The 144,179-nt window shown below is 40.4% G+C and overlaps 1 protein-coding gene across 1 annotated transcript; it reads right to left on the bottom strand.

Moving 5' to 3' along the window:
• Positions 1–72,285: 72,285 nt before the first annotated feature.
• Positions 72,286–137,787, bottom strand: GPAT3 (glycerol-3-phosphate acyltransferase 3). Its single transcript, XM_004430907.3, has 12 exons — positions 137,365–137,787; positions 128,250–128,316; positions 91,443–91,713; positions 88,277–88,351; positions 87,665–87,754; positions 85,821–85,914; positions 81,895–82,010; positions 80,441–80,496; positions 79,576–79,661; positions 78,913–79,041; positions 78,329–78,408; positions 72,286–73,593 (listed from the first exon to the last, which is right to left on the bottom strand). The coding sequence occupies exons 1-12, from the start codon at positions 137,503–137,505 to the stop codon at positions 73,482–73,484; spliced, it is 1,317 nt and encodes a 438-aa protein (XP_004430964.1). The 5' UTR covers positions 137,506–137,787; the 3' UTR covers positions 72,286–73,481.
• Between the last annotated feature and the right edge of the window lie 6,392 nt (positions 137,788–144,179).

Raw genomic sequence — 144,179 nt, 5'->3', positions numbered from 1 at the left:
AGAGAGGAGAGATGAATGGAACAACTCACTCTGCCATGATGTCGATGTCACCTCCCAAGACTGTTATTTTAACAGTTGTCACCAGAGTGCTTCTTAGGAAGAAAAGTTGCCTTTGCATAAGAAATACTGTGAAAACCTATTAACATATGAAAAATAAAACTCGAAGATTAAGGATTGGCTAAGGACAGTGAACCAATTCTCTCTGCTGGAGAAAATAGGCCGATTTGGGAGGGCTTTAGAAAAGAGAGGAAAAGCAAGGAAAGGAAAAAGGGAGAGACTAGGGAAGGCTGGGCAAACTGGCTGGAGCCTACACAGGAAGTTGATTAGCCAGTATAGCTAAAGGCCTTTAAAGAATAGGATAGTTAACATCTAGATTTATGATGTACATGCCTCTGAGCTATAAAACCCCTCCTTCATTCTAAAACCTTTAGTAAATTCTGCTATAAACACAAATTCCCTGTGAGAGTTGTTTGAAGAGAAATTCAGGAAAAGTGGCCAGGTTCCATATTTGTAACTGGTAGAAAAAAGCTGTAGAAGATGGAATTTTCAGGAACTTGAAAGCTCAGAGAGAACAGGAACTTAGTCAAAAGTGAGTATGGAAATGTAAACTTACAGAAATTTGCTGAAATTGTGACTAAGTGTTAAACTTCTCAAAGAATGTTGGGAAGTCTGTATTTTATTTAAATCTCATAGACAAGGTGACTATAGTTAACTTCTGGATCACATGTCTTTGTGTGTATGTATATATATATTTTACGTCTTCCTACCACCAAAAGCACTGGAAAGCGTATTTGAGAAACACAGTCTTAATTGAAGATAACAAAGCTATCCTAATGTTAGAAATGAGTACTCTCATGAAGCAAATCAATATCCAGAAACCCTTAATAAATATCTTCCAGCTATCAATATTATCTCTTTGATTCAGCTTTGACTCCAATCCCTAACACTATGCTTTGTACATAGTAGGTGCCCAAGAAACCATTGTTGAACTAAATAAATCCATAGACTAAGAGCTTGTTCTTTTTAAGATCTTTTCCTCAGTATACAATATTACTACATTACGTAGGGTTTTCATAAGAGAGTTGGTATTCATGCAAGCAGGCACAGCTAAGGCCTTTCAAACTTCTTAGAGCATAAAAATACCATTTTAGAAACTGTTTCTTCTGGGAATAATAATTTTTTAAAGAATCATCATTGAAAGCTTGAAAAAAGTCTGGTATGGTATCTGGAGAAATGTACTCACTAAAGTAGAGTGTGAATGCTTCTGAATATTCACACATGTGCATAGTGAGTAGAATTCCAGAACTGGTGAATACTCCTTCTCACTAAATTAACATATTGAATGTAAACGGTATAAATGAGACGATTGAAAAAGAAAAGAGATTAAGTAGGTCACTGTATAACTGATATAAGAATAACAAAAAATACTGAAGAAAATTTTAGAAGAGAAGACAATAACTTAGAAAAAAGCTGTTTCAACCACTGCTAGAATAATTACATTTGCGTATAAAGCTGTGTTCTGCCCCCAAATACCTGTTCATTGAAACACTTCTATTATGAAAGAGCCAAATGAAAAATATACAAACTAATCAAAAGTTTATTTCAAAAAGCAATCTCCTTATGTAGCAGGAAAAAAAAATTATAACCTCACAGCTGTATAAAAAGGAAAGATCATGTTAGTTTTAAGGCCTTCCTTCAACTGAGCTACTCTGTAGAAAAGAGAGAATTTACACCTGGGAGTGGAGACAAAAGGTCAGTATTCCGGGAAGGAAGAAATGAGAGAGAGAGAGAGATATGGAAGGAAGAGGGAGGGAGGGAGAAATGGGCAGATGGTAAGAGGCCACGTGCTCTGCAGTGACTCCCCATCTTGTAACATCTCCTCAAATATTTAGTAAACGTTGATAAAACTTATTAGATCTCTGTTGAATGTCACCTTATGGGGAGGAGGGGAAACCTCTGAAACAGGGTGAACTTTGTGTTTGGGATATGAAAGTATTATTTTCAAACAGTTTTTTTAAATTCTCATAAAACATATGTCAATGACTTATTCAACTTATTGATGAGGGGACCAGCAGGATGGAAAGCTGGTTCCAGGAGCACTGGGGGGATTGGATATCTATAGCCATGTGAAAGAGAATGCTAGAATAAGATTGTTAGGTTAGATACAAAACTAGTTAGTGTCTTACAGGGTAGTAAAAGCATAACCTTAGAATATAAACCATTTGCATTCTAACTAGAAAGAAAAAACATAAGCTAACATTAATTTCACAGTCTGGGTTCTGAATTATGACAAATAGTAAGTCGAAAAACGTACATTCTCCTTTTGGGGGGATGACAAAACGATGGTCTATAGGCTAGCCACTTGATTTTATAAATAAAAGCTTTTTTGGAACACAGCCACACCCATTGTAGCTTTCAAGCTACAACAGCAGAGTTGAGTAGTTGTGACAGAGATTGTACAGCCTGCAAGTCTAAAATATTTACTATCTGACCCTAGAAGGAAAAATTTGCCAACCTCTGCCCTAAATGATTAAATAAATTACAAAGATGGCCTACAAAAATTACTCCAATAGGATGTTGAAAGGACATGCCACTCACTCTTTACCTTGTTTCAAATTTTGAAAAATTTTTCTTAACAAGAAAATTTAAGAGAGTAAAGCATAACTTTTTGGATCAAGATCCAGACCACAAAGACTAAAAAGCCTAGAAATTAGCAGAAATCAGGAAAGAGCTTTGAACTTTCACAGACAAAGGAATTGACTGGGGCCATAATCCAATTATACTTGCAATTGGCAAGATTGCTACAGATGGCATCTAGGTAATATAGTGACTATGGTAGAGTCAGCATAGATTCTGTCAAATCTTCTATACTTTCTCCTTCTCCTTATAAAACACAATGATGATTGTTCGTAGTAATAATCTTGGGATACAACACAACCCTGAAGTCTGGCAGTGTTTCACGAAAAGTAATCTAATCTTGTTCAGCATAGTTTCAGTGATAATGAGCGTTCTCTTGGTCTGAATCTTACAGTACAAACAATATTTTATGCGTGTCCTATGCAGTGGTTTTCGAATTGCACTCTGTAAGGCCAGGTAGAAGCAGGGTAGAGGAGTCAGCAATTAAGATTCCCAATCTTCCTCTCTTATTTTAATCCCAGCAGCTGCCTTTTACCAATTAAAAAAATCATGTCCACTTTCAATTAAGGCCTATGTGAGGAGAAAGAAAATTGTTCTAAAAACTGCCCAAAGATGCTATTTGGTTGTCAAGAATATTCAATGAGAAGAGAGGGATACATAGAAATGAGACAGGGGATATCACAGCAGATCCTGCAGCCAATAAAAGTATCCCATTAAAAGTACTTTAAAAGTCATTAAAAGGACTATCAACAACTTTATTCTTATAAATTTGACAATTTGGAACAAATGGACAAATTCTTCAAAAACCACTAACTACCAAAAATCAGCCAATATGAAATAGGCAACCAGAAAAGTCCTATGATCACTAAAAAGAAGTTGGCTTCAAAATTTTAAAACTGCTAAAAAATAAATCTCCAGGTCACAATGGTTCTCTTAGAATTTCATCAAATATTAAAGAATTCACACCAGTTTAACACAATCTCTTCCAGAAAATTGAAGAGGAGAGAACACTTTCCAACTCATTTTATGAAGCCAGTATTGCCCTGATACCAAAACCAGAAGAAAATACTACAAAAAAAGAAAACTATAGACCAATATCTCCTATGAACTTGGACACCAAAATCCTAACAAAATGTTAGTAAATTAAATCCAACAATGTATGAAAAGAATAATATACTATGATCAAGTAGGATTTATTCCAGGTGTGCAGGCTGGTTCAGTACCCAAAAATCAACCAGTATAATCCACCATGTCAATGGGCTAAAAAGGAACACTCTTATGATCATATCCATTGACAGAGAAAATAGGGAGAAACTTCTATTCCACTTAGACTGAATCATGTGTCTTACCTCCAACATAAGCCATGCCTGAGGCTAGGCTCAGGGAACCAACTCTCAGCTTGTGACTATTAGTCGTAAAGAGTATCTCCAAAAAGCCCACAGCTAACATCATACTTAATCGTGAAAGACTAAATGCTTTCCCTCTAAGACTGGGACTAGGACAAGGACGCCCACTCTCACCAAAATATTCAATTCAAAATATTCATATTCAAAATAGTGCTAGATGTTTCTGTCACTGCAATAAGGCAAGAAAAAGAAATAAAAGGCAAGGAAAAAGGATTAGAAAGGAAGAAATGAAACTGTCTCTATTTGCAAATGACTTAACTGTCTATTAGAAAATCCTAAAGAATCTACAAAAATAACTCCTAGAACTAATAAGGGAGTTTAGTAAGGTCACAGGACACAGGATCAACACTCAGAAATCAATTGCATTTGTATATACTGACAATGAATACACAGAAACTAAAATCTAAAACTCAATACCATTTACAATTGCTCCAAAGAAAATGAAATACTTAGTATAAATCTAACGAAACATGACAGGATCTGTATGATGAAAATCATAAAATGCTGATGAAAGAAATCAAAGAAGACCTAAATAGTTGGAAAGATGAACTGTGTTCATGGGTTAGAAGATTCAACATACTAAAGATGTCAGTTCTCCTTAAATTGATCTATAGATATAATGCATTTTCTACAAAAATCTCAGCAAAGTTTTTTGTAGACTTCAACAAGCTACGCTAAAATTTATATGGAAAGAGAAAGGCCCCAGAATAGCTAAAACAACTTTGAAAAAAAGAATAAAGTGGGAGGAATAAATTTTCCCAATATTAAGTCTTACTATATAGCTACAATAATCAAGACCATATAGTATTGGTGGAGGGATAGATACATAGAGCAATGGAACAGAATCATGAACCCAGAAACAATATCATGAAAAAGTACTCAATTATTTTTTAACTAAGAGGCAAAAGCGATTCAAGATAATCTTTTCAACAAATGGTGCTGGACCAGCTGAATATCCAGAGCCAAAAAAAAAAGAAACAACCTCTACGTAAACCTCACACCTCATACAAAAATTAACTCAAATGGATCATAGTCTAAAATGCAAAACATAAAACTTCCAGAAAAAACAACTAAGAAAATCTTCAGGAGCTAGTCCTAGGCAAAGAGTTCTTAGACTTAACAAGAAAATTATGATCCGGGGCCGGTCCCCGGATCATATAAGCCGGGGCCGGCTGGCTTAGCAGTTAAGTGCACGTGCTCCACTGCTGGCGGCCCGGGTTCGGATCCCGGGCGCGCGCTTATGCACCGCTTCTCCGACCACACTGAGGCCGCGTCCCACATACAGCAACTAGAGGGATGTGCAGCTATGACATACAACTATCTACTGGGGCTTTGGGGGGAAAAATAAATAAATAAATAAAATCTTTAAAAAATAAAATTATGATCCATAAAAGGAAAATATTGGTGAATTTGACCTCATCAAAGTTTAAAACCTTTGCTTTGTTAAAGCCTATGTGAAGAGCATGAAAAACCAAGCTACAGACTGGGAGAAAATGTTTGCAAACCACATATCTGGCAAAGGAGTACTATCTAAAATACATAAAGATCTCACAAAATTGAACAGTAAAAATTCAAACAATCAAATTAGAAAATGGGCAAAAGGCATGAAGACATATTTAAATGAAGAAGATATACAGATGGCAAATATGCACATGAAAAGATGTTTAACATCATCAGCAATCGGGAAAAGCAAATTAAAACCACAATGAAATATCACTGCACATCTATCAGAACGTCTAAAACTAAAAATAGTGATAACACCAAATGCTGGCAAGGATGTGCAGAAACTGGATCACTCATACATCACTGCTGGGAATGTAAAATGGTACAGCCACTCTGGAAGACAGTTTGATAATTTCTCAAAAAACTAAACATGCAATTACCACACAACTTAGCAATTGCACCCTTTGGTATTTATCCCAAAGAAAAGAAAACTTATGTTCACAAAAAATCCTATACACAAATGTTCATACCTCCTTTATCCACAATAGCCAAAAACTGGAAACCACCCAGATGTCTTTCATTAAGTGAGTGGTTAAACAAATTAAGGTACATACCATGGAAGATACACTCAGCAATAAAGAATAACAGACTATTGATACACACAAGAACTTGGATGAATCTTTAGGGAATTGTGCCGAGGGAAAAAAGCCAAACGTTACATACCATATGATTCTATTCTTATAACATGTGTGAAATAACATAATTATAAATGAAGAACAGATTAGTGGCTGCCAAGGATTAAGCATGAGGGGTTGGCTATAAAGGGATGGCAGAAGGGACCCTTACAGTGATGGTCAAGTTAAGTATCTGATTATGGTGGTAGTTCCATGAAGCTATACATGTGATAACATTGCATAGAGTTACACACACACACAGACACAAACACCCAAATGAGTACATGTGCACCTGGTGAAACTGGAATAAGCTCTGTGGGATGTACCAATGTCAGCCTCCTAGTTTCGATATTGTACTATATTATCTTACGTAAGACGTTAACACTGGGGGATGCTTGGTGAAGGGGGCACCGGACCTTCTTGACCATTTCTTTGCCACTTCCTATGTATCTACAATTATTTCAAAATAAAAAGTTAAAAAAATAAACTACCCAAAGATGACGCTTACTTGTCTAGAATATAGCAATACAGCAAATACTCAAGATGTATCCAGTGTGAAAAACAGAAACTTAAGGTGACACATCTTATTAGACAGCTATACTTGCCATTTTTCACTTAAATTTACTGTTTCCCTTATAGTTTATTTAACTCTGGGATCAAATAAAAAAATCTACATGTGGGATAGAAGCATTTTACATGATAAATTTGTACTCTGTCTTCAGCCACCACCCAGACTGAACGCAGGTAGAATGCAGTGTTATAAGCAGGCCTCTGGACCTGTAGAACCAGGGTCCAAATCTCGACTATACCACTTACTACCTCTGTAATTTGGAGCAAGTCGTTCCGCTTCATTTCTGCCTCAATTCCTTACCTGTAAAACTGGTGTAATAATAGTATCTCCCTGAAAATGCGGTATGATGAAATGCGTTAGTGCATGGAAAAAGCTTTGAACAGTGGCTGGCACACTGCAAGTATCCAAGGAAAGTTGACTCTATTACTTATGTCCTTATTAACATTGCCATATGAGAATTTGCTTTCTCTCTTAATATCCTTTATCAGATGGCAAGTGCAAAATAGTGGGCCGCCAGAAATTCGAAGCCGTAAATAAAATCTCTCATATGATTTTCACACTGAAAATCCCTCACGTTCCATACAGTATTTCTCTACGTGGTTCTACTGAGAAGCATAAAACGTCTCCAGGAAAACAATCACTGTCAAGATTCCCAACTGAACCAGAAATGGGAAAATCCTAACGGAGAAAATCACCTGTGAAATTGGTCTGATTTCTGCTTCAAAAGGTTTTGGATAAGACACAGACTTCTGGACAGTTATTGGACCTGAATCTCATCTCTCTGGATTTTTATTTTTTAAAAATGACTGATTTTTATAAAAGGAGGGTTGCAAACTGGAATGGATATTTTCCTTCTGAAAAAAGTTAGCAATACCTTCCTCTCCCACCTGATGTCACTTGATTCAAGTGCTCGCCATTGTGTTTTCCCAGTCAAAGCAATCAGGTGAGCATGCAAATATAGTTCCTTTGGGGGTGGAGGTGGGGGTAGGATGGGAGAGTACCACAGGGTAAAATGGTTAGCCTTATTAGAGGAAAAGTCTGTATCTCTTCCTCTTTCCTTAGTCCATTTATTAATTCATTCACAAATCTTTTACAAGTTCCTCTCTATGTCAGGCACTCTTCTGGGTGCTGAGAATATTGTATTGTAAAGATTAAGTAAAAAGACAAGGTCCCTGTGCTTGCTGAGCTCACAGCCTAGTGGGGAAGGCAGACAACACAAAATTGCACATTGTGTGCTACCTTCCACGGAGGGGAACTGCAGGATGATAAAGAAGCACAGAGGAGACTCTTACCTCGGCCTGTGGGATCAGAGGACGCTTTCTGAAAGCAGGGATAGCTACGCTGCAACCAGGTACAAGTTAGGGTGTTCACTGCAAGACGCCCAGTTTGAGCACCTTTTAATTAGAAAGACTCCCGCTTTTTAAAAATACGGACACGCTGAAACATTCATAGGAAGGAGCCAATGGAGAGAGACAAGTTAAAAACTCAGAAGAGAAAGGGGAAAACCAACCAACTAAGTTCCCCAAAGCAGAGGTAGGGGTAAGATGCAGAGAACATGTAGAGATTGGCCTCAGAAGAGAAAGCTGGAGGTTTTAAAGGGTCTGAGTGAGGGTGGAGAGAGAGCGGCCCAGAGGAACAAACAAGGCTTCCCCAGCAGCAGGAGCACAGCTGGGGTTGGAGACCGCGAATAACTGAGATGAGACCACCTCTCCTTTTCTGTGCCCCGCGAAAAGCAAGGGGAACTTGGGTGCTGTTTGCACCTGTAATAGAGTGTTCTTAAAAACGCTTTCAGGAAGCCAATCTGAAAAGGCTATAAACTGTATGATTCCAATTATATGAGCTCTGGAAAAGGCAAAACTATGGAGACAGGAAAAGATCACTGGTGGCCAGGGATTGGAGGGAAAGTGAAACTTTCTGTAGGATAACTTTCTGAAACTATTCTGTATGATACCATAATGATGGATACATGTCATTATACATTTGTCCAGACTCGTGGAATGTACAAGAGCAAGAATGAACCCTAAGGTAAACTATGGACTTTGGGTGATTATGATGTGTCAATGTGGGTTCATCGACTGTAACAAATGTACCACTCTGGGGGGAGGTGTTAATGGAGGAGGTTGTGCATGTGTGGGGGCAGAGGGTATATGGGAAATCTCTGTACCTTCCTTTCAATTTTGCAGTGAACCTAAAACTGCTCTAAAAAAATAAAGCATTTTAGAAAAACAAAAACAAAAATACTTTCAGGGCCTCTGTATCAATGCGTACATAATGAGGAATTCAGGAAAAAAAACCTGAATACATCCTGACACTTCTTTTAAAGAAGGAAACCACCAATAAATCATCTGACGTAAATATCATTAAACAGAACTATAAAACGTGAGACCTACGCCTATAAAAGAGGCGCTGTTTCATTCCTTCATTCTAGATACAGTTTTGAGACCTATTATTTTCCAGACACTGTGCTAGGTTTAGAAACAACAGAACGTATAAAGCAGTCCTTGACATCCAGTAGACTGCGATCTAGTAAAGACAGATCACCACACAATCTGACGAATGTTGTTTTAGTAGTGTGAATAAGGTGCTTCAGAGTAACAGCTAATGGTGTCTGGCCCAATTAAGGAAGGCTTCATGCAGGAGGTGTCCTTTGAGGGAAGTCTAGCCTTACGGTGAAGAAGGAACAGGCGGGACGTTCCAGGCAAAGGAAACGCCATATGTAAAGGCTTGGGATTCAAATGTGCAGACCTACCAGGGCCAGTGAGAAATTCAGAGAGGACACATTACAAGGAGCCTGAAGGAGAGAAAGCCGGAAAGATGGACAGGAATGGCATTGGAGCGGTCCCAACATACTCAGTCAAGAAGTCTGAATCTTATCCTTGGAACAGGAGAGAGGGGAAACAGGTTTTTAAACAGCTGCGTGGAGTCCTGTGATTCAATCATTTTTAAGACACTAAACCTAGAAGATGATAGACTAGGCTGGGGACACGTTATTGGCAGGACATCCAATTAACAAATGGTCAAAATTGTCTAAGAAAGACATTTCCAAATGCAGTTATCATTAAAATGCCCTGAGAAGTGTTTTTAAAATATGGAGTCTCAAGCCCCACCCAAGATCAAATGAGTCAAAATCAGCAAGGGTGGACTTGGGGAATCTGTGTATGTGTTTGTGTATATGGGTGTGGTGTGTGTGGTGTGTGTGTGTGTGGTGGGGGGGTTGTGGTATGGGGGGGGTGTTACTCTCCAGCTGATTCTGAAGACAAGCCTAATTTGGGAACCACCGATCTTGAAAGAGACCCAGTAAGAGTGCAATGAAAATAGTAGCAGGGAGGATAACAAGAGGCTGGATAACAACGCGATTCTAAATTAGAATTGTCAGGATTTTGTGGGGAGTATAGCTGATGCAGGGTCCTCTTGTGCGAGTCCCAGGAGATATAGGGGAGCTGCCTCTTGGGACCCAAAGTAAGACAAGAGGGGCCAGGCAGTCAACATGACATCTGTAAATTGTCACCTAACCTCTAAAGGCACATAGTCAAGATTTACATTTATATACTAGGAGAAACATTACCTGCCCTCGCTAACACTGCTTCACTCACGCTTCCATCCTTTCTCCTGCTTCTCCGCTCCAAGTCCAAATCAGTGTCCCTACTAAGGCCCAAATCTTGTCCCTGAAATATCGCCATGGCTGCTAAAACTTGGTTTTTTCAAGCTGTCAATTAAAAAAATCCAAATTGGAATGAACATATTATTGTCCCCAGCATACTAGCTGCTTCTATTCCCTGACCTATTTTTCCTATCACAGCCTCGTTTGATTCATTCCAAGCAGACAAGTCTATTTTCCTCCTTTGGCAAGCAGATGAGGAAGGTGGGATGGAAGTTATATTAAGAAAAAAGTAAGTGCACTGTAGTGCATCCTTGAAAGCCTTTCTGCGATAAAAGGACGGAACTTCGCCCGGGAAAGTCACAGTGTCAGGCTTAAATGCTTTCTCTACCGGTGTGCTGTAGGGGGAAAAAAACACATAACCTGGAAAGCTGGTCGGGCAATTATATTACTGACAGAGAGTTTTATGAGACAATATCAGAGGGGAAGTGCAATGAGGTTATGTCAAACCACAGACTGCACAAAAAGAAAAAAACCATGGGATCGTAGAAACGGGGACAAATAAAGTTGGCAATGAAGAGGGCATTAGTTTAATTGCTTAACCTTTCCTTTCAACTGCATCTGTAAGTGGAGCAAAATGTCCCCTCCAGTCTCCTGAAGGCACCAGGTGCTTAACAGAAGAACACGGACTCAGGAGGCACCCTCGGGCAGGAGAGGGAGCTGATCCCCCAGGGAGAAGCCAGGCCTAGTCTGCAACGGGTGAGCTAAAGTGGATAACCCCTCAGATGATGTATTTCAGCCTTCCACCAAGTCTGAAATGGCAGGTGGCAAAGCTTTGACCCCAAAAGAAAACAATTTACACTGTTTGCACCTGTGGGAGAATTCACGGAAGAATGGTTACTTGTGCTTCATGCTTTGTAGGCACCATTAGAGCTCACTGGGAACAGACGCGTGGGGGAAGGAACGCTGTGTTTGGTGGGCAGCTCAGTGCAAAGGAGCCTTGGGGACCTGAGAGCTGTGAATTCTAATTCTGGCTCTGCTGTTAATTTCCCGTGGGACCCTGAAATTATGCACTTAATATCTTAGAGCTTCAATTTTCTTCCCCAGAAAGATGGACCTGAACCTTATCAATAAATGATTATGAAGTATGCATTTTATTCACACCCCCAGAGCAGCCTATCACATAGGGTTATTCCCAAGAGTAGCAAATTAAAGTGTTTCTAAGTCAAATTAAGCTATAAGAAATGAAATATTAACATGATGGTAGGTATGTTTTACTTAAATCTAATCTTAAAAGAGTGGCACTTTTTTCCCAAAACAATCAAGCATCAAATGAGATAAAATGTCAAAGCTCTTTGAAGAAACATTAAGCACTATTCAAATACAAGGGTATGTCATTATTATTACTAAGCCCAAAAAACAAGAAAAAAATCAACGTGTTAAATCTTGAAGGTCCATGCTACTCCCAACCTTCAACTAAGGCTTTCATTTATTCCGCATTTTTTTATCAACTACCTTTCTCGTGCCTGGCATTAACCAGGCACTAAGAATGCAAAAGTGAACTGCAGCCAGACACAAAAGGACAAATATTGTACGATTGCACTTATAGAAAGTATCTAGAATAAGAGAATTCATAGTGACAGAAAGCAGAACAAGGTCACCAGGGGCTGAGGGGAGAGGGAATGAGGAGTTATTGCTCAATGGTTACAGAGTTTCTGTCCCGGAGGACGAAAAGTTTTGGAAATGGATTCACATTTTGTGAATGTACTTAATGCCACTAAATTGTACACTTAAAAATGGTTAAAACGCGGGCCAGCCCTGTGGCTTAGCGGTTGAGTGCTCGCGCTCTGCTGCTGGCGGCCCGGGTTCGGATCCCGGGCATGCACCAACACACTGCTTCTCCGGCCATGCTAAGGCCATGTCCCACATACAGCAACTAGAAGGATATGCAGCTATGACACACAACTATTCACTGGGGCTTTGGGGGGAAAATAAATAAATAAAATCTTTAAAAAAAAATAGTTAAAAAGCTAAACTTCATATTTTATCACAATTTAAAAAAAAAAAAGAAGTGAACTGAACATGTTCTTTCTTCCTCCTGACAGAGACAGGACTTTTACCTCCCAGTCAGAAAACTCTGCTGGTGTGGGCTCTGTTGCTCTCTGCTCCTCGGGAAGTTTCCCCAAGGGTCTTTATCGTCTTGCATTCTGACACTGAGAACCTACTCGATTCAAGGTTATTTCCAGAATATTGAGTATTATCAAACTTTCATTATCTTGGATGTTCACTGAAGCTCTCTTCTCACAGCTGAGTAAATATTCTTCCAACAGGAAGCCAGACAGGTGAATTGTCTTGGCCCCAAAATGTATTTTCATGTCAGAACTCAAACAAGTGTGACAGTTTCTTCTTCTAAGCTTCTCTTTTGAATACTTAGCATGACTCAAGGCTTTACCACCTTCCCTCAGCTTCAGGAAATTCTTTTCCAAGAAATTTCCCGTTAGTGGAGACCATCTCCTCACAGGAGAGGGAGCAGCGTCCTGGCATGGAAAAGGGAGGGGGTTTAACTTGGAGAATCGAGCCAGACACTCAGGAAAGCTGAATTCTGGTTCTGGTTCTGTTTCTAATTTAATTCACCATAAGACCAAAGCCTACCCCTCCAATTCCTCTCTGTGGAAGAGGAGAGATTGTAACACCTCCTAAAAACTTCACTGTAACTCTATGAATCAATTCCTCATGGAAAACGTTATGAAAAATATTTATACAGCAAAATCATTTTGGTACTTCAGGAATTAAATCGCTTTGGATGGGATCCAAGATTAACCCAACTTAAACTATATTCTACTTAGAGTTATTAGTATTACAGTCAAGTTGTTGAATTCAAGGTTCATTTGGCATAGTATTGTCTGAAGTGTTTGTCATGTCACTTTAAGAATATAATTCAGACTTAATTTTTATATGTCAGCCTTGTAATTCACATTAATTCACTCATCTTCACTTACTCACCAAGTTCACTAATTTGCTGTTCTTTAAATTCAGGCCTCACCCTAGACCAGAGTTGTTCAACCTCATCTCTAGTGACATTTTGAACTGGATAATTTGGATAATTCTTTTTTGTGAAGGGCTGTCCTATGTATTGTAGGATGTTTAGCATCCCTGGTCTTTACCCAGTAGATGCTAGTAGCACCGCTTCCAAAGGTTAAGACAACCAAAAATGCCTCCAGACATTACCAAATGTCCACTGGGGGCAAAATTGCCACCACCACCTGCCAACTGAGAACCACAGCCCTAAACTTTGTTTCTAGCCATATAACTAACACTGAATAACTACTTCTGACAACACCACCATTCATTCCCTTCAGAACTACTAAATGGCCCCAGCTTGTCTCACTTAAAGACACTTAAAGACAAGCCACTTTGTCTTTAAGAACCCCTGTATTCTTGTCCAAAAGTCTCATCTGTGTGTATAGCCCAAGCATGAGATATTCTAAAAAGTATCTAAAAGAGACAAAGTCCCTTAAAAGCCTCATTGTTCCTGAAAATATTAAGCTAGGAAGGCTTAAATAGATTTTGAAGTAGGGCTTATAGATGAGGTATAGATAAAATTAAAACTGACTAGAAACCTTCACAACTCAAAATGGACCTTCCCAAAATCCTTTTAGAAAACCAAAAAAATAAAGTTTTTAACCTTTTCAGAAACCATCACTCACTTCATATTGCCTTAATCTGATTTCAGTGAGAATTAAAGAGCAGAGAAATACTGATTGTGTGTCAGATGCTATATCATAACCCTCAAGAACTTTTCTAGCAAAAGTGAATTCTTTTTATAAACCATTCCTGACTCTGCGTGGCAAACTTGTCTAATTTCAGTCTGACTGGAAATATTTTCCACATACTTTCTCTCCCTGACCCCCACACCAGCTTCGTAAATCTCAGATGGTCCTTGAGAGACTACGGTGTGATTTAAAATATTGGAAAACTTGAGATTTCAGGAAACTGATGTAAAATGTTTAATGTTTATCCCTCACTTTCAAATTTCCCAGACTGTCTAATGAGCTTTTCAGGGTATTTCTTCCAATCGATGGCCAAGGTCAACACGGCTACATTTGAGAGAGGGAAAGAGGAGAAAGATATTTCTACAATTTTGGGTGCTTTCCACCTCTGCCACCTGATTAGGCCCCCAAATGGAGAGAAACATCCATTTTGGGGAAAATAAGATAAATCTCCCAGTTTTAAATACGATTGCTATATGGCCTGAGGAAGCACAATTTTTATTATGTAAAAAATAAATTCCATAAATTCTTTTAATTCAGTTAGTAAGTATCCACTGTGTTTTCCAAGGAAAGATGTAAGCAGCCACAAGTCCAGGAGCTAAAATTTCAATTCTTTGGTCTCAACTACCTCTCACAAGGCATTAGCGAACAGGAGCGGAAACTGTGTGCTTAAGCCCAGACGTGTATTGTTAAATGTGACATGCTCAATTTATCATTAGTTATGAAGTGAAAACGGATGAATACACATTCAATTTAGTTCAGCTGCTTTCTTCATTTATCACACTCTTTCATCATCCATCATCTTCCCCCACCCTTTTGATTTGAACAAATAACACACTTTCATAAGTTTAATCTAATTAATCATAATTGTAAGGTAATGTTCCCTTAATGAACCATACATCTGATTTTATAAAGTTTGTTGCAATTTTAATAAAATGTGCTGCAGATAGAATCTACAAATGTTCTCTTTGAAGCCCAACCACCTAATCGTTCCTCGGCCTAACTCATGTTTCTCAACTCTGTGTGGATGCGTGTGCACGCACACACGAACACACACACACAAGCACACTCTTCTCTCTAGGGTTGATGAAGATATAACAATACTGAGAGTCGTTGGAGCATGTTGGTCTTCTACAGAGCAACTGTTTCAGTAAATTGGAAAGTGTTCATCGTTTTATGAGGTGAGATAGGAAGTTAAGAAAATTAATTGCAGAGTGGAAAAAAAAGTAATGAGGAATGGAAAGGAGTTCTCCTCCATTATTATTATGAATATAAAGTCAGACCTAGATGGTAATTACAAGATAGAAATATAAAGAAGAAATTGTCATTTGTGGGCAGTAAATTATGCTACAAATCCCCAAATCCCCTCTCTCTAATATAACTCCAAAGAGAATCTCATAGGAAAGATGATAGTCTAAAAGCTGTAGTATTATTTCCTGTATTTGAGCAGGTAGATCTGCTGCACAAGCTTTGGTTTAGGTAACAGTGTCAGATTTAAACATTTGAAGCCATAAGAAGCTTTAAGGCCATTTTGCTCAAATCCCATGCTTTACAAATGACGAGACTGAAGCCACAGAGCTTGAGGGACTTGCCCAAGGTCACTGAAGTAGGTGGCGGTAGGATCAAGACTACAACAGAAACCCCCTGACCTGCAGTGCAGCATCATTTCCACCAGAGCCGGCATTCGCCTCCACGGCACCGAAAACTCGCAAGCCCCATCCCTATTTGATACCAGTTGCTTTCCATTTTGTATGAAAAAAAACATGTGGAACATTTAAGAAAGAAAAACAGAACCTCTTTACAGCCTAGACCATACTATTAATATAAAGTAGCAACCTCATGGCACTTTATAAGCCAAATGCCACAATGATAGTATCAGAGAGGGTACAAAACTCTTTTATCGTATCTCTCTTGCCCTCTTGCAGAGGATGGGAGCACCTTATTTACGGGGGAGAGTTGCCTCCAGCCACGGCACTTTGATTTCCCGCCTGGGGAAGAGCTTCTCTTGACTGACTAGCCGCTCTTCACAGTGCTTCTCGTGGCTCCGTGGTTGGCTTCTCCTTCGCAATCTCATTAGTGACACTGGCACCATTTGCCCTAGCTCTCCCCTTGCGCTCCTGATGTTCCAGCCCAGGACATTCCTTAAATGCGCTTTCTCCATGTGACGGCAAGACCATGGCCAAACTGAAGAATCAGTTAACATAAATATAAAGAATAGGGCCTAGTAGTCCTTCCTTCGCTTTATGGTTTAAGGGCTGAAACCGTCCAATAGTCTTGACATCCACCTTGGCAGAATGCTTCTCTGCCCTAACACTGATTACAAATTTCATTCATTATCTGCTTCGGAGCCGATCTCAGCGATCAATGCGCAAGAAACAGTCACACGCTCACAAACAAAAACACCCAGACAAGGTTAATTTCTTTTTAAATGAAGAAAAAAACCAATATCTGTCCTCTCTGACGATGCTAGTGAAAGTGTAAACTGGCAGTTGTCAGGCGGAGCGAGGAGGCAACACAGTCACACTCATCAAAAGCTTTACGTTTTTGCAGACCCTTTGATAGAAAAATTCAAATTCCAGTCATTTCTTCTAAGTAAATAATCAATGCATCACAGCTTGAAAGTTTGGAACATTGCTAAAGAAAATATTAGCAGCTATTTAAAATGATATTGTAGAGTAATGTTAAAAGACTTAAAGAAATAGTCACAAAACATGTAAGGTAAAAAAGGCAGATTAGAAAACAGTATTGCAGGATTCTCATTTTTAAAATTTTTATGAATATATTGCTTCTATAGATGGGATAAATATACACTAAAGTGTTAGCATTAACTATCTTCATGTATAAGAATTATGGAAATTATAATTCATTAATTAACTGTGAAAGTTACAATCATCTGTTTCATTCCACTCCTCTGTGAAAGCAGATCTTGGCCTGTCTTGTTTACCGTTATCTTCCCAGTGCTTTGCATGCTTCTGCAGAGTCAGAATAGCTCAATAGACATTTTTGGAATGAATGAAAGTGATTTTTACTTTCCTGTTTATGCTCATTTACATTTTCTCAATTTTCTACAGTGAGGGTGTACTCCTCTACAATGAGAAAATAAACAATAAATGTATTTTTATGGTTTCCAACGTCCGCTGTTATTCCCTCCAAAACTCTTAACTTTGGAACGCTTTCCTAAGAAACAGTCACAATGAATGTCTTAAGGAAACTAGTGAAAACTCCATTCATCCGGGAAGTCAATGGAAATTAGATAAGAAACTTACATATTTTCAAATCAGATATCAGCACTGATGAGCATGCTTTAAGGTGTCTGTCTTTCAATCAATAGTTAATTGAACAGCTACTGTGTACCAAGCATTCTGAAGTTCCTGGGCATGGAGGGAGGAGATGAATACAGTGAAGAACAGAGTAAAAAAGAACCTCCCTGCCTCCAAGGAAATTACAAATTTTACAGGAAAAACAGAGCCTATAAGCACGTAATTCCATATAAGACAGAATGAAATGCAATACAACAGAGCTGTAAATTAAATGCCATGAAAGAAGAGAAAGGAGGGATTAAATGCAGTTGGGTGGTGGGAGGTCAGGAGGCTTCAAAGAGGGGCTGACACCCTTAAAAGATCCATATTTGAATTTTGATAGATGGAGAAGAGGGAGGTCTTTCCTACATTTAACCTTGAATTAGAATAAAACTAATTCCCAATAGCCTGGCATTTAATCACTGCAGAATCAAAAGGCCAAGCAGACTCGCTAAACATTCAGGGACAGGTTTTTTCCTAACCCAGAGGGCATGCAGCAGCGACAACAAATTACAAACTTTGCTCCAGAGTAGGATGCTTGTCCAGCCCTCACCTGCCTTCAGAGGAGCAGCGACAGGTTCTGGGCATTCAATTTGCTTTATTCCGAAGCATTTATCACCACCTGATTAGCATATCTTTATACGCTTATTGTCTGCTCTCCACACTAGAATGAAAGCTCCAAAAAGGCAGGGATTTTTGTCTACTTTGCTCACTATTGTTTCTCCGGCACCTACAACAGCGCCTAAGATAGGGTAGGCAGTCATTAAATATTTGTCACATCGAGGAATACCCTGCAGTGTGGTGTGGCACATGCAGTGTATGCTGCCCTCTGGGGAAACACTATCGCCACCATCACTACCACACCCAGTTGAAGAGCCAACTAAGACCCTGAATCCGGGATGCATGACCACTACAGGCGCATGGATTTGGACCAGTAGATTCAGGACACTTCAAGGATGGGGTACTCTCAGATGTTCCCAAGTTCATTACCCTAGAAAAGACCTTAGAGGGCCTGGTTCAAATCCTTCAGAAAGCCCATCAAATTCATTCAGTTCCTCATTCATTCCTCCATGTGCTTATTTAATAAGAATTTATTGATTCTTGACCTATATGAAGTATTGTTTTAATAAAAAATTTGTCTTTGTCCTGGGTTCCTGGGAGAGAACTCCAAAACCCTTGGAATTTCCTGAATGATAGGAGTGCCTTGTTATTCATGGTGGGTCCCTGGACCACATCTGGGTTTAAATAACTCAGGATGGGGGTTGGTCATGCCAGAAAGACCAGCCATGGGATTAAAGGGCTTGGGCTTTGAGCTAGGTGATATTGTCCCAACCTCCAGAGAGAAAAGAGGGGTTGGAGATTGAGTTCAACCACATGGCCAACACTTCAATCAATGAAACTCCACTAAAACTCTAGACACTGAAGTTTATGTGAGCTTCCTGGTTGGTGAACACATCAATATGCTTGGAGAGCGATGAGTACTGATTCCATGTGTCAAGGACATGGAAGCTCTGTGTTTGGAACCCTCCCAGACTTCACTTTATGTGTATCCTTTATAATAAAACTGCAATCATAAGTATAGCACTTTCCTGAGTTCTTGAGTCATTCTAGAGAATTATCAAACCGAAGGGGTCCCGAGAACCCCCAAATTTATAGCCAGTTGGTCAGAAGTGCAGATAGCCTGCAAACTCCAGACTTGTGGCTGCCATCTGAAGTAAACGCAGTCTTGTTAAGTACTCCCCCCTTAACCTCTAACCTCTGACCTAACTCAGACTTAAAGAGCTTAAGGTACTCTCCCTTTATCACCAGTAAAAACCCAAGATAGAAGTAGATCTTGGTGATCGATTAGTTGTATTTGAAAGTAGGAAGACTCTCTCTGGTAGAAGCATGCTTTCTCCTCCTGGCACCACCATGGCAATAGGGGGACAGGGGCACCGGGAAGCCACTCCAAGTTCACCCAAAGGCCAACAACCCATGATTTGGCTGAGGGCTGCAGCTCCCAGCATTCCCCTTGTGTGTGTGTGTGTGTGTGTGTGTGTGTGTGTGTGTGTGTGTCTATTTATATCTCATAAGATATAATCTCTTGCAGAAGAAGGAGGTTCTGAAGAATTGGTTATTGGAATACTAGGGGAAATTCCAGAAACTGAGGTTTTTTTCAATTCTAACTGAAGTATTTCTCCCCAACAAAATTTTTAAGTACCCTCTTCTAAGTAGAAAAGACAAAATGCTCTCAGAAAATTACATCTAATGGTGATGTCAGTGCAACATATCAGACCCAGAAATTGACATTCTTATCTTAAACAATGATACATATGATGTGATAGATTGTGAGATAAGAGAACACTTCTGACATTAGTTTACTAGATGAAACTTTAGGCAGCTTCTTAAACTTTAGGAGCTCCAGTTTTCTTGTCTGTAAAAGACGACAAGACCCATGCCCCAGATGCCTTAAAAGATGTTGTAAAGGAAGTGAAAGCTATGTGAAAAGTGTGCTCACTGTCATATGTGGGTTGTTATTATAACACATCCCAAGGAACTACTGAGCTTGAGTTGGTTATAAAAAATAGTTATTGCATACCTAATCCACTCACAAAGCCTTCCCTACTCCCTGATCAAAATTTATAACATGTATTAAAGGTCAACAGATAAGACTGGAATTGCTTTTTTTTCTTTGAGATCTCAGCAAAAAGAAAGAAAAGAAACTTGGAAGATTTAAGATAGAAACAATTGAGTGAGTCCTTAAGCAGTTGTTGCCTTTGCTAGGCTATTTTGGTAAAATTTTCAAGAAAAAGTGGAAATGTGATTAATAACAAGGATATACTTGAACAATTTAATATTAATCCTCTATACTTATATAAGTATTCTTATACTTATAAGAATAATAATCAGTGTCGAATTCTACAGTGATTACTCTCTTTTCAGCCTTCTAACAATGCTATGAGTCTTTTCAAATATGATGCTGTAGATCAGAAATGCAAATAATTTGCCCAAGGGCACTGAGCTAGCAAGTACCACCTGAAAATGCTGATCATGGACCAAAACAGCTCATATTGACTGAGTAGTCACTGAGGGTCGGACGCCACTCTATGCATTTCGCACACTTAATTCGTCTAATCTTCCCTCACACTCTATAAGGTAATACTGTTGCCTAGTTAAGGAACCTGAGAGAGAAAGAGGTGGAAACTTCTTCACAGTCACACAGCTAATAGATGACAGAACTGGGATGCAAACCCAGAAACTACTCGCTTACCCACCACCAAAATGGGAATGATAATATCCATCTTGCACGGTTATTGTAAGGATTTTAAAAGGTATATGCAGAAGTAGTGAATTCCATATCTGGCACATGACAGATCCTAAAAAATGTTAGTTGAACCTGCTCGTGTGGAGGCTAATCTGATTCCTGACCAAACTCCTTCCCTGCCACTATGCTATATCTCATCTTAAGGAGTGGATGGAGTTCTAGGGTTCCAAGAAATATTTATCAAATTGTAGGAAAATTACTAAATTAGAATGTAATGAGAACTTCTAATGAAATCTTAAACCAAACCCAGCCAAAACTATAGGGCATAAGAGCTATGTGGTCTAGTGCATATTTGCAAATGTATAATGAGTGGGAGTCAAACTCTTAGGGTAAAATGATGTTACCTCGTCATGTTCCTGTCGATCCAGGATACCTGAGCAACTCAGAGTTAAGAGGTAGTTAGCTTTATTAGCTTTATAATCTTCCTTCTCAATAAAATACTCCAAAGTAAAATAAGCTAGGCTTCCTATAGATCTTAGGATGAAAGAAAAAATGTTTTAAAGAGTCTAAAATTTATTTGTGAGTGTATCACTTACAACAATATCTGGAATATAGAAGATACTCAGTATGAGTTGAGTTGAAGGAATGAACGAATGATACAGACAAAATTACCATCCTTTATAACCTTCTACTGGTATTCTTCCTTATATGGAAAATGATTAAGGTTTTTTTTGAGTGAACTGATTTTTTTTTAACTTTTAAATTCTTTGATATTAGGATATTTAACATCTAGATAAGCTCAAATACATGGCTATCTGTGCAAAATTACTATAAATATATGAACAATTCCAATATCTAAGAAAAATGTATTATCTTTACTTTTGGTCTACGCACTGATTTTCTCAGCAAGAGGCCACATTACAGAAATTAGGAGAGTTTTATATAGTATTACACCTAAATATTCTAAGTATTCTTGAGTCTGAAGTAAGTCTATAATTTTGTTTACTTCTACCTAATCTAGATATTGTTATTATATAAGTCAATAATATCTTTTTTCTGATATCTGGAAATGTAGACATCACCAATTTTAGCAATAGTTATTTCTGGATGATGAAATTCATGGTTGTCTATTGCTTTTGTTTTGTATTTTTCTGTTTTGCTGGAATTTTATGATGAACCTTTATATAAAAACAATAAATACATTATTTTTAATATCTTCCAAATAGGACTATCATTTCTTCAATCATTCAAAAATCCTTCCTTAAGCACCTACTATAGGCAAGGAATTTTGTTGGATACTCCCTATCTAACAAAGATGAATAAGACAAGGCCCTTGACCTTAACGTGCTTGCAGGATAGCAGAGGGGATGGAGACCTATAAGACAACAAGATCAATAAGGTATGATAGGTGCCCAAGAGAAAAATGTACAGGGCTCAGTGGGAGGAGGGTCCAGAAGATGGAGGGTCAGTTTACCTGGGAGAGGAGGATGGGAGAAGCTTCATAGAAAAAGTGACCTTTCATCACAGAACAAAGCCTACACCTGACCACCCTCTGAATTCTCCCAATTTTTATAAATTTATCCATTCTGTGAACAAGCTAAAGTTCTTCTGAAGGATCTGTAGAATAACTTCAACCTAAGAATCAGTTAAGATTCCAAATCTGTGTGATTCTAAATTGAAGAAAGGCCATTTGGCTTATGATTGTGTTCTGGGTTCTTCACCATAACCCAAAGAAGCTAGTGGGAGGTAGACAAGACGAGGCATAGTTACCAAGAAATTGCTGTGAGAAAACAAACGAGCCCTTTTTTTTCTTTTTCATTCTCCTAAAATAATCAATTACCAAAGTCAGAAACTGAAGAAGACTAAGATTTTTGTCCAGCAAGTGATGCAGAACGTGCAATGAAAAAGCAAGTCATTGGGAGAGAAGCAAAGAGAACCCAGCCCAGCTGAGATGGCGTGACTGAAGTGTCATCCTCACCATTTACAGTTATTCTGCTTATCGTTTTTATCTTCATGAAAATTTTGCAAAATTTTTCAGTGCTACCTAACAAATAGGAAACAAGCGCAGGCCCATACCAGCCTGAATCCTACTCTTCACATCATCATCTCAGGGCCAACTACAGGCTGATGTGGTGAGGGCAAGGAGAGAGAAAAGGAAAACCTAAACCCCAAGACTTCTCCCCCAACCTCGCCCAGCACAGGAGTTACAGGCTACATGCCCAGTCCCTATTCCTTGCCACACCACTCCTCAGAGTCACCGTCTTGTCCTGCTTGGAGGGACAAAGTACTTAAGAAACTTGCTGAGTCTGGATTTACCTCTGAGGTATAAATGAATCTTCAGTTTTTTCATGTATCTGAAAACTCATTGCCAGCTCCTATATTTTCTGCCTTTTCTTACTGTAAATGAGCAGTGAACGAACTGATAAGGGTTATGGTCATAAGTAAGAGGTTTTGTACCCTCCGTCTATTTCTTCTTGTTGCTGGGATTAAAAATCCTTAGAAAATTTAAATAGCTCTGTGGTGGATACAGTGGATAGGCACTTAACATTTATTCCGCCCTCCTCTTGGTGAGTCTTTCTGTACTGCAAAGCCTGAAAAGCTAAAAAAGCATGGCTCACAAACATCTGGAGTTCTAGGTGCAATTTTGGTTTGATCCATCCAATGAACTTGCTCAATATCTGGATGGCTGAAGTAGGTAGAGGCCGTGCTACTGCTTTCTTCCACCATTTCCACTCTTTCTGCAGATGAGCACATCATGGGGGTTCAGCAAAATGCCCCATAATGTGAATATGGTATCCAAAATTTTCAATCCAGAAAATGCAGGCTGGTGTTGTGAGATTAATGTGATGACTGGAGCAAGCTCATACAGCTGGTCAGCTGAAAAGCGCTGAGGCTCTAGCTGCACAGTTAAAATTTGTTCTGTCCCAGCTCAGGTTTAGTGTCGACAGTGGCACTTGTTTCTTTAGCTTTAATATCAGTGAAAATTCTAAGACAGTGGCAGCAATTTCAGGAATTTCCCAACTAGTTAGTACCCATCTTTGTCAGCTCCATCCAGAGAGACTGGGTTGGGACGAATACTGAAGATGTAGGGACCATTCCTGCACTTCCTACCTTCTCAAGATAGGCTTGCCTGGATTTCCCTACCTGGGCTTACCCTCCCCTCATCCCCACCTGCCCCAAGAGTCAATGAAGACTTTAGCCCACTCCTATTCTCAAATACGGCTGGGTGGAGGATGACAGCCAATCACATTACAGCCATATTTGCATTATCATGAGCTGCATCATGGCTGGTGTTATTGGATTTGATTTTTCCATGGCTGCCTTAGCAGAGGCCCTATCTCTAGCTTTTTGGGACTTGAGAGGTAGGGCATGGGCATCTGTTTTGCTAGTGTGAATCAAAGCAGGCACAACGCAGTTCTGGAACTAGCGATAGTAGCAGTGACGACACAATCACGGGGCTTCATCACCAGTTACACTTACAGGAGATCCTAGCCCTCCTCACTGAACCGTTTCCTCACCTGTTCCCTGTCCAATTTCTTATTCCCACTATTTCACCAGCCTTGTTAGGATCCTTGCCCTAGGAGAGCAGCAAGGCGAACTCCTATTTTAACTATCCCCCAAATGGGAACATCCATGAAGGTGTCCCTTGTTTCATTCCTAGGCTTTCAATAGGAGGAGATAGGTTTCTGGACACATTTTCCCCATGTAGTCATTACAATTCATCGTCATTAGTCACTCTTGATTTTATACTTTAGTAAGGTACGTTGCTTTACATGTATATTAGGCTGAACCATATGAAGTTGCCATTTTCATGGGGTAAAAGTGGTGAAATATTGGCAATTTCATATGATTCAGCCTAATTAATAGACTTTTGTGGTCTAGGCTATGAAACATATATAATATTGTCTATATAGTTCCAAATAACTGACTTACAAAAGGATTTCTGACAAATATTTCTATACTAACTGGTAAGATGCTTCAGAGTAGATACAGCATTTTACTCATCTTTGTATCCCTTACAATACTTACCATAATACCTTACACATTAAGCTTCTCAAATGTCGAATGAAAGGAAAATGTGGTTATTTAGTTACATTTATACCTTGTTCCTCAAAGGACATAAGGTCTCACTTTAGAGACTAGAACTCATACTAATAAGGACTAATAATATCCAAAAATTGTATACAATAATTTCAAAAGAAATGTTTAAGAGGGAGAAATTAACATGGGACTAAACCATTTAGAAAGATTTTAATCATAATCAGTTCAAAACTCCAAGCTCCTCTATCCACACAGAATGACCTGTCAAATGCCTCTACTTGCTTAAGTGTCCCAAGCTTTGGGGCAACCAAATCAGGCTGAACTTCCCTTGTCCATTCCTCTAGGGTTGTGGCCAATCTGGACCATCTCCGAGGTCTGAGAAGTGGAAGACAAAGATGGAAGGTATCACTCACCCACACTGAATTAACTCACGGAGAACTTACAAAACATTGGAAGATGGGTGGATGGATTCAAGGATGGATGGATAGATGAAAGTATAGATAAATGGATGGTTAGGTAGAGAGAGAGGCAAATAGATGGATAATATGCTCATGTGAGGAAGATAAAGGACAGAAGGATATGATACATCTCATTCTCTACACATGTGTATACACACTGTTGTCTCCGATCTGCACAGAGATTTCTTTAAACATAATAATAAAAAGTATTATGCGTGGTATCTATTTGCCCAGCTAAAGTACCTATTTTAAAGCATCCCTGCCTTAGCAAAGCCCAATTCTGCTGAGTACGTTCTCCTGCTAAGAAACAGGCTGAACCCTGATGATTACTAAATAAGAACATAATTAATTATTTCTTCAAGTGAATAGTCCTGAATTCTACCACAAATCAATCAGTTCTTCTAGCCTAAGAAGCTCTGACTCTATTTTAGCTCAATGAAAACAAAATCAATGAAGGCCAATTATAGCCCATCTCGTTAGAGTATGCAAATGGTGTGCCACACGAATGTTCAGTCATTGCCTCCGGAGCCTCAGAGGAGGGTAGAGGTGCCAACTGTGGGCTGCTGCTGGCCCCTAGCTGGTCAGGCCGCACAGTACGGCCATAGCTGGAGTCTGTAAGTGGAAGACCAAGGGTAAACTTCCTTCCTTAATTCCTCTAACAAATATGTATTATGAGGCTGCTATGCAGAAGGTATCACGCTGGGTCATCAGGGTGCAGGGAGCAAGTCTAGGCAGACACCTAATGTTCAAGGGTATTGATCTATGTTCTAGTGTAACAACATTCTGCATCTGAAAGCTGGTTTCCTTACAATTCATAAGCTTGCAGCCTGATTATGTAGTGCCCCAAATTTTCGAGCAAGGATGATATATATGTCACAAAGGGCCAGCAAGCCTCAGGGACAGACACAGTGTTGATACGCACAGAACACTGAAAGGATGTAAAATAAAGCTCACCTGGTCCCCAGGATTCCCCACCACAACCCGGCCACAGGGCTGAAATTTCTACTACCCTTATCACTCTTTGGGGCTAAGGCTTTGCATCTCCAGAGAGCGCCTATTAAAATACAAAGGCATCAGATGGAACAAGTAGGTCACTAAGCTACTGTTTCCTAAACTTCAGGTATTTGCACACCAAATCTCCATTTCTTCCATTCATATTTATTTACCATATTTCATTGAATCTAAAATGCTCTGATGTTGATCTTTCTTGATTTGACCACAGGTGTCAACTGAAGGTTTGTACTGCCTGAGCTAGTCAATGAGCATCAGAAGATGACACCAATTACATGATGCATTATGACTTTAGAGAGATTAAAATATTGGGGGAAAATGTGAATCTTCAGAATTTATTAAATAGAGTGATATTTTTTCTTTAAATCAACTCACTTTTTTTGTGTGTGTGTGAGGAAGATCAGCCCTGTGCTAACATCTGCCAATCCTCCTCTTTTTTTTTTTTTTTTTTTGCTGAGGAAGACTGGCCCTGGGCTAACATCCATGCCCATCTTCCTCCACTTTATATGGGATGCCGCCACAGCATGTCTTGCCAAGTGGTGCGTCGGCGCGTGCCCAGGATCCGAACCCGCGAGCCCCGGGCTGCCGCAGCAGAGCGCGCACACTTAACTGTTTGCGCCACCGGGCCAGCCCCTCGACTCACTTTTTTTTACGTAATAAATTTCTTTTTAAAGGAAAACTTTTTTATCACTGCCTTAGAAAACCAAGATCACTGACATAAATAAAAGAGAACTGTGTAGATAAATGCAATGAGAATTTTTTAAATAATTTTAAATTTTAGCTAATATAATTAATCATGGTGTACATTTTTTATTTATGCCCCTTTCTGGTGTATATACTATACTTAAATACAAAAAAAAAAAGTCTGAGAAATAATTCTACCTCCCCAGGCTTTGAGCCTGAAGCCTACATTTGCTTTGTTAAAAAGGGAGATCAGCAATTGTTAGAGGATTAAAACCACTCTAGCACCAAAATGAAACTTTCCTTTCATCTTAATTAGAAATATTTGAGAAGAAATTGAAAAGGGAATAATTTTCACTCTACACGATTCAATGTTATGTAATGCCACGTTCATATGCCACCTAAAGTGTTCCCCTTCATACCATTAGTCCCACAGAGCCACTCGTTAAGAGACGCTGAAAAATCACCATTACCCCTTTTAGAAAGGGTTATCAGAATTAATTAACTGTCAATTTGGAAAGCCAGGTAAAGGATCCTGGATGATGGGACAGAGGAAAGGGAAGTTTTGACAAGCACGTGGGGAAGGAGAAACCCAAAACGTTAAGGGCCGTCACAGAGAAAAGAGTTCAAGGGAAAATCGAAGTGAGCTAGGAGGAGACTACTGAACTGCCAGGGAGAGGCAACATAAATGCCCTGGGCATCTGGGAAAGAGACGTTCTGGAGTGTGTCCATGAAAAAAGGAGACAATTAAAGAGTGATTAGGAAGAATAAGAAACAAGTCTTGCCAATTTAGCAATTTCGGAATCATACCAGAATTCCCATTGAAAAAGGCACCTGTTTATCATTGACTCTTGTCAGAATGTTGCTCCTCCACTGAAGGAAGGAACAGAGGGTTCTACAACAGCACAGGAAAACAGCATGTACTTCAGGACCCTGGATTATTGTGCTAAGGATTTGCGGGGAAACAAGCCCTCCATTCTGGTATTTAATCACTGTTAGTTCAGTTCTTTTTTGATCTAACTCCCTTAATACCAATATATACCAACTCCCTCATGCTCTCCTCTGGAAAATATGAAGAACAATTAGCCAGAATGGTTTCCCCCATTATCCTTCTTATACATTAGCTGTCTCCTTTCTAAACAAAACAACCCACTTCCTTTAACCTGAGCTCTGGCTACTGAGATATCCATCATTTGAGACGCAAAGCCTGGGTGTTCCAAGTCCGTGTGATCTGGAAGTTGGTATTCTTAACCAAGATGACATAGGAGTGGAGAATTTAACCTTTTACCCCCGCCATTGGTCTTTCTCACTTATTTTTTATTCCATTCATCATTTTGTGCTACTTTCCTTTAACCCACTCATCTCTTTTAATATACAGCAACCAAAATGGTAATTATATTCTAAATAAAGGTTGATCAATGCCAAGTGTATCCTTGCCCTTTTCATGTCATAATCCTGTTAATATATCTCTCAATCATGCTCCCTTTTTTAAATAATAGCATTACAAATTGCTGACTCATATTCAATTTATGGTCCACAATACTTCAGCCAATTCTTTTAGTACCCTTGGATGCAAATCACCAGGGCCTGCACACTTAGATACATATCTCACTTATTTAAATTATCTTCCTCCAAGTCTTCTTTTTGCCTTTTCATTTTCTTAAAGTATGCATTACCTATTTCCAGAGCCCCATTCACTTGATCATGCAGGAAGGTTTTTTAAAAAGACATTGAATGCCCTGTGGCCTTTTGATGTCATCACTGAGTCTCTTTCTTTCTTGTCTAATTAAAGGACAACACTCTGCTTTAGTCTTTTCCTGCTCCTGATAGAGTACAAAAAAAGAATGTTCTATTTCGACTTTGGAAGTTGCATCTCATTTCCTGCTTTAATAATTCTGACCTTACTTCTGTGAACCTTTCTACAGGTATTCGTCCTTGAAGCTTCAGCTTTCTCTAGAATTTCTTCTGTATCAGAAGCTTATGTAATTCTTTGATAAATCAATTAGATCTTTTTTTCTATCTTCCCAACTTTTTTAGACATAGATATGAACCTGTTCTCTCTCTTGCCCTTGACAAAGTTCTGATAATGAACTTTAAGAAATCTAATCTCATGTTTAAGTAATTAATTTAAAAAGAGATCAAAGAGGGGCCCGCCGGGTGGCGCAAGCGGTTGGGTGCGCACGCTCTGCTTCGGCGGCCCGGGGTTCGCAGGTTCGGATCCCGGGCACGCACTGACGCACCGCTTGGTAAGCCATGCTGTGGCGGCATCCCATATAAAGTAGAGGAAGATGGGCACGGATGTTAGCTCAGGGCCACTCTTCCTCAAGAAAAAAGGGGAGGATTGGCATCGGATGTTAGCTCAGGGCTAAAAAAAGAGAGATGAAAGGAAGGAACCCAGGTAAGTAAAATGCTTCTTAAGAAAACATATCATGTTGTTGCGGGGATGTTTTTCAACACCGAAGAATACATGGTCATTTTTATCTGAAATATTTTTCTTCCTTTAAATCCTCAATACTTCTCTTTTCTAAAGTATCTCCAAGAAAGATATTCTACATTATCTTCATCTAACCAATCCAAAATTTGTCCTTGCCACTCTGTTTTCTGCTCTTAAACTAAACTTCTCTACTTGTCACCTGAGCCCATTTCCTCCTATAATGTCCTCAGCACAGTAGGAATGAAAACTAGATTGTTCCTATTCTTCATATAACCCCAAATTTTATTTAATACAGTTCTATAACCACTTCTCAAAACCCACACTGCCAGTACAATAGTCCAAACCACCCGGGTAACTGCAATAGGCCCCATTTGTTGGCCTGCTGCCACCCTCACCACCTACCGTCTATTCTCCATACTGTAGCAGAGCCATCTTTTAAAATATAAATTATGTCATTAAACTTCTATTTCTGCATGGATTACATCATGTTCTCATGTTCACCACCCAAATACTAATTACAATCCATCACCACACACATGTGCCTAATTATCCCTTTCCCCCTCCTCCCTCCCCCCTTCCCCTCTGGTCACCACCAATCCAATCTCTGTCTCTATGTGTTTGTTTGTTGTTGTTATTATCTACTACTTAATAATGAGTGAGATCATACGGTATTTGACCTTCTCCCTCTGACTTATTTCACCTTGCATAATACCCTCAATGTCCATCCATGTTGTCACAAATGGCTGGATTTCATCGTTTCTTATGGCTGAGTAGTATTCCATTGTGTATATATACCATATGTTCTTTATCCATTCATCCCTTGATGGGCACTTAGGTTGCTTCCAAGTCTTGGCTATTGTGAATAACGCTGCAATGAACACAGAGGTACATGTATCTTTACGCATTGGTGTTTTCATGTTCTTTGGGGAAATACTCAGCAGTGGAATAGCTGGATCATATGGTAGTTCTATCCTTAATTTTTTGAGGAATCTCCATGCTGTTTTCCATAGTGGCTGCACCAGTTTGCACTCCCACCTGCAGTGTATGACCACAATAAACAAAAAATTTAAAAAAAAGAACATTATAACAACCACCACCAAAATAAATAAATAAAAGAATAAATAAATAGAAGATTTGTTTTCAAAAAATAATAAATAAATAAAGTAAAATATAAATTACAGTATGTTGATCCTTTACTCTTAGTGCTCTGTTGGCTTCCCTTCACACCCAAAATAAAACCCAAACTCCTTATCATAGCCTACAAGGCCTTCCCTCATCTAACCCCTGACCACCCTCCTTCCTGCTCATTTTGACATGGGGACCTTTGCACCTGCTGTCCCCTGCCTGGAACACTCTCTCCCTTCACATCATTATCTGTTTAAAGTCAGTCCTCATCACATTCATCTTGACCTGCTTTATTTTTCTTCATTCCACTGACCACAACCTGACATCCTATTTATTATACATGTGTGCATTTGTTTCATATGTCTCCTTCCTAGAATGTAAGTTCTGTGAAGGCAGGGATTTTGTCTGTTTTGTTCTCTGCTGTATTTCCAGCAACTGAAATAGTGCTTGTCATACATACAGCAAGTACTCAAAAATAATTTTGGGATGGTTATTGATGAAATAATCCCTAGTGTTGATTGATTGATAAAGGACGAAAAAATCCCTAAATTTACCTAGTAATTTATCACGTTCCCTTAGGCACGTAAATTAAACACCATGATGAGTACAGATTGCTTGCAGCTCATGTCTTTGCTCCTATCAGAAGGCCCATACTAAAGAAAGGTGTTTGACTTTATCATGATAATGTGGCTTGGAAATGCCTGTTGTGGAACTCTATTCTGAGTCATTCATTGCAAGATCACTGGGGAAAATAATTCGCAGTTTAGCTACAGAGGAAAATTTTGCTTTGCCCACAGCTCTTTGCAGAGGTCAAAAAGGACAGCATTGATCAGGGTTCAGGAGGGGTACGAAAAGCTGAGGAAACAGTCATTCTGGGTTGAATTATGAAATCTAGGAAAGCATGAGAAGCATGCTCAGTAGTGAAAAGAAGGCTAGCGTGAGGAAGCCACTGGGAGAATGTGTTCCCTCTGTTGTGTCCACAGCTACATCTTCCAGGGAATGAAAAGCCCAAATTACAATCACAATGTGAATTTCAGTTAACATTGCGTCTATTGTGGAATAAACACCTGAGGAAGAAAAAATTGTCTATAATACATATGGACTGTTTTCATAAGCATTCTTGTAAAAAAAAAAAAAAAAGGCTCAATTGTGAAATCAAAAATACTTTTTTCCAAACCAGAAAATTCCTATTATGTTTTCCAATGTTTCACCACCATTAAAAATCAAGATGTGATCTATTTAGCAATTATTCATTCATACATTCCATTGTTCAATTAAGAAATTGTCAACAAATACTTGTTGCATGCTTACTCTGTCCATGGTACTGGGGAAATAGCATTAATGGCAGTGGGAGAGGGACGACAAGGGGATTGAAAGATGTGGTCCCCGGCCATTGCATTTGTCAATTAGGCTTCAAGCTCTACTGTGTATGGTGCTCTTCTTTTTTTTTTTTTAATAAAGTATTTTTTCTTTTTTTTTTTTTATTTTATTTATTTATTTTCCCCCCAAAGCCCCAGTAGATAGTTGTATGTCATAGTTGCACATCCTTCTAGTTGCTGTATGTGGGACACGGCCTCAGCGTGGCCAGAGAAGCGGTACGTTGGTGCACACCCGAGATCCGAACCTGGGCTGCCAGCAGCAGAGCGCACGCACTTAACTGCTAAGCCACGGGGCCGGCCCTATGGTGCTCTTCTTAAAAAGAGAGTTGATTATGATCCAAGCATCCAGGAGCAGCCAAAGGGTCTAAAGAGAAATGATTTGGGCACTTGTTTGACCATTGCCACTGGAGAAGTGATGGTTTTCCAAGTATATTACAAAATAAGCAGCTCCATTAAATTCACTGTTATTAAATATGCTTGTCTGTGCGTGAGAATTTGAGTTATTTATTTCTTAATGAGATTTTAATGGGTGTGGGTTTTTTTTTTTTTTTAAGATTTTATTTATTTTATTTTTCCCCCCAAAGCCCCAGTGGATAGTTGTATGTCGTAGCTGCACATCCTTCTAGTTGCTGTATGCGGGACTCGGCCTCAGGATGAACGGAGAAGTGGTGCCTCGATGCGCACCCGGGATCCGAACCCGGGCCACCAGCATCGCAGCGCGCGCACTTAACCACCAAGCCACAGGGCCGGCCCGGGTGTGGGTTTTTAAAATAGTTTTAAAGGACAGAGACTGCTTTTTCCAGGGATATTTAAATCGTTTTTTCTCTCTAAGTGTACCTGGTGTTAGTAAAGTGCTGAATTTCAAGTAATTCAGGTTCTGTGTTAGAGTTCACTGGAATTAGCAATATGACCGAGATAAGGCGAATGCGTGGTTTATGCCTACAAACACTCACATGCCATTCTTTCCATACACATACAAAAACAAGCTTAACAGAGAAGAGAAAACTGAAGCCTTCCCAATTTCCCATTGTGGAGGAAATAGCAGATGGGCTTGCTCAACATTCACTCCAACTTCTGTCGATTGTGCCTTCCTGCACTGCAGAACCTGGAAAGATAAAAATTCTGCTTCCCCGCCTTGTTTGAAGGTGCACTTGGGATTCAAACCTGAGTTAACTGGGGAAGGAGATACTTATTTTGCTGGTGTAGATTTACCAGGCAAATCATGGCTCCAGAGCCTATGTTGGAGGCAGCTTCCTGATCGCTAGATTTTGTCTCAGGTGGTGTGTTTCTGAACCAACAGCGGAGGTAGTGGCTTCCCGACCCCAGATTCACAGCTAAGGTAATGTGACCCCAGAACCAATAGCAGGCCCAGTGGCCTCCTGATTCCCCAACATCCTGATTGTGCTGAAATCATGGTTCCTTTGCCAGGCCAGTTTTGGTCGCCCTTTGGTGATAGTCCCTGGAGGGCCAGCCAGGGCCTGCTCCTCCAATCCTTCCAACGTTTTGTAAACACACACATTCTTTGTGTTAAATCTCCTTCTGCTTGAAACAGCTGAAGTGGTTTCTGCTACATCCAACGAGCCCTGACTGATAGAACCCCTAACCATAAATCTGGCGAGGAGTTAACTTGGTCAAAACCAGACAGCCTCTGCTTTCCATCTGTCTATAGAAAATGTTCTCTGAGTCTTATCTAAACACTATTTTGTGTGATATTTTAAGGTTTTTTTTTTTTATTTTACACTACTTTAATGACTCCTAAAAAAGAACATAAAATTCCTTTTATGTCTCCTTGTCCTCTCTCCTCCTCCATTTTTAGTCAGCCTCCATTTCCTGGGTCACGGTAAGCTCCCCGAAGTAGATCTGTTAATGCAAGGGTAATAAAAACAAGACGTGCCTTGAAAACATTGGAAGTGGGCCGGGTGGGGCAGGTAGGAATTGAGAAAGTCTATTTTTGTTTTATTAAAAATTATTTTGTTGGGGGCCGGCCTGGTGGCGTAGCAGTTAAGTGCGCACTCTGCTGCTGGCAGCTCAGGGTTCGGATCCCGGGTGCATATGCCAACACATCGCTTGTCAAGCCATGCTGTGGCGGCGTCCCACATAAAGTAGAGGAAGATGGGCATGGATGTTAGCCCAGGGCCAGCCTTCCTCAGCAAAAAGAAAAGTTTTGGCATTGGATGTTAGCTCAAGGCTAATCTTCCTCACCAAAAAAAAAAAAAAAATTATTTTGTTAAAAAACTTTGCACCTGAGAAACATCAAAATCTAAGATTCCAGGGGCTGGCCCGGTGGCATAGTGGCTGAGTGCTCACGATCCACTTTAGCGGCCCAGGGTTCGGGGGTTCGGACCCTGGGCACCCACCAATGCACCGCTTGTCGGGCCATGCTATAGCGGCGTCCCACGTAAAGTAGGGGAAGATGGGCACAGACATTAGCCCAGGGCCAATCTTCCTCGCAAAAAGAGTAAGACTGGCATCGGGAGTTAGCTCAGGGCCGATCTTCCTCACACACACACACAAAAAAGATTCCATACTTAGGTGTAAGACGAGACAGTAGAGATAACGTAGTCAAGCCTTTTAAAGCTGACTGAGAGAATGAGGCATTTAGTTCTTCTTTGCAATTTTTAAATGAACCACCACCTTCCAGCATATGGAGCAAAATAATAATAATAATTGTAATAGCTCCTACTTGTTAAGAGCTTATGCTGTGCAAGACTATATGCTAGTTCAAAGATTATTTCCAAATCTTGCATCACCCCTGAGACATCATTTCCTTTCTATAGATGAAAAATTTGAGGCACAGAGAGAGTAAATTGTCCAGGATTTTACTCTGTTTAACTCTAAATACAATAATCTTTCCAGTACATTCATTCAATCTATCATTGAATAAATCTTTTTTGAACAGCTTGAAAGGGCTGTGCCTCCCTGGGGGCCACGCCTTCCCTAGGCTAGCGAAGGAGATACAGCTGTGAAGAGGTTGGACACAGTTCTACAGCACTCACTTCTCCAGAAGACGGCCAGTCACACCCACTGCCATTGCTCAGGAAACCGCACGTGACCTGTTCTCGAGGCACCAGGGACCATCTCCTTTAAAGACCACTTCGCTTTGGTTCTGACCTTTTCATTTTTGCTTTTCATGCCTGAGTTTGCAACCCAGCACTGCGACTTATTAGCTATGTAACCCTGAGCAAGTTGTTTAAACTCTCTGAGCCTCAGTTTTCTCATCTTTAAAGTGAACATAATAAAACTGCCTCCCTCACAGAGGTTCCTGCAAGGATTCCATATAAGATTCTGAATAGTACACTTAGAAGACTGCTGGCATGTGGTGACACTCACCACGTGTTAATTATTCTTGTTGTCACCATTACTGCTCTTATTACCATAGCATCACACATTAGAAGTACACAGAGTATTTACTATTTACTAGAGTATGAGAAAATCTTAGGGTATGCTCTTCTCAGAATGAGAAGGCCACAGGAACTGACTAGAGCTCATTCATTTTAATCTGACTTGGTTTAAAGCTTAAAGACATAAATCAGTTCTGATTCCCAAATCCAAGGGTTACTATACTTTGCTTTGACAGTCCACACTGATTTCCATCTCCCCAAGTCAGAAGTACTTCAGTACATTCCACTGGTCTTTCAAAAATAAGTACCCTTGTAATAGACTATGCTATACCACCCAAAGCCCAACTTCAGGACTGAGGGATGTATTCCCCCAATTGCTGGGCGTGCTGCCCTCCAACAACCCTCAGCTCTCAGCCCTTGGGAATCGCCCCCAGCTGGCTGAATGCAACCCCCTCAACTAAAGTCTTGCCCTCTTTCCAAGGTCAACACGCATTCGATAACCAGTTGATGCAGGGACATGAAAGTCCAGCCTCTGAGCCCCACCTGGGGACAATTCCAAAGAGCTATTGCAGATTCAGAGCTCCCCAAGGGGTCAGCCACATTGTAGCCCAACTCCTCCTTCTGCCCAGTCCCTCCCTAGTAAGTGTTAATCTCAAGAGTATGCTCTAATAAACCCCTTGCATGCCAACCTCTGATTTAGAGTCAACTTCCCAGGAATCCAACTCGCAACATCCACTCTGTGGATGTAAACTCTCAAGTCTGCTACATGTCAAAACTGCTCTCTTCACAGATACCATCTTAACTCAGCTCAACAGAGTGGGCACCACCCAGCTTCTGTGCCTCCCCATCATCAGTACGGTCTTATTGGGTCCTATGCCTCGGAAGTTCTCACCCTCTTACATATGATTTGTCGTTGAAGGACTTCAAAAGCAGTTTGCTTACAAACCTCGTGTAAGAATTCTAGTATTGTGAGTCTGTCAGCTTCTTCTCTATAGCTTTTTTTTCCTCCATTACTCATCCATGGACCTGAGGTAGAACATGTTCAAATAACGTTCCTCCCAAAGCTTTGTGCTTAGGCAAGGATTGGGCTCATGAAGCCTGGTTCCTACCTTCCTTAGAGTGAGTTCTTTCCCATGAGGCTTCTCAGCATTTTATGCAAATAGACTTCTGTCAGGCCCCCGAACCCCAGCTACCAACACAGCTGATGCTCACATGGCTTGCCCAGTCCACAGGATTTACCATTAATTGCTTAATGTTGTTTTATGATAAGAGATTAGCATAAATATTTACCTTCTAAGCAGAGAATAGTCCAATTCAGCTCAGTTTGTAGCTGTAATTTTAAAAAGACCGAACAATTCGTAGTTTCCTCTGAAACCAAAGGCATCATCTTAACAGCAGAATTGGCCCACGTGAGGGTGAATTCAGCACATTTACTATCTGGCCTGTGTACAGTTTCCAGCTGCCCAATAAGGAGGACATGACATAAATTTGCTTTGCTGCCCAGGGCAGGTACTTCAAACGTGTCTCTCTTCTCCTTGAGCACAAACCTCGCCTTAGCTGTGTCTGCTTCCTGCTCTCATCTCCACCAGAGCACTTGAGGAGGATTAATCCTCGACACCAGGGTGACTTTCTCTTGTGCAGAAAGTCCGTGGGACTGCTGCATGGGGAGGAGAAGGGCACAGCACATTGGGCCGTGTGGGTCTGTGTGGACAAGGCTGGTTTACATCTCGGCTGTTTCCACTGTTGGTCACATGTCTGCTGTGCTGACAGCTACCCAAGGTGCTTCGTCTCCAGTGCAGCGAGCAGGCCCTTCTACTTTCCATCCTGGTTCTCAGCCGAGGACAGCAGATGGCACATGAAGGAGAGGATAAACTATATCGATGGCACATGAAGGAGAGGATAAACTATATCCCAGAGGAAACCCAGGCCCTCTCCCAGGAAGAAACTTATTACTTCTGAAGAAATCCTGGATCAGCCTTTTTTAACACAGGTCAAATTTCAATCCTAAGGAATTCATCATATGGATGCTTTATGCTTTAAATCTGTGTATCAGCTAGAAAATGGTTCTCATAATTACAGTACGTATCAATAAAAGGATGGTTTTAGGTCAGAAGGAAAAAAACACAGGGTAAACTGACAACAGAAAGAACTACCATGTGTTAATTCTTCATAGCAAATGAATGAAATGCTATCCTACTATTAATAAGGATAATATTCTTAGTATTTATTGGGTACTATGTCCAGAAATCGTGCTAAATTTCTTACATTGTCTCATTTAATCCTAATGACTAAACTATAGTGAAGGAATTATGCCCCCGTCTACAAATAAAAAAGCAGAGGTTTGCAGGGATTAAGTAGATTGCCCCAGGTACACAGCTAGAAAGTAGTAGAAAATAGATTCCAATAAAGGGCTGCCTGACTCTGCCCTTAATCTCTACCCACTGGCTATTGGCTGTTTTTCACATTCATAACAAAAACCAGGATAGACATCCCGCACTTAGCCACGCTTTCTCCTTCTTCCGTTAGTAACTATAGTCTATGGCAGGGACAGCCTGTCTTGAGACTCCACCGGCGCACTACACGGCTTGATTCCCGAGGACTCCTGTCTGTAGACCCTCATCCCCCAGCCTGGCTTCTCCACAGGTAAGATGCCTACCTGGCCACATTCCCTTCCCTCACACTCAAAACCACTTCCACCCGGACACACTTCTCAGATATTACAGGCATGTTCCCTCAGGCTGCTCCTCACTCTTGATATTGGAGACAAATACAGAAAGTTTTCAATATGGCCCATCAAGCTTTCAATAAAGCCCAAGACCCGTCTTGAATTGAGGACAAACCCTTTCTGACTCCAGGGCTTACCTACATATTTTTATCTTCTTAGTCACCCATTGAACACTGAGTCATTTGCATGGCTTTTCTGAACTACAGGTATTTTATTTTTAATTGCAAGAGGAGTTTCTGAGTACTGATCACCTCCATTCTGAAGTGACCATTCCCTCATGTACTCTCAAGTCCTGTGTTAATGCTACTCTGGCACTTCGCTGGCGCCATCTTGACTTGCAGCTATCTGGATGGAGACTTGACTCACCAGTTACTCCGTGTAGAAAGCTAACAGGGAGCAGGAGATTTCTTTCGCTAATCTTCTGTCCTTGGAGGCCCTTTTTACATACGATGTGCTCAAAAGACAGTTGTTGGGGCCGGCCCTGTGGCTTAGCGATTAAGTGCGTGCGCTCCGCTGCTGGCGGCCTGGGTTCGGATCCCGGAAGCGCACCAACACACTGCTTCTCTAGTCATGCTGAGGCCGTGTCCCACATACAGCAACTAGAAGGATGTGCAGCTATGCCATACAACTATCTACTGGGGCTTTGGGGGGAAAAAAAAAAAGGAGGAGGATTGGCAATAGATGTTAGCTCAGAGCCAGTCTTTCTCAGCGAAAAGAGGAAGATTAGCATGGATGTTAGCTCAGGGCTGGTCTTGCTCACAAAAAAAAAAAAAAAAAAAAAAAAGACAGTTGTTGAGTGGAATTTTACCTTTCTTTCATACAGAAAAAAAGTCTAGAGAAAACCTGTCCTCTAGAATAACCAGTTCATACTGATTTGCCAGAGACTGTCCCAGTCTCTGAAACACTGAAAGTCTAGTGTCCTGGGAACTCCTTCAGTTTGGGGCAAACTGGGGTGGTTGGTCACTCTCTCATCCTCTCTGGTATATGCACACCTACTTAAAAGTCCGTCCTCCTCAATAATCTGAAAGAATATTCCAAGAAAAAAACAAAATTATCATACACACACATTTGGTCTTTTCCAAAAAACATAAAATGGAATCTAACACGATGGGCGTAGAAACATAATTAGCTGCAAGATAAACTTAAAAAGAAAACAAGATTTTAGCCCTAAAGATATTTTTTGTGTATTTTCTTTTAAAGAACTTCATAGTTACATCGTAACCATTGAAAGATACAATGGGAGGAGTAAAATGATGGCAGAAAGAAGCCAGACCCTCAACATGTACTGTCATCTATTAGAACACCAATGTAATGTGAACTAAGCTACACTTGTGTAATTTTAGCAGCATACTGTGCACATGTTTAAAAGGAATCAATTTTTCTTAAGAGCCAAAGGGTTAAGGAGAGGTCGCAGGCACAATTGGAAAGCCTAAAAGCCAGATATTATTTTTGAGAGACTATAATAGCCTGGTGATCAGTTCAAGAAAATCACAGTCATTCAAGATGATGTCTTACATGTACTGGCTTCTCTGTAAAATGAATTTACCTTTTCATTATTATTTACTGAGTGAGCCAGTATTTCATTTGTATGGATTTTATCCAGCAACTAGGGAGAAAAAAAACACAGAAAATCTAATAAAAAGATGAAGCTGCTGTACAATATTTTGAGTCTGTATCTGCCTTTTGAGGTCACATTTCTGTCTTTTTTATGATGTTCATTTTAGAAAATGAAAAAAATGTATACATATGGAGGTATGCATTTTACATATTTCAACTGACAGTAAATTCGACCTGACAAGTATGGAGACATACTTAACAAGAATGACAGCAATAAAATAGTGACAAAAATAAAATCACAACCTCACAAGCAGGTTGGTCTCATGGGTTTATCATTTGAGTAATAATGTATAATCTTGTCTGCCTGGTACAGGCATTACAGTTCTGCCATTTCAAGATGGGAGGTGGGAATATAATACAGTTAGAGTTGGCACGTGGTACCATTCTCCATGCAGAAAGTTGAACCCCTGGAAAGCATGTTCATTAGAAAGTACCCTCCTCTTAAAAGGGACCTTCACTAAACCCCCAACCTTTCCATTTCTCCTCATCCACTGTTAACTCCTGGGCAGTATTGCATCGTGCTGCCATCCAGGTCAGAGTTCACTAAAAAGTCTTTAAAAATTAGAATCTCTTATGCAATGATTTTTCAACCTGTGCACCCCAAGGAGCTGCAAAGCCACTGCAAAGGGTCTATGAACCTATTTTGGATTTTCCCAATCAATAGATACTAAAAATGTAGCCACTGAAAGAAACCCAAGTGTCTATCGATGGATGAATGGATAAGCAAAATGTGGTATATACATACGATGAAATATTATTCAATCTTAAAAAGAAGGAAATTCTGACACATGCTACAACATGGATGAAACTTGAAGACGTTATGCTGAGTGAAATAAGGCAGTTACAAAAAGATAAATACTGTATGATCTCACTTATATGAGGTACTTAGAATAGTCAAATTCATAGAGACAAAAAGTAGAATGGTGATTGCCAGTGGCTGAGAGGACAAGGGAACAGGGAGTTATTGTTTAATGAGTATAAAGTTTCAGTTTTAAAAGATGAAGAGAGTTATGTAGATGGATGTTGGTGATGGTTGCACAACATTATGAATGTATCTAATACCAGTGATCTGTACATTTAAAAATTGTTAAGATGGTAAATTTTATGTTATGTGTATTTTACCACAATTAAAAAATTGGAAAATATGTATATATAGCTACTCTCATATAAGGGTTCTTAAACTTTTTAACACAAAAACAGAGTCCTTATATTCAAACAGGTTGGGAACCACCAGTCTAGTGGGAAAAGTATGGATGGGAAACTCACAGGAAGTCGGGTTTTTATCCTGTCTCAGACACTAACTAATTTTTAGAGCTTAAGCAAGTCCTTTGTCTTCTCTATTCCTCAATCTCTACGTCAGATAAATGAGAAGAGGTGATGGAAGCTCATTGAGAAGTTTAAAAATACCCTTCAAAGGAAGTAGTTATGACTTATCCAGCTTTCTGCCCCATTGCTAATAACCATGACCCCAGATAGCAAATTATGCATTTCTCTAGTAAGTACCAAATCCACCTGGAACCATAATTATGAACCCCAAATTCACTGATTAGGGTTATCCATTCCAGACCTATCCTTGGTTGTCAATACTTCACCACACTGTGGTTCCCTAACCCTTCAGCTTCTTTGTGAGCAGTGAAAAGTTTACCTGTCAAACAACTTTGCTTACAGCATCCAAATGTTGGCACCACTCATGTAAACAGTAATCTTTACTACACAAATTAAAGATTTTGTTCTTGTTATCTTTAAACTATATCAGGGTATAGGGTGTTGCTTGCATCTCTGATGCATAGCCAGTAAAACAAAAGATTATCAGGAACTAAGACCAGATGTCTGCCCTGCTTGGAGACCAGCCCCTATATAAGTGGCTTGTAGTCTTTGTTCTGTAAGATGGGCTTTAAGGACACTAGTCCACCATCTTCCATCTTTGCTGACAAAAACAAATAAACTCTTTCTATTCCACTGACTTGCCTCCTGGCTTTTTGGCTAAGTCTTGCGGCAAGCAGAACAAGCTCGTTGCTCGGTAACACAAATACATGAAGCGATATTCACTTTTAATCAATGAACCATCTGGGTTTCTTCACCATCCAGATCTAGAGCCACGGAGGCAGCCCCAAACCTTACAGGTCCATCAGGGGAGAGTCAACAGTCAGTTGGTACTCGTAGCCTGCTGGAGCAGAGGAGAAAGCTGGGCAATACCTCACTGGGGTGGGGAGGTGGGATAGGTGTGGGCTTGTTTTCCACACCAGCTATTATAAAATCTCCAGTCTCTTATACCCATTCCTGATTTCCTCTAACTTGAGAACTCAGACTAAACATGATCTTAGCTCGAACTGAAAATCAAAATTCAAGCTAAAATCAACAATAAAACCTGCAGTAATTCTGAACAATAGTGGTCTCTGAAGCAATGTAGCTTGTCCACTTTAAAGATAAGTTTCAGAAATTGAATAATAAAAACCTATTTGAAACCACAGCTCTGTGGCCCATCTTGATGGATATAAAACATTATTGTTTGTATGAAATAACATTAAAAAGGAAAAATGGAATATAAAATGGTATTTTTAAGACAAAGTAGTAGATTGATTATAACTATACAGAATGCTTATATGTACATTAGTAAAGATAGATTATTTAGAATAATATAAACGGCTTAATATTTATTATTTTTGGTAAATTTGTTTAAGTTTGGAAGGAAATTAGAATGGAAGAAAGAGATGTGCAGAAAGATTCAATACAACTTAAGTGGAACCAGTTTTAAACAAGTGACCCTGTGATACTAGCCCATAAAAAGCTCCCTTAGAGACCTCTGACATCCTCAGGGTCAAATGTCCAGAATTCAGTGGCCATTTCATTAGCTAAATCCAGTGGGTACCATCCTAGTCACAAGCTCTACCACCACCTTTATTTTTGTTGTTCTGCACTCTCCCCAGATTAGAAGCTGCAAGTTATTAGAGAACCACAAGTACAGCCCCACTGAAAATGGGTAAAACCCTCCAAATGTTTGGTCAATAGTATTATCTCTGAAGGCTGGAGGGACATGAAGCCAGTCACAAGAGAAGAGTCCCTGCTATATGTTAATGCTGACCTTCTCCAGAGCGACGTGCTCTTTTTAGCTTCTACACATGTCTAATCACTAGGGAGTTGTCTAGCTACACGAATTTTTCACATTTGTCAGCTAAATCAGCGCTCCAAATGCACAATGCAGCACTTAGGAACATTATGTGAATTTATTAAATTCTCTGGAGGACTTTGGGTCCATAAAGTAGTAAATTGATTACAGGGAACCGAGGCCATAATATTTTCATCAGCAACTAAAGCAGTCGTGCTCCCATATTGTCCATGGCACGTGAAGAGAAACTGTTCCTCACACCACGGAAGCCAGCAGGCTGAGAATCGTACAGCAAACAAGGGAAGGCTCTGGGATGTGCCAACGTAATCTGTCGCTTAATCGGTTCTTTTAGAATGCCAGCTTTCCAGTGCGCCAGTTATAAGAAAACATGTGAGAAATAGAAATGGCTTCTTCCTACTCTGAATTTGCCTGTGAGTGCTTTCAGAATTAGCCATTGAGATCACAGCTTCTCATTAACTTTACCATGAAATTGCCTGTTGACATTGCTATCAAAATGAGGGGCAATAGTAGCAAACCAAGAGGAGATGATGGGTCGATGTTGATGACATAACTTTGATACAAAACATCCTTATATGGTGTTTGATGACTGCTAATACCCCCCTTCCAAAGAGGGAAGGGACAATCCTAACAATTTCTAGGATGCTTAAAATGCCAGGAATTATTATAAGTGCTTTCCCGTATGTTATCCTATGTCAAGCATTGCAACAACCTTATGAACTAGGAATTATATTTCCTGTTTTTAAGTGAGAAAACCAAAGCTTAGAGTAGTTAAATAAATTGCCCCAAACCACAGAGCTGGTATGTAGCTCCGTTGGGATCCAAACCAGGACTACGTGTTTCCAAAGATGTCCTTGTTCTTTGACCCCACTTCAAAACATTTGCTGCTCACTTCTTCTAAAAGCTTTGACTCTTACAGAAGGTAATCAGGCATCTTTCTGCTACTGCGTGGGGCAACTTTCACCATCTTGAATCTTTCTGGATAACGAAGACAGGAGAAATCTGGGGGCAATCTCGTTAGTGTCTTGGCACCAGAGGTGTCACTTTAGAGCCTTCTCCTAGAATATGACTTTGGCCATTTCACTGGGTGTTTGAACCTTCTGCAGGCATCCTGGAAAAGTGTGTGATTAGAAAATTCGGGTACGATGAGTGATAATTTTTTTAAAATCTATCCACTAGATTTATTTTATTTTATTTTGTGAGGAGATCAGCCCTGTGCGAGCATCTGCCAATCCTCCTCTTTTTTTACTCAGGAAGACTGGCCCTGAGCTAACATCCATGCCCATCTTCCTCCACTTTATATGAGACGCCGCCACAGCATGGCTTGCCAAGCAGTGCGTCGGTGTGCGCCCAGGATCCGAACCGGCGAACCCCAGGCCACCACAGCGGAGCGCATGCACTTAACCGCTTGCGCCACCAGGCCGGCCCCAACCCACTAGATTTAAATAAACATCTAAAATGACCCTAGTTCTTCCCTTTGTTTGAAGGGTGGTGTACAAGTGGCATAATCAGAGGGTCGGCAATTCTTACTCCTCTGTAGCCTCCGACTACACAAGGTCTCTGTGTGAGAGGAGCAGGGAGCTTGCTACAGCAAGGACCACAGATTTAGGAGCATCAGTTCCTCTCCTTGCACAACAGGCCTTGGACCGAGACCCTTAGCTGTGATGGAGAAGCAGCAGGGTCTCCATAGGCCTGAAAACAGCTGGGTCGAAGGCTAACATGGAAGGAAGGGCTCTGTTTTATTAATTTGTGGATTCCCAGTACTTGGCAGACTGCCTGGTACATAGTAGTCCCCCAATAAGTGTTTATTAAATTCCACTGAAATATTAAGACAGCTCAGCAGTGTGTCAAGTTATATGTATCACAGTATTAAGAAGTACTTTGTGAGTTGTTTTTAAATGTAGTAATTTGCAAGCATAAATGTATTTCATACGTGGTAATTCACAAAGCTGAATCCAGCACCTCCCAGTTCATCGTAAAGCTATACATTCAAGCAACTCTGACCCTGTAGCAAAACATATCTATTACATCTGAATTTTTCCTGGCATACATGCCCATCCAAAACAATCTTTCAAAACTGGAATTATCCAGGCCACGCTAGGGCATATAACCAACTTGGAATTAGCCATCGTTTTTGTGTATTTCTTATTTCCCATACTATTGGTTGCAGTTGTATGAATTGTCAAGACTGTATCTCCTTCTGACTTTTTTGCTTATGGAGAGTCGTGGCTGATTTTTTTTTCCCCTTATTGCTCGTCTGATGCTAAAAACCCTATCAATCATTCAGAAACTAATCTAATTCATTTTGAGATTAATGCTCTGAACGCCATTTATTCAGTTGAAACCCAAAAAGCCTCAGTTGCTACATGAAACACCACCACCTACTGGCAATATTATCCCATTACACCCTCATATTCTCAGTCCTGAAATCCACTTAAAATTGCTGAACTCGCTCCCTTTGGGAAATTTTGACAAGTAAATTCACAAATAGAACTGATTAGAAAGACTTCAAATATAATAACTTTCTTACTCTATTTTACCTTCATGGAAACTACTCCCTGCTCACAGTATTTGTTTAAAAAAGGAACCTATCTGATCTCTACCTTTTTTCTTGGACCATAAAGTTGTAAAAGATAAGTTTCCTTCAAGTCTGACACCAGTATCAAATGGATTCAAACCAAGCATTTCATGTCTTTGTGCCAAATGAATTCAGCAGTACTATTCTATGTATAGTAAATGTTTTTTCTTATAAAACGCTAAAACTAGCTTTAATAATAATCGTATAGTTGATTTTTTCACTGTGAACATTTATTTATTCCTGATCAGAACATGCATTCAACAAATATATCTACTGATGACTTAGGCTTGCGGACACCACAGTGAACAACGTGGATCTTGTCCCTGCCCATATACAGCTTATAGCCCAGGAGAAATAACAGACAAGCCGTACAACGTCATAAGCTTTATAACAGAGGAAATAGGGGGCAGTGCAACCATACAGCAAGGGCACCTAACATAGTCAAGGGGGATTCAAGGACAACCTTCTAGCAGGCACTGTTGGTACCCCATCCATATCCCCTCAACCCACGCTGAAAGTCACTTGTGGCTTCAACAGATAGTTCTAGTCACACTGAAGCTTTCCTACACCAAGTACCTGCATTGCCCTAATGGAGGACTTTTGCTGGGCACAAAATGGGAGCGACCCTCAACCAGTGAGGGAGGGGAGTTGGTGGATAAATACCCCAGCTTCCTTGCCCCTCAATAGATAATTCTGAAGTGTATTCTACTCAGGCTCTTAAGAGGTCCCCAGTGGAACGTATGCAATTAGTATGTTGACAGGACTGTTGGGATCTCAATAGGCTTCATCTGTCCTTCCAACAAATGTTGTGGGTTAAGAAACAAGACCAAAGAATAAGGCAGATAGGGGCCTGGATATCATGTTAATATTGGAGAATGTGGCTTGTATCTAGGCAAGTACATTCCACTATACTCAATCTAAGAATTAAACTACTTGTCTTCTGAGTCACAAGCACCACCAGAGCGGGGCAAGCCTCCGAGGGACAGGACCCGTCCTTGGTATATTTATGGCAAGGAACGTCAGAGTAGAAGGCACGCTTCCTGTAGACAGGCTCGGTCCCGAGAGAAAAAGAGGACAGGCTGGGCCATACAGTCGTAGTTACTCCTTCCACATTCGCCAGTCAGATAAGTGACTGCTCCTCCAGCAAGGAACAAAGCAGGGCAAGAAAGTCGAAAAGTATTATACTAGCAGAGTTCCTTTCACCTAGAACAAAACATCAACAATGGGAAGAAGTGGCCCCAACACCACCAACTAAGGTTCCATCCCCTGTCAACACACTTTAATGTAGTTTTGCTAGTCCAATGATTCCTCCATAACACTGCTCAATATAATAAATAAATAACTTAGCGGTTAAGTGCGCGGGTTCCGCTGCTGGCGGCCTGGGTTCGGATCCCAGGCCCGCACCGACCCATCACTTGTCAGGCCATGCTGTGGCGGCGTCTCATATAAAGTGGAGGAAGATGGGCACTGATGTTAGCCCAGGGCCAGTCTTCCTCAGCAAAAAGAGGAGGATTGGAAGATGTTAGCTCAGGGCTGATCTTCCTCACACACACAAAAATATATATATATATAATAAATAAAAACAAAATCTTTTAATTTCCACACTCTCAGTACTCTTTCCAAATGATATTGGCCCCCAATTAAGACCAGAGTAATTATATGACTAGACAATGATCATTAAATCAATGGTCTCTAAGACATTAATAAATGGGTTTTAGCCATGTAATTCCTGTGTATAACAGGCATTTAGGAAAAGCTTTGCTTTTTTCTGATTTTTCTTTTAGCATTTCTTGTACTCTTACTAGGTGCTAATACTATTATTTATTTAACCCTCACAATAACCTTATGAGGTGAGTACTGGTATTATCCCTACTACTCAGATCAGGAAACTGAGACTTAAGTTAGAAAACTTGCTGAAGGTCGCAGGGCCAATGAGAGTGGAGCCAAGATTCAAACCTTGGTCAATCTTATGCCAAAACCCATGCTCTTAAGCACTACCCTATCCTTCCCCTGTAATCGTTAGACTAAATGTAGGTCTTAAAATAAGTCATTCAATTTGCTTTAAACTAGAAATGCCACCAAGACAATGAGCTCTGAAACTAATTTATGAATAATGTAAATTGATCCAACATTGTTTCATGATTAATTAGCCTGCAAGTACACGACAAAACTCTGCTGGGAAAAAAGACTAGAAAAACTAGAAAGAGGAAGAAAATGCTTCCGTCTTATTAGACAAACCATTGCCAAGTGTCTTCCAATCTGAAATTAATCCCAGTAATACTTCCAACTCTTTGAGATTCTATTTGTCCTATTCTCTATATCAACGAGACTCTCTTGTTTCAATTTTTCATAAGCATCACTTGTGAAATATATTCAATTTTGAAAAATGCTACGGGCCAGCTCCATGGCTTAGCGGTTAAGTGCGCGCGCTCCACTGGCGGCCCGGGTTCGGATCCCGGGCGCACACGGACGCACCGCTTCTCCGGTCATGCTGAGGCCACGTCCACATACAGCAACTAGAAGGATGTGCAACTATGACATACAACTATCTACTGGGGCTTTGGGGAAAAAACAAAGGAGGAGGATTGGCCATAGATGTTAGCTCAGAGCCGTTCTTCCTCAACAAAAAGAGGAGGATTAGCATGGATGTTAGCTCAGGGCTGATCTTCCTCACAAAAAAAAAAAAGAAAAATGCTACAAATAGAACATATGCATAATTCATGCTGCAATTACAGCCACGTACTACTTAGTATTGTAATTACTTTTCATATCTTTAAGTTCAGAGAAGTCAGAGATATATTCCTAGTACCTAAAATGATACCTGACAGATATTAGGGGCTCAAATATTTGAAGAAAGGAATGAATGCCTTCGAAGTGTTTGACTTACAGGATTTTTCTCTTTTGGAGATTTTCAAAGGTATGTTAAGTGAACACAAAATAGATCAATTCAAGTGAACCGACCTTGTGGTCAAGCTTTTTGTCACAACGGAAACGGATTGTTGGATCAAGAGTAGCCACTATATCGGGGCCTAAGCGGAATACACATTACCCAGAAATCCTAAGTTCAGTGTTGAATTCATCGACTCGATGTATCTTTGTGTGGTCTTCTCTTGAGGACAGGTGAATTTGTGTTGTTGTATTGTACTTGGGAAAGTTTAAATATTTTGGCACTTTCAGAATTGCATGCATGGGGAAAGGGTGTGGACATGTTGTGGTTTCTCTTCTGGTTTGCTCATTTGCCCAGCAAGCACTCCCACATATTCTGCCACTAAGGTAACATATTCATGTCTCTAAAGTCCCTTCTCCTGTGCCCCCCACCACAAGGGATGATCACCAGACTCAAGCTGGCTGTTCATGGTGCCCCATTCCCCATATCACATGATTGGCACAAGGCTTGGCAAGTGACCCAAATCAGGCCAGAGTCCTTCCTTGAGATCCTTCTATTTGAACCCGAGTCATAATGCAGAAATGATTTGAAATCTGGACTTCTGGGAACAATCTTTCCCAAAGCATGAAGGAATAAAACCAAACAGAGATAAGAAACAGAGGGGGCAGGTCCTGGTGACACTGCAGCCTGGATCAAGCCTCCAAGGCCTTGGTTCCTACAGTAACTCCAGTTCTGTGAGATAACCCCTTCTCTTGCTTAAGCTAGTTTGAAATAGGTTTCTGCCACCTAATTAACATACCAGGGCCTTGCCGTAGCTGGATAATATAACCTCCCTTTATGACGTTGGTTCTGTGGGGAGATATACTCAAATCCAAACAGTCCAAAAGCCCTCATAAACTTTTTAAACACAATCTTTCTCGCAAGTTGAGGATGGGTTGAATTCAATACATTCATAATGCTGACCACAAGATGGCACCTAAAGCATTCTTTCAAAGCCAGACACCAAGCACGATTGTCAAATTCTAATGTCTTATTTATGCCCCAGATAGATCCTATTAGGATGCAAAATCATTTCATTCTAGATGATTCCATATACGTTCTGGTAGTTACGGTGTGCCTCACAGAGCATCTTGCACTTAACGGTCTTTGGTGGATGGTGAAATCACCAAAATGTTGAACAAACGTGAAAAGGTGAAGTTTGGTCATTTCTCAGGATAACAGATTTACCTGCAATGTGTTGAGAAAATTTAGTCCTATCAACATGCTTTGTGACAGCTGAGATCACCAAACCCCTATTATGCACCAATGAAATTAGCCTGATTATCTGCCCTTTCTTCATGGCCAAACACAACTTTATGTTATTTTTAAATTATTTTCCCCGTTGACAATTTAGAGTCCCTGTCTCTAAACCAGATAAGACTGTCCACTGATTGGCCCAAGAAGTCTTCTTAAGCCCTGCCTTTGATTTTCAATTACAACCTACCATATATAAGGTAACACAGAAACATACTGCGTCTTACAGGTTCTATCTTTGAATTAGGTTTTAATGTGAGTTTATGAAAATGGAAGGACAAAGTCTCTTGGAAAAAATACAAGGGTCCTACCCCCGAAATAGAAGTTTGTGAACCTTCTTTATGGGGCAAGTTCTTTTCCGTTGCCCCTCCTTTGATAGTAAAACACCATCACATGCTATATCCTGATCACAGTCTGCAATTTTCCTTTTCAGCACTTGGCACAATTTATAGTTATACATTTTTATTTAAATATTTGCTTCATATTTTTCTCCCTCTCTCTACAGTTACTATGTCCATGAGGAAGGAACTGTACCTGTTTTTTACCACTGTGTACTTAGCACCTATAAAACTAACACTCAATAAACACTTATTGAATAAACAAATGAGAGCATCACAATTCTAAATCAATTTCCTGAATGCAAAGAGTTACTATAAAACAGGTGCAATCATTCATCAGGATATGACCTATGTCCTGATAAACGATGGCAGGTACATAGAACAGTTCCAGAGTCCAATCCCATCCAGGTTGGGAGAAAAGCCTTACTCAGAGAGCCCAGGGTCTCTACCAGTCACTGGTATCCAACCCATATCTAGCATATACTCTCCTTTACCATGGGAAGATGCTGACTAAGAAGTTCTAGATCTATTCCTGCCCCAACTAGAGGTCTCCCTAAACTCTCTTGGCCATGGATGGATCACACTTAATCTGGTCCCCAACTCTACACAGGGCTCTTGGCCGATTAACATCTTTCTAACCAACTTCTCTTTCTTGCCTTTTCTCTCCCTATACTCACTGTCTCCCGGTGGTGGCCTCAGTCAGATTTCCCAAGTTTTATTAACTGTTTAACCTGGCTCCAGCTTGTCTCCTGGCTAAAAAGGGCTTTTTTTTTCACATTTTGCATATGGACAGAAGTATCTACATAGAATATGGAGACTGCCCACAACAAAGGAATACTGAATAATGCTGTACTCCCTCTGTACCTGTTACGAATATTTCATTTTGAGCAACAAAAATTAACCCCGGCAGACTTAAACTAGAAAGTGATGTATTAGAAGGACATCTGGTAACTCATAGAATCAGAAGAAAAAGTGTAAAATCAGGTCTCAAGAAGGAAAACCAGCAGCTTTGAGGATGTGGGTAGCAGGAAATAATAGATTCTCTTCAAGATGCCTCCCTCAAAGCGAACCAGCTCAGTCCATGTTCAGCCCTTGTGGACACTTCACTCCAGATTCCAACTTCAGAGAGAACACCTGATTGGCCTAGAATGGATCATATGACCAACCCTTGACCAGAGATGGGTCACCTTGATTGACAGGCCCATCCAGAACCCCTTCAGAGGGGATGCTTCAGTCACTCAAAGAAAAGGAAATAGATGATGTCCAGATGTCTGTTAGAGCCTCTAAACCTAGTATAGATTCCTTTGAGTCCTACAGTGTGCCATGTACCCTTGAGAAAAGTGAAGCATAATAGAGTATATCTTCCAAAAGAGCCTCCACAGAAATGGGCTTGAGCTCTGCCCCTAGAAGTTTTCCTCCTAGGTCATTTTGACCAGTAACAGGTAAGTAATGATGTCAAAAGGATGTCAGAAGGAAAATGGGAATCAAAATGTCCATTATCCAAATAGCCAAAGGCAGGTCCAGGCAAACTCGGAAGCAAGTCACTCTATTCCTTTGTTCATCACATCTTTATTAAGGGACTGTGCTCTGCTTTTTTTTTTTTTTTTTTTTTTACCCTGTTTTTAATTGCTATTTCTCTCCCTTTCTCCCCTCACCCCAATACACGCACACACACGTCTCTAGGCACTGTCTTTCCTGCTTAAAACAGCAGTGGAAAGAGCTTCAATCTAGAAATCTGAGTGTCTTCTTTTTCATCTGTAACAGCCTAGCTCACATGGATCTGTTAAGACATGTATGTAAAGGTGCTTAGTAAGTTGCTACATGCATAGAAAATAAGATAGTGTGTTTATTGCTAATAAAGTATTATTTCAAAACTATTTCTCCCCTTTCAGGGCTCTTCTTCCCTCTCTACTTCCCCTCCCTCAAGTCCAGCAGCCTGATGACTAATTGGTTTTAGAAGGGTTCTCTGATGATAGAACAAAGAGCCTGATAACCCAAATCCTGAGAGGAAGTTACAGACTGAAAATAGTTTAATATGGTAAACTTTTCTCAGGTGTTGGGAGACTAGCCTCTGAATGAGTCTCCTTGCCACTGTTGAATCTTCGAGGTGGTCCAATAAATAGCACCCCTCTCCTCTGTCTGACTCTTGAACCAAGCCATAAGTAAGACAAATGAGTCAGCAGACAGAGAACCGAAATACCAGCTTTATTCATGAAGTCTGAGTTGGAGAACAAGACCTATTGTGAGAGTCGAACGGTCTTCCTAAGCTCAAAGTCTCGATCTCAGAACCTCCTCAGAGGGAAAGTTGAGTCGCACAGTGGGCAGACTCAGGCACTGAGGTCAGGGAAGGGCAAAGTGACCAATCCCCATTCTCAGGACTTTTGGTGGGTCAGTTCCCACCAATCCAGAAGTGTGTCTATCAAACACCTGGTGTCTTTATTTTCAGTAACCTCTAACAGAATTTAGTATTTCCTTCAATTAAGAGTGTAGGCAACAAACCATGTAGTATTAGCGGTATCTGTGACTCAGTCAACAGATCCATATCACAAGTATTTTCATAACACTTAACAGTTGTTACAGATATCATGGAATATTATACAAACTCATCACTACTTCCAAATTACAGTAGTTATCAGACCAACTCACAGACCTACTGAAGCTGTACACATTACAAGTTTTTAAACTATTTTAATAACTATATTTCAATTTAATTGATTTCCTTTGCGATTCTACTTATTTTATTTTATTTATTGAAAAATATTTTTCTAGGGGCCGGCCAGGTGGCACTAGCGGTTAAGTGCGCATGCTCCACTGCGGAGGCCCGGGGTTCACCGGTTCGGATCCCGGGCGTGCACTGACGCACTGCTTGGCAAGCCATGGTGTGCCAGCCTCCCATATAAAGTGGAGGAAGATGGGCACAGATGTTAGCCCAGGGCCAGTCTTCCTCAGCAAAAAAAAAAGAAAAGAAAAAAAAGAGGAGGATTGGCAGATGTTAGCACAGGGCTGATCTCCTCACCAAAAAAAAAAAAGAAAAGAAAAATATTTTTCTGAGCTTTATCAGACTAGCATATGATTACATGGCGCAATAAAAGTTAAGAATCCCTGTTCCAAGGGGAGTCAATATAAGTTTTTAAGTTGAATGACATGATTAGATTTTTCTTTCATAATGAAAACTCTGGAAACCTTTATAGAACGACCTGGGGTTAGGGGAAATTAACAGGTCATACAAAGTCCTTTACAATCTGGCATTCAAGCCCCTGCCCTGCCTCTTGTCTTGCCTTTCTCCCTCAGCTATCTGGCCTTCTGGGCACCTGGTCTTCTCATGTCGCCCCTACATTTCATGCTCTTTACTTCTCTAGGACTCTGAACATGTTGTTCCCTTTCCTCTGAATGACTGCCATTCTCTTTTCCATATCTTGAGCACCTACACATTCTTCACAACTCGGTTCACATCACTCTCTCTTTGGAGATACCGTCTGTCCTATTCCCATAGCCGTAGCACCTTGGACATAATCTAGCACAACACATAACACATGGCATTCCTGGTAATCATGTCGATCTGTCTCCCAGGCTAAGCTGTAGCATCTATTGTCCTAGTATCCACAGGAATACATTCTGCCAGCCCTTCTTGATTTGTCTCCTCTCATGCTGGTTTTGTTGCTTACATACTTCATTGTATCTTTCTTTGCTTCAAAGCCCTCTGTCCCCTCTGCATGCAGAAGTGTCTTGTGCCTCTCCCCTTCCCTTTGGCCACCATGCCCATGCAAGTCATCCTGGGTCCTCCTCATCCTCACTCCAAGGCCTTTGCAAGTTCCTAGTTGGCTCCCAGTCAATTCCATACCCTGTTGGTAACTGTTCTGTGCAACTTCACGCATGCATGTGAGTCAGCAGGGAGAGATTCTGTCTACACGTGCCGTACCACCATTTCTGCTCTTCTTCAGCTGCACCATATTAGCATGGGGGTTGGGAAAGAAGGACTTCTTTTCAAGGCTTGCTGCCTTCAGGCTTCACCTGGGAAGTGAGTGGCAAGTCCTCTCTACCCTGACATCCTCCAAAACTTATTGAAAGTGTCTCTCCTTTCTCATCCCTTACCTCCACCACCTGGCTCAGTGTAGGAGTCCCTCTCAGGCACTTACCAGCATCAAAGCCTCAGTCATTTTCCCTCTGAATCTTGGCTTCCCACCACTCACTTAAACTTTAATGCCCGTCAGATGGGGAACAGCTCTCACACCTTTGTGCACCCTTCTCCAGACCACAGTTAGAAAGTAAACTCAGTGCTTAGGGACTCCTTTGCTATCTCAAAAATCTGACTCTTCCAATAGGAATCCTAGTTTTCAATATAATAATGAATGCTCCGATGTGTTTTTTTAAATCATTTCAGAAACTCAATTTTCACATTTTTCAGGGCCACAGCAATGAATGTTGCCAATAGGCAGAAGTCTAAGGAGCAACAAGAAAAGTGCAGTAAAAAAAGCATTTGCAATTTTACCTACCACACTAGTTTGTTTGTTGTGTGAAGACCTGGAAATGAACAAGAAAGGCATTTGGTTTTCTAAAGTCAAATAATGAGTTAAACTAAGCCAGCGGAAGTCTTGGGAACTAAATCTAGCATTATTGAAAGTCAGAGTCCAAAAGACCTGGAGAATTCTTCTTTGTCTAACACCCTCTACAAAGTCGAGGAACTGAAGCTTTGGGAAGGGAGAAACAGGTGTAATTAAATGACTCACCCGAGGACACGGAAACCAACACTCCCTTTTTGTTTTTAATTACCATCTATTCATTGCTTGCTCCATGCCCAGCACTCTGCCATCACTACATAGTCATTGTCTCATTTACTCTTCCCAGCACCCCCTGAGAGCTAGTATGATTAGGCTCATTTTACAAAGGAGTAACAGGGGTTTACAGAGGTTAATTTACTTGCGCAATGTCATTTAGCTACTAAATGGAGGGCCAGTTTTCAATCCCATAATGTTTGACGCCAGAGCCCAGGCTCCTAACCTGGACCTACTGTGTGTCAGTCACCATGCTGAGGGCTGGGAATACAAGGAAAAATAAGATATAACACCTGGCCCTGAGTTGCTGTATCTGCTGACAATACAAGCTACTGTTAATCTGCTGCCGTAGCCTGCAGTGCTATTTCCATCAAGTTAGGAATAAGAATTTCTCCTTTGAAATCTACTCAATAGCAGCTACTCACTCATAGTCAATATCATTTAGGGGAAAGATCACAGGACTTAGGGTCTGAAGACTCTGGTTCTAACCTCGACTCTGCTACCTACTTATCATTTATGAGTCCTGTGTTGGCCTCTGTTCTCTATCTGCAAAAACGTAAAATGTCCATCTTGGTGAGCTCACAGGACTATTGTCAATTTCAAAGACGATCATAAACTCCAAAGCCCTCAGCCAAAGGCCAAGAATTATTGTAAACACTCATCTGAAGTCACGTTGCATATCCTACCACAAAGGTTTTCAAACCATTTCATAAATAATTATAATCAGTTCGTGAAAATTTAAGAAAGTAAGGCACAGTAGTGGTTCATAGTGGGAGGGGAAGGAAGGGGAAAGAGGGGAACCACAGAACAATACAATAGCATTGGTCTTGTTCTGGCTCCTAAGTCGATCATTAGTTCCATGGGTGTTCAATTTATCAGGATGCTTCTTAACTTAGATATGTGGTACAGACATTCTTTTTTTATATATTAAATATTGAATAATAAATGTTTGATTTTTTTAACAAAGAAAGTAAGGCATTACTGGGAAAACGTTGTAATGCAAGAGCTTAGAAATATGTGGATTCTCTGAAGGGGAACTTTCGTGTTTGGGGTTCTTTTATGGAGGGAACTTAAGCTCACACAGATTTTATCAGTGAAGGGGGATAAAGCAACATACCTAACCAACTGATTGTTTTAAACTCAGATCCCACCAAGTTTCAGCCTTAGAACAGTTTAGTGCCCACTTTACCCTTTTGAATAGTAGAAGACAATTTCCTCTTCCAAGAAAGAAGGCTCATCTAGTCTAGAGATATAACACATTTGTCAGAACTATAAATTTATTTGGAAGAACAACTGGGCTTTATACAGGCCATCTGGAGAAGACAAATGTTTCATGTAAGCATGTGGGAAATTTCACTGACAACATATGTAGCTAAATGAACTGTCTTCAGCATTGCCAAAAGGAGAAAATTCCATTACACACAAGGAAGGTATTTCAACAATCACCTCAAAATAAATACACATCAATCTCTTAATCTAACTAAAACATATGTAAGGTGTAGCTATGTTTCTTTTCAACGTACTGACAACCAAATATACAGCCTCTGCAGAGAGAGGCATTGGGTTCAACTCCACAGGGACAGCCTTGAATTCACCGCATTCATCTGCTCATGTTTAAAGAAATATGTCTTCCTGAAACCTCCCTTGCTTTGCACACCTTCCACTCCTCTGAACACTGGATGTGATGTCATGGAGGAGTATCAGACAGGACATCAAAAGTTCTCGTCCTGCCCCAGTCACTAATTCACAGAGTGACCTCAAACAAGACCTATCACCACTCTGCTTTAGTTTTATCTCCTTTAAAAGGAAGAAACAATTCCTTCCCTACTTACATCTTTTTTTGTGAAGATATTATTAACACCTCACGTTAGCATAATATCTTACAGTTTAATAAGTGTTTCAAATAGATGGTTTCATTCAGTCACAACTTTATCCCCATTTTATAAATAAGAAAATTGATACTGTATTAAGAAAAAGGAGCGCTACAATAAATAAACCCCAAAAAGTCAGTGGCTTAACACAATAAGGTCTATTTTCCATTCACTTAACAGCGTAATGCGGGTGTTTCCCGTCACTGAGTAGCCTTCCTGCAAGAGAGGATTGAAGAGCCCAGGCTCCTTCTGCCTGTGGCTCCACCAGGCCCCAGGACTTGAGCATCCTCAGCCGCCAGCTGGCAGACAGGCAAAGAGAGAGTGGAGAGAGCACACCCACTTCTTAGCAACCTCCTCTGGCAGTGACCCAAATGATTTCCATTCATATCTCATTGGTGAGAACCAGTTAATGGCCCCACATAGATGCAAGGAGGCACTGGGATATGTAGCCCCTGTCTGGCCAGCCACTTCTCAGTGATAATGTTATTCTGTAGAAAAGGGAACACAACTTCATGGTGAACAGTTAGTCATCTCAGCCACAAAAGAGTGGTTATGTAATTACCTCAAGGCTACACAACTAGTAGATAAGTGTACCTATCTATTTTTGCGTAACACACTACCACAAGCCCGATAGCTTAAAGCAACACGTTTGTTTTCTCATAGTTACTCTGGGTCAGGAGTCTGGACATGAGTTAGCTGGTGTCTGTTTCACAGAGTCTCATAAGGTTGCAGTCAAGGTGTCGGCCTGGGCTGAGGTCTCATCTGGAGGCTCGACTAGGGAAGGATCCACTTTCCCACTCACGTGGTTCTTGGTAGCATTTGGTTCCTTGCAGCTGTAGATTCATGGCAGCTTTCTTCTTCAAAGCCAGCAATGGAGAGACAAAGACTCTAGAGTGAGTAAGCTAGCAAGAGAGAGTGATATAAAATGTCATGTAATCATGGGAGTAACATCTTACCACCTTTGCTATATTCTACTGGTTAGAAGCGAGTCGCAGGTGCACACATACTCGAGGGGAGGGGATTACACAAAAACATGAATACCAGGAGATGGATCATGGGGCCACCGTAAACTTCATCCATTACAATAAGAAACTCAAACCCAGATTTTCTGACTACAAATCCAGTGTTCCTTCCATTTAATCATTTGTCTAGCTTTGAACTCCATAGTTCTTATCTGTAAAATGGGGATAATATTTGCACATGACATACTCAGTTGTTATGAGGAACAAATGAAATAGTGGATGTGAATGCACTCTATAAGCTGCAAGGTACAATGTGAATTTAATAGGGATTTATTATTATTTTATCCCCTTGCTTATGATATTTATTTACTCTTATTTCTATCTAAATCCTACTCTTCCCTCAAGGACCATCTCAATGTTATCTCCTCCATGAAGCATGTATATTAGTTGGGATTAGGGTCAGTTTCATATAATAAGAAAACAAAATGATAACTCAAATAACGTTGAAGGTAGAGCTGATAAGATAGATCCACAGAGTCGCTGGGACCCAGATTACTTCCATATCTGGAAGCATGTGGTCTTTGTCCTCAAGGTCCAAGATGGCTACTGGAGCTCCAGCCATCACATCCCAAAACCAGGCAGCTAGAAAGAAAAAATATTTTTATAGATACCTCCCAAAAGTCCCACACAATACTTGGATTCATGTCCTTTTGACAAGAACCTGGTCCTAAGCTATATCTGGTTGCAACAGAGCCTGAGGATATAGTTTTCAGCTGGGTATGCTGATATCTTGAATAAAAGTGGGGCTCTGTTACTAAGAAGGAGGAAGAGAATGAATTTGGAAACAATAAATAGTCTCTACCATGGGATGTTTTAGAAAAATCAGGTATACACATCTACCTAGAGGAAAGAGGATAAGTAGGAATTCTAGTGGTTTAGAACCAGATTGTGGAGAGCCTAGAATGCCATGCTAAGGAGTTGGACTTCATGTGGTATCTAATAAACAACTAGGACATGATGAAAGAGGTGTTTGAGAAAGCTCAGTCTAATGGTGGCTGCAGACTTGGAGCGTTTTAGTTCTAAGACTGTTGTAATCTAGCAAGAATTGAAAGGTCTGAATGCTGCTTGAATGGTGATGACAGAGAAGAAGAAGATAAGAGAGATATTTTAAATTTTTTTATTTATTTATTTTTCCCCCAAAGCCCCAGTAGATAGTTGTATGTCATAGCTGCACATCCTTCTAGTTGCTGTATGTGGGACGCGGCCTCAGCATGGCCGGAGAAGCGGTGCGTCGGTGCGCGCCCGGGATCCAAACCTGGGCCACCAGTAGCGGAGCGCGCACTTAACCGCTAAGCCACGGGGCCGGCCCAAGAGAGATATTTTAAAGGAAGAATCCAACTATGTGTAGAAAGCCCAACACTGGGGAATAAGCAGAGCACCACAGTCTCTCTCGCCCCTAACTGAAATCAGGATTCTTGCGATGCCAACCACCATTACTAGCCAGCTACAAATCTGCCAACACAGAGGGGCCACGTGCAGCCCCTCCGTGAGGAAGACCAGGAGCCAGGGCTCAAAAACCTGACTCAGGGCCAGCCCCATGGCTTAGCGGTTATGCCCAATCAGAGGGTTGTCAGGAAAGGTACTCCTTTAGTGACAACTGAATGAATGAACAGATGAATGCTCCAAAGTTTTTGTTCAGAAGGTTAGGATACAGAACAGGTGATTAATCCACAAAGTATTTTGAACTGTTACCACAAGATCTACTTTTTAAATTCCATCCATAAATATGACATAATAACAGCAGAACAAAATCTCCCAAATTAGCATTTATTAGGAAGAGCAGAGAGAAGGAAGAAATTTAAAACCTATGGCCACGTAGCAATTTCCCACTGTAAAAAAAAAAGCTGCTACGATGACATTATTTACTTTCTTAGTAGAAGATGAGGTTGAACTTTTGGCCTCAGACTTTGGCTTATGTCTATGAATTCTCTTGTAATGACGTAAGCAATTATTTGATGAGACCACTGTAGAAGGAAATGAGATCAGTACCAGGAAATAAATGCTTCTTGCTCCAAAGCAAATCTCATAAGAATTCATATATCCATGTGGAAACGCTTTAAAAAGTTGAACACTTAAGAAAAAAATTCTGATTTGGTCAGCATTTCAGGGATTACTATGCCTTGGTTAGCTGAATGACTTGTGCTGCCAAGACACTTGATTTTGATCCAAAACCACGTCAACAACGTGTTAAAAATAGCAAGCTAAAAATGAACCGAGCACAAGCAACAAAGCCAGATGAGCGCTGAAGGAGTCGCACCACAAAGAGAAGGAAAGAGACCATCGAGAGAAAATAAGGTCAAAGAAACAACCAAATGCTTTTGTTTAATGCAGACTAAGATTCCCAGGATGGGACACAGTGAGCAAATGGGTTATTTCTTACATGTTTTACTGAGGGCTGCCGTGGTTCCCACAGTCTGAGTTTCTGAGAGTTGTTTTTCTGAAGAGCAGTGTTCTCTCGCAACAATATGGTGCGTTCACAGAAGACCTGCACAGCGACTGCTTTCTCGCGCTCCCCCAAGAGCGGGACTATGCGTGATGGAATCTCCAACTCCCGGTATTCATAAAGCCCTTTGAGAGTCTGTTACAGTACCCCTGCTATGCTCAGCTGTCAGAGTGGTGTGCTCTGTGCCAAAATTTACTGTTCTGCAGCTTTAGCCAAACATACGTGTCTAGTGTTGAACATGAGGACTTCCCTTCGACTACAGAGGGTAGGATCAAGTATAGATTAACAATGAAAGATAATTCACAAGCTTTTCTTCTCCATCTTACTCCAAAACGGGGGACGGAGACTGCAGGAAAGTCTTCCTCCAGTTCCTATGAGTTTGCAATCACTCCGCCCTGCCTGAGACACCTGGCTGTCAGCTCTGGCATCGACCCGGGATTTTGTGCTCTACAGCTGCTGAAAGAATCCGTGCCTCTGCGGGCTCCCTTGTCTGGGGCGACACAGGCCCTCTGCACCAGGCAGGAAGCTTCCAAAGGCTCCTGGGCACAATTATCTGTCTCAGCTAGACTCAAGTTTAATTACATTAATATTTAACTTAGCTTAATATTTGATGCTGTCCAAAAAACTACTCTGAAGGGGACATTTAGATTCTGTAAAGGTTCAACAAGGTTTGTTGTAGAGACTTTATATTTAAACCATCAAAATTGAGTCCTACCATTGAGGGGAGGAAATCTTTTAAAATGGCACATTCATTGCTCTAAGGCTGTGCTTCCATTTCTGCGTTGCAGCACCCTAAGGTCCATAGGGGGCCCTAGAGAGTATCGCCAGACGCAAAGGGAGACCAAGGGAATCCGGCTCTGGCCTTTGGAACTCCATCCCTGATTCAATGTTATGTTTTATGCCTTATGTTTTAGAGTTCTAAGGAAAATTTCATTTGGGGAAGAAAAAGAATTCCTTAGCTAGAAAAAAGGTGCTTGTGTGTGTGTGTGTGTGTATACACATATATGAAGGTATACATACAAGTATATATACTATATATATATATATTTATAAACCATTTGTTTAAGACTGTTTCATTTGCAATACGCTATTGCTGTATACTTAATTCCCCCTAAATGCACACCCACTCTAGCTTAAGTGGGAGGGTTGGGGGGAGATTTTGTGGACTATTGTATCTGGAAAGTCAAAGGGTTTTCTGGCTTCAGGCATTGGTGAATGAAAGGTATCAAACTATGTCATCAGGATGGGTCTCTCTTTTTCTCTCTGCTTTCCTTTGTGTTGGCTTCATTCTCAGCAGGTACTTTCCACGTGGCAGCAAAGATGACCCCCAGGATCTCTAGAGCTGCATGGTTCTTTCCATGTGCAATCTCAGAAGAAATACAGACTTATCTCCCTGTGTCCCTATTGCTCATTCAAAGACTCCGCTTGACTCTCTGAGGTCATGTGTCCACCCTTGGACCAGAAGAACTCCTCTAATGGCCAGCCTAGGTGTATGTGCCAGCCTGTGTGGCAGGAAAGTCACTTGCCCAATATAATAACATGGCACTAAAAAGAAAGAATGTGGGAAAGAGAAAGGTAACATTTACCCACTGCATCAGAGTAATATCAGAACTCAGTTTTCAAAATGAAACTTGAAAGCTAGGCCTAAAACATTTTAATATTCTTTGTTTAATAAAGCAAATTAGAATTCATCCAAGAAAGTGACATGGTTATTAAAAGAGACTGTCTTAAATATACTTATCTATGTGTACTTTAAAGAAACATGTAAGATTGAAGGTAAAGTTTGAAAAAAAGATATACTCTGCAACCACTAATCAAAGAAAAAAACAAACAGGAATAACTCTTTCACTTCCCTCTTCTCGTCTCCACCTCCCTTCCCTGAACAATTCAGCCCTCAAGACATAAGTGGGGCAGAGTAAGGTGGGCCTCCACACTGGTCGTGGGAAGGCCACAGGGAACCAGAGCAGGTGTCCCAGCCTGTGCAGGGTGAGGAGAACATCCATGAAGGAAGGTTGCCAGTCCAGGATGTCACGGCCCACCAGGGTGAGGTGACAGAGCCTGCACAGGGTGATGAGGACATCCATATCGGAAGGGGATAGCCTGGCATGGGCAGTCAAGCCTAGGCGGATGAAGGAGCATCCACGTGAGGGCGTGGCCCCACCTGAGCAGGGTAAGAAAGGCTTTCATGGAAAGGGTGGTCCAGCATGAGCCGACAGAGACTGCGTGGGAAGAGGAAGGTACCTATATGAGGGACAGGTGACAAAGGCAATGGGAGATTGGTTACAAATAAGTAAATATATCAAAAATAGGGAGCCAGGCCCTGTGGCTTAGTGGTAAGTGCACGCGCTCCACTACTGGTGGCCTGGGTTCAGATCCTGGGCGCGCACTGACACACCGCTTGTCTGGCCATGCTGAGGCTGCATCCCACATACAGCAACTAGAAGGATGTGAAACTATGGCATACATTTACTGAGGCTTTGGGTAGAAAAAGGGAAAAAAAAAAAAAAAGGAGGAGGATTGGCATAGATGTTAGCTCAGGACCGGTCTTCCTCAGCAAAAAAAGAGGAGAATTGGCATGGATGTTAGTTCAGAGCTGATCTTCCTCACACACACAAAAAAAAAACTGCTAAAAAAAAAAATAGAGGGCCGGCCCGGTGGCACAAGCGGTTAGGTGTGTGTGCTCCACTGCGGTGGCCCAGGGTTTGCCGGTTCGGATCCCGGGTGCACACTGACACATTGCTTGTTAGGCCATGCTGTGGCAGCGTCCCATATAAAGTGGAGGAAGATGGGCACGGATGTTAGCCCAGGGCCGGTCTTCCTCAGCAAAAAAGAGGAGGATTGGCATTGGATGTTAGCTCAGGGCTGATCCTCCTCACAAAAAAAAAAAAAAAAAAAATAGGAGCCAGATTCCTCACTGTCTAAGAAGGAACTTACAAATATAGAAAGGGAGAAAACTAAAATGAATCCTGTGACATTGGATTGGAAATGGAGGTATTGGAGAGAACTCATGGTTTTTACAATAGATAAACAGATATAGATGATGAGGATGATAGATAGATAGATAGACAGACAGACAGACAGACAGAGAGAGATAATAGACAAAAATAAACATAGATGTAAATGCATGTTGGGGGGGGTGAAGCTAGGCACCTGAGGATTACTGTAAATATTCAATAAGATTACCTTTCAATCTTGTTATGAAAAGAAGCTAATCTTGACAGTTTGCTGTTTTCTCATTTAACCTGAGGGGTAACTCAAGGGTTATAAGGATTTATGAGCTTGTTTTACAGAAGAAAGAGAATGCCTTCAAGGATCACCAGATAACCAGCCCCCAGCTGCTGTTGACACCCAGAAGTCAGATTGCCCAGCGGCTTATGGGGGATGAAAGAAACACAGATTGCCCCTTTGTTTCTCCAAACTCCTCCTGCCAAGCCATTTAGCTCTCTTCTCTTCTCTCATTAAGGTGGATTTGAGAGAACCCATGCTCCTGCTTTCTCGTCTTGGCCAATTGGAATAAAACTTTCTCCATCTCCAAGCACTTAACGTCTCAGTGTTTGGCTACTGCACATTGGGCACACGAACTTGAGAATTCAGAGGTTCAGTATCAGGAGGGTGTGTATATATATCTATTCCCTAGCTCTGTCCACTGGAACGTCTGGGAGCAGCAATACCTCAGAAATAACACACATACCCAGCACCCAGATCCTGGCTTCAAAATACAGTTCTCCAGTGAAAGAAACCAGGGCTTCCTGGAGAAATTAATTTTAGGGCTGGGGCAAGGAAAGTGAAAGATGAGTCTGGAACATCTTATGCCTGTAAGCATAAGCACGGACCTAAAATGATGGGGATATGTCAGAAGGACAGAGAAGCCAGCCAGAGGGGTTTCCATGGACCAAATCTGGGACAAATTCATCATCAAAATAAATAATGATGGTAATAGATTTTAATCCATTAAATTAAATAGGAAATAATGAGTCCATACTGTTATAAATAAATAAATGAATAAACTGAAAGTTTGATGAGGAATGGGATACTTACATAGTTTCAAAAGTATCTCCCTCCAAATGACTCATTAACCAACAACAAAAAAAAAAGAGTAAGTTTAAGTGGAAAAGCCTAGCAGACATCATCTATTATGGGCTGAATTGTGTCCCTCAAAACTCGTATGTTGAAGTCCTAACCCCTAGTACCTCAGAATGGGACTGATTTGGAGACAGGACCTTTAAAGAGGTGATTAAAGTAAAATGAGGTAATATGGGTGGGCCCTAATCCAATATGACTGGTGTCCTTATAGGAAGAGGAGATTAGAAGAGAGGGACTACTATGAGAGGACACAGAGAGAAGATGGCCATCTGTAAGCCAAGGAGAGAGGCCTCAGAAGAACCACCCCGGCCAACACCTTGATCTTGGACTTCCAGCCTCCAGAACTGTGAGAAAATAAATTTCTGTTGTTTAAGTGACCCAGTGTGTGGTATTTTGTTATGGCAGCCCTAATACAGCAACCAGTACACCACCTTAAGTACCCAAAGATCCTCAGTAAGGGGAATGTGCCCCTGATAGGATGCAATGAAAAGAGCACAGCATGTCCCTTCTCCTTATTCCTGCCAAAGACATATACCCTGGATCTAATTGTGAAAAAACATCAGAGCCATCCAAAATAAAGGACATACTGAAAAATACCTGGCCTGTAATTTTCAAAATTGTCAAGGTCATGCAAGTCAAGCAAGGATTGAGAAATGATCACAAATCTACTCATTTATTTGGCAAATATTAGTCAAGCTTATAGTGTGGTTGGGGGTGCGTAAAACAAACAAATCCACTGGGTTTGGAAATAAGTGCTAACGGGAAGAAGAAAAAAAAAAGGCAGGTTAAGGGAGAGAAGTGACAGGGGCTGCTCTGTTAGGCAGGATGGCCAGGGAAGGCCTCTGAGGAGCGGATTATTTGGGCAGACAAATGAAACAGGAAAGGAGCCTCGCAAATATCTAGGAGAAAGTCATTCTAAGCCAAAGTAACAAGTGTCAAGACCCTGAAGCAGGAATATTCTGGTTGGTTTCTAAAAAAAAACAAAAAGCCCAGAGTGTTGAATAAGGTTGACCGAGGGAAGGAAGGATAGAAACCAGGCTGAAGGGGTGACCAGTGGCCAGATCGCAGGAGGCCTTGGAGGTCGGGGTAAGGATTTTGTTCTCAATGTGACGGGAAGCCACTGGTGAGTTTTGAAGGTAGAAGAGACATGAATCAATTATGATTTAAAATGATCACACTAGCTGCTCTTTACCAAATAGACTGTTGTGGAGACTAGAGTAGAGGCAGGGAGATTGGTTGGAAGGTTCTTACTGTAGCCCTGGTGAGAGAGGATGATGTCTTGGGCTCGGGTAGTAATGGTGGAGAAAGAGTAAATGGCTCCAAAAATAAGAACAGGGAACATTTCACAGGAAAATGTTCTGGGAGTATAAACAACCCTCTCCTATTTGGGTTTTTGTTTGGTTTGGGCGGAGGGAGGGGGGGGTGCGTGGTGCATGTCCAGAACAAGGCATCCATTCACCTGCATTTTCCCTAATTTCATCAGAGAGCAGTTACTCATCCTGCACCGCTTGCTCAAATGTCCTTCCATTCCCAGCATGAATCCCTTCTCCAGACTCCCACAGCACTCTGCTCCTGGGCCAAAAAAAAAGGCCTTGCCACTTCCTCGTGTGGCTCATCGTGTTAGTGTCCACTTCCAGATTCTCAGCTCCTGCAGCGCAGACTCCTGTCGTGGCCAGCACCGAGCCTCAGGACTAACAGAGCCTGAGTCACCGTATGCATTTCATAAAATACATGTTAAATGTCTAAACAAAATCACCATTTAATGGAAGCATTTTTGACAGAAAGGTATTAAACCAAGGGATTTATTGGGTGAAAGTTTCACTCCACTGGTTAACCAAATTACTACAGAACCTACCAGACAGGACAGGGCTTCAAAGTCATTCCTCTGCCCCATCCTGAACAAAATTCTGGCTCTTCAGGAACAATTCCAGAACCTGCCTTACTAAGAACCAACACTGAAAATTCCTTCCAGTTAGGAAATTTGGAACTCTTTCCCTTACGCCTGCTTTAGCAAGAAGCAGACGTCAGGGCTGCCCGTAACAAAGGAGGGTTGCTGTAATATTATAAACAGGCCTGAACCAAGGTCACATCCTCCATTGACTCAGCAACGGGCATTGCTGTGCATACATTCCAGAGATCAGTTCACTCCCTTCTCCCGTCACAGCTCCATTCCACTGACGCTCCACTCTAGCTGGGAGAGGGGTAAATTTTCCTGTAAACTTTTTCTAAAGAATGCTTAGGCCTTTACTATCCCAGGCTTATACGAAAAAATTAAAGGCCACTCTAAATCCCTTGGGATGGTTTTGTCAACACATGTTTCTTGATTTTTTATTTTCCACCTACTTCAGTGGATTTCCATAAGCCCAGCAACTATGTCTTTCTTTGTCATTGCTGTCCCCAGACCCAGAACAGTGGTGGACACATAGCAGGCACCAAATATACATGTTTTACTTTATAAAGCTAGACAAACTGTAATTTGAAAACTTTCCCAACTCTAACCTGTGATTCCCAATTGACTTTTATAATAGGCATGAATGTATCTTAATGAAGTCAAGGGATACAATTTTCAAAGCTTTTCAAAAAAAAAACTAAATTCACTTATTTTTAAAAGAAATATATATCGTATTTCACCTTAAGAGGAGACTGGCTGTTTGGTCTTGCTCTCCCAGGCATCCCACTCCCTCAAAGGGATTCAAGATATTTTAGTTCCCCAAGGTAGAGCCATACATATTCTGTTTTCAAAGCTATCATGGGCATCTTTTCCAAACACAGAGCCAAGAGGCCAGCAAGTAGCCAGAATCGCTATGTGCTTCTTACAACACCAGGGGACACCCATCACAGGGATTTTTGCCTCCCATGAAGCCATCATGGGCCCTGATGGGACCTCAGCCCAGGCTGCAACATGGGCAGTCAGAGAACTTGCCACTCACCCACCACGCAGAGAACACTATTGAACCTGCAGCTGCTTTCAGCTGCCTTCATGCTGTTAGGTTATTTTTTCTCTACAGACTCCAGAAATCTCGTAGCTTTCCCTGTGTCGGTCTGTATCTTCCAGTATATCACTTCACCTTATACAACACCCTCAGCAGAGAGTTTAATCTGCAAATTAACAGTTAATGATTCCAAACGACTGTTTTTGCTCTTTATATTAAAAGAATGGCTCAGAAAAATTTTTTTGATGTAGAGTTGTCACTTTGTAGAACTTTTATTTCTACCAACATGTACCCACCCTCTTTCTATATGATAAAACAATTATTTTGAATGTTACTGTAAACTAGCAAGAAGGTTATGATAACTCAGGCCAAAGACTGAGGGAAGATAGGTTATCCCAGAAAGATAAACCATCAGCTTTCACCTTCAGGGCACTGGCTGAACCAAGCTAACTTGAGCCATTGTCTCCAGAGCCTCAGAGGCCTAAGAGACAACAGACAACGCTGAAGGCCAGCCCAAGGCGGGAAGTCTAACTAGAGATCCTTCCCTTGAAGGTGGGATCTCAAGGGGCTTTTAAGTAAGGAGGAAGTTGAAATCACCCACCCCCATTCCCACCAGGTAAATTGTCTGTGTCATACCTTAGTGCTAAATGAAAGGGAAAAATAATTTCCCCTAAGGATTTAAAACCACTTGGCAATTAAAAGGAACGAACTACTTATAAACAAAACAACATGGATGAATCTCAAAAACACTATGCAAGAATTCAAAACCACAAGATGGCCCTCATTTGGGTTTACAGGCTAAATTCTCACTATTCACATGGTTCAATAAATCTCAAGCCAGTGCTTTTATTTTAAGTGGTCCCAGACTGACAGTGCCCTAGAGAAGGGGTAGGTAAACTATTTGGGGTGAAGGCCAAATAGTAAATATTTTAGGCTTTGTGGGCCATCCAGTCACTGTTGCAACTACTCAGCTCTTCTGTTGTACAGAAGCAAACAGACAACATGTGAACAAACAGGTGTGGCTGTCTTCCAATACAATTTTATTTACAAAAACAGGCAGAGGGCAGGATTTAGCCTGTGGGCCCTAGTTTGCTCATCCCTGCTCTAGGAGCCTGAAGGAAGATAAAATTCCAAAGAAGATGACAGATCATCATACAAATTCTTTAAATACATAAAAAAATAAGACTCTACTAATGAGAAGCCACAGGAAAAAAAGACTCAGACACTCATTTGGAATTCTTGAAAAAAATATAAAATCAATAAGCATAAGATGTTTCAAAACTTATTTTGAAAAAGAATCAAATATAACTTATATACATGAGAAAAATAAAAATTGAAATTAAAAACTCAATGAAGCGACATAACAGTAGATTAGATAGAACTGAAGAGAGAGTTAGCAAAATGGTACAACTGAAGATTGTCCAGAAAGAAGTCTAGAGAGGCAAAGAAATGGAAAATACAAAAAAGAGATTAAGAGACATGTAGAATAGAATGAGAAGGTCTAATATGTGTTTAATCAGATGTCTAAAAAGACAGGAGAGGGAAAATGGGGCAAAGACATTAGCTAAAGGGATAACGAGAACTTTCAAGAATTGATGAAAAATACTAATTCACAGATGAGAAGCCAACAAGTCACAAGCAAGATAAATAACAAGAAATGCACACCTAGATACATCATAGTGAAATGGTAAAATAACAAAAACACAAAGAAGTGATCTTAAATACACTCAAAGAAATATCACCTACAAAGAAGTAATAATTAGGCTGGTAGCTGACTTCTCAATACCAACTATGGAATGATCTTTAATGTACTTAGAGAAAAATAACTGTTGATCTGAACATAAACTTCTACATCCAGCAAAAACTTTCAAGAATGAGTACAAAATAAATATACTTTCAGAAAAACAAAAATGGAATTTACTACCAGCAGACTCTCAATAAGGAAAGTGATTCCAGATGGAAGGACTGAGATAAAAGAGGTGGTAAAAGTGTGGGTAAACACTGACTGTATAAAATAATAAGAATGATGATGACTACAACAATTTGTGCGATTACATAAGTAATTAAAATGCATAATATCATATAAATTGCAGGGGGAATGAATGACTGGAATTCAAGTTCTAGCACCATTGTATTATCCAGAAGGAGTGTAAGGATACTGATCAGTTTCAGAGTTTGATAAGTATGCAAGTTGAAATTTATAAGGTAACCACAGAACAGACAGAAATAAGACCATTAACCTCCAATTTATGTAGAGAAAATGGAAAAAGGAAAGGTAATAAACCCAAATGAAGGCAAGAGGAAAAAAATGAAGAAAGAGCACAAAATAAGATGATAAAAAATAAATCCAAATATGTTATCACTAAACAGAAATGTTGCTTTTGTATAGTGCTGATGACGCACGTAAAATGGTACAACCGTTTTGGAAATAGTTTGGCTGTTTCTACACTAAAGTTGAACATGCTGATGTTGTTGTTGTTAGTGCCGTCAAGCAGATTCCAACTCCTAGCCACCCACCCATTCCAACTTCTAGCAAGCTTCTGCTCTGTACAGCAGAGCAGAACCCTGCCCCATCTTTTGCATCATCCTCTCACCTTCCTGCGCTGCATCAGACAATGCTCCACTGCTATTATAAGGTTTTCATGGCCAATTTTTTCAGAATTGGGTGGCCAAGTCCTTCTTCCAAGTCACTCTTAGTCTGGAAGCTCCGCTGAAACCTGTCCACCAGGGCTACCCCTGCAAGTATTTGACCAGTGGCATAGCTTTCAGCCTCATAGCCACAGTTTGACAACCAACAGACGAGTGGTAAGGTCCCCTGACCAGAAACGAACCAGAGCCACTACAGTGAGAGTTCTGAACCTAGACCACTAGACCACTAGGGCTGGCTGCCAATATCCTACCATGGAGCAATCCTAATTCCTACTAAACATACAAACTAGAGAAACCATTGTGCATAAAAACCAGGAGACATATACAAGCATGTTTATAACTAAGCTAAAAATAACCCTATGTCCATCAGCAGTAAATGGAATAACAAACTGTGATTTTTCATACCTTCCGGGATAGAGTCATGTTCTACTCATTGGCATGGGTAACAAGTACACAGATATTTGTTTTTATCATTGCCCTTAAAGTCTACCTGCACACTTTCATATACACATGTATGTATTCTATAATTTCACAGTAAATAAAAATAAGACAAGTGAGAATCAGAGAAGTAAATTATCAAAGGCTGCAAGGCCAGTGAGTGCTAGAGCCACAATTAGAAAATGTCTTTATGACTCTTCATCTCATCATCTTAACCATTATTCCAAAAAGTAACACCAAATACTACTAGCATTAGAAACCAGTGTTAAAAAAACAAAAGCAAGGGGCCGGCCCAGTGCCGCAGCAGTTAAGTGCGCGCGCTCCGCTGCAGCGACCTAGGTTCGCAGGTTCGGATCCTGGGCGCGCACCGATGCACTGCTTGTCAGGCCATGCTGTGGCGGCGTCCCATATAAAGTAGAGGAAGATGGGCACGGATGTTAGCCCAGGGCCAATCTTCCTCAGCAAAAAAAAAAAGAGGAGGATTAGCATTGGATGTTAGCTCAGGGCTAGTCCTCCTCACACACACACACAAAAAAAAAACAAAAGCAAGCACATCGCTTTTGTTGAGATCCTTACTGGGGCCCCTTGTTTTCAGTACCAATCCCAGATCCCAGCTTCACACCGCCTCCTATCATGACCTACTCAGACCTAGCAGGGAGCCACATTTCAGAAACAAAGATTGAAAGTAACTCTGGCCAAGAGGCAGTCCTCATGACCACAGTACATTACCTGTAGTCACCAGAAACCAACAGCCCTTATCATATATTTTAAGGTGTCAAGAGAATGCCCAAAGTGCAACATAGGCACTCAGAGGATGATGGCACATCACCAAGACGGAGTTGAATACACCTTGGAAAGTCTGCTTATCCAGGAAACCTTCCTCAAGACTGTTCCTTGCACCAGATTGTGATCCAGGACTCTTTCCTCTATGCTCTGAGTATATTTACTGTCTCATATGAGGCTGCTCACCCAATCCCAAGATGTGCAAGGATATTTCAGAAACCCTTGGCAAAACCCAGTGTCTGTAAATATGACTACAGTGTTGGAATAAAAAAAGGCAACGTTGAGTCTCAGTGAATGAATCTGTGCAAGGGTTAGATGAAAGGTCTTATCTAACGGTATTTTTCTACCAAATCCTGCCTCCCCTCTACAGGATATCCTATTATATTCCATTACAATTACAAAAGACTCAGAAGTTGCGAAGACCAAACTCTGGGCACAATATTTCTAGAGTGGGTATAAAATAACATTAGGGAAGGTAAATGCAAAAAAAAGGGGTGGGGGGACAGCCCTGTGGCGCAAGCGGTTAAGTGCGCGTGCTCCGCTGCGGTTGCCAGGGGTTCACCAATTCAGATCCCGGGCGTGCACTGATGCACCGCTTGGCAAACCATGCTTTGGCGGCGTCCCATATAAAGTGGAGGAAGATGGGCACGGATGTTAGCCCAGGGCCAGTCTTCCTCAGCAAAGAGAGGAGGATTGGCAACAGATGTTAGCTCAGGGCTAATCTTCCTCACCAAAAAAAAAAAGGAGTTCTAGGGATCCCAAGCTGAATCTGAGCAGTATTTACTTTCTAAAAACATGTTTTCAGTAACATGGCAATTCTTCAAATAACTTGAAAACTAGTTGTGTAAGTCAGGGACCTAGAAAAGTTCTGACTGAGACAGCATTCAATTTTCTAGTGAATGCGTGACAGCGGTACTGCTTTCATAGGGACCTTGGAAAGAAACATTTTATCACTGTCCAAACAAAACAGTTGTTGAGCTGTCTTTCAGCTTTTCTGAGAACTCAGATAATTAATAAAATGGATTTATGAGTTCAAGCTAGACTGAATATGAAAAGTAAAAGAAAAAAGAATCCTTCTTTCTGAGGAAAAAAACAAATAGGCCAAGAGTCACCCCAACATACATATTTGGATTTGCTGTTTCTCAGTCAAGATCACCCCCAGCAGAGTTTCAAGGGCAAAACTTAAATCAAGAACAAAGGAGGAAAGGATGGGAGGCGAGAACAGAAGAGCAGCTGACCATGAGGGTAACCTGTTTGCAAATTTTCCTTTGGGATCAAATCCATTGATAAGAAGGCTATATATTGACAGTGCTATGCCCCGCGTCCCTATAGTCAATTAAGAGACAGTTGTCTGAGTTTACCTGCCAAGTAACTGAAGTCTGTGACTTTGCTCAAAGTACAGTCCACAGGGTCAGAGTCCAGATAACCAGGCTAAAAAAGAGAAAAAACAAACTCAAACCAGCGGTTCATAGGCTTATTTCCCAGATGTTCCAGTCCAATAAAATCTAACCATGACATTGAAATGAAAAACAAAAGACTCTTGCTCATAATAAGAAAGAATTTAACTTACTCAAAACCAGAAGAGAGCAGAGGTGCGGGAAAATAAAGCAACACACATTTAGAAATATAGAATTTATTTATATTCACTGTAAGACAGTTTCACATTCTGCACGTGGTTACCAGAAGAGACATAACACTCGCAGAGTTGAAGAAGGTATACTGCTATCAGACACTGCTTATGCTGTGCGAGTCGGGAAATACTTATTTTCCCCTTTAAAAAATTTAAGGCTCAGTTTCCAAAAGGTAATTTTACCACTTATTTTTCTGTTGAAGAAACTGGGAAAGTTGTGAAATAAACCACAGAGAGGTGGAGGGTGAGGGGCTATGCACACGCTTCTCCCATTCATACTCCAGCTAAAGACACTCAGTGTGATGTTTTGTTGCTGTTAAAGGCTCCTCCTATTTTAAAATGTGTTTCGTTACAAAATCAAACAAATCAGTAGATGGGAGAGGCATTAGGTACAGATCTTTATAGCATACAAACGAGGAAAACTAAAAACCTTATCACCAGTTGCTGGCTAAAAAGTGTTGATTCGCAATCTGCCTACATATAAATGCACACACACAGTAACTCGGACTCATTTTTCTTTGGTAAAGTTCACCAAATAGTATTTCTCTTCTAACAAACACACTAGTAAAAAATATTTACATTTGCTGTGGACTTTCAGATCAAGTGGCCACAAATTCGTCCTTTCTCCTAAATACTGTCCTTCATTTTTCTTTTCAACACAACCTTCACCTTGTGTTCAGTAGAACACAGCCACGACAGTAACCTTGAACGGATCTGTGATAGGCCGTTCAAGTGACCGAAGGGAGTGGGAGGAAAGGGAGTGAGAAAGCTAATCATAAAAAAAGAGTTCGGGTTATTTTTTGAGAATTACCATGTCAACAAGTTCCAAACACAATGAGTCCTCAAAGTGTTTTAGAAGCACTTTTTCCTGAACAAATATTTCATTCAATCAACAATGACATAATCATTTTACCAAAGGCAGAATCTGTTTAAACTCAGTGAACTCCCTCACAATTCACGAGGCTAATGCTACAAGAACAACAACAAAAGCCAAAAGGGGCACTGGTGGGTTCTGCCTCTGGCATGAAGAGGTAGAGACAATCATCCTGTAGAAAAGATTAACAATAAAAAAACAAAAACAATAAAATAAAACAACACCCTCTCCCCCTGCTTCCCCGAAAAAACCACATTCCACTTCTAAGGGCTAGTTCTGGGACGCCAGGTTTTATCTCCAGGGTGGTATTCAATCCGATTCCGAGTTGAGAGATCCGTTGCCCACGATCATCTTGCTGTAATTCTTCTGTTGCTCCTCCCTAAAGGTGTCCTTCACCTTTGCTCTCTTCAGCCCTCCATCCCTGGGATGAGAAAGACAAATAAATAAAAGACTCCCAGCAATGATTCAAAAGGGCCACCTATCAGGCCTGGCCCCATGGCTTAGCGGTTGAGTGCACGCGCTCCGCTACTGGCAGCCTGGGTTCGGATCTGGGGCGTGCACCGACGCACCGCTTCTCCGGCCATGCTGAGGCCGCGTCCCACATACAGCAACTGCACCGCTTCTCCGGCCATGCTGAGGCCGCGTCCCACATACAGCAACTAGAAGGATGTGCAGCTATAACATACAACTATCTACTGGGGCTTTGGGGGAAAAAAAGAGGAGGATTGGCAATAGATGTTAGCTCAGAGCCGGTCTTCCTCAGCAAAAAGAGGAGGATTAGCATGGATGTTAGCTCAAGGCTGATCTTCCTCCAAAAAAAAAAAAAAAAAGGGGCCACCTAATACATGGTGCGTCGTGCCACGGTGCTTAAGTGGCTGGCCAGCAACGGGACAAACACTGGATTTGGAAGCAGAAAGACCCAGATTTCAGTCTCTGCTCTACCACTTATCAGATGTGTGTTACTTTGAGGAAGGAACAATCTCTCTGATGCTTGGTTAAAAAAAAAAATAATATCTCCACCAGTTTCTTTTTAGAAGTTAAGGCTGCTCTATTCAGTATCTGGACTCTATATTAAACTAGGATTGTTTATCTATCTTTTTCCCCAAGGAAAGCAAAATACTGGTTTTCTTCGTCCAATCGACCTGTCTTACCAAATGGAAAACTAAATACACATACAAGAAATGGTGAGGGTACTGCACATGTGTGGGTAAATTCTTTAAAGATAAATAGGTTAATCATTATTCGAATCTAATCCTACGTCCAACCAAGTGTATTTTCATTCAAAGCACTATATATTTCAAGTATTTATAATCTTCTGTATTCCAAAACAGACTCAGAATAAAACAAACAACAAAATCAAAAATTGCATTCCGCCAGCAGCTGGAGCCTATGGAAGCAGCATTCCTTCGTTCAGAGCCTGTGAATCTCTGAACTCTCTCCAGGGTGGTGAAACCACAGACCTGCCTGGGTTATAAGGACTCCCTCCGCATGCCTTTCCTTCTTCGGACTTCACAAGAAAAAGCAAACTGGAGCAGCTGGGAGGAGACTGGACTATCAGGGGCCACTGTTTCTCTCCTAATCTAATGTTTTTTATTTTAACTCCCAGGAGAGCATGGACTGAGAACTTGCTTACTTTATACAGTGCCTGTTTAGTTTCAACCCAGTTACCCACAAATGTTTACCAAGTGCTCTCTGATGAAAATGAATGGATCATCGTTTAGCCAGTGAACTCGATGCCATGAGGACAGAACTTGACCTACAAACACACCTGCCTGAGCCCACTGCAATGTTCTGGCCTCTGGAGTCAAATCTAAGACACAGCCCACCAGTAAGTCCTCAACCGAAAAACAGATTTTGGTCCACAAATCTTCCAGGCGGTCAACTGTAGAAAATTTCCATGAAACGAGGTTATAAATTGTTGTTACGTCTCCAGAATTGTCCACAAAAGCCTCCCTTATCCAAATGAGCTGCGTCTAACTATTCGTAGCATTTACATGATTTCTGATTAGCAAGAACTAAGGAAGGGAGGGAGAGACAGGAGAAAGGCCATTCCTCCTTTCCCGAGGTCCAGGCCAAAACTGGCCAAAAGTCGAAGTTAGCAACATTTGCCTTTCAGCATCCTGACATTATTTTTATACAACTCTCCTTCCCAAGCCCCCAGTAAACCTCACACTGCTCTAAGCACCCCAACTGTGACTTGCCACCCCTAGAGACTTCAAAGTTTTACCCATTTCCCCTGTGCAATGGCAGCAGATCTCAGTTCTTAAGGAGGGCAGCAGTCATATATAAAAGCCAGTTAATTTATTTATTTTTTGTGTGTGTGAGGAAGATCAGCCCTGAGCTAACATCCATGCCAATCTTCCTCTTTTTGCTGAGGAAGACTGGCCCTGAGCTAACATCCCTGCCCATCTCCCTCCACTTTATCTCCCTCCCACGCTGCCACAGCACAGCCTGACAAGCGGTGTGTCGGTGCGCGCCCGGGATCCGAACCCGGGCCGCCAGCAGTGGAGCGCGCGCACTTAACCGCTACGCCATGGGGCCAGCCCCTAAAAGCCAGTTTAAAATAAAGCAATTAAGGTCTCATTTAATCTAGGAAAAAACCAATCTAGACATGTTAATTTATACCCAATGAGTGAATGACAAATACATCCGGAAAGGCAGTGAGTCTATTTTCTTTTTAAAGAAGAGGTTAGGTAATTAAAAATAATCATTTATTATAAAATTGCAAATGGCCTTGATAAAAGGAAACTGAAAAATTCTGAGGATCATTTGGGACAGATTTCGTGTAAGCCAGTCTGTGGGAGTCTGCCCTGCAGCTGACTTTCTTCTGTTTTATCTCTGAAGGCTTTCTTCCTTTCCTAGTGCCTGAGGCTATGGAGCCAAAGCTCCCAGCTTTTCCTAACGGTCCAGGGCAGGAGCAGGGCTGGGATGTCAGGTAAGAGGGGGGTAAGGAATAGAAAACAATCAAGCCAGTTACACAAATGAACATGATCACTGGGGCATCTCCAAACAAAGGCACTGTAAACTAGGACATCGGTCAGCCTGTCGTTTCATGATGTTACGGCATCTGTAATTTAGTTTCACATATTCCAGCTTAGACAGTGAAACATAAAGGTTAGTCTTAAACCTATCTGAACACTAGTCTTGACCTTAGGGCCAGTCAGTTGCCCTAAAACAAGAATTCATACTCCAGGGCTGGTCAGCCAGGCATCTAATCGGAAAGCCACCCTCTGAAGGTGGCACTACAAGGCTTCAGCTGTCTTTAACTCCCATCAACTTCCCAAGCTTTGTCAATTAGCATAATGAATTTTAGAAATGGATTTTCACTATAGAAATCAGTGGCTTGTTAATTAGCAGAATGGATGCCAGAAACAGGATTTCCTGGGTGAAATTAATTGTATCCAAGATAGGCAAATGGATAAAATATGTTAGCGACATTCCCCACCCTTGCACTAAAGTGTATAAGAATCCAGTGAGCCCTTCTTCCAAGACGCTTAATCTCTCAACAGTCCCAAGTCCCTCTGAAGGTTCAGAAGGTCTTGGCGGTCTGGCTCACAGCCTGACTCAGTTAGCCAAATCCTGCTCCTAGAACATTGCTACAATTGCCTCCAATGAACTCGTTTTCAAAACACCAAAAAAGACAGACAGCAGGGACTTTATTACACTTATAGGACTTTAAGTATGGGCTGTTTTGTGCCAGCTTGCTAAGATAATGTCTGTGTGTAAGAATTTAATCTCCCATTATAATGTAGGTATAGTTAACCCTCACTGATACAGACTAAATGTTTGTGTCACCCACAAAATTCATACACTGAAGCCCTGCCCCCCAATATGATGGTATTTGGAGATGTGGCCTTTGGGAGGTAATTAGGTTTAGATGAGGTCATGAGGGTGGGACCCTCCAGATGGGATTAATGCCTTTATCAGAAGACACACCAGAGAGCTTTTGTGCTTGCTCACACTTGCTCCATGAGCTAGCTCTCTCTTGATCTCTCTCTCCCGGCTCCCATGCTCGCATTAAGAAGAGATCACACAGCAAGAAGGAGACCATTTGCAAGCCAAAAGGGAGAGAGAGCTCTCACCAGAAACCCACCATGCTGGCACCCTGATCTCAGACTTCCAGCCTTCAGAACTGTGAGAAACTAAATTTCTGCTGTTTAAGCCACCCAGTCTATGGTAGTTTGTTACGGCAGCCCGAGCCAATTAATACACTCACCTACATTCAATCTTTCTCAAACAAATAAACAAAAAAACTAAAACCATAGTTATCTATAATTAAAATATTTCATTTATTTCAAGTTTTTAAGTTTTCTTTAATATAGTTATAGCTAGAGTTAAATATGAACAACCTATAAGTTGCCCCTTGCCTCCCAGGGTCCATTCCCTACCCCCAAATCCATTCTCACTTTCTTCTTCAGTAAAAGAACCCTAAATTTTAGCTACACACATGGCACCCAGAAGAACCACTACATTCTCCAGCGTCCTTTGCAGCTAAGCGTTATCACGTGACTTGAGTTCTAGCCAATGGATACAAGTGTAAGTAGCTTGTCCAACTTCTAGCCTGTGTTCTTAAAGAGATGGGTATGTTTTAATCCCTCCCAGCTAGTCATTTGCTGAACACACTGGGTAGAGTTGGAGCAGCCAGCTTGGACCATCAAGTAGAAGCACACTGAGGACAGTAGAACAATACAGAATGAGCTGGGTTGTTTTTTTGTGTGTGAGGAAGATCAGCCCTGTGCTAACATCTGCCAATCCTCCTCTTTTTTTTGGTGAGGAAGACTGGCCCTGGGCTAACATCCGTGCCCATCCTCCTTCACCTCACATGGGAGGCCGCCACAGCATGGCCTGCCAAGCAGTGCATCGGTGCACACCCGGGATCCGAACCGGCAAACCCCGGGCCGCCGCAGCGGAGCACACGCACTTAACCGCTTGCACCACCAGGCCGGCCCCAACAATGAGCTGTTATACCAGCCTGGGCTGCCTATGTTTAAGTGAGAGGGATAAACTTCTATCTTATTTAAGCCATTGTTATTTTGTATAAACCATTGTCACTTTCAGCTAAACCTCCAGCTAACTAGCATAATAAATGACATTATTAAAAGTGATTTTTTTTTCTTAATTAAAAAAAGTGATAGTACCTCTGAAAAATTTCTTACCAAGGAAGCTCAGTCAATCCTCCTTGTACAGCAATAGCAGACCTAACCCTATTAGCAAACTGGACTGCATCTTCTCCTTCCTGGGGAAAAAAAAATTACAAGTACATCTTGGGGAAAGAATTTTCAAATAATGCCTTAAAACATCTCATAATCATTTAGATTTGTTTTAAAATATAAGATTCACATTTTAGCTCAAATATGTTGTATTCTCAGTCAATCATAGCAAATATCATTTGTTCTATCAAGAAAATGCAGTGCCGTCTTGTTTAATACTTTTTATCATGTGTATATACTTATTATGCTCTTTATTAGTCTCATCCAAGATATAACATTCTACAATATCTGTAGGTTCAATAAACCAACAGCAATTGTAAAAACTATTATGGAAAAGAGTCTTTGAATATAAAATGATTTGAAGAAAGCTAAATACATTTTTTAAAAATGACTCATTTGCTGAGAAAGTAGAAAGTAAGTCCAGCTCTAGCTGATGTGAAGAAGGGAGACAGCCAGGTTTTCAGGTGAAGGTTCTCTGGCCTTTATCTGATTAGATAAAGCACCAAAGACCAGCCATCATGGAAGGATACCTCTCTGGTCATGGGGGGCATGTACCAGACGTCACAGACGATGGCCCAGCTGGTCATTATTCGAAGCAGGTAGCTCACCATGTTGTATTTACTACTGTTCCAAAATGCATCACCAAACTGAGGGTTATACTGAGAAAAAAGAACAAAAACACATCCCAGTTATGAACTAAGTGGTGGCTTCTCTTATCCTGCCAATGTTTTCAAGGTGGCAGGCCAAACAACTCTATCAGATTCCAAGAAAAAGATAAGCTACTTTACTTCACAGAAATAACAAAAAAGTAAACGAGCCAGCTAACTCCTCTGACTAGAGCCCCAGAGCACTGCAACAGAGGGCTATTTATGCAACTCTTAAATATCTGTCTCCCACTTAACTGGAAAGTGGGTGGAAGTAGAGACGGTATCGGTTTTGCCTTTGACTGTGCCCTCAGCACTCAGGCACTGGTCTGGCACACAGTCACCTGGTACATATCTATACATATTATCAATAGAGAGAGAGAGACAGAATGATCAAGTAAGTGGGGCAAAATGTAAATAACTGGTGAATCTGAGAAAAGAGAATACAAGTGCTCCTTATTCTTGCAAATTTTAAGTGTGACGTTATATCAAAATAAAGTTGCCAAGTCACTGTCCTCTTTTTGGACAAGGGGCGGATATCTGTTTTACCTTAATTGCAACTGGATGTATGGTTCCTCCAATTTCAAAGCTTCCCTTTTTAAACATCATGACTGAAGTGTTGTTGATGCAAGTTCCTGCAGGGGAATAGGAGTGGGGGGTGGGGATGGGGTGAATATTTTTAAAAGTAGTCATTTTTTAAACAAATTTTTTTTGTGTGTGTGTGAGGAAGATCAGCCCTGAGCTAACATCCATGCCAATCCTCCTCTTTTGGCTGAAGAAGACTGGCCCTGGGCTAACATCCGTGCCCATCTTCCTCTACTTTATGTGGGACGCGGCCTCAGCATGGCCTGACAAGCGGCGCGTCGGTGCGCACCTGGGATCCGAACTCGGGCCGCCAGCAGCAGAGCGCGCGCACTTAACTGCTATGCCATGGGGCTGGCCCCTAAACAAATTTTTAAAAGGAATTATTTTTATATAAAATAATCTTAAATATTCAAATCATATCAAAATGACAGACATTTTACTACCATTTCACTGCTTAAGTACTACTTCAACAGTTTCAAGCAGGTTTAATAACAAATTTTTACTTTATTATTGAATACTCTACAGATACACCTTCTTCGCAACAGACAATAATTTCAATACATTTAAAATAAGGACCTTTAAAAAGTTACAGACAATATCTTTCTAAGTTCATTACACAGAAATAATTTTTAAGATCGAAAAAGTACCATGACTTCCATCAACTCTCAAAAGAAAGCAGGGTATTACTAGCTCAGAAAAGCCCATCCCATTCTTATAGGACAGCAGAGATCTAGACTAAGAATGCTAATTCTAGAACAATCCAATTCCTCACACACTTTGGGTGCTTGTTGTTATCAACTATAGTTTAGGAGGCAGTCTCCCTTCTTACCTTCAGGAAAGATTAATATGGGTAATTTTTTCCTATCAGCAATGTGTTCTTTTAATCTGTGAAGAAAAACAAAGGCTCAAAATTCCACCTTTAGAAAGAGAGAGGTGGGAATCCTCTTTGGTATTCTTTACGCTTTACTAGCACGAAGATATTGTAAAGCAATAAGGAGAACAGAAATAAGATATAAGTGAAGGAAATAAACTCACATTGGTCCCTTTCTAAAAAAGTGTAAGGATATCTGCACTACTTCAACTTCTCTCATCTCAAAGTGAGTGATGGTTCAGTGCCTTCTGCCTACTCTGAAAAACGAATGCTAGGCAGTCATGCGACCCAAGCTCTGGAGCCCCATGTCATGAGCTCTATGCTCTTCTCCCTGTACTTACATTTCCTCATCTGAAGAATGGGAACATTGATTGCTGGACCCATCTGCCTTATGGCCAGTAAGTATAAGAAGACTCCTTGAGTGAGTCAGGCTGAACTTGCCTATGAAACATGCACCACAAAGCTGAGAACGACAGTTCTTCCAGACTCAGGTCCTGTCCTCCCTGCAGCCAGCCCTATATTCCCAACTGCTCACCGGAGGCTGGTATGGCTGAGAGAGAGAGATCACAGCTGCCAGAGTATCCCACTGCTAAATAATCTCAAGATAGGGAACAGTTTTTCTAACCTTAAAGAGATTTCAACACATACTTTTCATTTTACTCTGAAGAGCATGGCCCACCTTCATGTTTACAGAAGCAATGACCAGAGTGCCTTCAGTTAAGGGCCTCAGGCAAAAAGCTGTTTCCCAGCAAAGGTTTCTAGTAGCTTATCTCTATCCCAAGCCCCAGAGGTTCCCTCTCCTGTTCCATAAAGATCATCAGCTCTGTCTGTCTCTAGATAGATTTATGTGATAACGGTCATGCAGCAAACACTTAATCACCATCTATTTATTCAGCAAACACTTGCCAATTATTTAACTTCCGAGGCCCTAATTTTTAACTTTGAAAATTCAGTGGCTGGACTATACCCAAGTTACAGCAATATAAACTTGTGTGCCTTCTAACCTTATTATATGTCCCACTATGACCACAGAATTAAAATTTTTAAAAATCTAGCTAAGACAAGTGATTCACCAGAAAAAGCCAACCTGAGCTAACATCTGCCAATCCTCTTCTTTTTGCTGAGGAAAACTCGCCCTGGGCTAACATCCATGCCCATCTTCCTACACTTTATATGAGACGCCGCCACAACATGGCTTGACAAGCAGTGCGTCGGTGCACACCCGGGATCCAAACCGGTGAACCCCGGGCGGCAGCAGCGGAGCGCGTGCACTTAACCGCTTGCGCCACCGTGCCAGCCCCTCTATGTTTTAGTTTTAATCCTTGGTACTGCTCTGCCCTCTCTGGCAGGAAGGCCAAGATTTATCAGATTTCATGCTACCCCAAGGAACACTGAGTAATGTCACTGCTTACCTCTTAGTAACCAGGTGCCGATCCTTCATTTCTGAGCGTTCAAACCAGACATGTGGACAAGCCTTGACCATAGCTCTCTGAATAATTCCCATCAATCCTCCATGAACCTGACCAACCTGGAAGGACCATGAGGAAAAGAGAAAAAAAGAGAAAAATGTAAAGGCACAGATGTCCAAAGAAAGCCTTTTTTTTTTTAGTACCAGTAAGTTCCTATTCCCCACTCAGAGAAAGGATTGGCATTCTTGTACTGACTGAAGTTCTTAGTCTATTCAAAAACATGAATAGCCAAATATAAGCAAAAAGCGTTCTCTGGCACTTTTGAATTTTAGGCTGTGTTGTTACGCTAGCTATCCTCTACCTTTAAAAAATAGAGTTCTTTCAACCTAGTCAAGAGCAGAGAAATGCACATTAAAACTACACTGAAATACCATTTCTCACCCATCAGACTGACAAAGATTCAAAAGCTTGACGATGCCCTCTGAGCCAAAGCTATGGGAAAAGGGCATTCTCAGACATTGCTTGGGATGGGCAAGATTCTAACAGCCATGGAAGGAAATCGGGCAATATCTACTAAATGTATATCTACATATACATTTATGCTTCAACTCAATAATTCCACTTCTAGGAATTTACCCCAAAGATATACCTCCAACAAAATGAAAATACATATACACAAGGATTTAATTGCAGCATTATTTGTAATTGTGAGATATTGGAAACTACCTAAATGTCCAAACACAAGAAATTAAATGAATAAACTATGGTACATACACACAATAGAGTACTATGCAGCTGGGAAAAGAACAAGGTTGATTTCTATGACCGATAAGGAGTGATTTCTAGGAGATATTGTTAAGTGAAAAAAGCAAATTGCAGAAGAACAAATATAATATGCCACCTTTTGAGTAAGACAGAAAGGGAAATAGAGGCATATATTTGTTTATCACTACAAAAAGAAAGGATAACCAAAACCAAAATGAAGCTGGAAACCTGCAAGGGTAGGAGGCAATGGGGTAGAAGGGACATGGGAGAAAGGGATAATTCTATGAGTATACATTTTTTGTTTAGTTTTAACATTTGGAAGCATGCTAATGTCCTACATATTCAAAAAATAAATCAACAAGAATGGGACTGGCAAACTGAAACAAATGAACCCAACTGTATTTCAAACAAATAAAAGAACACCACTGAAAGAAGTGGAAAAAATCCAAGAAATTTACCAAGACAGTATTTGACCACACACCCTCCATCTCTGGGTGGGGTACCAAGAAGAACTATAAAATATCCTGAATTCTTTTTACAACATTTGTTTTTTGTAGTGAAACAGGTGAAGCAATTCTGAAACAATTTCAGACATATTGTAGGATGGAGAAAATGAATAAATATGTTGATATTGTTGGAAAACGGAGTTTTCATTGTGAAAAAAGGAGATACAAATATGGATTGGGGGAAAGCAAGAAAGAACTTCATGAATGGATATAGACTCAGATTTCCAAGATTATATTAATATTATAAATAAATATTAAATATAAATATATTAAAAATATAAATATTTTACACACATTTTTACATAGAAAGAGAGGGAGAAAGTCAGTGCATCAGGATGCGAATGATAAAGTGAACGGGGCAAAATGTTATCAACAGGTAAATATGGATAATGGGCATACGGATATTCTATGTAACATTCTTATTATTACAACTTCTCTGTAAGTTGTAAAATATCTCTAAACCGAAAAAAAAAGTAGAAGTCTTTGTGTAGGACGAAAAAGAGGCTTTAAAAAGTCACTGAGAAGAGATCTTGAATGTTTTCAGCTATTTAGTTTATGTTTAGCAAAAAGAGGCCAAATGTGACCTCTGGAGGTTAGCAGTACAGTTTCCTCCCACTTCTGCCCTACTGCCTCTGACTTAAATCCAGTTGGCTTTAGGTTTGTGATCTCTCAACCCACTGGAAAGTTCACATGCTATGAACTATGCTTTTCTAAACCTTGGTTAATATTGTAACTGCAGTCATACACAATCAAAAAGCATGGCAAATGCCGACAAAATTCTGACGCTCTCAGTCACAAATGAATTATACTCACCTCTTTGTTGACCAAGACACAGAATGACTATGGTCTCAGAAACACAAAATCGTGATTAGGCAGGCTGGTTAAAATGCCTGAACCTCTGCTTTCTCATCTACAACAAAATCTCGGCCCTCAACCTCAGTGGATTACAGAGAAGGTCAAATACAATGGATGTGAAAGTGCTTGTCCACATAAATGCAAGAAATTATTATATACACCCAGAACCGTGCTGTGCATCTACCAAGAATTGTTAAAGTGGGGCCAGCCCGGTGGCGTAGTGGTTAAGTTTGCGCGCTCTGCTTCGGCGGCCCAGGGTTCACAGGTTCGGATCCTAGGTGTGGACATACACTACTCGTCAGCCATGCTGTGGTGGTGACCCACATACAAAATAGAGGAAGACTGGCACAGATGTTAGCTCAGGGCTACTCTTCCTCAAGCAAAAAAAGAGGAAGATTGGCAATAGATGTTAGCTTAGGGCCAATCTTCCTCACCAAAAAAAAAAAAAAAAGAATTGTTAATGTGAGCGTCCTTGGATTAGCTTTCCAGGGACCCATAAACATCTTGAAATTATACACAAAATTGTATGATGCACATGTATGTTGTTGTTGTTGTTTTCTAAAACAACGGTACATAACTGTTAATTGATTCCTAACCAAAAGAAGGTTAAGAACTACCAATTCTCGTAAGGCTTTTCAGAGAGGTGGTTAAAGTTTCCTTAGATTCAGAAAGAGCTCCACAGCTTAGAAAAATTTAATAATGTGTTAAAATGCAGTTGCCCAAGAGTTATATATCTGAACTTGTATTTTAGACAGATTAAATATCTGGCAATAAGTTAGTTTTTACAAAAGCCTTCAAAGCCCTCTCCATGATGCTATAACCCATGGATAGTCCAATACTGGCACATGTGCCAGCACCCCTCACTCTCCTACCTGTAGCAGACACTTAATCAATAATGGATCCCTTCAAATGTCTTCCCAGAAAAGCACACCCAACCAGGACTATCAGTCACCAGAGCTGACAAGTGGAATAAAATCCATCTACTCTTTCTGAAACCCAAGCCACCACCATGAGATATGAAAAGAAGATTCCCCAGGAGCCCTCTCCCATCATTCTATTCCGCACACAAGCTTAGGTCATATTTACCACCATGTAGGAAAAGACATCTTTAGCTATCCTCCAAAATCTACCTGACACATACATAAAAGAGAGGAAAGAAATCTTGACAAGTTCTTAGGGGCAATGGAAAACAAAGATTTAAAATATGTCAGAATGTGGTTCATCCCACCAAAAGGTCTTTTGAGGTGTCTGATTTTATTGTGGGCTTTGTGGTTTGTTGTTGGGTTTTTTCATTTCTTTTCTTTTCTTTTCCTTTCTTTTGGGGCTGTAGGCAAAAACCAAGAAAGGCAATGTGGTATAAATATTTGCCTTTCTTGCTTGATCTTCATTAAAAAGATAAATTTTTTTTTAATTGCATATGACTCGAAGGAAGACAGAACTAACTGCCTGGGAAAGGCTTTGTACAGCTCTAAGGAGGAAGACTTGAATGTCTCAGTGTTATTAAACATTGCAGGGATTTTAGAAGCAAGATGAAATCAACTTTATAAAGTCCTATCAAGCCCAAGTATGTCTACATCTCAGTAAGCTAATTTTTTACTACCCTAAATATAATGGCTATTGCCTTTCTTTTTCTTGCACTATCTATTCCTCATGTAAATATATTACATAACCTATATAGCTACAGTAGTATAACCCAGTGACTTTCTAACATAAAATTCACTTCATAATTTGCCAAAATAAATTAAGAGTTTGCACAATCCAGAAAACATGCAACAACTTGAAATCTCAGTGAGCTGCTCTTACCATAGCATAGCATCCATCCGTTGTCAAGATCAAAACATCTATTGGGGAGGTATGGTTGGCAACACAAATGCCTCCCCTCTGGGGTCTATACTGCCTGCAATTACAAACCATGGTAAATGCTAAACCTTGAAAAATGCCCACGACTTTGCAGAACAGCATGTAGAGATTCATCCTATTTTGTTTTAGAAAGTACGTTAAAAAAATAGTTTCAAAGTATATGGCCCATCTTGAAAAGCTTAACTCTAGGCAGTGTGATGGGAGTGGGGTAAGAGCACAGGAGAAAGGACCCATGACTTTCCCTTTACATACATTTATGTTGCATTTTTGTAATGATCATATTTTCCTTTGATATGAAAAAATAATTTTAAAACATTAGACTGAATTACAAAGATTCCATAACTTGAATAAATTTTGTGATATGTAAATTCCACTTATTTTATCATAAGTATTTTCATATTATTTCAATCTTCATAAGCATCACTTTTAATGGCTTCATTGTGATCCACAGAGTAAATGTACTATAGTTTCTTCCCTCCTATCCCCCTAAAGCAGAGGTTGGCAAGTTTTTCCAACCACAGACCAGATAGTAAATACTTGAGGCTTTGCAAGCCAGCCAATCCTTGTCAAAACTATTGGACTCTGCTGTTTTGGTACAAAGGCAGCCACACACAATATGTAAATGAATGAACATGGCTGTGTTCCAATGAAACTCTAATTACAAAAAACAGACGGCAGGACACACTTGGCCTCCAGGCCCATAGTCTAGTTTGCCGACCTCTGTCCTAGAGGTTCAACCAGTATTTGACACTAAGGAAGCAAAGCAGTTTTCTTTGGGCCAATCTAGAGAAGAAAGAGAATCAAATGCATCACAACTTTAGCATATTTTCCTTACAATTGGAGCAATTGTATAAGAAGTTATGAACTTCTCTCTATGTAACTAAAGCACCTTTTCTGTAGAAGATCTCTCCTCTGATCACACTTCTACCAAAATATTCTCTTCTACTCCTCATGCCAAAACTCATAGCCCAATCACAAAACATTAGAAATTTAAGGGGCCTTTTATGTTAACACATGGTAAAGCCAAATGACAAAATGTTTCCCTTCTACAAATGAGCCAGGAAGATCCATTCAGGGAAAAAGAGAGGCTTGTCCTAGAGCTCTTAAAATAATGATGTTATATGTAAAAAAAACAAAATTGAGTTAAAAGAAAAGTAATTCAAAAACAATGAAAATTCCCTTCACTCAGCTAATGAGTTCACTCAGCTACCTTCATCCTCTGTGACTAGGGGTGAGGGAAGCAGAAGGTCGTGCTCTGTTTTCAGGCTCGCTTATGGAATTTTAGAAGCGGCACGACTGAGACTAGAAAGACTAGAAACCAGCCTCCAGACTCCAAGTCTATCCTCCTTCCACCACCCTGAAGGCCTGTCAACTTCACTATCTTTTAATCAGACAGACCCAGTTCAAACCTGACTCTGCCACTTCCCAGCTGTATGACCCGAGACAACCAGTCCCAGCGTTTCCACTGCTTTACCTGTAAAATGGGATAACAGCACCCACCTCAGAGGGATGACCTATGAGAAGCACAGGCCTGGCCTGTGCACCACAAACGCCCAATGATGAGTGTCATTACAGATTTATTATCATGTTCCTTCTGCAAATGGATTGCTTTTTTAAAGTGTTTCTGGGCATTGTTACATCTGTGACACTCTAAGCAGCGGGGATGAACCACTGGAAGTACTCTTACTTCAACTGCTTCCTCCCACCCACTTTCAAGGCTCTCCTGTCAATCACACGCTGGATTTACCTAGAGAAAGGCAGGCACACACAAGCCAGCAGACACTCACTTGTTATGATAATGAATGGTACCAGAGAGGGCTCGCACACAGATCCGGCAGCAAGTCAGGTGGACCAGTTCACTCAGCCAGTTTTTGAGGCTGAAGAAAAGACAAAACATTTTATTCTGCAGTTCTGGGCACTCCTAAGAAAAAATACAACAAAAGCTTCAATGTGCTCCTTCACAGCAGCATACTGTGTTCTGAAACACAAGCACAGGTCAAGTCTTATAGTCTCATTGAGGCATTTAGGACAAAACTTTAGTGGAAAATAGCTCCCATCATATTAGACTATCATGATAAACTCCTGACCAAGATAAGCTGAAGTTTCTTTGGTCTCAGCCTTACGAGCTTGACAACTACTCTCTTGCCCTCCTTGAGTTCCTCTGTCCATTTGCTTTCTTCTCTTCTTTTCCTCCTTGAAAAACAACTTCTTAAGATTTATATGAAAGTATGATGGAAAATCAAATAAAGACTATGAATATGAAGTAAGCAGGATTTTAATAAGTGTGTTGAGGCCATAAATTGGTGCAATACATAGGAATCAAACAAATATTCTCTTTGTGGACTCAGCTAAGAAAAAGGACAATCCTATCTATGGCTGGGTGGAAGGAAACATCTTACCTGCTGTCTGGCAGCTGCCCCACGAGTGTAGTTCCCATAACCAACAGAGTGATCCCAATGAAAGCCAAGGCAACCCTGAAAAAGCAAAGAAAACATCATGCACAAGTTAGTTAAACAGTAGAGGACAAGGGAAAGAACCTAAAAGTTCATAAATAATGAACTTGTAAATAAGGTATGGAGCATCCATGCTATGGAATATAACGCAGTCATTTTAAAAAAATGGGTAAATCTATAGATTCTGACATGGAAGATGGTCCTTGGTACATTTTGAGAGAAAAAAAGCAAACTAAGTTTCAAAATAATATATAGAGTATGATACCATTTTCACAATAATAGTAAGCACATAACTCGTCTATAGACGCACAGAGAAGGCCTGGAAATCTGTTCACAAAACTGCCAAGTTCAATCTACGTAATGATCAAAGGGTTAAGCGGGCTAGTGAAGGGAATAAATTAAAAGTCTTGCCCTTCTGCTTTTCTGAATTACTTTAATTTTTATTTAAATACACACATACCAGCTTCTTGTATAATATAAGAAAAAAGCTTCGTGTTGTATAAAGGAGTCATTTCAGGTTGAAAGTACTTATTTTGTTCAAGATGCTTTGGTGTGGTGTGGTATGGTTGTAAAAGGAAATATCTTGCAAAGGTCTGAAATTGACTTGTTTTTCTGTGTTTTTTAATGATGGGAGTGCAAAAGGGTATAATTCAAATTTTTCTCAAAGGAATTTAAAATTTATAGCAAATGGCAAAAGAGTTATACTTAAAGGCTCTTTCATAATAAGAATACAAAATCATCTCTCCAGGTAGGAATCCTTTAATGCAAATCTAACTGTTGTCCCCTGTAGGTTCAAGGTAACTCAGAAGTTAGCAAACAAGGTGACTGACAATACCTCTAATCTCCGCATACACACTTCCTCATTTTTGAAAAGTGCTTTTAATATACATTCTAATCACTTCAAAAAGAAAATAGTCATTTTTAGAAATGTAAACAGAATTACTCAAAAAGAAAAGGCTGAGATTTAAAATCTTTCAAAATAAATAGGGCTTCCTTTTTATAAATACCTTGGTAAGGTGTTAAACCTTCTTCAAGTTTTGGTTTAACACTTCTAACAGCAATTTGAAGGTCAGATTCAGTTTTCTTTAGATGTCATATTTTCACTTCTCTGATGCAATAACTAAATCACTGTTTAATCTCATCCATCAACTCTGCAAAAGTTTTAAAATAATGTTTTGCCCTCTTGCCCTAATGAGAATCACTTGTTCTTACACATTAAATCAGAAGGGGTTACATTTTACTGTGTTTAACATTTGGGTTCAAAACTATGGAAAGTTTTTATTTGCTAGATTAAGAGATCAGAAAATTCTGTTTCCCAGTTTAAGTGAGCCAACATGAGAATTCTCACGGATGATCAAGTTTTCAGCCACAATCTGTTTTTTTAAGAGCTTTACTGAGATGTAATTCACATATCATACAATTCACCCATTTAAAGTATACAATTCAACAGCTTTTGGCATATACACAGAGTTGGGCAACCATCAACACAATCAATTTTAGCACAATCTGTTTTTTAAATGTTCATTTTGTAGCAAATGCTTCTTTTAAAAAGCATTGACAAAGCAAGCCTTTCACACTGAAGGGTATGAACTAAGAGTAGGAGTCTCAATTCTGCAATTTTCTTCTTGTTGTTGGGTACTTCCATTACTGGATTATCTTAAATCTGTTGTTTCTTTGCAAGAATCTTTTATGTCACTTATCTATTTTGTGACTGTTAGCTTAAACTAGATAATATAGTCATAACACCATCTGCTGGGCAACCAAAGCAGGTGAAAGCTAACCAACAAATGAGGGCATCTCAAGTACTCTGTGTTGTAAAATTCTCACTCTTCTATCAGGTTGCCTTGGATACAGTGCCTGACCCATGGACCAAGTGAAGATGCAAGAGCTAATCTACATATTCAACTTTACTAAAGTTTCATTTCTTTTTAAGAATAAAAACAGAATAAATGGAAGCTCTAATTATAAATTGACTAGAAACTTGTAAAAAATAAAAGTTCAAATATTTTCTTCCTGCACAACAATGGATGGATAGTCTTGTGCATCCCCAGAGTCCATGAACCCTACTTTGGGAACACTGGCTTAAGGTTCAAGCAAAAGTGCATGTGAAACCCTGAATTTCACTTTGTTATCACAACTGAAATGATCCCAGACGACATTCCATGCCCCAACGTCTAGACACTGGCAACATGAGCACAAGAAAACAGAAAGAGCTTCTTAGAAATCTGCCTTTGCCTATATTTGAGCAATCTCTTCCCTTACAATAAATCTGAATGAGGCAAGTATAGACCACCCTAGGGATGGTAAAGAGGTTTCAAAGCACACGCCAATTTTAGCTGGCTGGTAGCAACTGCCTAGAAAGCTCTACTGAGAGGATGCAAAGGCCATGACCAGGGAAATGAAGTAAGACAATCAACAGCAATGCTATGGCTGGTACACATGCCTACTCCCCGCCATCACCATGTTAAACACACCTTGGCCACTCACACTTCGTCCAACTGCCCAGTGCCACCTCTTTTACTCTTATGTTCCACACTGTGGTTCCAGTAAACTGAGCTTTACTGGGTACCTCCTCATCAGGCAGCACTCAAACAGAACCAGAAGGGGGCCCGAGTGGGGAACTCTTAATAAGAAAAGTGAGTGATCATAATGGAATTGGATGGAACAAACTCCCTCTTTCGAATGGCTCTCTCCCATGGGGGTAAACCACTCGCAGGAATTATTCCTCTCCTGTGCAGTAGCTACGAACTGCTACAGACCAGCCAAGAGAGGCAGCTATAGTTTGGTTGACACACAGGTGAATATGAAACTGTAAATCCTCTTTATTCTTTTTTCTAACTTCCTTTTTCTATCCATCCTCAAATTATCTATGACTGAAAGAGCAATGTGGATCCACATTGATATCTACTGGATTCTGAATACACACCTTCATTTGGGAAAAAATGTGAGAACAGATATTAATATGTTCCTGTAGGGTTCACATTTGGTGGTGTTTTCTAAGTGGGAAAGGATAGGATTAGCTCCATAGTACTCTCATCTGGCCATTACATACATGATTAAAAAAAGAAAGTCGAACCAACGATCCCATCAAATTACTGGGCAGGAGACGTACCTCAGAGGTAGGAGGACACAGTAGCGTACTATGACGCCCAGCCCCCACACCATGGTGAGCCGCAGACTGATGTAGTGGAAATTTACATTGGTCCTTGTGAGGAGATTCCATGACACTAGCTCCTCTGAGGAGAACCTCTGGGTCACTTCATCTTCCACAATGGCTTCCAATCCCTTCTTGGAGAAATAAAACACGTCAGACAGCTCAAAGTCCCTTCCTCGAAGACCAGACAGCCCTTTCTCCATGGGTGACTCATCTCTCTGGATAATACCTTAAAAGAAAGCATCAGGACATGAGAAAACACCATAGGACAGAACAACAACTGAGCAATGGGGCAACTTTGTGCAGAAGACAAGTAAATAAATTTAATTGGCAACATGGAGCAGATTTCAGAAATAAAAGACAAGCAATTGCAATGGGAAAAGAGGTGGCATCACTGAGTCTCCATGAAATGGCCTCCACCCAATGATTTCAATTCATTTCGAAGGAATTTAGCTCCTTAATAACCCTCTTTTTGCATTTCCTCCCAACACACCATTAGCAAAGGAATTCACAGAAACAAACTCTTCCCAAATATAGATCTAGACTATATAAAAATAAAGACTTCTGTTTTACCCTCATAAAAACCATAATGTCAAAAAGCAAGCAAAATGACAGAAGATATTTACCACAAATGGCAAAAGGTAGATGTTTTTAATATATAAAAATTAGTTAATATTGAAAACACAGGCTCCTACAGAAAAGTAAGCTAAGTTCATGAACTGAACTTATAGAAGCAACATAAATAGTTAATGAATATATCAATACCTCTTTACTAGTAACTAAGGAAATGTGAATTAGACAAAGATTGGTCTATTTACATGATCAAATCAGCATCATTTTTGTTTAATGATAGACTTCAGTGACAGAAATGATAAAGGTACTCTCAGACTCAACTTGTGTGAGTGTAGAACTAGCAGCAACTTTGTCAAAATAGGTTTGGCATGAAGAGACTAAAAATAGTTTTGCTGATGATTCAAGAATTCCAATTCTAGGAATCTGTCATAAGAAAATAATCAGAAATGTAGGAAAGTGTTCACTGTAGCATTTTCCAGTATAATCAATCCAGATAATGAGATATAATGCATCCATTAATAAATATTGTAATGTTAAGTGAAAAAATGCAGGATCTAAAACTATAGCTTAATCCAACTCTATGAAATACATATACATAGGAAAAATGTCAAGAAGAAACATTAAGTGGTTATCTCTGGGCAACAGGATTAGATTTTCCTCTTTATACTGTTATTGTACTTTACATAAAGAAAATAATTCAAAGATTTTTAAAGCAGAATAAATTTTTATAAATTGAAAAATGACTACTGCCACCCAGTTCTAACTACTAAAAAAGAATAATAAATGAGAAGATCTTAACAGGAATAAAGAGTGGCTATATACATAGTGATAGGACTATTCTTTTGTCCTTCTGGGGTGTATCACAAAGGAATTTACTTCCTACATTAGAAAAGGCCTTTCTTTTGAGATGGAAATTAAGATGTTAAATTCCCTGAAAGAAGCTGTCTGATTTTCTCACTTTCCAGTTTACTAGGAAATCAATAAGGAAAGTGGAGAGTGCTATATTATCTATCCTCTGAAGACCTTGGATGTACATCTGCAGCAGGAGCTATAACCTGTCAGTTCTTTGAAGGAATGTCAGCATAAAGCACAGAGTAGAAAGTGAAGAGCACCTGGAGTCCCAAGTCAAGTTCTGTTTAGGACAACCTCTAGCTCTATGACTGTGGGTAGTAGAGAAGTCACCTAACTTGGTGTCCTCCTTTATAAAATGGGGCGGAGGAGGGACACAGTCTTTTTAGTTTCCTTACAAGGCTGAAGTTGTATGATTTCAGTTTTGGGGCGGGGTTGGTATTGTTTGTTTGTTTGTTCTCACATGAGAAGCTAATACCTAATCACCTTAAGAATTAGAGCAATAAAGTAAGTTCTTGAATGATCATAAGATTATGTTTTTCAGTAGTCAAGTATAAATGGTTTCACCTTTCTTCACCATCTCTGTAGAGGGTTTAATTAGCAGTAGAGGATGAACCAAGATAGTGCCCCTACTGAATTACCCACTTGCTCTGTAGGGACTGTAACGCCACTCAGAGCAGATTACTCAATCCAAGCACTGGCCACTAATCTAGCAGTGCAAGAGTTTCATTACTTAGCAAGATACAGATTTTTTTTTTTAAGTCTAGAAGAGGAGGAAAGAACAAGTTATTCAGCAAATCTTTGAATGAAACACAATGGAGACAGTGGACAGCCCTTCTAAAAATAACCGTTTTCAGAGGGCCCAAAGATAAGAAAGCAAGTTCAAACTGCCTCATATTATTTAACTTAGCCAGGAGAGAAAAGACGTGTAAACAGAAGCCAGCCCCCCAGCCCCTACACACTTGATGTGCAAGTTTCTCTGCCTCCTGACCTATTTTATTCTGTGTAACCCAAGTAATATATAACTCAATTTATATTTTTGTTAAGCCTCTTTCAAAAGTATGTGGGTAACTGCAATGCATCTAATTGATAAAGGATTAATCTCCAGAATATATTAAGACATACAAAAAATTAATAAGAAAAAGTCAAAGAACCCAGTAAAAAATTTGGCTAAGAATATGGCAAGCAATTCATAAAAAGAGTAAGCCTTAATGACTAAACATTTAAAAGATGTTCACCTTCACTATAATCAGAAAAATGCAAACTAAAACCACAATGAGATACTATTTCATAGCCATGAAGACTGATAAAAATCTTAAATTAAATAATATCAATTGTTGGTGAAGATTTGGGACAATGGGAATGTAATCATTACAACCACACTGGAAAAAATTTGGCACCATCTAGTAAATTTAAACATATTCATAACCCAAGACCTAGCAATTCCACTCCCAGGTATACTTTAGGAAGATTTTTAACATTTTCAAATATACAGAAAAGAGGCAACAATGATTCACTTCACCCAGATTTACTAATTGCCAACATTTTGACACATTTGCTTTATTGTTCTATGTCTATATGTATAAAAAGATATTTTTTGAGCCACTTGAGAATAAATTGCAGATGTCATACTCTTTACCCCCAAATATTTCAGCATAGATTTCCTTAGGACGTGGAGCTTCACTTAATTAACCACAGAACAATTATCAAAATCAGGAAAATGTCAGTAATTGACATTACTGCAACACTTGTATCTAATCTACAGACCTTATTCAAATTTTGACAATTATCCCAATAATATCCTTCATAGTGTTTATTTCTGGTCCCTGGATCAAACCAGGATCATACATTACATTTACATGTCAAGTCTCTTGAGTCTCCCTTAATATTGAAAGCTTCCTCAGCCTTTCTTTGTTTTTCAAGATATCGACATTTTTTAAGAGTACAAACCACTTGTTTTGTAGGATGTCTCTTAATTTGGGTTAATCTGATGTCTCTTCATGACTAGATGCAGGTTGTACACTTTTGGCAGGAATTCTATGTAAACGATGTTGTATCCTTCTCAGCGCATCATATCAGGAGGCACGTGATATCAACTAGTCCCATGATTGATGATGTTTAACTCTGATCATTTGGTTTAAGGTAGTTAGTACTTACCAGTTTTCTCCACTGGAAAGTTTTTCTCTTTTTGATTAATAAGTAGATAATTGTTGCTTATAAGTATCTTTTTTTTTTTATTTTTTTGTGAGGAAGACTAGCCCTGAGCTAACATCTGTGCCCATCTTCTTCTACTTTATATGGGATGCCGCCACAGCACGGTTTGACAAGCGGTGCATTGGTGCGCACCTGGGATCCAAACCTTCAAACACCAGGCCACCAAAGTGGCACTCTTGAACTTAACCCCTATGCCACCAGGCTGGCCCCTACAGGTATCTCTAAAGAAGAGATCCTTTGAGACTACGGAAATATCCTGCTCCTCAAACTTTCACCCAATGGTATTACCATGTATTGATAATTCTTGCCTGAATAAACTGGTACTATGTGTCTTTTAAAATAGTATTTTCTCACTCCTTCCTTCCACATTTATTATTTGGCATTCCACTTTAAGGAAGAGCTTTTCCCCTATACTCTAGAGAGATTCTTATAAAACTGTGCACAAGTAGACATATAGAAGAACATTTTGCCACATTGTTTGCAATAGCAAAAAAATTATTTGCAGTAGTGGAATCAATCTAAAGGTTTATTAAATACACGGATAAATAGCAATATATACAAATATCGAATCATTATGTTGTGTACCTAAAACTAATATAATGTTATATGTCAATTATACCTCAATAAAAAGTTAATTAATAAATAATAAAACGCAGCTCATATTTTTTTAAAAAGATGGATATATACAGTGTGTACTACACAAGAGTTAAAATAAATTAAGTAGAACACTTACCAACTTATACAATTCACAAACATCAGAATGAACAAAGAACTCAGAATGATATATGGAAGGTGATGTTTTTATAGAGTTGAGTAACACAAAAACAATAAATACTATGTATTGTTTAAGGATACACACATGTATATGGGAAGTATGAAAATATGCATAAAAATAATAAACATCAAAATCAGAGTAGTAGTTTCAGGGGTTGGCAGGGTGATGGAATCACGGAGGGATACACAGAAGAATTTGATTGTCTCCATAAAGGTTTTTTTATTAACCTAGGAGTGGTGGCTACACATGTGATATAACCAAAAAAAAAAAAAGTGACATGGCACTGACAGTTGTTCCTAAGATGAAGATGTCTACTGTAAGAGAGCAGGTGTCAGCTTAAGAGCTCTTTAATAAGGCACACAGAGTCTGAAAAGGGGTATTATTATAAATTAGATGTCAAAAGAAGCACTACTGAATATATAATGTTACTTCCTTCCTGAAATATATTGACTATTGAGGGTCAGAATTACTGATTCAATTCACCTTAAATATAAACTTCTAACAGAAAAAAATATACAATTCAATCAACATAGAGGGGACACTCACTATGTATCAGGCATCAAAGCACAGGTTAGAAAGAAAAAAAGGAAATATTTATTTTGGCACCAAGAAATGTTCTTAAGTAGACCAAAAGTCTTCAAAATATAGATATAAATACATATTAGATTTAACTAGCACAGACACAATTTTTATACTGGTTTTTATTGTCATTAAGGAAATCCAATTATTATTAATAAATCAATCCTGATCCTTCAGAGCAAGCAACAGTTCTCAAACTGGTAAAATCCTGAGTCTACGAAATATTTCCTTTTGTTTCATAAGTCAGCTTTAAAAAATTAAAGCCATAAACATTCGAACTTTGTCCTTATACTAAATGCTTGGCCAACCTGACAAGGTCTACACTTGGATCAAAATAAAATTAGAACAACTATCTCTTTCTAATGCAAGAGATTTATCACACAAGCTGCCCTGTGCCCCTGAGCCTTTAGCAAGTCACTGGTACATAAATAATACCAGCTATGAAAGGCCTGTTAAAAGAAATGGAGGCTGAAGTTAAAACCATCTCAAATATAATTAACTCTAAATTAGCTGAGCGGACTCTTGGAATAACGGCCCATTTATAAATCAAACTAGTTTTTCCATCCTCCATTTATAAAGCATGCTTTCTAGGTCAGCAATTAGAGGAAAATCAGGGTCCTCTACAGACCAAAAGTGGATATAATGGGCTTATAGACAGAAGTTGATCCTTAACCTACCAATGGGCTATATTCCAAAAGTCAGAAGCTCAGAATTCAAAACACCCTCTCTCATGGAAACTTTGTTTGAATTAGTCTGAGTTAGAATCTTATCCAATCAGAAGCCTAATTAACCCCAAAACATAGGTGATCATATAGCAGCAGTACCATGAAATAGAAATCTCCTTTAGCACTATTTCTATAGGGAATTTTTTTTTTTTTTGTGAGGAAGATCAGCCCTGAACTAACATCCATGCTAATCCTCCTCTTTTTGCTGAGGAAGACCGGCTCTGAGCTAACATCTATTGCCAATTCTCCTCCTTTTTTTTCCCCCCACAAAGCCCCAGTAGATAGTTGTATGTCATAGTTGCACACCCTTCTAGTTGCTGTATGTGGGACGCGGCCTCAGCATGGCGGGAGAAGCGGTGCGTCCGTGTGCGCCCGGGATCGGAACCCGGGCCGCCAGTAGCGAAGCGTGTGCACTTAACCGCTAAGCCACAGGGCCGGCCCTCTATAGGGAATTTTTAAATTAAATCTAGTTTGGAATTAACAAAAATATATTTCCTCGTCCTGCAGTGACTTAGAGGGGGCATTAGGGGAATTTTCTGGGGTCCTGGTCTCATCCATTTCTTGATCTAGATGAGAGGTACATGAGTAAGTTCTCTATGGGAAATTCATCAAGTTGTACATTTATAATTTTACACTCCTGTCTATATATGTTATGCTTCAATTTTTTAAAAATTTTACTTGGGATCTGCTGTACAATATTTCCTATAGTTAACGATATTGTATTGTACACTTAAAAATTTGTTAAGAGGTTAGATCTCTGTTAAGTGTTCTTACCATAATTTTTTAAGAAAAGAATTGAAGCAGGCAATACCTGTGAATCTCCTATTTCAGGGATTTACCCCTTACAGGATTCAATAAATACTACTTCCCTTTAAAAAAAAAGAGTTTATATCACCCTACCCAATTATTAAGCAACTGGCCATGGAGGAGTCTACCTGTCCCAGACCTACTGTCAGTAGTGAGGTCCTTTTTCCGCCATGAGGAGCACCTCCGAGGGGCCTGGGTCCTTGGCAAGGCAGCCAAGCCTACATTCTTCCCTCCTATGCCCCAATTTCTTTCCTGATCCATAAATGTGATCGGCCTGATTAAAGAAGAGACCAAGGTAAAGTAGCTGTAAAGATAAATTGTATGTGGTTGGCGTTAGGGAGTGGGGCAGACCAGTGCTGCTGGGATTAAGGAAGAACAGAAATACTCAGTGCCCAACTCCAAAGAGACAAGACCCATATTTTAGCAATCACTTAGATGTAGTTAAAGATGAAAAGGTCTTTATACAATTCTACAAGCCAGGGCCAACGATGGATCCCTGAAACATACCACTGATCTCTGTCCTCATTCCCCAATCCATTAATCACCACACATATTTATACATTAATCAGTGCATCAATTACATAGTTACCTACCGCACAGGTTTCCAGTACACTTTTTTCCCCACAATAATTTAGCCGTAACACTGCAAGGCTAAGCTCTAAATATACCATGTTCCAAAAATGCCCTGGGCCATTAGTCAAGTTACAATTTCCAGCACATAAATTAGGCGATTTGACTATGCTCCCATCACGGTAAATCCTTCGCGTTCCTGATTACCACTGCTTTCCTTCCTAAGTCCTTCTTAAAAATCCACTTTACTGTTATTAAGTTAGTTAAGTGTAATAATGGTAACAAGGTTAAGTTTTAAAAAATTCAATTTTTTGAGATGCATACTCAAGTACTTAAAGGTAAAATGACATAAAATCTAGGATTAGTTTTAAGATACTTTCATAAAAGGACATTCAGTAAGGTGAGAATATGCTGTTTCTAATTGCTTACCTGTATTCTCTAACTTTCTACTTTGCTCACATACTGTAATTAAAATTTTAATTAAAAAAATACTTCCACAAAGGAAAAACTGAAAAAAGTATACATGAAGCAAATTCTTGTTGAATTTGGGTGATGGGGATAAGGGGATTAATTGTACTATTCTCTTTACTTTTTAATAATGAATGCTATGTTTTTAAAACTCCTTTTAAGAAATTCATTTGAAAAGTTAATTTAGCTGAGAATCCGTTTCCTCATCTAAATCAAAAGCATTCATTCAGTCAGTCAGTCAGTCACTATAGTCATTCATTCATTCAGTCACCAAACACTAAAACATAAGGGAGAGGGAAAAAAAGGAGTTGAACCAACTCAGTAGTTCTCAAGCATGCCTGCATATCAGAATATCTATAGAATCTATAAAAATACAGATGTCAGGGCCCAACTCCAGATCTACTAAATTAAAATATCAACTACATTTTTTAAATATACACAAATGGGGAAAAAAACTATAAGGAAATACATTAAAATATTAGGTCTTTGGGTAATAGGATTTCATATGAGTGGTTTTTAATTTTCTTATTTATACTTCTACCATATCTAACTTTTCAATAAGGTATATGAATTATTTTATATAGTAAGAAAAAAGTACTTAAATGCTATTTTTAACATCAAATTGAGATACTACTACACACCCACCAGAACAACTAAAATTAAAAAGGCCAAAAATACCAAGTGTTGAAAAGCCTATGGAGCAAGTGGATGGAACTCTCATCCGTTGCTCTGAGAGTGTACAACCATGCTGGAATACCAGTTAGCAGTTTCTAATAAACTTAAACATACTGGCTTATGCTACGACCTGGCCATTCCACTATAAGGTAAGTGCCCAAGAAAAACAAGTAAGCAGGTTCACAAAAATCTGTTCAACAATGGTCCTAGCAGCTTTACTCCTAATAGCTAAAAACTGAAAATAAGGCAAATGTCAATCAACATAATAATGGATAAACAAATTACTACATAATTGTAAAAGGAATACTCCACAGTAATTTTTAAAAATCCACTGATTCATGCAACAACATGGAGAAATCTCATAAAAATTATATTGAGTGAAAAACCCAGATACAAAAGAGCACACACTGCATGAGTCCACTTATGTGAATTTCAAAAACAGGAAAAACTGATGATGACAGAAATCAAAAGAGAAGTTACAACAGGGACCAAGAGATGCGTGATATTCACTGGGCAGGGGCTGAGAGAACTTTGAGGTCATGGGTATGTTCTTTAGCTGGATCTGGGTGGTAGTCATATAGGTCTATAAATATGAAAAAATTCATCTAGCTGAATACTTGATATTTGTGCATTTTAATGTATGTAAACTACACCTCAATTGTTTAGAAATCAGAAAAATGTTGCTTTTAAGAGTCTCCCTGGGGCCAGCCCCGTGGCCTAGCCGTTAAGTGCTCACACTCTGCTGCTGGCCGCCCAGGCTCAGATCCCAGTCGCGCATCATTTGTCAGGCCATGCTGTGGCAGTGGCCCACATAAAGTGGAGGAAGATGGGCATGGATGTTAGCTCAGGGCCAGTCTTCCTCAGCAAAAAGAGGAGGATTGGCATGCATGTTAGCTCAGGGCTGATCTTCCTCACAAAAAAAAAAAAAGAGTCTCCCCAATTTGTAACTATAATCCCAATTAGAGACTGTAGCCAATCATATCTCTCCTTCTCATGAATATTTTAAAATCTTCTTTCCTCAACTAGAAGGCAACTGACATTTATTGAATGTTTCCTGATGCCAGACTGGGTGCTAAGCCCTTGATGTATACACGTATGTAACCCATAATCCTATGAGGTATTATCTATCATCCCCACTTTACAGATGAGGAAACTAAGATTCAGAGGGGTTGAGTAACTTGCCTGGGGCCACAAAGAGCATAAACAACAGAGCCAAGTCTGTGACTCCAAAACTAAATGCTTCCTCACACCCTAAATTCCACATCACTCTGCCCAACCCTTGCTCTTTGACAAACCCCAAATACATAAGATCTTTCCCATCAACTCCACATCAGCCCCAGTTCTTCCTTGCTAAATAGAAAGCCCTGTGTAGCAGTTCTTTCTAGTATTTCTCCTACCTTTGAGGGAAGAAATGGAACTCTAACTGATACAGGAAAACCTATATGTGGCCTTCATCCATCATTAATCTGAATATGCACTTGTCACTAATTGACTTAGACTTGATCATCCTTCCCAGAAAATTGCAACTCAAGACATCATTATTATTATTATTTTTTTTACTGGGGCAGGAATCTTTTTTTTCCAGTTTATTGAGATATAACACTGCATTAGTGTTAGGTGTACAACATCATGATTTGGTATGTGTATATATTGCCAAATGATTACCACAGTAAGTTTAGTTAACATACATCACCTCACATAGTTAACTATTTTTTTTTCTTGGGGTAAGAACTTTTAAGATCTACTCTCTTAGCAACATCCAAATATACAATACAATTTTGTTAACTATAGGCACCATGCAGTACGTTACATATCCCAGACTCATTAATCTTATAACTGGAAGTTTGTACCTTTTGACCTTTACCCATTTCTCCCACCCCCATCCCCTGCCTCTGGCAACCACCAATCTATTCTCTTTTTCTATGAGTTTGGCTTTTTTTAGATTCCACATATAAGTGACATCATACAATATTTGTCGTTCTCTGACATATTTCACTTAGCATAATGTGGGGCAGGAATCTTTTATAGCCTGGAACACATCTGATTTCCATTTGGTTAAGTCTCGGGGCCTTCCTACTACAAGCCCAAGAAAAACCTGTCCCTGGGCAGTGGTCCGCTCAGTGCTCCCCGAGTTCTGTAGTTCAGCCAAATCCAAGTTGTCCAAGGGGGCTGTTCTGTCCAATTCATGACTCTATAACATCAGCATACAGATGACCTGCCAGTATCCTTACTGTTCAAGTCCTCTCCGAGGCAGAAGCAGCTTCCCCATGCATCTTGCAGGTTAGTCAAGGTTTAGAAAGGAGAATCACCTTTAACTTTTTTGTTGTTGTCGCTCTTAACATATATTCTAAAACCTTTCACCTCTTTTTCATATTCATTAACCTGGACCGTCACCCAGCCAAGATTTGTAGACAACAGTCTCTATAAAACAGCCTCTGGACCCAACTGTCGAGTAACCCTGTTATAACCTCAGCCCTGACTCCAGGTTTGAGTTCAAGGTCTCTGAGCAAAAGACAGACTGACTGTGAAGCCAACAAGGTTAAGCTTCAGGTTCTCACCTGCATGGCGCCTTCCAAAGTCTCGCACCTAAGTGTGTGTGCTCTTTTTCTTAAAGAGGGCCTCAAATTGCATAAACTTCAGGCTCCAACAAAACCTAGATTTATCCCCACCTCTGAATCACATTAATATTTTGTTGCTACAAGTAACAGATCTACGTTAAACCATCCACCTTACAAATTAAAACTATTTAGAAGAAGATATACTTAGGATGAGAGAACCAAGCTATTACCAATAAGTATTATAACATTCGGAGTTCACAGGCACCGTTAACATCTTTCTGCTTAATTTCACCTATTAATAAGATTTTATCTATTTGATGGTCAAATTAGCAATGTACTCATAAGAGGGGTTGCTGATGGTTAGGTTGTTCTGTTGTTGTTGTTTTAGGGTTTGAAGTTTCTCTAGTCTTAGAAGTGAAGAGATTGGAAAGCATGAAAATAGAAAATGTGAATACAATGCAAAATGAAAAAAACTCCCTAAATAAAAGTTTCACAAGTGTCCCTGTAGCAGCTAAACTGCTTTAGAAGACTCGATTATTATATACCATATGCAGGTCCACAAAAAGAAAAGGGGGCAAAATCAGCACAAGTGTCCCGACCTGTCATATACATGAAATGTGCACAAAATAAATGCTGACTTAGCATCTCCTTTGGTTTCCTAAGGGCTGCTTAATCATGATTGCCTAGTTTTTAAAAAACATTAGAGGGGCCAGCCCCGTGGTATAAGTGGTTAGGTGCACGCGCTCCGCTGCTGGCGGCCCAGCTTGGGATCCTGGGCGAGCACCGAGGCACCACTTGTCGGGCCATGCTGTGGTGGTGTCCCATATAAAGGAGCGGAAGATGGCCACCGATGTTAGCCCAGGGCCAGTCTTCCTCAGCAAAAACAGGAGGATTGGCATGGATGTTAGCTCAGGGCTGATCTTCCTCACAAAAAAAAAAAAAAAAAGCATTAGAGTTATGAAACTACTCATGCTCCCTCCAGTAATGTTTCCCCAGTTGGCACATTTGAGAGCTACATTCAACTTTTTAATTTAATTTTATTTTTTTTACAATAGGGTAAAGTTTACTTTAAACACCTATATACTCCACTACTTAATCCAATTAAGAAAAATAAAATAAGGGCAGGAGAGGAAGTCCACATATAATACAAAATAAGAATTTACAAAAGCAAAATAACATAAACAGAAAGTCATAAGAAATAACTTTACACAAAGTCCTATGCAAATGAATTCAATAAAAATCTAGACAAAAGGGATAGTTTTCTACTAAAAAAACTTTAATACTGACACCAAGAGACGAACACTCTAAAGAGAACCATTTGCACAAATGAAATGTTATAGGGAGCAAAAAAACTTTACCTGCTCCCAATAAGCACCAGACTCAGACTGTTTTTCAAGGAACTCTACCAAACCCTTAAATCCGAGAAGAAAGGGAGAAAGGGAAGGGGGGAAAGTGAGAAGAAAGTGAGTAGGTAGGTAATACACTAATCTCAAGTATAAGGATCAATTGTAAAAATCCTAACTCCAATTCTGGCAGACAGTTTCCAGCACTGTATTATGACCACGCAACATTTAGTCCATTAATGCAAAGATGACTCAAATATTAAGCTATTAATGTAATTTACCATAATATGCCTAAGGGGGGCATATATATTCAACACCAAAGATGCTGAAAAAGCATGAAAAATTCAACATTCATTCTTGATTTAAAATAACAAAACAAGAATCAACAAGTACTTAACATAAGATGGAGAGCCGGATCGAAGCCAACACGATGCTTACTGGGAAGCCTCTGAAGGCACTACAGCCTCCCCCTACAGGAATGACAACTAGCATCACTGCTATTTCACACTGTACTGGAGCAGCAGCCAGCACCACTAGACAGTGAAATGAAGTACAAACTGGCAAAGAAATAAAATATAAACAAAAGCTGAATAAGATGTGGTAAAACTATCAATATTTGAAGATAAAATAATTGCATACCTGAAAAAAAGACAACAAGGAAATCTGAAAATCTACGTACAGTATGAGAATTCCTACTTTTAAATCCTTTATATCTTATATCCTTCTACTTTACAAAAATCAAAGCTTTCCTACATACACACAGCAATCAGGTAGATGTGATGAAGGAAGATACCCCATGGACAATAGCAAGCGGAGATACAAACTTAAGAGGAAAACCTGAGGAAAACTTTAAAACATCTCTGGAGGATACAAAAGAACATCTAAACAAACAGAAAGATATAATGTCCTTGGAGAGTAAGACTCAACATAGATAATGTCAAGCTGCCATCAGTAAATTTATAAATTTAATACAACTCCAATAAAAATAGATAGTTGTATTTCCTCTGGATCAAAGACAAACTGAATCTCAAGATCATATGGAAAAACAAGCAAGCAAGAATAAACAGGAAAATTATGTGAAGGAAAAGCAATGAGAACAACAGTACCTACCAGATACTAAGAAACAATCTATTAACATCAGTAATTAAAACAATATGATACTGATACCGGCTCAAGACAAGGTTGACATAAGGGAAGCCATATTGTAGAAAAGAAACCCTATTGTAACTTTGAATGACCTCTGACAAACTAACCCAGCTGGATATGCATCCTCCAGGAGATCTAACTGCTTTGTAGATTTTACGACCCGTGTTTGTGCATGTACCTCCCAGCTGCACTAAGATGATAACTTTGGGGGCCGGCCTGGTGGTGCAAGCAGTTAAGTGCGCGCACTCCGCTGTGGCAGCCCAGGGTTCGCCAGTTCAGATCCCAGGCATGCACCAACACACCGCTTGGCAAGCCATGCTGTGGCGGCGTCCCATATCAAGTGGAGGAAGATGGGCATGGATGTTAGCCCAGGGCCAGTCTTCCTCAGCAAAAGGAGGAGGATTGGCAGATGTTAGCTCAGGGCCGATCCTCCTCACAAAAAAAAAGAGATCATAACTTTGTTCTTTCGAGTTCCTTAGGAATGTGATGACCCCCGAACAGAGAGTCTATGCTGATAGCCATCATCAATGAAAACTGAAAGATCTGGTGTGGCACTCTCAGTTGGTAACACCAGAAGGTCAACATTCCTAACCCCCTCTCTTATAAACTACCAGCCTATATAACTGCTGTAAGATTTTGTGCCCCCTGAAGATGGTTCTTTGAGACATTAGTCGGCCATCTTCCCCCTTGCTAGCAAGCTGTAATAAACTGCCCTTTCTTTTCCACCATCTTGCCTCTTGACGAGTGGCTTTTGTCTCACGGCAAGCAGATCGTGCCCTTTGTGCAGTAAGAGAAATCTGGCGACTCTGGTGGGACATTAAGTCCTGCTTGTGGCCAGCCAACCTTGGACAGGCGACCTGTCAGGTAAGTCCCTAGCAGCTGCCGAGGCTCTCTTTGTCTCGGGGATGTGCCCTACCTGCTCTCCCGTGGTGACACCGCCTGCCTCCCAATGCTCCCTATGGTAGAAAGAGAAATGGCTACTTCTAGAGGGTCAACAGGCTCACATCTGGAGTAGGGTAAGTCACCTTGGTGGTGCGCCATGGAGAACTTTCCTTCCCCTCCATCTGGAGTCCCCTCTTCAAGAGCAGGGACCATCTGGTTAATAGGGTGCCCTGCCAGAGTGGAAAGAGGTATAAGACTTCACCCGGAATCTAGGAACCGGTTCAGTGGTGTCTCTGTCTGTGTCTGTGTCTGTAAGAGCTCCAGGATCAGACATCTTTTGGGTTTGGGTAAGTGACCTCGTTGAAATGTGCCTGTGCTTAATTGTCTAATATCTCATCAGGATAGTGGGTTACAGGCCCCACTGGTGATATTTGGTTGCTGGATTAAAGTCCCAAGGCTAGGATTGTGGGAGACAATATAAAGGTTACACCCACTGGGGCACTCAAGAGGATTGGCTTAGAGTCTCGAGCTCTGGGTTAGAGTCCCAGAGTATTGGATTTTGGAGTCTGTTCATGTTTGTCTACGTCTGACTGTCTTATTTGTTAAAATTGGCTGTTTGGAGACTGAGTTTCTTGGTGATCATAACAAACTCTCTTTAGAAATTACCTTGTGTATTGCGGCCACCTTGGGAAAAGCCCCCTAAAATGGGGATAACTGTAAACAGCTGGCAAGATAACCTGGGATAATTTAAAATTACATTTTGGGCTCTTTTTGAGCCTCCAAACCAAGGAACAAGGAAAAAATCTTTTATCTTTAAAGAGTCAAGGGCTCCACCTTTCAACCAAAAGTTTCTAGAAGATGTAAATGTTTACAGAGAACAGCAGAATCTTGCCAAGCTTGTTTTGTGTCCTGAGGGCTTCGCTTGATAATTGTCAGGTTGTGGGGGGATCCCAAAATACAGCTGGACAAAAATATGGTTGTCCTTCATTCTGTGGTCAGAGATGGTCGGACAGAAATGAAGGTTGCACTCCTGTTTGTGGCTAAGAGTCTACCAAACCACCGTCAGCCTCAGGGGAATTACATTGGCCATTAGAAGAAAGCCTCAGCTTGGACCTTCATTGTAAGGGTCCTGATTTTAGGGATGCTTGAAATTTTCACGATCTAATTCTAGCTGCAGCATAAATATACTTTTGACCAGCAATGTCTAAATTCTGAAACAATGAGAAACGTTAATTCAATCCCCACCTGAAACCCCTTAGGCTGCATTCTGAACTGGGCGACTTTCAGCCACAAGTAAGCAGTACAAGCTACTGAATACTCATTGGTTTGTTGATCCTTCTCCTCCCAGAGACAGTTGCTATTTTTCCTTGTTTCTGTTTTTTGTGTCATTTGTCATAAAGGAAAACCCCTAGAGCAAGATGCAGGCATCTCCAGAAGCCTGTTGTCTGGGCGGGCCCACAGTAGACTTTGCCGTAGGGCCCACCTATGGAGTATACACATAACGTGGAAGCTATTGCTAACAGGGCCTCCTGGAGGCCAAAAGAGCCGAAATATTGGTGGGCGCAAGTCAAGCAGTTAAGAGCCATTAGGCTGCTCGCCACCTCAAGAAGTCTCCTGTGAAAGGATCAGTTGGTCATGGAACGGGGTAGATGACACAGGTCCCCCACGAACTTTACAAAAATGTCCATGCAACAACGAGGTACTCTGGAAAGCACACACAATCCCCAACCCTGCAGCACCTCCCCCCTAGGTATTAGTCTGGCTCTGAGAGACCCAAAGCATAGGTAAAGCTGTTAATGTGCATATAAGATGAAGTGTTTTTTTTCTCTTTTTGTCTTGTTCTATGTCTGGAGAGCTTGGCTTTGTGACCTCTTTGGTCATGAGGGGTCCCAGTCCATCGAGGGCCTTTGTCATCTCAACCTTTGTTGTTTGTTAGTGCACTCCCACCTGTGCAGTGGAAGCCTTTGCTTTCTTGGGCTATTTTTTTTTTTTTTTGAGTGAACTTTCTGAATCTTGTGAGGGCATTCCTTTTGCCCTCTCTTTTAGGGATGCCTCTTGCATCCATAGTTAAGCCATAATGCTTGTAGATATTGGGACGTTAAAAACTGACAAGGCAAATATCCCCCAGGAACTCCATCTTGGAGAAAACTTGAGTGGTTTCTCTGTGCCTTTGTGATGTAGTTGGACAGGCAGATCAACCTATAATGTCATTTCAGTTACAACCCAATTTCTGAGAAATTAAGAGCAATTGTCCTAAAAAAACATACTTGCAAGACTGGAAATGCAGCTCTGCAGGCCCACAGTAGACTTTGCCATGGAATTTTCAAATTCCACCCAGTTCCTTTATCTCAAAAAGGATTATCATCTCACTTCTCTGTGAACTGTTACCTGGCCCATCACTAATTCCTAGGACTGAAGGAAAAAAAAGTAAAAAGGCCATAAAAACGGCCATAAGAGCAACCTTGCCAAAAATGTAGCATCTTGAGCATCTTCTCCACAAATATTAGTAAAAAGGCTTAAAACAAAAATTTGGATTCATAATTAGGGAGCCTTCTACCTGATTCATGGCAGTAATAGCTGTGCAGTTTCTATGTATGTCTATATGTGCATTACATATGTGTGATATTTTACCTCCAGATGCAATGGTCAAAATTAAGAGCTCTATTCAATTAGCTTAAAGTAAGTGCTTATAAAAATTACTTCTAAATGCAGTTAACCCAAATGTCTTTCAAGTTAACATGATATAAATTAATCTTTGGTAAATGAAAGCTGGTTTAAGTTTGTTGGTTTGATTGACAATTGTTGGAAACAAATGATTTAGATAGATGAAAATAAGTAAGAGGTTTTAGGTACAATAATTATGATTTATGGTCTGAATACTTGAAAAAACAGCTTCCAAACTCCTTTTGGTAACTTAAAACTTTAGAGTTTTGCTAAATTAAGTTAATGATTAAAGTCTGTCGAGTATCTGGGTCATTTTCAAATAAGATAAAATACTGAAACATTATTGCTAAACATAGCTAAGTTTACCTACTTTTGGCTTATCACAGAAAAACTAAAAGGTGTTTTGGGTCTATTAGTAAACACGTCTTGTGTTTTATTAAAAGATTGTACTATAAAGTAACAGGTTTCCAGAAATTATGAAAAGTGTTTATAAATTTATAAATTTAAATGTTTATAAATCAAGCCACAGAATGCTAATGTATAACAAAGTTTATAATTGCTTACTTAGTTTTTACTTAGAAGTCAAAGTCTATAAGGGTTAAAAATTCTAATTAATATATGTGATTAAAGTTACTAAAAATTAATAAGGAAAACAGCTCTGTATACAAGGAAAGTAAGATGTATATTTTCAGTAATGAAGGTACAAATAATGGAAATATTTTGTTTGGTTGGTTAGGAAAGATAAATTTGTCCCAAAGTACTAGGAGGAAAAAGCAAGGCATAGAACAAATTCTGAATGTAAAAAGAAAGTTATAAAAGGAATTCTGGAAAAAGAGTTTTATGCATGGTCAAGTTGGCTAAGATTAAAATGAATTTAATTAAGTAAATAAGGTTTAATATCAAAAGTAAGCTGGTACAAAATTAAAATCTGGTCTTCTTTCTCTTAAAAGGATAATTTTCTTGAACGTGATAAAGAGGTTATAAAAAGTTTTTCTTTACCTTTGAGTAAGTCTACCTAAAAGACAGAAAGACTATGTTAAAATAATTTCCTACGTTCAAAAGGACTGAGGTCTCTCTATTAAGGTTTTTTTGACTATTTTAACTCTGTTTGCCCTTGACTGTTTCTGTTGTCACTTTGATTGAATGGATAACTGAGCATTGTTTTGCAGTGAGCATTGTTTCCTATTTGATCAAACGATTTAAAACCTTTTGATATTTCTGACAAGCTCCCCGCCCCCCAAAATATTCAAATCCTGAATGAATTCTTTCTTTTGACCTGGAAGAAGGAAAAACAAATTTTTTTTTCTCTGAGAGGTTTCAGAGGGCCCCTGGGACTTCTCAAAGAAATTTTCTCTCTCTTCCTATAAGGAATATTTGGTGTGTTAAATTACATGGGAAGCATTCTTAAATAAGTGGTGGTAAACCTTCTTAGGTGGTATTATGTGGGTAAATCTTATTGATATGTTTTAAAAATTATATAACATTCCTAAAATTCTGATCTCTCCTGGTTGTCAGCCATAATTCTAGTTATTATCTTGAAGTGTTGTATGTCACAGAAATAGCCAAGTTTCTTTGTCAATTGCCCTTTTTTCAGTCTTTTGTTATTTGCAGACAGTTGTTTTACTCTGATGCTTTTGCAAAATATGTTTCATCTTCAGAGAAATTCCTGGAAAGGACTCTGGCACTTCCTCTAGAATACAGGCTTCTGATAAACCTTCAGATCATAAAACTTAACTGGGTAAGAAATAACAGAAATCTAACAGAAAAACTGCTGGCTTCATGAAACTGCTAACAGAAGATTAAGATCAAGAATTGATTACACTGGACTGAATGAACTGATGAGGATGATTATAATTTTTATGACTTTTGTTTGAAATATTGCTGATTTTTTTTAATGTTTTGTCTTCAAATTTAAGGAAAACTTTTTCTCTTTTCTCTCAAGCTAACTGTGGCTTATAGCACTTTGGTAAATTATAACTTTGTAAGCAGAATTGAAACATTTATCTTTTTCACCCTACCTGATCCCTCCAGGATTTGGAAACTCTTAGTGAGTATTGTTATTTTCATAGCAATATAGTTATTTGCATAAGTTCAATAAGAATCTGTTCTCTTTATGACAGGAAACATTGGTTATATTACAAAGGCTTTGACTGGAACATCATATTTGAGAAAAACATACAGACTCAGATATGACAAGACAGCTTTTGAGAGACAAAGATTGGACTTTATGGAATAAAGCCACGTGGAAATATTGGCCTGGTACCTTATGTTCAGCATTCCAAGCAGCACTTACTAGATAAGGAAGGAAGGTCACTTATCTGGCAGGTGCAAGGAACCTCAAAATATTTGGGGGAACCTCGAAAAGAGAGGAATTCACCCAAATCTGTAAGTATTGCAGGTGAAGTCTGATGACAAAATCCTTGGATTGGCTTTCCCGGCCTCGAGAGGCCTGTGAAGTTCAATCTGAGATTCCTTATAAAGAGTTCCAGCAAAGCAGATTTAAAAGAGCCTATTTGATCAGTTGCTATTCTTGCTGCACTTATGTAAAATAATTGAATCAAGTTTTATTGAAACTACACTTACTTTGCAAACCAGTTAGTCTTAATTTGGCTACCTTTGGAAAAATGAGGGTGATTTTAGAGGGAAAAACGTATGTTTCAGTAGAAACTATAGTACACATTCATGGATATTAGGTTCTAGTTCTGATAATTGTCTTTGAGGTTTCTGTTTTATATCTGTTAACTGGACTGGATCCTGAATTCTTCTCCTTAAATATCTGGCTACAAATCTCCAAACTAATATTTTCAATATTTTTCCATCATTTTCATTTGGAATCATTGAGAACTGAACATGCCCTTTTTTTTCCTGAAGCCTTACAAACTGAAGCTGGTGGACTTGATATAAACTTAAGAAAGATTCATATGTGTTGCTGTGTAAACCACTTAGAAAGGTACCTGAACACCTGATGACATCATCAGAGACATTTCAAACTGCAAAAGATGCTTTGACTCTGACATCTAGAAATATTTTTGACTGGCTGCCCCCTGGACTCAGAACCTGGTTTATAATTTGCTCCCACCATTAACTTTGTTTTTCTTTTTGTCTTATTAATTACTCGGTTACTTGCTTCCACAATATAGGCCTAACTGTGGGAGCCCACCTGTATCACCATCTTACTAAGAGACTGGTTCAATAAGACAAAACAACAGGATATCTCTCAAGATTGAGGGATTAAACAGCAAAAGGGGGGAACTGATACTGGCTCAAGAAAAGGTTGACATAAGGGAAGCCATATTGTAGAAGAGAAACCCTATTGTAACTTTGAATGACCTTTGACAAACTAACCCAGCTAGCTATGCACCCTCCAAGAGATCTAACTGCTCTGTAGATTGTATGACCCCTGCTTGTACATGTACCTCCCAGCTGTGATAAGATGATAACTTTGTTCCTTTGAGTTCCTTAGGAATGTGACGACCCCCGAACAGGGAGTCTATGCTGATAGCCATCATCAATGAAAACTGAAAGATATGGTGTGGCGACTCCCAGTCTGTAACACCCAAGGGTCAACATTCCTAACCCCCTCCCCTATAACCCACCAGCCTATATAACTGCTGTAAGATTTTGTGCCCCATTAAGGTGGTTCTTTGAGACATTCCATCTTCCCCCTTGCTAGCAAGCTGTAATAAACTGCCCTTTCTTTTCCACCATCTTGCCTCTTGACGAGTGGCTTTTGTCTCACAGCGAGCAGATCGTGCCCTTTGTGTGGTAACAATACCAGTGCATGAGAAGACAAGTAAAAACGGAACAGAACAGAAAGTTCAGAAATAGATCCAAACATATACTGGAATTCAGGAAATTATTAAGTATGCATCATAAATCAGTTGGGTAGAGATGGACTTTTTAATAGAGAGTGTTGCAACAACTGAATAGCCATCGGGACAAATACACCACAATAAATGAATCAAAGATTTAAATTTTTTTTAAAAACATGAAAGTAATCAAAGAAAATACTGGAGAATTTTCTTAAAACTTGGCAGAAGGAAAATCTCTCTACTAAAAACTCAAAATCGAGAAGCTATGAAAAGAAAATATTGATAAATTTGACTACATAAAAATGAAAAGTATCTCCATAGAAAGAAGCATGATAAGCAAAGGAAAAAATACAAATTACAAACTGAAAGAAATATTTGTATCTCAGCACAGACAAAACTAATCACTTCAATATATGAGAAGGTCCTAGAAATCAAAGCAAAACAGAAATCAAACGGAAATAGAAAAACAGCCAAAAGACGTGAGTAGACAGTTCCCATAAAAAGAAATACAAGTAGCCCTTAAACGTGAAACGTGTACAAAATCACACTCTTTATAAGAGAAATGGAAATTAACACTAAACTGACTTTCTACTTCTCACTTATCAGTCTGGCACAAATCCAAAAGCTTGACACATATTTACACCACTGGTGAAGCTGTGGGGAAACAGGCACTTGCGTACCTACACTCCTAGGGGAAGTATAAATAGTACAACCATTAACAAAGGGCAATTTGGCAATATCGATCAAAATCAAAAATGCTCTTTGACAGAGCAATCCCATTCACGTCACAGATTCATGTTACATGTAATTCATATTACAGATATATGTAGTGCAGCATTTTTTTTTACAGCAAAATGTCAAGAACTACAGGTAAAAATAACGATTTGCATTCTTATAATGAAATTTCTTGAAGTTATTAAAAAAGAAGAAACTTGATAAGTAATAATATGGAAAGGACTATAGGATGTAAGTGAAAAACACAAGGCTCAGAATAATGTTTATTGTAAGTCATCTTCAGTGTTAGCAAGTCAAGAAAATAAATATTTGCATTACAATAGCATGTCTGTAGTAGCATAAAGAAACACTGGGATGATCCATAAGAAACTAACATGGCATAGATGTAGACTGTAACGGTGGGGAAGCTACACTTATCAAAACATATGTTTTTAAATTGTTATGATTTTGGAACCATATGAATATATTACTTATGCAAAAAATAAATATTTTTTTAAAAGATGTGTAAACCCAATTTCAAATGTTTACACAAGAACCTGCACACACATAATCCTTTGTGTGTTCATCTGCTAGCTCTCCCAGAATCACATCAGTCTGATGGCTCAGCATGTCCGCAGAATTGTAAAGAGGGAACAAAGTAAACTGTATTAGATCACTTTCCACATAACCAATGTCATCCTTACATTTCAAATCTTACCAAAAATACTTAATTTCTGGGTTAGCTTTAGAAGTCCCTAATAATCCCCCACCTCATATTGTATACACTCACAGGAAAGCACAATTTACAGATAAGACATTCAATGTTTTTATTTCTAAAAAGGAGTTGATAACATCTATTAGTCTTGGAAGAAAAATATAGCACAAAAGAGTTATCAGTGGGCAGAGAAATGAGGAGAAAGAGAAAATATAAAGTTAGAAATCTCTCTTCTCTTAGTTTCCATTCCGTCTGCTCTTATGCTCTTTTCTGGTTGATCCTTGTCTGGTTCATTTATCTCCTCCTGCCCTTTCCTATTATTTTTTTCTCTAGCCTTTGTAAATGTCTTCAACTCTCTGTGAGTTCATTAAATCCACCATTTCAACTTTCACCCTCTGCAAATAACTCCCAAATGTGCATCTGTAGTCCTGACTTCCTCCCCAAGGCTCACATTTTTATATGGCTGCCTAGACCTTCCAACTCTCCACCAAACCCACTGCTCTGGTTCAAGGCCCCATTACGTTCCAGAATGGCTTCCCATCTACCAATCCTCCTTTCTCCACTTCCCCCATCCTCTTCCTGTCTAATCCTACTTCCACAAAGCTACTAGATTTGTCTTCCCAAAACTTGGAGATCCCCTCATCTAAGGAAGCAACTTCTTAACCTGGCATTCAAGACCTTTTAGGATTTGACTTAAGCCTAAATATCCAATCTCAACTTCTTCCACCTCCACCCATCTTTACTCATCCTAGCTCCAGCCAAACTAAATCAGTTCTTGGGCCCTTAATATCTCCTAGGCTCCCCTACCCTCCTGCTTTTGCTTACAATTTCTTCCATCTGATACCCCTTTACCTAAAATCATTCAAAATTTTTCACATCAGCAGAACTCTATTTCCCACTTGTTTGTTTTCCGTGAGCCCATGAACCACCACCAACTCCATTCATTATATGATGCTGGGGTTGTCATAACTGATTATAAGCAAAGATCAAAAAAAGAGCACGTTACATCAAACTTATGAAATATCATTTCTAAGTTTCTAAAATTAAGTCAGGCTTGTACTAAAGGACACAATGGGTGACTTGTCCTATGGGAGTAAGGGTGAAATGTCAGGGCAATGCCCTCCCTTAAAAAAAAAGGATGTTAGTTCTTTTTGTTGATTACAAAATGCCTGTTTTTCTCTCCTTCTTGCACACATATCCTGAAGGCACATGGTACACGTGCTTCTCTATCAGTTATCAATCATGGGCACGTGCTCATTGTATAGAATGCCAGATGAGCATCTGAGGGGGACACCACAGTCACATACTGGGATTTCACAATGCCAGCTGGCACCACACACTTGTGGAAGGGTCATGTGGGTTGGCCACTGACTAGCAAGTAAACTCACTGTTTCGAACACAAGTCACTGAAAATGAGGATGTTCATTTATTTGAGCAATTTGTGCCAACGTCATTGCAGAGGCAGGAGGAGGAAGGAAGATGCATGATACACTAACAGATACCAACTTAAACAAAAACCTTACCAAGTTTGGAAAAATAGGAACAGACACGTACCTTTTGCAAAGACTTTAAGTACTTTACATAGTTCACCAAGCAGGTGAACGTTATTAATGACACATAGCCAAAGTCTGTACTCTCTGTCTGGTCTTTTTTTTTTTTTAATTTTTTATTTATTGCAGTAACATTGGTTTATAACACTGTATAAATTTCAGGTGTACATCATTATACTTCTATTTCTGCATAGATTACATCATGTTCACCACCCAAGTACTAATTACAACCCAGCACCACACACATGTGCCGAATTAGCCCTTTCGCCCTCCCCCTTTCCCCCTTCCCCCCCTTCCCCTCTGGCAACCACCAATCCAATCTCTGTCTCTATGTGTTTGTTTATTGTTGTTATTATCTACTACTTAATGAAGGAAATCATACGGTATTTGACCTTCTCCCTCTGACTTATTTTGCTTTGCATAACACCCGAAATGTCCATCCATGTTGTCACGAATGGCTGGATTTCATCGTTTCTTATGGCTGAGTAGTATTCCATTGTGTATATATACCACATCTTCTATCTTGGTTTTTCTGTGTGTTTTTTTTTAAAGGGATGGTCTCCGGAATTCATTATCGATTTCCTCTCTGCTTAAACCAAGAGAATGCCACTGGCTGCAAAGGGATACCAGAAATCACTGCCCATAATGCTGTTTTCTCTTTAATGTGAAGAAGGATGTCATTTGCTATGTATAGGCACTGTCCCCAAAGTACTTTAACTCTTCATAAAGGCCTGAAACCAATGTTCCTCCAATTTGCTGTCTTCTGCAGACACAGTACATTTTTCCAAATATTCAAAGGTAAAAGGGCCAAATGATCTCACCCACAAAGTTTGTCCACGGCATCTCCTGCATCCTCGGGCTTCGGGGTCCACTCATTTCCCAGGTGAAATGAGCAGGTGCGGGCTGCCCAGCACTCAACACCAGAGAAGCACGGAGGCAAGGCTGATCAATTCCAGAGAGAAACATCAAGGCCAGACAGGGTGAAGGCTCCAAGGCCCTAACAGAAAAGCAGGCCACATCCCTTTCTTTACTGTAGTTCACCAGGTGTCCACAGGAGATATAAGGGGTCCCCTAGTTCTGCTCCCTGAGGAGCCTTCAGAAAATGGAATAGGACTCCAGGGAATTTAAGTTCTTCTCTAGCCAGCCGAAGCTTTGGAGGAAACAGAGATTTGAGGAAGAAAAGCAGGGAAAACAGGCACCTGACCTAGAAACGTTAGTGAAGGCGTACAGAGTAGAGCTTTCATCACACTGTTCTGGGGTTGGCACAGAAAAGGGAAGGTCCCTGCCCTCAGGACATCCAGACATCACTGGCTTCTTCCCACCCTAATCCAAGAAAAAGACTGTCTAATCACAAGTCCAATGGGTTCTCTCCTTTCCCTGAGCCCCAAGAGCCTATTCTCACCGAACACAAAACCACCACTGTCTGCTCTCCATCTCCTCAGCCTCCTGTGTACAAAGCACGCTTTGGCGCCCTGGCCCCTCACCTTTTTGTTCGTTCAAGAACTTATGCTGCCCTGAAAGCTTCAACAAGAAAACGGAGAAATTGGGAAATGGCATTATAAAACCTCCAGGGAAAGGAGAAAAGGTTAAGAGGGCTTGAAGGGTTGTTGCTACTTGCTGGCAGAATAAAAGAACTGATGAAGAGCTTTCTTGTTTTCTCTGCCTAGAGAGCCAGTGACCCACAAACAGATACCAATGTTACAGAGACAAACACGACATAAAGACAGATGAAAAACCGAAATACTTAGAATTTTTATAGGGAATTTATTACAACCAAGATGACAAGGCACTGCTAAAAAATAAAAAGAGCTTTGTTATGTAATTCACACCTCTCCCAAAATTCCCAACTGTCTATCCTATTTGTAAAAAATCTCTATATAATCTACCTAGTAGCCTGGTCCAGTTTTCTGATCATTTTTGCTATCATAAAGTTCTTTCATAAATATAACAATTCTTTTACCTCAATTTAAGCCCATCTTTTTGTTCCATCTTTTATGGATATGAAGGAAAGTGGGATGGCTTCCTCCTTCTAATAATCAACTGTGATATGAAGCATCCCTTGTTTTTTTTTTCTAAATTCAATAATCCACCTTCACAGATCTCATTTGTCACTATATCAACCTTTCATACGGGCTGCAGAATTTTCTCTTTACCACCCTTAATATAAACAGTAAACCTGGGCTTATCTATGCTTTTATATCACATCTAAACTGCTTTGCTTTTGAAGCCTTTCATAACCTAATCTTACCCTCTTAGCCAACCTTATTTCTATGTTTTGTCCCTTCTATAAACTAAGCTCACTCCCATTGCTATTTAAGCTATTCCCTCATCCCCCCAGTTTAGAAAGCCCTGTCACCTGGGTTAATCCCGATCCACCTCCACATGGCCCGTTCAACACTAACACGCCCACAAAAAACCCTCTCTGATGTCTCCCATCCAAAATCACCTCCTTTCATGAGGCACTTCTGAATTTTCTTCCTCAAATTAATTGTATTTATAAGTTTGTGGAATTCAATAACATCAACACTGCCTGGTTCTCAATTGCCACATAGATACATGCATGACTTGGTGATGTCTCCTTAACTAGGCCAGGAGTTGCTTGAGGACATAGTTCAACATATAACTTAGGCACACAGAAGACACTCAGTAAGTTACCCAAGGCAGAGACCAGGGTTAGGGTTTCAAAGCAGCTCATCACCGTGTAGCTGAACATGCTGGATCTGTTAAGCACTACAGCATTTTAGGTTCTGTGTTTTGCCTTGTTTTCCACTGCCTGGTTGTCTAAAACTCTGCCTCTGACCTTCTGGGCAAGTTTTTCCTACCACGTAACCAAGTCTGGTTTTCCTATCCCATTTCAGAGCATCCTCCTTGGGTAAATGATCTTGAATGTCATCCCTCTCTCTGACGGCTCATTCATCAAAACCGTCAAGATTACTTTAAATTCTATTCCTGTTACCTAGGTTGTTTAAAACTCTGACTAATTTAAGAGTATTCAATCAACTATATTGCACTTTCAATTTGTCAAAGTCATCAATACAACCTCAAACAATAAAATCCTCCTTTTCAGTTAGTGATTCTGGTACACAGTGTGAGAATCCCTTTCTATGCTTCAGATCAGGAATAGTGACAAGGTTTCATCAGGAAGCCCAACCCCAAATCAGTTGGTAGTGAGACGCGGTCTGCAGGTTTGTGTTAAGGAGGACTTCTGAGGCCACATCTCTGTTCAGTGACAAAGACGTCATCAACTAGTGATGTCTGCCAGGGTCATGAGAGGGGTAACAGGTAGAATGGATTTGTTGACCCTGTTATTTGGCATTACGATAGAATCAAAATCTTTACTGAAATAAAGGTACCTTCTATTTTCCTATTTTCTACATAGTCTGTATACCTGTAATAGAATAACTTACCCTCTTTTTATTTTGAGCAATTTTCTCTTAGTGTCTCTCAGTTATCAAGACCAAAAGTACTAAGCTAGAAGGACTGGAGATGTACTTTTATTCTCTTGAGAAAGGCAGATGAGAAAGTGACTCCCTTTTTCATCATTATATACCTCAGTAGTTCTCCAGAACTTACAAAATAATCCATGCTGATTACAAAATGGGAATATTTTAACCCCAGATATAAATACTAATCATGGAATTAACCATGTGTTTATACCTATTTGAAGCATAAATGGGGTGGAAGTATGACATTGTAATCGGTTGTCAGTCAACACTGCAGAGCAATCAACAGACATTTAGAATAATAGGCAGAGTTTCACTGTTAACAACTAACATTTTAACATCCCATTCAACATACTGTTGACTCATATCTTGCCTGACAGCCCACATTAACTTTGTTGACTTGGACAGAACTAATTTGATTAAAGAAATCCCACAACACAACAGCCTCCGTAAAACTTCATCATCAAATGTGCAATCAATTCAATTAAAATGTCAACCTTATGGTTTGGCATTTATGAATGGTATCTTTGATTATAATGCTAAATATTCTTAATAGATACATTTCTTTAAAAATTTTGTTGATGATTTGAGATTGAAATGTTATGGGTTTCCTAGTATGTGACAAAGCCAACATTCAGCAGAGGAGTTTCCATTTGTGGAAGAGTTACCTCAACCTTCAAGGGGAGAATCATAAGGCATTGACTAGGGGTCAGCCTGGAGGCGTAGTGGTTAAGTGCACGCGCTCCACTGTGGCGGCCCGGCGGCCCAGGTTCGGATCCCGGTGTGCACCGACGCATCGCTTGTCAAGCCATGATGTGGCGGCATCCCATATAAAGTAGAGGAAGATGGGCATGGATGTTAGCCCAGGGCCAGTCTTCCTCAGAAAAAAGAGGAGGATTGGTTAACAGATGTTAGCTCAGGGCTAATCTTCCTCACAAAAAATAATTAATTAATTTAAAAAATTTTAATAATAAAAAATGAAAACAATTTAAAAAAAAAAGAAGGCATTGACCAGAGGAGCTGGTAAGGAAGGTATGCTTTAGGGTAGGGAGTAGTGGCAAGGTATTTTGTGTAAGAAAGACAAATTGGGATTCCTTTTCAGTCTGCCTCTGACTAGCGATGTGATCTGAAGCAAGTTACCTGACCGTCACGTGTAGTTTCCCCATCAGTAAAATGAGAATTAATAAGATCTTAGTTATGTAAATAATTTTGCACAGTGGAGTCAGTGTTCAACAAACGGTGGTGGTTATTATTATTATTATTGGTAGATTCTTGTCTATAAGGTAGAAACAAAATAGACAAGCTTTGGAGTTTTGATTGGGGTTTTCTCTAGGGGGTAGAGTGGCCAGAAGAGGTGTGGTGGGTGGGGAGGTTGGTTTTGGGAATACTTCTAAAATAACAAACTGGTTTTTGAATTTGATGGGTGCCTGATGAGATGTCTGTTCCTCCCAATGTTAAAGAGAACTTTTCTAAATAGATAGGAGATGTATTCTTGAGTTGACCATCCTACCATCTGATCCTATTATCTACTCACTCTCAAAGAATCTTTGAGTCTCCATTCTCACCCAGGTTCAAATCTCCACAATTCTGACATGCAGGTACCCTCTTCTAAACTGCTGAGGGGTTTGGGACTAAGAGAGCTAAAGCACCAACAAGATCTTCAACAGCTAGTTAGTGCTGGGGATGGAAACGTTTAGAAGCTGCTTTTATTAGTTATGTTTAAAAAAAAGGAAACTAATTTCACAGAAAATCGGGATAGGGCACAGGGCATGGCATCCACTTTGTTACTGCTATATGAAAAGAAAAATAATCTGAAAAATAATATAGAGTATATTTTATGAACTTCATCGAAGCGGGGTACCAGGGTTACTGTAAACATTCAATAAAATTACCTTTTGACCTTGCCATAAAAAGAAGTTAGTCTTGTCCATTTGCTGTTTTCTTGTTTAACCTGAGGGGTGACTCAAGGATCACAAGGATTTATGAGCTTGTTTTACAGAAAAAAAGAATCACCAGATAACCAGCCCCCAGCTGCTCTTGACACCCAAAAGTCAGATTGCCCAGGGGCTTATCCCAAGTGACCCAAAAACTCCTTCTGCCAAGCCCCTTAGCTCTAAAAAACCCCCTGGTTTCTCCTCTTGTTAAGGTGGGTTTGAGAGAACCTATCCTCCCACCCTCTCATTTTGGCCAATTCAAATAAACCTTTCTCCATCTCCAATCACCAATGTCTCAGTGATCAGCTTACTGCGCACCAGGCACACGAACTTGAGATGAAGAGGTTCAGTATCATCCTAACTGGTTTCTTAGGATGAGAGCCTTCCTTTCTGTGATTTAGGGCCTGAATTACTCTCTTCCCACCCATCACTTCACAATGCAGTCAAGACCATTCGTCTGATCTGACCTCTACCTTCTCCTTCCCCGCTAGAACCACTCCATCCTGCTTACTTATTGTTGGCCAGAATTAAATGCTAAATCAACTACTTTCAGAGGTTAGAGCTCATAGTTATATGCAAGTCTCTAATCTACTCTAAAGTAAGGGTCCCTTCAAAACAGACTATATTTTCATTGAATTATGAGGCAAAGTTTGAAGGAAGATTCCATTCTCGCCTCTACCTTTCCTTAAGGAACATGCCTCCTCTCTCACCATTCAGTGTTCTCTGCTAACCCTGTTGTTCACATGCCTTACCTTGCATTCCAACCTTCCCCAAACCAGCCAACTAAAACTACAGAAATCAAGTTCTGCTCCTCCAAGGGCCTACTGTTAGAAAACTAAAATAAATTATGCTAATGATAGTGGATACCAATAATGCAATTAGTGCATTATTCTATAAGAGCAGTGGTACACAAAGGAGTGGAAGGAAGGATGGGAGAGAAGAGAGGAGGATTTTGCCCCACAGAAGACGTTCAGCAATGTCTGGAGACACCGTTGGTTGTCACATTAGGGATGTGCTATTGTCATCTAGTGGGTAGAGGCTAAGCACACTGCTAAACGTCTTACAATGCATAGAACTGCTCCCCATGACAAAAAATTATGCAGCCCAAAATGTCAGTAGCACTGAGGTTGAGAAACTCAGCTCTAAGAGATAATATATTTCAGTTAACGACTCCTCTGTTCCGTAGGTTTAAGTTTAAATTCCAGGCTGAACGGAGACATGTTTTGAAGCACGTAACTATCAACCACACTCCTGAGACAGCTACTTATTTTCTATTCATATAAAATTAGTTCCATTTGTCAAACTAAAGACTCTTGCTGAATGATTATTGATTTTATTTGGTTGGGCTTTTTGTTTTTGGTTTTGTGAGGAAGATTAGCCCTGAGCTAACATCCATTGCCAATCCTCCTCTTTTTGCTGAGGAAGATTGGCCCTGGGCTAACGTCCACACCCATCTTCCTCTACGTTACATGGGACACTGCCACAGCATGGCTTGACAAGCAGTGCATGGGTCCACGCCCAGGGTCCCAACCTGCAAACCTCGGGCCACCGAAGCAGAGCGTGCGAACTTAACTGCTATGCCACTGGGCTGGCCCCTGGTAGGGTTTTTTAAATTTTTATGTTTAAAATATAATATAATTTTAATAAAAAATATGAGTTTAACAAAGAAAAAAGATACCCATTGTCATATTTGCTTCAGATATTTTCTAAAGAAAAAAATTATAGATACAGTTAAAGCCACCCTCCCCACTTCTCCTCACAGTTAAAGCCACCCTCCCCACTTCTCCTCCCTCCAAGAAGATACGACTATCCTGTAGTATACATCATTTCCACATATATTTTGTCCTTATCTACATATATCTACATAAATCTATAGTATCTGTTTACGGTACTAAATAGTAAATAAATACTATCAAACTATTCATTTTCTTTTCTCTCATTTGAGATTTGTCTACTTTGTTCTCTCCATGTAAATCCAGTTGATTCATTTTGACTGCTATATAGTATAAATAAACCAGTTTACATATTAATTTTCCTCCTAAAGGGTGACTAGGTTGTCTTTACATTTTCACTACTTGTAACATGTCTCCTAACACACACATGCTGAGAGTCTGGGTAGGTCGATGTTTTAGCAGAAGTGAAATTGTGGGATGATAGTGTAATAGGTCTTCAACTTTGCTACAAATTGCCAAAATGCTCTCCAAAGTGGTTAAACTAAAGTTTTCATTCTGTTGCACTTAGAAATACAGATGACTCATCTTACGGTTTTCAAACAAACAAATAAGCAAAAGAAACAAACCTTTGCCTTCTACAGGGCTATATTAAGATGTGACGATAAACACGTACAGTATGTTAGTGAATTTTTTCAGAATCACCTGTGATGAAGTAATTTTTGTTCTAAGAACAAAAATGTGTACGCCAGCCCCCACAAAAACTTCCATATGTCCAATAAAGCAGTGTCCAAAAACAAATAAACATATTTGCGGACCATGACTGAATCTCAATTCAAACAAATCAACTGTAAAAACATCTTGAAACTATTAGGAAAATTTAAATATGGACTGTATATTAGACGATATTGACAAGAGATTCTCACATATTGAGGTATATGGGGTAACTATTCCGGTTCAAAACTGATTTGGCTTGAACTAAAAAGCCTGACTTATGGCCTATCAAACATACATTGTACATACATTTAACCATTAAAGCAAAGAATGCACTCTCTTAAGATAAGAATGCATACTTCCCCTCCTAAGCCCTATTGGAAATGCCCTATTGGTAAGGCCCGATTAGTCCCTCTCCTGACATCAGGGTCATGTTGACCTGCTAATTTGCAACAGAGTGCCTCTTTGAAATTTTGATGAAAGTGTATCCTGGGTGTGTTTAACGTATGTTCTTTGTTCTAAAAAGATATAAAACTGTACTGAAAACCATGCTTCTCTGGAACACTTTCTAAGGCCTTTCCGGGTTATAATCCTCACTCTCTCAAGTAAACTGACCTTATTTCTCTTATCTATAGAATAGTTATTGGTTGTTTTGCGTCAATAACATTAAGAAATCATTAAAGGGATAATAGTATTGCGGTTATTTTTAAAAAGTCCTTTTTAAAAAATGCAGGAAAAGATATGAAATCTTTTTCGACTGAAATATAATTAACAAGACATAAAATCTTGTACCTGTTTTAAATACTTCAGCAAAAAATGAGGAGTGATAGATGAATCAAGTGTGGCAAAATCTTGACAAGTGTTGAACCTGGCTATATGGGGCTCGTTATATTATTTCTCTACTTTTGTGAACGTTTGAAAATTGCTGTCATCATCATCATCATCACCTTCAGGCACAATACTTACCAAGAGGAGTAGACTAATAAAAGCAGGTAGACATTTGGCTGTGATAGAGAAAATCTCAACCTATAATCCTTCCATATCCTGTAACTGGATTACCTTTCTCTCTGCAAGTAGCTAGATAAGTTCCAGTATTTATCATAAGATAACCCCATTAAATGCCTTATACTCCATATCTTTGAGGACAGCAGATACCGATATGTATGTAAAGAGTTTACACCAAGACAACAGTACTAAATCAACGCAGCTGATTTAAACAGACTATCAAGAACAGCCTGCCCAACACAAAAATGAGCATAGAAGAACAATATCCCTCAAATTTCTGTGACAAAATATTATCCCACATTTTCTGTGAATTCAAGAGATTTGATTAATGTTGATATAGCCAATGCTGTACAAGTATCAACATAGTTAGTCAAGTCTCACAGACAGAATTTCAAAAGTAAAATTAGAGAGAAATGTTTGGCAGCCTGAATTCTCTCTGAACAGGTATAACATCAGAAGCTTCACCACAGCATTTTGGCCTTTGTGTGTGTTTGGGTGGGGCAAGGGGCTGAGGGGCAAGAGATAGGGGGCAGAAGGGAAATTTAGCACACGGGCTTAATTAACAGTAGGCCACATGACCCAAAATCTTTCTTTGTGGTGCTGCTGGAGTAGAGCAATGTGGAGGCCCTGAGGAGGCGCAGGAATTTCCCACTGCCGACAATGCTGAGTCAGTCCAGCAAACACTCCAGGGAACGCTGCCAAAATGACAGAGCCATAGCCTCTGTTTATTTGTATTGTTTGTGACTCACTCCTCAGGCAAGGGCATATTTGGCCTTTGATCCTGCCTGTTGACTGTTGGTTGGTAATCATTCAAAATGTCCCGGTATCATAAAGCAATGACAGTGGAATTCATCTTGAGTCATGAAAATGACAATTAATTACATTCATTATCATTACAATCAACATTACTAACTGATTCAAGTCTGATAGCACAGTAAGTGCTGGAAATCAGTCAGGTACCCAAAGAGTTAGGCTGGTGGTTCTTAACAGTCAAATGGTCCCTTGCACTATTCACAACAGAGTAAAGTAAAAGTTGCTAAATTCTCAATCAGACCACATCCCAGGGTCCAAGGAGATGCATTTGTCCTGTGGCTGGAGATGCGAAAGCACAGCAGACGCAAAGAAGCAAAGAAGGCAGCACCCTTCTTCTTTCTTGTTTTAGCTTTCCAGCACATCAGCTCTCAGGAAACAAAAACTAGGGCAGAGGGTAACTCTATACTCTCCATTGAAATTGAATGTTCAGTATAACACAGTTACTTAAGCAGGGGAAAAAGATTTTTCTTCCTCATTGTTAATACAATGAGGAAAAGTCCTTAAACCTAGAAGAGTAAAGTGCAGTAACAGAGCTTCTTTTTTTTGGTGAGGAAGATAGGCCCTGAGCTAACATCTGTGCCCATCCTCCTCTATTTTGTATGTGGGATGCCGCCACAGCATGGCTTGATGAGTGGTGCATAGGTCCATGCCCGGGATCTGAACCTGCCAACTCTGGGCTGCAGAAGCGGAGCGCATGAACTTAACCAGTACGCCACTGGGCCAGCCCCCTAGAGCTTCTTTTTTGTGTGTGTGAGGAAGATCAGCCCTGAGCTAACATCCATGCTAATCCTCCTCTTTTTGCTGAGGAAGACCGGCTCTGAGCTAACACCTAGAGCTTCTTAAAGAGATCTTACTCATGGTCATATCTGAAGCTCAATAAATTAGACATTTTAGTAGAAGACACAATAGAATATGGCTAAAGACAGAAGAGAACTATTTAACCACAAGGATAATATTTCCCTAGGTTCAGCTTGCAGTTGGCTTATTCAGTAAAAGCACAGAAGAATTATAATCAAGAGGGGTTTATAATCAAGTGGAGAGGGAGACTTAAAAACTGTTTCAAAAAACGTGTTTCACTAAATAAAAGCACAGCAGAAGGAATTTATTGGTGCAGAAAATAAATGTAACTCTTTTCCCTGTTTAGCTAATCTCTCCCTCTCCATTTCCCAAACCTATCATCAGCACTGTATCAGTCAGACATCTCAAAATCACACCCACTCTCCTGGGTCCCTTGGCCTGCCTGTGACCCTTGCCTAAACACTGACCAGTTCAACACTGTCTTGTGCTACATCATTGGCAGCAGTACAGAGACATGATGCTCCGAAGGCAGAAGATTGCACCAGCCCAGCACACAAGTGCTCACTGTGTTTCATCACCCTCTGCCAGTCTGTCTAGGATTGAGACACTGTCTCCCTGCTGACTCCAAACAGCACACACCCTGGAACAGGGCTACCCGAGGAACATACGTCAGGATGGGCGTGGAGGTGCATACCACGCACAGCTGTGAGATTAACAGAGATGAAAGCAGCAAATATCAGAGCCTAAATTAGATCTCACATTGTCCTTTCCTTATGCACCTATTTTAGCATTCTTCACAGTGGCGTGTCGGATGCCTGTCTCCCCACGTCTTTACCATCTTTGGATCCCCTGTCAACCATACGGGTAGCAAATGTTCAAAACTGCAATAGTCAGTTCCCAATTTCACAGGCTAAAAGGAAGGGTAGCCATTCCGAATGAAATATGACAAATTTTAGGCACCAGCCTTACTCTAAACCATTATGATTTATATTTTCTCCTCCTGTTCACTTCCAGTATTTCCTGGAGGTGCCATGGAAGACAAAGACCAAAAATAGAAAAGACGATGCACAACAAAAAAAAAAGATCAAAGAAGTGAAAATATTCACTTCCATACAGGCTAAAAAAACTACACCAAGACTCCTGAACACCCTCCCCTAGTGACTTTTTAATCCTCTTAACCTACCAAATTGAAACACCTTGTGCCCTTTTAAATTTCTGGACCAACACATGCACCACCATGACCCCAATCCATAGGGCCCTGTAGACTCTCACTCAAGATCAATGACAGACCAAAGTCTCAAGTACAACAGAAAACCAGCAATTAAGTTTGTTCTCTCCTTAAATCATAAAGACACACGTTAAAAAACGTACCTGGAAAAATAAAAAATTAGTAGATCTGCTATAGCTGAGAGAAATCTGGCAATAACAAGAGGAGAGGATCAAGTATAGCCAGAAATATCCAATCTGTAAAAACGTTATCAGTGATAACACTTTGGTGTTTGAGTAGACACCATGAAGCTCGACCAGTTGCTTCAACCATTTGAACATAATAATCCAGTTACACAAAAACACACATTTTCACTCCAATATGCTATTGCCAAAACGTGATACAGTATACAATTTCTACAATTCCTCTTAGACAAGCCCCCAGAAGATAAATTCCTTCTAGTGAAGTGTTCAACATTTTGATCTTATTTAATCTCAAATTAGATGGGCATAAAATTGTTTCAACAACTATTTTTGAAAAACACATAAAGGCTTAGTCTTTTCATTAAATCTAGTGATTTATTTCTTCCTAATTTCATAGTCATCACTCCCATAAAATTCTACTCCCCTATAAACCCAGTGTCTTAATTCTTAAAATTTTTACCCCAAGTGAAAGGGTTTATTGAGATAAAGACAAAGTACACAAATAGAAGCAGGGACTGGTTAGCTCCGTTGATTTGTTAACTCACTTCTAACAAAACTTAAACAAGTTCTTTACACAGGACTTTTCTGAGCCTTTGTTACTAGGCAATATTACTCTCCAAAAGGAAGGTGTAGTATGTGGTGACTCCCAAGTTTGTTTCATGGGGAAGTTATTTTTTTATTTTTATTTTTTTTATTTTTTTTGAGGAGATCAACGCTGAGCTAACATCCATGCCAATCCTCCTCTTTTTGCTGAGGAAGATTGGCCCTGGGCTAACATCTGTGCCCATCTTCCTTCACTTTATATGGGACACCGCCACAGCATGGCATGACAAGCGGTGCGTCGGTGCACGCCCAGGATCTGAACCCGGGCCACCAGCAGCAGAGGGCGAGCACTTAGCCGCTAAGCCACGGGGCTGGCCCCAGAAGCTATTTTTTATTTCATATATTACCAATTAGCCTTTAGCAGGAAAAAGTATTCTAAGGAACATTATTTGAGAACCACAAATTACAATAAAATGCTAATGAAACCTCAAAAATAAGTTTAACTCCCAGGTAATCCAGTTGACCCCCTTTTCTTTAACCATTGACTACATCTTTAAAACCATGGTCAATCACCTTTAAATGCATGTCTTTAGAAATACCCTGTAAGAACACACAGAGGAACAGCACATATTACCTCCTTTACAGCAAACCTCATTCAAAACTCAGGCAGCTACTATTTTGCATATAGGACAGAATTATGAACAATCCAAGGCCCACAGAATGCTCTACTCTCTGCATATTTGAAGGTCACATTGGGTAGATATAAATCTACCCAATTTGGATATTTTAACCATCATAATGAAAAGGAAGACTTACCAACAGGAGCTGAGTTTTTAAGAACAGACTCCTTTGGGACTCCTTTTTCAATTCGTATTGTGGCCCACTGTTGAAAAAGGAGAAGTGTTAATTTAAACTGTTCCACAGACACAACACAGAATACCCAAACTATGCTTATATGGAAGTGAAATTAAACATTAAGCCCTGGCACTCCCTGAATTAAAGAAATACCCCAGTGAATGTCTGATGTAGCAGTATGCCAAATCCCAGGCATACTTATATTATATCTCTTATATTAGTTACTGATAATGCCCTAATAAAATGAGGAAAAGATTGTGTTGACCCTATTTAAACCACTCACACACATCTGGTACCCTCCAAAAACTACTCCTTGAAAAGGTCGTGAAACATGTCAGGCACAGGTTATGGCATCAAGACTATCTGCGTTTAAAGTTACTTAATCCCTCTAGGCCTCAGTTTCCTCATCTGTAAAATGAGGATAACAGTTTCTATCCCATAGGGTTGCTAAAAGGATTAAACAAGATTAACACACATAGAAACCTAAACTCGAGGCCCAAAGAATCACTATTATTTTCATAACAAATCAGGCATTTGAGGGTAAGACACTCAAAGAGGCCTAATTGCCTGCATCAGAGAGAAGCTTACAGAAGGAGGCAGCGGAAGACGTGGAAAGCTGGAAAGGAATCAGTGAAATCACTAACTCAAGAGATCACATGCCCACCTGGTCACTTACCTTTGAAGATACAGACGGAAAATATTATGATTATGCGGAAAAATCAACCCCCATTTGTTTTGACTGCACATAGGAGTGTAAAGAAATATACCAAGATGTGATTTGTTATTTTCTTCTTTATGCTTTTTTATGTATTTCCAAAATTATCTACCATAACATCAAAAATGGTAAGTGAACTTTGCTGACAGCATTCCAGAAAATCTCAATGGCTACTTTTCTAGTTTAGAAAAGGAGTAATTCAAATATTATTTAGATGCTTACAATTCCAGAAGCTAACAACGTCTAAATTGACTGATTGGGTAGGGGGATGAATAAGAGGTATAAGGCATTGTAATAATTATAATTAGAACTTAAGCACCCTTGGAGGGGTAAAAAGACAAAATTTATTAAATATATCAAGGCCAAAACCTCAGTTATTGCTAGACTCGGAGGGATTAAACAGAGAGGTAAAAAAAGAATTTCAAATAAATAAAAAAATAACTGTTAGAGAATAAATAACCTAAAACCCAGACATGAAAGTTAAGGAGTAAGGCATGATCTGACTACGTCAGGACTCCTGTATAACATCGCAAAGAGAAAAAGCGGAAACATGCCATTTGCATGTAGAGCATGCCCTATAAATAGCAGCCTAATCTTCTGGGCTTCAAGTGGCAAGTCACAAATGATAATAAGACTCGTCTTAATCTGCTTGCGTCCTTTTCTCTTCCTTGCTGATTTAGTGAAGGAGTTCTCCAGCTCTAGACTTACACCTCCCATCTCTTCTCAATAGAGGGAAAGGTTTATTTCCATAATTTTTCACTTTAAAGCTTTGGTACTTATTTGTAAGTAGACCGAAGATATGATGAAAATAAAATATTGTAAACAATCAATCATTGTTAACCTTGGAGCTCAGTTTCTTTATTGCAGGCATGTGATTTTATATTTTATATAAATAGTAATTACCTTAGACCAGGACAATTATTCCATGCTCATATTATGGAAAATATTGATATTTTATGGCTGTTATGGGCTGAACTGGGTCCCCCCAAAAAATCACGTTGAAGCCCTAACCCCAGTACATCAGAATGTAATTGTATTTGGAGATATGACCCTTAAAAAGGTGACTAAGTTAAAATGAGATCTTTAGGGTGGGCCCTAATCCAATCAGCCTGGTGTTCTTATAAGAAATTTGGACACACAAAGAGACACCAGGGGAGCCGGCCCGGTGGCATAGTGGTTAAGTCTGCAAATTCTGCTTTGGCAGCCCGGGGTTCACAGGTTTGGATCCCAGGCGTGGACCTAGACACCACTCATCAAGCCATGCTGTGGCAGCGTCCCACATATAAAATAGAGGAAGATGGGCACGGATGTTAGCTCAGGGCAAATCTTCCTCAGCAAAAAGAGGAAGATTGGCAATGGATGTTAGCTCATGGCCAATTTTCCCCACCAAAAAACCAAAAACAAATAAAAAAAAAAACCCAAAGAGACACCAGAGATGTGCACACACAAAGGAAAGGCCACAGCAAGAAGGCAGCCATCTGCAAGTCAAGGAGAGAGGCCTCAGAAAAAAAACAAACCTGCCAACACCTTGATCTTGGAATTCTAGCCTCCAGAACTGTATGAAAATAGATTTCTGTTATTTAAGCCCCCCAGTCGCGGTACTTTGTTATGGCAGCTTGAGCAAACTAATGCAGGAGCATTCCTCAAATAGCATGATGTGCTAGAAACAGCTCCATATTCCGTGACCAGACAAGTCTCAGAATGCATAACCTCTCCTGAAATGATGACTCCAAAGGTCTGTCCTACGAAATGCAGTTACAGTGTTCAAGACTAGAACATTCTAAGGTTGGAGGAGAAGTCATTTAATGCCAAAGGGAAGCTGTACTGGAAAACCATTTTCTTCTTCAGGCTTACTCTCCAGTGAAAGCGAAAAAGTGCCCATGCTTTGCAGCCAGCTATACACACGAACTACACTTCTGCCACTTCCCTGCTGTAATCATCTCAGACAGAAGACCTGAACCTCTTGGGGCCTCAGTTTCATCATCTCTAAACCAGAGAAAGTATAAAGGGTTGTTGTAAAAATTAAAGGAGATAATCTATCCAATGTGGCAGTAGGCCACAAAGTAGAAAAATGTTGGCTTCTTCCTCCTGCCCCACACCCCACACTTTAGGTACCAAAATGATCAATTTTTTCTGGACCATCAGTGCATCTCCCAATAAACAGCTATTTCTTTTTTACCATGCCAGCTTCTCTAGCTGATCAGGTAGGCCCAAATACAAAGGTAAAATACCACTTTCGAGGTTCTTAATCTCTTCCAGAGGCATCTCAGAATACATCCGCCTCAAGGCACCACGAAAGATACAGCTGTGTCTGCAAGATGGCCCTGAAGCACAATAGTGTCTTCTAACAATCCCTGTTCTACTCCCCATCTCACTCTCCCTACCAAGGAAAGTTGAAAGACACTTTCAATCAGGTTCTCACTCCACTTAATTTCAAAATCCTCTTGGATGGAAAAAAGTAGCTGTCTACAAGTCATCAAAAAGAAAGGGTTAAATCTGATTTTTCAAGTTTAGGCCAAAAGCTTGCAAAAATGTGACACTGTCACCTAGACTATTCACTCTTCAGTTTTTACACTAAAAACACATTTAAGAATTGACTAAGGAGAGGGAATGAAATGAGGAAAAATGCACAAAATTATATATAAATTCAAAATATTAGGCTTACTCAAATAATAGCTGGCCAACATCTGTAGCAAAATAAAAGTTTCTTGGCAGAGGCTGTCATCTTGGTGGAGCAAGAACTCAGGCTCTAGATTCAAACTAAAATTCTGCTTCTACCACTGACAGCTCTATGCCCCTGCCCAGATAATTACCTCTCTGAACCTTCATTCCCCAATCTATCAATGAGAATAATAATAGACCCTATCTCAGAGATGTTGTGGAATTAAGTTAAAAGAAAAGTACATTGCTTTGGTAGCTTTTCTTTATTATTACTTTCCGTCATACTTTCTGTATTTCCAACACTAAGGATAATACGTAAGTATTATAATAACAGAGGTGTTACAACCACCTGTGAATTATTGACGTGCCTTTTAAAAAAGATGGAAAGGGCCGGCCCCGTGGCTTAGTGGTTAAGTGAGCGCGCTCCACTGCTGGCGACCCGGGTTCGGATCCCGGGCTCCCACCGGCGCGCTGCTTCTCCGGTCATGCTGAGGCCGCGTCCCACATACAGCAACTAGAAGGATGTGCAGCTATGACACACAACTATCTACTGGGGCTTTGGGGGGAAAAAATAAATAAATAAAATCTTTAAAAAAGATGGAAAACTAACTGGTGGATGGAGGAGAGGGTAAAAGGAAAGAATAATAATAAAAATAAAAGGCAGGAGTAGTCTGCTCTGAGTATGGGTGCTGACAGCAAAGATCTGAAGGTAGGTTAAATCTTAGCCACATAGGAGAAGAAAAACAAAAAACAAGACCAAAATTGTTCCAATTCAAACTCCACTAAGACCCGAGCACCTATTATGTATCCAGTGCTTTCATTTACTTCTCCTCATTTAATCTGCACAATAACTCTATGGGGCATATTCCTATACACACACGTAGAAACTAAGGCTGAGATGTTAAGTGACCTGCCCAAAGTTACATAAGCAGAAATTTGGAGGAAGCTGTGCATGCTTCCAGCTTCTCCTCAAAAGTTGGGGGCGGGGGGGTGGCCAACCCTGATGGCCTAGTGGTTAAGTTTGGCACACTCCACTTCAATGGCCCCAGTTTGGTTCCCAGGCACGGACCTACACCACTTGTGGCCATGATGTGGTGGCGACCCACAAACAAAATAGAGGAAGATTAGCAACAAATGTTGGCTCAGGGTGAATCTTCCTCAGCAAAAAAGAGGAAGACTTGCAATAGATGTTAGCTCAGGGAGAATCTTCCTAAGCAAAAAAAAAAAGTTTAGGGCAAACTTAGTCCACTGACATTTATTATCTGTCCATTACCTGTATTATCTGGCTAGATAAGATCACTTACACAGCATTCCCCTACCTTCTTCACCATCAATCCTACATTCTCTTCCCACTCTTGATTTCCCTCTAATCATGAACCTTAGGCCAACAAATAGCAATCCTTCACCACCCTTATCCCCATCATTAACCTTAAGTTCATATTTCAATCTCTAATCCATGCTCCTGTTTGATAAACATAAAAACTTCACACACACCCTCCCAGAGATTCAGATACATACACCCTACCATCTAGATGGACTACCCTCTACACATCCCCTCAGCCAGTAGTTTTACTTTTCATAGTTTGTATTTCTAAAACAATTTTCCCCACTATATAGTTATAATGTTGACATATATACTCCTAAGAAATTATTATATACCCCTGAAAATCACTGGTTTAGAGACTCACTAAACTTACTGTAAGCTAAGAATTCAAGCCTTGTTCTCAAGTAGCTTACCATATCACAGACTTATGAACACATCTAGAGATATTCAGCAATGCAGAGGGTGGCATGCAGTAGGTGCTCAATAAATAACTATTACCTGAACTGGTGAGCTAAGCAGGAGTAAAAGACGAGCATAGAGCTGAGTGAGTTACTTGACAATCTGCAATTACCACAGTCAGCTATTCAGAAGGTACCCCACACACATTTCAACCTCCAGAATTTGAGTTTTTGGTTATGAAAAAGCCACCCATTGTCAACAAAACTTATCAAACTAATCACATAATGTACAAAACTAAATGACCTTTTTTTTTTCTGGTGAGGAAGAGTGGCCCTGAGCTAACATCTGTTGCCAACCTTCCTCTTTTTTCACTTGAGGAAGATTAGCCCTGAGCTAACATCTCTACCAATCTTCCTCTATTTTATATGTGGGACACTACCACAACATGGCTTGATGAGTGATGTGTAGGTCCGTGCCCAGGATCCGAACCCACAAACTCCGGGCAACCAAAGCAGAGCATGAGAACTTAACCACTACGCCACCAGGCAGGCCCCTAAGTGACCTTTTAAAATGGTATGTAAAAACAACAACAAACAAACACATAGAGACAGAGATTGGATTGGTGGTTACCAGAGGGCAAGGTGGGAGGGAGGAGGGCGAAAGGGATGATTAGGCACATGTGTGTGGTGATGGATTGTAATTAGTATTTGGGTGGTGAACATGAGAACACGATGTAATCTATGCAGAAATAGAAGTATAATGATGTACATTGAAATTTATGCAATGTTATAAACCAATGTTACCGCAATAAAAATATTTAAAAAAACAAATAAAAATAAAAAATAAAAATAAAATAAAATGGTATGTAAACTGGGGGCCAGCCCCATGGCGTAGGGTTAAGTGCACACACTCTGCTGCTGGCGGCCCGGGTTCAGATCCTGGGCGAGCACCGACGCACTGCTTGTCAGGCCATGCTGTAGCAGCATCCCACATAAAGTGGAGGAAGATGGGCACGGATGTTAGCCCAGGCCCAGTCTTCCTCAGCAAAAGGAAAAGAGGAGGATTGGCATGGATGTTAGCTCAGGGCTGATCTTCCTCACAAAAAAAAAATAAAAACAAACAAACAAACAAAAAAATAGTATGTAAATTGTAACCAAGGAGACCTGAGAAATATCCAATTCCAATCAAAGAGCCCAAAGAACATTCTTGGGACTGGAATGCAGAAGAAAGAAAGAAACAACCAAATCAGTTGAGAATGTATAAGGAATAACAAGTAACAGAAGGGCTAGGCCTTGAATGGAATCTACAAAAAGATAGGGTATTCATTTAGAACTAAAGATGTTCCGGGGCCGGCCTGGTGGCGCAAGCGGTTAGGTGCGCACACTCCGCTGTGGCGGCCAGGGGTTCGCCGGTTCGGATCCTGGGCGCGCACCAACGCACTGGCTGGCAAGCCATGCTGTGGCGGCATCCCATGCAAAGTGGAGGAAGATGGGCATGGATGTTAGGCCAGGGCCAGTCCTCCTCAGCAAAAAAAAAAAAAAGAAAGAAAGAAAAGAGGAGGATTGACAGATGCTAGCACAGGGCTGATCTCCTCACAAAAAAAAAAAAATGTTCTAACACTAAACAATCAGCACAATTTTTAAGAGAATTATACCTACAATAGGAAAAAACAATCCACAGTACTCCTAACAACCCCCTCCCCCAGAGAAATGTCTTTGAAACATCTAACGCTCTTCCAACATCTAACGTTCTTCTAGTTGAAAGATGAAAAGCCCTGGATTGCCATTTTGCTCTCCTGTGCCTAAAGCAGGTATCACTGTGGGATCACAGCTCCTTCCTGATGAGCCCAACTGCTCCCAAACACAGGCGCTCCAGGCAGCTACCACACCTAGAGTTGGCTCACAAAATGAATCCCCATACTAATTCCATATATGCCAAGCAGCTCTCTGACCTAACAACACAGTCTTAGCAAAGAGGCTGGTTCCTTACGCTGCCGTCTACCTGGTTTCCAAGCTAAATGGTGTATCTCCCACTACAATTAGAAAATTGGCATTTTTGAGAGTCTAATTAACAAGGAGTGCATCTCTGAAAGCCTCTTCAAATCTAGATGGACAAAAATTAAAACACGAGACCCAGCCAAACTGAGGACCAGATCCTGGACTGGAGATATCCCAACAAAGCATAGTAGGTACTTGCCAGGCTGACAGCAAGTAGCTGGCCTCTCTCTACATCTCTTTAGCTGAAACTTGAATTACTAAAGCAAGAATACGGGAGTCAGCATCTGGGAGCCAGTGGGTGCGATCTACCTTCACTCCATTCTCACTTGGGGTATAAATTCCAAAAGACATTGCTGTATGGGAGAACAGCTGAATCATTTCAGAATTCCCCCAAGCTACGGGAAGAGTATTCTGAAAAAGAGCTAACAGTAAGAAGCAGCTAAGAAATTCACAGCATAGTGTGACCAAGTTCAGAGTGTGAAGTCAATAAGAGAGGTTCAAAACTGTGAAATATCTCCCAAGTAGAAACAACAGAACTCTTAAAATATGAGGGCTGAGGATGAAGAATCAAATATAACTTCAAAGACTAGACAGAAAAATAGCCACCAAGAGAAAGTGCAACAAAAATCTGGTAAACCAGAGATTAGCAGGTAGAAGAGATTTGCAGGAGATGAGTAGGTGGGAGATTGGCCAGTTAGAGGTGTATATCTGAGAGCCACCCTACTAGCTGTGGGAGAAGAACTGATAAAGCCAAGTCCTGGGGGCAGACAGAAAATAAGGGCAGAAAAATGAGAACCCATATTACAAGTTACTGTAGAAGTTAGAGAAACAGGATGCTAGAATCTAAATAATAATATTATTCTTTTAATAGCAGCAAACACTTAACGTCATACCTAACATGTATAGGCACCCTTCTAAGATGCTTGACATGTTTTTAACTCACTTAAACGACCCTACGGAAATAGCTGTTATTGTTATTTCTATTTTATAGATGAGGAAAATGAGGCACAAGAAGTAGGTGACTTCCCTAAAGTCACATATTGAGAAGCAGAGCTGGGATTTTGGTATCAAATCTAAGCAAATCTGTACCCAGAGTCTGTAGTCCTAACCACTAGGCACAGGCCCTCTCCTCAGTTAAGACTTCTGTCTCCACCACTTAATTCAAGCAAACCACTGAACCTCTCTGAGTCTCAGTTTCCTTACCCGTAAAAGGGGGATACACTTGCCCTCCCTACCTTCCAAGGCTTTGGGGAGCATCTGAGGAGAGAGTAAGCGGGAAAGCCCTCTGTAATTTCATCAAGCCCTGTCTAAGGGGAAGCTGCAGTTGCTCCCACCAGACTCACTTCCATCTAACACTGTTCTTCGCAGAATTTGGAAAGAAGAGTGTAGGGAGAGCTGAGGTCAAAGAATATACATTTTCAACGACATCTGAAGTGCCATGGATTAGATAAAATCTCCATGACTCCGTTAAATATAACCAGATTTCTTTCTATCATCCAGCAATAGCCTTCTTATCTTGTGCATAAACTAGAACATGATGCCTTTCTGGACAGGATGACTTAGGACAGGAAAGGACCTCTGAAACTCAGGGCTGATAAGACTAAAGAAGGTCAAGTGATGTCTGCACTGCATCATGGATATAAGGAAACGGATATAAAAAGTGGTCGCACTGTTATTGTAATCGGTAAAAATAATAATAATAGTAACAGAACAGGAGTTGGGGTGGTTCTGTCTTCAATGAGAGGAACAAAAGCGTGGCCCAGTGGTCTCAGCTGGGATCCCTCCAGCTCTACGGGAGAAGCTGGGACGGTGTCTTCGCGCTACTGCGGAGGAGAGCACACCCCTGCGGACCGCTGACCTTCCCAACTGGTCCCCTCGAGTCAACTCGGCTCTCACAACTCTATCCTCGGCCCCCACTACCCCTGGTTCTCCCTGAAGCCCTCCGAGGTGCGGGGGCGCCCTATCCCTCCAGGTACTCACCTCTAAGGTTTTCACCAGGATCTTCATGTAGATCTCGGAGATGCCCAAAGACACGCCGAAGGCCGAAGGCAGGAGGATGAGTCCGAGCACCAGCGTCAGCCAGGTGGAAAGAATCTTCCCGGCCAGCTCTGCGCCCTCCATGGCTCGGGGCACCTTCTCAGAAGGGGTCTACGGAGGAGGCTCGAGCGCGACAGTTGTCCCTGTCCCCAGTCAGGCGGCAGCTCCGGGAGCAGAGGCGCGGAGCCAGGCTCCGGAGAGTCAGCGCCGCCGCCTCCCGGCACTCACCTCTGCAGGGAAAAGAACAGAGGAAGGAAAAAACTTTCAGAACGACAGCAATTTCCTTCCTTCCTCTTCGGGCTCCTCCTCGTCCCGGCCGGTTAACTCTTTCTCCGCTGGAGGCCCAGGACCGCGCGGGAGTCCCCGCAGCGCGCGCAGACCTGGGAGCGCCGGCCGCAGGACGGGAGCGAGGGACGAGCGCAGGGACACCGCGACGCGGGCGAGGCGCGCGAGCGCAGCCGGGAACGCGCCTCACCCTGTGCCTGCGTTCCTCTGGGTGGCGATTGCGACACTCAGCGGGTGACTCACCAAGGCCCTCCCGGAGCGAGGATCCCTGCGGGCTCACCGCACCACAGCACACGGGCCGCCGGCGGAACTGGCCCCAGGCCGAGGACTGGCTGGTGGCTGGCTGCGCTCGGGCGCCCGGCGCCCTATTTCTGCACGCTGCCCTCGCCCCACTTCCTCCGCCACCCAGCGGGGAGCTTCCAGGCGGGAAGTGCACCGAGAGCGCCGCAGCCTCCTGGGCGGCCGCCCGTCTTCCCCGCGCCCCGCCTCCCCCTAGCCATCTCAGCAAGGGTCTTTTAGGGAGCAGAGTTTTCATCTGTAAATGTTAGCATTTTCTTCACCCCCAAAATGAACTATTGACGTGTCCGGGACGCTTGAGAAGGTCTTGTTTGTGTGGGTGTAAAACGACCTCTCGGAAGGGCTTTCAAGGAGAAGGAAATTTCTGGCTGCTGAGCCGCGGTTCACGCCGCTTCCACGTCTCCCACACCTCCTACCCCTCCGTCCCCTACGGAGCTCTGGGACTCTATCTTGCTTATCCGGAGAGTACAAAGCTCTCTCCACGAGTCGCCTACTTCTCTCAGCTGCCATCTCCCTGGCACAGAAATCCTTCGGCTGAGGGTCGCTTACTTGCTGGGAGAAGATTCCAGCCACAGCTTCCCTTACCACTCACCCCACACTGTCAGCGCACGGAAGCTGCGGGAAACGCCAGACCGGCTCAAGCCTTCACCAAGCTGACGCGCGCCGCCTGGTATTCAGTCCCGGCACTGCTGCGGTGCCAGCCCTTACTAGAACAATGAAGGGCAAACCCTATATGGGTATTGACTTCACTGCAGTTCATGTCCCTTAGAGACTTGATTCGTTTTTAAGAATGAGTATAAAAAAGGATGTTGAGACTGTAGTAAAGAAAATCAGGCTGCCCAGGGTTTCCAGATCATCACTGAATGAGACCCAAATCTCGTACAGGTCTCTTTTGGGTATTATTTCAAGCTGGAAAAACTGGGAGGGCCAGCGAACTGAATTGAAACAGTGTTGATAGTAAATACTGCAAAGAAAGCTGCCCCTGCCCAGGGTGTGAGGAAGTGGAGAGCTAAAGGGAGGAGAGCAGCCCCCTGCAAAGAATGTAAATATTTGTCCTCTGCACGTCTTGCCAGGTAAGTATCAAAACTCCCCTCTCCCACCAAGAGGGGAAAATAATTATAACTTGGTCATAAAAACCAACTTATGAACGAAGAAGTTTCAGGCACTTGGCTTTAAAAAATTAAACCTATGAAGAGTCTGCCAGTTTACAAAAACAAGGAAAACACAATTGCCAAAATCTGTCCAAAGTCTTTGCTGAAAACAAACATATTTAGCACAAAACCTCAAAGATTATATTGACTCATTTAACACTATACATTCAGGCAAAACTCTTAGCCTCCTTTTATTTCCTCAAAGAAAGATGACTAAGGAATGCTGAATGACTGTCCCAAAGTTTACCCAACCAAGTCCCAGTGCAGGCAGCTTCATGTCAAGATGGCATCTTTCTGCCCATTCAGACTCAGGTGCTGAGTGCCCACAATCTGCAATGATTTCTGTTGCTCATAACCAAACTCCATGAACTGGTTTTGGTTTTTTAGTTTTTTTCACTATCATGGAAGAATTATTGTCCCACAAGAGAATGGTGGAATGGAATTTGGAGTCTTAGATTGACTCCAGCAGACACTTAGAAGCGTGAGCAACTCCTATAGTCCTGCGCTGCAGCTTTCTCATCAGTAAAATGAATTCTTTTTAGGGTCGAATGTGATTAGAGTATAAAACTGCTTTGTAAACGACAAAGCTCTATACAGAGATCAGAAGGCAGCCTGGTGTGAGTATGAAAGCTCTCCATCTTTTTCTCAGGTAAAACACAGGAGAGCCAAGATAGGCTCATCTTTGCCCCGATGAGGGAGAGAGAGGGTAGAGAAGAAATGGTGGGTGGTCCCAGTGCTCCCTTTTACTCACCTCACTCTACCCCTTGAGGCTCTTTCAATTAAACCTAGGTAGGACCCTCCTCCCTTCCTGTAGTTAGGACACCCTTCACTTACTGTATTAGCTTTCTAGGGCTGCCTTAACAAATTACCACAAACGTAATGACTTAAAACAACAGAAATTTATTCTGTGGGTTCTGGAGGCCAGAAGTCTGAAATCAAGGTGTCTGCAGGGCCAAGCTCCCTCCAAAGCCTCCAGGGAAGAATCTTTCCTTGCTTCTTCCAGCTTCTGGTGGCTCCCAGCATTTGTTGGCTTGTAGCAGCATACCTCCACTCACTGTGTCAGTCTTCACGTGGCCTTCTTCCTAACTCTCTTCTTCCTTTCTCCTCTCTTATCAAGACATTTATCATCCTGGACTAAGGACCCACCCTGATCCAGGATGGTCTCATCTCGAGATCCTTTACTTAATTATACTTAATCTGCAAAGAACTTTTTTCCAAATAAGGTCACATTCACAGGTTAGGATTCGGGCATATCTTTGGGAAGGCTACAGTTCAACCCGCTACGATTATCATCTCTATAAACTGGGGATAATAACACCTACCTGGAGAGGTTGTTATTGGGATTTGAGATTATATATTTTGTTGAGCTAAAGAAATAAAACAGCTAGTTATTTTACCAGCAAATTGGGTATATTCGGGAATAGCAATTTGGGACGAACAAGCTATAGCAAAAGCCATAAGCAAGTCCAGCAAGCAAAGGAGAGGAATTTTATAGATAAAAAGGAGGAAATTGGGAGAAGTTGTTTTGAACAAAAGTCCATTGGTGGAAAGCAAGTTCAGGTTGGTGATGGTTTCTGATTGGCTGAGTTGCTAGAGTAGTGGATCTCTTGTTGGGATTGATACATAAATGGCAAGCAATAGGATATACTGGAGCATATGAGGAAGCCATTTGGGGTAAAACTAATTCGGCCTGAGTTTGTTTTTCCAACAGGGTCTGTCGCCTTTAAACATGCATTGTGTATCTGCTTTACCATGTCCCAAGGAGAAGAGTAAATGCCCTTAAGATAATGATGCAACTTCCCCCACACTGGCATTTCCTTAAGGATAAGCATTTCTCCCTGGGCTAGGATTTGATTGCTGCACTCATCCTGTGACCACCCAGCTCGAGACAGCAGACCTGCTCCCCGCTGTGTCCATCAGTAGCTATTCTGGTAGAGCAATCTGGCAGGGCAATCTGGCAGGGCGATCTTGTGGCTATTGTAAAAGGGATATTGCAATCGCATGTGATTGCACATACTCTTTGACGGTATATAACCGCTCTGTACACCCCACTTCTTTGGTGCCCTTCCTTCCTTGGGGAAGGAAGCCCCCGGGCTATGGTCCTCAAAAGTTAGCTCATAATAAACTCACCCCAATTTTGATTTGTAGATTGATTCTGGATTATTTACATCAACAGGATGGAATGTACCTCTCTTCCTATTGGGGTCTGTAATTGACTATTTTTCCTGTTGAGGACTTCTTTACTGTTGGGGTCTGTAATTGAGGAGTCTTCCTGTAATTGACCTGGAGTGGTAGCACGTGATAGCTCCCCCTTCTGACCTCCTGACTCGGTTTAAATGAGGTTTCCTTTATTCAGTTTCACAATTTAAAATTTAGATGATAGTAAATGCTCAATAATGAGGTTGTTCAAGACAATCTTGTTTTTCACTTGTTGTCTGGGTATATATTTTAATAACGCTTCCTTTCGCTCTCAAAAATGTCCTGGTTTGAGTGATAAATCACATGGTTCCCTTATGCTTCCATAATTTCTAAGATTCCTTCCAGTCCTAAAATATTAGATTCTTTGACGAAACTCAGTGTCAAGTGCATGCATTGCTCCTTGTCAACTTCTGAGGCCAAATAAAGTTGTATTGGAGAATGAAGGGATTAGCATTTAGTCCAGAGCTTCTCAAATTTAATATGGGTAGGAATCCTTGGCTCTCTTGTTAAAATGCAGATTCTTAGTCAGTAGGGCTGGGATGAGGCCTGAGATTCTGCATTTCAACGAGTTCCCAGGTGCTGCTGATGTTTTTGGCCTACAGACTATGCCTTGAGTAGCAAGCCCTTAGAGTATGGACAAAGAGGGGTGTTTTACATTTGACTGATAATAAAAGGCCATCAGGGTCCTGGTAAGTCTCTGGGAGCCAACACCAAAAGAACTGATTCTGAAGAGCTCACTCTACCTGAAGACTCACTGTATTATTTGTATCTCTTCATACCCCTGCTTTGACAGCAATTGTGGGCAATGTGAAGAGAGGGGTTTAGGCGAAAAAGCTTTGAGCAAATGTCGATACTGTCATGAATAGATGCTTATGGCAAAAAAGATGCCATAGTTGGAGCCAAATGACGAATATTGATTTAATTTAAGAAGTAGGGAAGAACTGAGAAATCTGAGGGTGAAGCAGATTGCTGACGCATTTTATTAAATGGACAAGTTTTGCATTTCTCGTCTGCAGTCTCTCTACGAAACCTCTCTTTTCTCAGATTTCACACCTTTCTTGGGTCTTCATCATATCTTGCCTTGATTTGTGTATTTGCTTCATCATCCCACTATAAACTGCTTAATATCAAGAACAGCATCATTCATCCGTAACTCCCTGCCCATCATTATTCTACCCCTTCTCCACCTGCACAAAATTTTACTTCATGCCACACTACTGTTGAAAGCCAGCAGTGACTCCCTAATGGTCACAAATTAAAGTCCAAATATCAAACATCTTAGGCTAGATCTTGAAGCACTCCAACTTTAACTTCCATAACATTCCAACAAAACCTTTCTCACCTTCACCTGGTTTCTGCAGGATTTCCTCTTCTCTGGGTCTTTGATCACATCACAATGCCCCCCCACCCTCACCCCTCCCTGCCCCACCCCCACACACCCATCCTGATCTCTCATCCAAATCCCTCACTCCACAGTTTAAGGATACAACATAGGTATCCCTCCAGTTGCTGAGTATGTCTATTCCAATTATGCATTCCAGAACTGAGGAAATGACCACAGGATGGATTCAGGGACTCACTGGGCCCACTGTTAGATGGACCTGAGCTAAAACTCCATTTTTTCACCTGACATCCGTAAGTTCCTATTTCCACTGATAGACCAGAGTGACATTTGGGGTCTCTAGGTGTTAGTATCAATTCAGAAACAGTGTCCAGTAGTCCCTGAAAAGTCTGATTATTTCCCTTTCTTCAATGCACACTCTGGTAAATGGTTATAGGCCCCTTTAGGGAAGACTGGGAGACAGGTTAACAGTATAGAACTTTGGCAGTCCTCAAGGGGACCCAGCCTCCCTGTCTTTCAAGTGGTTCTGGGTGTGTAAACTGGCTCAAGTTTGGGAATTAATTGAGAGACTACGACTATATGTTGTGATTCAAATTGGACTTCTGTTTACTAAACCTAGATCTCTTCCACTTGCACAGACTACAACTGAGAATTTAGTAGACTGCCCATCTATTTCTTTTGATCAACTAGTCAACACCACAGGTTTCTTCAAGTCCGACTATTCTGATTACTACTTTGACTCTGCTGTCCATTACAGTTATCATACTCACCTTGTTTTTGGCAATTAAGTGCAGCCACTTGGCCCTGCCTCCCTAAGTCCCATTATCCCCACTGGATTTAGAGATCCCAGTTCAATGGTAGCAGTTCCCTCTGTAAATTCTGACCTACAGAGAAGAGCAACCATAGAGTTCTTCAAGGATTCTGGGGCTCCCCTCACAAATTTATTTCTCACAGTTGAGGTACAAGGTGTACCTTTGGACCTTCTCAATGTGAGTCATCAGGTCTTACATGATAAATCCACTCTAACATTCCAATCTTCCTAAGCCTTTGAATACTTTCCTCTACAGTATACCTGTTACGCCACAAAATTGAGGTTCTCTGCCTGATGTGCATAAACAAGCCAATTCATTATGGCATCAGCCTTTGGGGGAGAAATCAGCTTTTATTCTGTGAGATCATTCTGTAGGGAGACAGGGGGCATGTGCCCTCAGATCTTCTCCTCGGTTCAGGATTTGGGGCAAAATTTAAGAGGTTAGGGAGAACAGGCTGGCCCATGGAAATGCTGGTGGGATAGTTTTTGATTGGTGGGCTTCAAACATTTATGGCAAGGTTTTAAACGTTTATGACAGGGTTCTAAACTCTTATGATGGGGTTCTAAACATTTTTGCATGAGGTGAGGAAGGAATTTTAACACCGGATCTTCCTGAATGGGGGACCCCTTGCTTCTGATAAGAGTGCAAGTTTCAAGTTCCAGTCGTGTCCTG

The sequence above is a fragment of the Ceratotherium simum genome, chromosome 8 (genome assembly GCF_057802395.1).
Source record: "Ceratotherium simum simum isolate JZ-2026a chromosome 8, ASM5780239v1, whole genome shotgun sequence".
NCBI lineage: Eukaryota > Metazoa > Chordata > Mammalia > Perissodactyla > Rhinocerotidae > Ceratotherium > Ceratotherium simum.
The sequence above is the reverse complement of the archived record's forward strand: the minus strand, read 5'-3'. Positions and strand labels throughout refer to the sequence as shown.

Bases quoted from the DNA above. Each gene is read 5' to 3' on its own strand.
- GPAT3 (XM_004430907.3), bottom strand. From the start codon at position 137,505: ATGGAGGGCGCAGAGCTGGCCGGGAAGATTCTTTCCACCTGGCTGACG. The intron at 88,352-91,442 runs GTACGTCTCCTG...TTGCTTTTTCAG, and splicing joins TGTGTCCTCCTACCTCTGAG to GGTTGCCTTGGCTTTCATTG. The intron at 82,011-85,820 runs GTAAGAGCAGCT...TGGTCCTTCCAG, and splicing joins CGGATGGATGCTATGCTATG to GTTGGTCAGGTTCATGGAGG.